The sequence below is a fragment of the Notolabrus celidotus genome, chromosome 15 (genome assembly GCF_009762535.1).
Source record: "Notolabrus celidotus isolate fNotCel1 chromosome 15, fNotCel1.pri, whole genome shotgun sequence".
Classification (NCBI taxonomy): Eukaryota; Metazoa; Chordata; class Actinopteri; order Labriformes; family Labridae; genus Notolabrus; species Notolabrus celidotus.
Window position 1 is genome coordinate 15862318 of NC_048286.1, and position 142228 is coordinate 16004545.

Sequence of the window (142228 nt, forward strand, 5' to 3'; positions counted from 1 at the left end):
TGTTTGGAGAATTGTTGCATTGTATATTAACATGTATATTTGTATATTTACATAGAGTATTGATCTGACAGGTATGACACTGTTATGTTTTAGTGTTCGTCTGTGTGACAGCCTGGGGGAAGAAACTGTTCTTATGGCGGGTTGTTTTGGCGCACAGTGATCTGTAGCGCTGCCAGAGGTGAGGAGTTTGAAGAATTTGTGTCCAGGGTGTGAGGGGTCTGCGGTGATGCTATACCTGCCCGTTTCCTGGCCCGGGACCGGTACAAGTCCTGGATAGGGGGCAGGATGAAGGTTGAATGAAGGTTGATCTCATTTAGGAGAGGACTCATGGAAGAACTGTGCAGGGTGTTGTAGAAAATGGCTTAATTTAACTTCTAACTTAATTCACTATCTTTCACCAACTTGTATAAACATAGTTTTTTTTGAGTGGGGTGGTTAAACTCACGATATGTCGGTTGATGAAAGTCATCCATCATGAAACCATATAAAAAAAGGATATTTTATGTTCCATTGACAACAGTCAATTCAGTAAATAAATGACTTAGATGGAGCAAAAGACAAAGAATGCAGAGGTATTAACAGTCAAAATGTTGTGTATGGCAGAATAAAATAAATTACTAAGCAGAGAGCAGAGGAAAAAGACAGAAAAGCATAATCCCTGCTCATTTAATTCACGACATTAAGACTTTCCATAAGAAGCTTTTCAGCTGAAAATCAGATCTTCATCTTTTCTCTGATGTTCTCATCTCAGTCTAAATGAAGACAGACGGATTTGTTTATTTGCATAATTTTTTATTAATTTCTTATTCATAGGAGACAGCAAATTGGCAAGAGTGTTTCCTCCTTCGCTTCTTCAAATATCAGCACTCACAGCTCGAGAGCAGCAGATGTGTTTCACTTCTTGATTGAATGACACTTTTTGTTTCAAAGTCTCTGAAACTACCACGTCTGTCCCCGCATTTGTCCAGCCCTGGAGAGGATTTCTTACTGATGGGAAAATCATGCAAAATGTCTGTTTCTGAAGCTTCCCCGTTTCCAGTTCAATGACTTCTGACACTTCTGTATAATTCCAAATCAGAGTTCATGAGGGCTCGGTCGGGGAAGCAAGCGTTTTTCTTTTTCTCACTGATGTTTCTCTATTTGATTCCAGGGATTGGACGGAGGGAAATGATAGGTTTAACCAAAATAGGATTTGACTTGAGATGTGCTTGTCATGACTCAGTACCAGAGGAAATCACTCTGCACAGGGATGCCAGCCACAGCTAAAGCTTTGGGACAAAGAGGACGATGTGTTTAATGGATGCTTTCTCCCCGGAACTACATATTAACATTTAGGTTGTGGAAAGTGTAAAAACATGCAGCAATATCTCAGCATATGTGTGATCTTTTTTCCATCTGTTAGATTGGTGCTAGGTTCACATCAAACTCATCTACATCTGATTATCAAGTTTATATGAGAAATTCAGACTCTCTTTCATATTTCTTTCCTCTCTATTTATTTATTTTCAATGCAGATACAGTACATATCACCAGGATGGGGAGAAAAAGCAATGAAACCCAGGTACAGTAGACAGGTGCCCATCTTTTCCCACAGCGATAATTCCCCAGTTCATCCACATCAGAGCTCTGCCTCTGGGGACGGGGATGAAAACATAGATAGCGTCTGTGTAGTTCTTTTACCGACTGGTGGAGAGGAACCTGAAACTGGCACATCAATCATTCCTCTTTTTTTTTTTTTATCCAGGTACAGTATATAAAGCAAAATATCAACTTTGTTAAATAGTCATTGGAGACAAAATGTCCATTTATACAACAACACGAGGAAGACATATGACCAAGTGGTGATTTCTTGTGGTGCTCATTCAGGAATGAAACAATTATTGTACAATCTATGATCATAGTGTGTTGACTAGGAAGTAGGGGTCTAAAGTCTGATATATGTGACCACTACTTTGTCAATACTATTACAAAAGACAAACTGAGCTGTTCAGTGATAAATGTAACAAATCACCCCTACTGTATTTGAACTGAAATACATAATGTCTAGTACCACACTGGTGAAGTCTAACAAATGGTGGCCTTAAATGGGAAATTGTTTGGAAAAGAGCCTCATCATAATCTACAATTCAGTCAGACAACTCAAGTTTACTTAAGATAAAGTTTATTGCAGCACACAAGTGTTGTGTTTGGCTTACGGGCTCTGAACCTCATTACTCCTCGTAGATTATTTAAATGCAGACATTGAGGAGTAATGAGATAGGACTAACCCCCGGAGCCCGCAGGTGGATGCCGGGGAGGAGGTGGGTATGAAGTTTGCACACAGCACTGAGCAGGACAGCAGGAGCACTGGCAGAGGCAGAGACAGAGATACTTGCAACTTAAATAGACTGCCAAATGAGAGGATGTTGAGCTAATCAGAGAGGATGACGTATCAAGGCCAAATTCCACCAGAACCATGTCCGGTCCGTCTCCGATCTGTCACGGCACTGGATCTGATAGGTTTGTATTCTAGTCAATCTATTAACCCCGACTGGATCTGCTCCAGAAATGTAAAAGTATTTGTTTCTTTACATCAAATAGCCGACTGCTACATAAGATTAATCATCTGACCTGGTGGTGAGGTTACACCTACGTCAGCACAGTAGCATTCCGGGAAAAATAATATCACACAGAGGAAACACACACAATGGCTGATCATCGTTCAGGTGTGAGCATTATTTTTCCCTCTTTAAGGAAGAAGAAAAGAATATAAAGGTGAGTTGTAGTCTTTGTGCAGGGCAGAAAATTTTGTCCATCGCAAAGTCCAGTAATTCTAGTCTCAGAAAGCACCAAACCAAACAACACACTGCGACCAAACTATTGGTCAGAGCGCCCAGTGATACAAACACTGGTGAAACAAGTGCAGCTGCTGTTAGCTGTGCAGACTAAAGAGGGGCCACTCCATCTCTACAACTCATTAAAGTAGCCTTGAGTGTTGAGAAAGGCGTTTTTAAATAAAATGTATTATTATCATCATCATTATTATTAAAGACTCTTTGTCGTTGTATAGATGTAAATGTTTCATGTCATGATAAATGTGTGCTATTGTTTTCAAGGAAAAGAAGTTAATACACAGTCTTGTGATGTCCTTAGATTTCTATCCACGTCCCAATGAGAGCGTGGGCACTGGGCATCATCAGCAATGATTCAGGGATAATTGTTCCATATAGTCGTCTCTGACTACCGCTTATACAGACCACTGGTTTAATATCTAATCAATCTGAATGAATTATGAGCTCCTGTCAGCTCTATTACAAATACAGACTTGACCATTACGTTTTTAATTAACCCCAAGTACAACATATCGAAGCGCTGTCCTGCATGTCACTGAGAATTACTCTGGGTAATAGAATAAATGGCTCCACATATTTTACATACTGTATTTGAAATCCTATTGGAAAGTGAACGTCTTTGGCCAGATGAGAGCAGAGTTTGTACTACTTTCAAGTGATTAAGGCAATCTCTTTATTCGGCTCTAGTTTCCATGGAGACGTTGCTTGATTTGACGAGCACAATGTGTGCATATGTGTGTGTGTATAAGAGGATGTTTAAAAGAGTGTCTGTGCTCTTTAGTTTGCACCAAACTTAAGAGTAGGGAGGAGATACTGCTGGAAGCAAACCCGAAAACCTTTCCTCTGAGTAAAAGAAACATCTTTTGCCATAAGATCCTAGTTACCATAGCAACAAGAAGAATGAAGTTAAGTGTATTTGTCAAATATAATAATACGGGGTTTAACCATTCTGAAATGTATGATTGAGAGCTCATTCAATTGAAAAATTAAATCCTTACAACCCATATTCTTTGGATTTTTAAGGCTTTATGCTCATGAGTTTAGAGACTAATCACAGTCTGAATCGTGTGCATGGTGTGATTGAGCAAAGGTGATTTACAGTGTCTGGATAGCCAGATGTGATCTCCAGTGAGAGAGCTTTTCAGTTAGTCTACAAACAACAACTTGGTAAGTTAAACGAGGGAGAGTTTTACCAGAGGCAAGACCAGTTTGATGAATAATGCGGTCAAAAATGCTGAACAAAATTGCAGAAATCTTTACACCATATTTGCACATTTCTCAGATTTGAGGCTTGTTAATAAGCACAGATACGTCCAAAGCATTCGGTAAAAATGCTTGTCCATCACTACTTTCACCTAGGGCTGGGCGATAATTCAATAATGGTGATATAATTTTTATCAAAATAAATATTAAAAAAATTCTATAAAAATGCAATATATTTAAACCTGTAATTACACCCCCCAACCACTGGAACGGGAGGGGGCGCTAATGTGTCTTAAACGCTAGTTGCCACCGAACATTGAACAGAAGACGAAGAGGGCATTGAACAGCCAATCATGTCGCAGGGTGAGAGGTAGTCCGGCCTAAAGATGTTTGGAGCAGAATGTAAACACAGCTGAAACGAGCGACAACAACACAGAAGAAATCGCCAAAACTATCAGAGAGAGTTTTCAGTCTGACACCGTGTTGACTGTGCGTTAACTATTTATGTCAAACGTGACCATAGTACAACTGAACACTGAATAACTGTGATGGATTCACTGCACTGTGGAAAACAATATCACTTCGCCTGTAACACTTAATGATCTTAAGGGGATTCCACTACTCAAAACAACACTCTAAACTGATACACAGTATACAGTTTGATATTTATTTGTTAAAAATTAAGATAAAATGACCTGAGAGAATAAGATTCTACAAACTAAAACTTCGCAAAAATCTCATCTTACACAAAAAACCTTCACTGTCAGAAATGAGGGATTCAAGAAGCTTATCGGAGAGCTAAATCCAGATATAAACTAACACATCGTCTGATTTATTGAGCTTTCAAAAAGCTGCCTTTAAATTTAAATGAAATATTGATTTGATACGATATTTGATGTATGGTCGCATTGTTTACGAGATCAGCTGTTAGCAGCCCATAGCATGTTGATGCTAAACAATGCTAGGCCCGATGTTCCCTGCGAGCTGAGGAGGAGGAGGCAAGGATGACGTGCTGGTATTGAGGTGCAAGCATAGACTGTATAAAATATGGACGTAGTATCCGTGACGTCACACATCTGTTTCTGAATGCTGTTTTGAAGCCAATCGTCAGCAGCAGCCATATTGCATCTGTCGAGCCAGTGTGACGTAAAGAGGCGGAGTTTGAGCCTCCTAGCCAACAGCTGCAGTGTTCCTGCAGGCAGCTGTGCCTCTCATTGGAAGACTCATAATCTCAATATCTTCGAAAATGCCACGTTAGAAAAAAATTCACCCCCCTCACAGTGAGAGCCGATCGAGAAATTAGCTATTCAGACTACACTCATCTTTTGTACCAGGCTGTAAACATGTTTATTTCTGCTGCAAAGATCGTCTTTTTCCCATTCATGTGTATGTGACTTCTGGTACTTCCGGAGCCAGCCTCAAGCTGATCCTTGATGAACTGCAGCTTTTAACATTTCCGCATTGACTCATATTTTTAGACCGGAGGTTGCCGCTTGGGTGCAAGCTAAAAAAGACGACATCGACCCGTCCTTGCACCCACCGTTATGGGGACTGTAAGATCTGTCTACGATAAGGTGGACGAGCTAACCCTGCACCAGATGGAATACTGGCAGAGTAGCATCATGCTAACAGAGCTAACACCGGACACGAACGCCACATTGGAAGGATTTCACCTGCTGTGGGCGGACGGGATACAGGAGAGCAAGACTGAACTAACTGGTAAAGAAGGCCAGCTCAGTCCTGGACCCTGTGGAGGTGGTGGATGACAGGACAATTATGGCCAATCTGTCGTCTCTGATGGACATTTTCTCCTATATATATTCTTGTTAAAAATCTTGTACTGTACACCTTTTTGTTTGCTGCTGTAACTCTATGAATTTCCCCGTTGTGGGACGAATAAAGGAGTATCTTATCTTATCTTATCTTATATTTATTGTGATAATTATCAATATATTTACTGATGTTGAAATTTTTATTACAATGTAATCTTTTTCAATATCGCCCCAATAAAAGCCTTTAAAAGTATGACTCAAATAAAACACAATTAAATCCCAACGCCTTAACATTTAAAGATAATATATACTGTATGACGTGATACACAAAAACAAATACTAGTAATAAACAGAGATAAGACAACCCTGTGGAAATGTTAACAAAACTAATTATTATAACTTCCACCTAAAATGATTTTAAAACTTTTATATGAAATTGAATTTATGGGTGTCATAAGAGTAAAAGTAATAATTGTGTTGGTTGAGGCAAATAAGTTTTTAATGAGTTTGGGTAATTAAACAAGTTTAACAAACACAATGAGAGTTATTAATTAAAGAGCACCTAAAAGAAAAACACGCTTTACAATTTTCCAGTAAAACAGACTCTTTCTCACTCTCACCCACACACAAACACAGAGCACGCACACACATGCTACAACACTGTAAGAGAAAGACAGTATGGGGTACCGTCTGGCCCTGAGGAGCCACTGAATTCGCTTGATTCTAATTGCACTGTCCTGCTGGGGAGAAAATGTACATCATTACAGCCATTAGTTGTAATCATAGCCGATTAAGGCCAGAGCTAGCATGCACAGGGGCCAGTGCATATCAGCTAACATGGGCTGGTTATGCAACCATCGTCACACATGCAACTAGCAGCAGCTTCTCTCCCACTTTTACAGGACAATGTGACCGCCTGCTTTGATTTCTCTGCTCCCATGTGGGATTGCATTGTGTGGTTTGGAAATGGTATTGTGTCCCGGGACAAAGTGATTTATGACGGGGGGTGATTGGTGGATGGTTGCCACGTGTCACAGGTTAACGACCATGTATGATGGATAGAGACAAAGCTAGGTGAAATTTCCAGAGCTAAGAATTCTTTGAAGAGAGAGCTTTTGTGGTTTTTTAGCATTTGTCTCATACTGATGGATACAACCTTAAAACATATTTTTCGAAGGTTTTTTTGTATTTTGGCCTGGTTTTATCTTTAAAAAAGATCACAGGCTGGCTTTACAAAAGAGCCAAGACTAATCCTCCGAGCACATCCTTCCTCCCTGCTACATCTATTACTCTCTTCTCTCAGGGTATACACACTGCAGCAACAGAGCAGGGGGGGGTCATCTGCAGTTCAGGCGGCAATTAACTCTCTGCCATTAATTGCTGATTCCAGAAGAATAAACTGTTGAGAAAAATAAGGCACACAGTGGAATTTGGATGGCTATGGTTTGATTGGCTTTCATGGTGGCTTAGGCTGAAACGGCTCATGCATTATGGCTAACACTGTGCATTAGTATGCCATTAGCTGCCCTTTGTGCATATAGGGATGCATTTAGGTAGAATGTATATAACTGAAGATGCCTTGCGTGTTTGCATTATTGTGGAGTAAAGGGCTCTTATTGCATTAGTTTTCCTGGTTGCCCATTAGTTATCCTTGACTTTTATACAAATTAATTTATCCTTCAGCACCCAGAGGAGAGTTATTCATTATGCGCTGCCCGCTACAGTATGGTTGTACGGTTTGTGTACACGCAGGTCAAAAGGTGCAGGTCAATTACAACCTCTGGTGGCCAAGGGTCATGAGTGCTGGTGAACCTGGGTGTGATCTCTGGAGGCCTGGGGGAGGACAGGAAAAAAGAGGGGGTGACTATCAGCAATTCAAAAGGGAGAATTAGACCTCTTTGTCTTTTGGAGGGAAAAGACTTTGAGACAGAGTCATCTCTCTACAATTAGCTCAAGGACTGGTCTTTTCCCTTTTTTTCATCAGAAGAAGAAAGGACACTGTTGATTAATTTAGACAGAAAAGAGTTTGCGGCCTATGAACCATTTTAGAAATGACATGGAAGAAACTAATCACAGAAAATCCAGCCGCCTCAAAGACAAGAGAATAGAAATGACAGGCTAATTAGTTTGGTTCCAGCCTGGTTCAGGATAGAGGAGTCCTGACGCTGTGCTGTGAACCAGTGTATAATGATGAGAGCGCTGGAGTGAGATTGCCAGTGTGGCCCTGAGACCCTGAAGTTTTGGGAGGCGTGGGAGGAAAGAAAGCCAAGCTGTCCCCCATGACTTAACAATGTTTGTTTCACCATCTGATATTTGATATAATGAGCAAAAAAAAAAAAAAGTGCGTTAATTTGTGCATGTGTGTGCAGGCTGGTGATTTACTAACATAGGCATAGATTAGGTAGGAGGTAATAAATGGGGAGAAGAAACTGGGGGCTCCATCTGGTGCTCGGCACTACAACCTCCCCTGTCAACAATCCCTAATCACTGGAGACAGGCCCTATTAAAGGACACAGACGGAGATGTCCGGCCCTCACCCGAGCCCCCTCTGAGTGCAAATCATTACTCTCTGTGTGTTAAATAAAGACATAGCTGCAGCCCTCTCTCTTGTCAGCACAGGTCATTAGCCAGAGCAAATATGTAATGCGGTGACATTTAGGCTAAGAGGTTGGGTGTTATGTAAAAGCAAACTTAGGAAGAAGAGAAGTGGAGAAATTAAAGGAGAAAGATCAAATAAATGTACATTTTCCTGCTCAATGGAGGGAGAAGAACCAAAGCTCATTAAAACTAAAGCAAACAGTCTTTCAAATGCATTTGTTGCAAGGATGATGAACAAGGACTAATAGGATACAAAGTTAGTATTTAATTTCACATATTATGGTTTAGTTAATAATTCTAGTGCAATCATATACTAGCATTAGGGATGTTATGGAGCAATGAATTTCCTAGTCGTTTAAACAGAAACTTCATTTCCGACTGGCTGAATAGTCTAAAAGTATCAACCTGTCATCTGTGCTTGTTTACTTATTATTAGACCTTTATTTTACCAGGTAAAAATGTTTGAGGACCAGTTCTCATTTACAAACATGACCTGACCAAGAGGCACCAACAGGAACACATACAAACACAGACATATAAACATAAAATAGAACAAAAGTGGACAAGTAACAAGCAATGTGCACAAGATGTAAAAAAGTATGTGTGTATAAAAGTATGCATGTAAGTAAAGTATGAAGTGATCAGCAGGAGCAACAGTCAACTAAAATCTGTTGAAGTTTTAGCTTGAAGGTTGTGAGTGCAGTCAAAGTTGAGAGTTTGAGGGTGTTTTGCAAGTTGTTCCAGTCGTTAGCTGCTGCAAAACGGAAGGAATTACGTCCGTTTTCATCCAGGTAGTAAAGCATTATGTCGATATGGCAGAAGCATAGACTGTATAAATAATGGATATAATATCCATGATGTCACCCATAGTTCCTGTGCGCTGTTTTGAAGCCAATCGTTGGCGGCATATTGGAAATGCAGAACTCAACCAGGCATAGTGTGATGTAAAGAGTGAGCCTCCTAGCCAACAGCTATGTGTTCCCGTCCTGGAGTCAAGTCAGTCATGTCCTTATTTGGGCAAAAACTCGTAATCTTAATATCTTCTGAACCGTTGCGTTAGAAAAAAATTCAGCCCCGGTACAGTGGGTGCCAATAGAGAAATGGGCTACGTAGACCCAAGCCGTTTTTTGAACCAGGCCGTGAACATGTTTATTAATGCTGCAAAGATTGTCTTTTTTGAATTGGTGTCTATGTGATTTCCGGTGTTTCTGCAGCCAGCCTCAAGCGGATTCTCAATGAATTGCAGTTTACTACACTTCCGCATAATTTGAGACTGGAGGTTGCCGCTCGGACAGAAGCAATAAACTGGAGCTACAGGCCGCAGCTTAGACATAACAGGCTTATAATAATACAAATATTAGCTATAGTGATGATATTCAATCATTTGGTTGACTAAAAGCACACCTCCCTCACTATCACAGAGGGAGCACTTTTTAGAGTTAGTATAAATATTTTAATGACTGCAGGACTACCAAGGCCACTTTTTGACATTTAGATTCTTAATAAAAGCGACAGCTGACCGCCTCAATCATCATCTTGCAGTTTAAAAAGCATGAATGTTTACCAAATCATGAGGAAAAATGTACTTGCTACTTCAAGTGCTGTGGGCAGAAGTAGCCTTGTGTTTGTTTTTTTTTGCAGGAAAATATAACTTAACACGTCTTGTGAACATGGACATAAGTCTTCCCTTCATTTTTACATCACACATAATCCTGCATTTTCTTAATGACAGTTTTGAAAATGTGCAGAACACAGGGAGCGAAATAGCAAAAGACTGAGCCGGATAAAAATGAGAAATTGCAGGAAAAAACGTTTTGATTGCTTTCACAAAGTTCTGGTTAATCATGGGATTTAAAGATCTGGTGATCAGTCACTCAGGCTCTATCACACATACCCCTTAATGCTTCACAGCAAACTGCCAACGGCAAGCAATTGTACAAAAAGAGAGCCTGAAAGAAAAATGGAAATAACATTTCTCCTGAGTCTATGATTTAATAATCAAGGAAAATACAGAGCTGACAAATTCCTCTAACTGACGAAATGTTTTGTACGTCACTACATCCATCATGTAATACATCCCAGTGTGGAAGAAGTATGGTGAGCTGATGTAAAGTCTGGTCCATATCAGAGGATTTTTTAAACATTAACTAGAAATGACTAAGCATATTTTTGGAAGACTTCATTTGAATAGTCTTAGTCAGTAAAGTATTCATTGGTCCAATCTATTAGAGAAATGCTGAACATTAGGGGTGTGACGATACACTCAGCTTACCAGACGAGATGATTCATTCATGGGTTCACGAGAACGAGACGAGATTCAAACACTATTTTTTAAGAAAAGTTTGTTGATGAAGTGAAAGACTGGAAAAGTAGTCACAGTATGAATTACCAAATGCAGACACAAAATGTATGTAAAAGTGCCAGCATTCATCTAAGTCTGATGAGGCTTATGAAAGAAAGAGGTTTACTTGTTCACCTAAGCAGCACTTTCATCTAATACTATATGAGATATCAGATTCACATATAACTGTGAAATTCACCACCTACTGCAGCTGGAAACATATTTCATAAGTTTTCCTCTATAGTAGGGATGGGACATGATTTTTGAATAGTCGAAGATTCGTCCACTTATTAAAATCGAAGACTCAATGCGAATATTATCTGATTTCAAAAGTACAATTCTTCATCATTTTCAACGGTGCCTGGTTGTCATACGATATTCCTACTAGATGGTGGCTAAAGAGGGTCTTGACGCTGCTTTGTAACTGCATTAAGTAGCTAACAGGAGAAGAAGACTGCTAACTACATTAAGTATCAAAAGAAGAAGAAAACATTAGACGCTGGTGTCAGATTTAGAAACAGATAAAATTGCAGAGACTGTGGGGCGCTGGTGGCCAGCGGTCTAAGCGCCCCACGTATGGAGGCTGTGGTCCTCGTCACAGAGGTCGCCGGTTCGACTCCCATACGGTCGACCATTTGCTGCATGTCTTCCCCCGCTCTCTGCTCCCCACATTTCCTATCGCTCCAGCTGTCCTATCTAATAAAGGCGAAAAAGCCCAAAAATATAACTTTAAAAAAAGATAAAATTGCTGAGACTGAGCTTGGCTGTAAAATGTAAACATACACTCCACGCTGCTGCGTCACAGAAACACCGACATGAAGGTCAAGGCAGACACTGCCAGTGACCGCTACTAGCAGCACCTCGTCCCAGTGCCACACAAACGGACCGCTAAACATGCAGGTGTGACATGGAGTGTTCACTTTTACTGTCTACACCTGCAGCACAACAAATGTATTAGTCGCTGCTGTCTCAACTTGACGTTTCAAACCTGCTGTCAGAATAATCGCCAAATAAATGCCAGTGATAATAGAATAGTATTTTGGCTTGAGATGCCCATCCTTACTCTCTTGATGTCTTTTTTCAATTACACTCCCAGGTCTGAAATATGGTTATTGAAGCCAAACAAGTCTTTTCATTGTTTTTATCCTTTTATCATCAATATGTATTCTTCTACAGTACTTTTGCATGAGCTTTTTAATAACACACTAACATGCTGTAACCAAGACATGAGGGCACAAAGTATTTATTAAATCAATAATAAAAATCGACCGTATTATACCCCAACAGAAACCGGGGAAACCAGACTGACAGACAGGATTAATGTGATTATGGACATAAGTGCATGAAAAGAAAACAGGACATTTGATCAGGGGATCTGGTGTTGCTCTGTATAACTAGGAGGACAGCCTGGAGTTTCTGTTAACAGAGAAAAACGGTGACAGCTGTCTCGTATGAATATGCATTTCCAGCCATCTCTATTGGTAAGGATGCCCTCGCGCTTTGCTCTGAAAACTTCTTACTTGTCGTCTTCTTTGGCAGTTACAGCAGCACTTTTTCTGCTGCACTGGAATAATTGGATACGGTGCCACTGCTACATCGGTGCAATGTCCGTGTATAATTCCCCAAGAGCTGTCCTCAGAAAACTGTGTTTTTTACATAGGCTGTATAAAAAATGGACGTAGGATCCGTGAGGTCACCCATCTGTTCCTGAAGCGCTGTTTTGAGGCCAATCGTTGGCTGCTGTTGAGCGATTGTGACGTAAAGAGGCGGGCTTTGAGCCTCCTAGCCAACAGCTACAGTGTTCCTGCCTGCCAATCAAGTCAGCTGTGCCTCTCATTGGAAGACTCATAATCTCAATATCTTCCAAATTGCCGCGTTAGAAAAAAATTCACCACCCGTACAGTGTGTGCCGATCGAGACATGAGCTATCCAGACTACACTTTTGTACCAGGCTGTAAACATGTCTATTTCTGCTGTAAAGATTGTTTTTTTTTAATTGGTGTGTATGTGGTTTCCAGTAGTTCCGGAGCCAGCCTCAAGCAGATCCTCAATGAACTCCATTTTTTAGCACTTCCGTATTGGACTCATATTTTTAGACCGGAGGTTGCCGCTTGTTTTATTTTTTATGAATACACAACTTTGATGAGGGCCTGAGGTAGTAAGGAAATTAGGCTTTACTTATTTTGCGAGATAGCATATCACCTCCAGGAGAAATATTGTAACGCTTCAGTATTGCGAGACTAAGTGGCACGAGATCTCGTCACATCCCTTCTTAACATCCTATAGGTCTATCTGTCCATTAGATCTCCCTAGTTCTACCAGACGGGCCATTCCCTCTGTGTGCATTTGTTATCAGTGGAGAGCCTCTCCTGTGTCTGAGTAAAAGAAAAGTATGAGGATGTGTCATTGCCACAGTGCAATACAGCAGCAACAGCATGACAGGCTTTGAGTTGTATACACCCAGTCTTGAAATGACCGCAAACCACAAACATAACTTTGATGGAAAAGAAGAAAGGAGCGAGAAACGGCGGATAGCAGGAGACAGTGCAGCTCAACTCCAGCATGCATGTCAGCTACTCTAGGATTTTATCACTGAATATCAGCAGGATGAAAACTTTCACATTCTCTATCTGTGGTGAAATCTGATGTTTTATGACAAAGATGAGAAGACAGACATTCACTGTGAGTCAGAGGGAAAATACAAGACGCACCGAGACAGATATCAGAGTTAACCGAATTAAAACCATGAACAACAGGAGGTGTCAGGCATGACCTTTACGTCCTGGTGTTACCGTGGCAGACAGCTACGTGGTTGATGACCATCAGCCATCTGCAGAGTCAAACAAGGTATACAGATGCGTCTCAAAAAATTAGAATATCATGAGAAAAATTTAATGTTTTATTTAAGAAAGTGAAAAATTGCTGTTTGCTAGATTCATTTTAGTAAAACAAAATATTTCAAACAATTTTCTTTATCTTTTTACATTTTGGCCTACAGCTCTAATAATTTGAAAAACATTCCTCAAAATATTGAAAATATTGAACTAATTTTGAGTTTGACTAAATAACTATTGAAACAGAATGAATACCATGTTCTCTTGGTCTAGTTCAGTATGATAAACCACAATCATGGAGGAGACTGTGGATGTTACAGTTGTCCAGAAGACGCTTATTGACACCCTCCTTAGAAGGTCATTGCTGAAAAGGTTGGCTGTTCACAGAGTGCTGTATCGAAGCATTTTAATGGAAAATTGACTGGAAGGAAAAATTGTGGAGGGAAAAGGTTCACAGGTAACAGGGATGAGCGCAGCCTTGAGAGGAATTTCAAGAAAAGTCAATGCAAGAACTTTGGAGAGCTTCACAAGGAGTGGACAGAGGCTGGTGGCAGTGGATCAGGAGCCACCACAAGGACATCTTCAGATCCGGTTCAGGAGAGGTATTAGAAGTTCGGGCTGCATCTCTGATCTGGCATGCGGATCAGAGATGCAAGATTTCTTTTTTTGCCGGATGCTGGAGCATGACACATAAATCTTAACACAGAAGATTGAGCGGGACAGGAAGTCAGGCACCAAAACAAAATTAAAACATCCGGTTAATTTTCAAAATAAAGCACTCCGTAGTTTTTCACTTAACTACGACAACAAACTGTCATAATGAGCGAAGCCAGGCCTGGAGTCATCAGGTCAGAGGTTTTCACAGGCCAATAAAAACTATATGGATGAGGAGAGGAGTCGGATAGTCATTAATGTGGGAAAACCTTGGTCACATGACTCCAGCTGTCCGGCAGCACATCCCAGACAGACCAGACACGGATATGGTGGAAGTCTGATGTGATGAAGTAGCTCATGATGAAGGCGCCCTTCCCAAGTAAATTTCCATGAAAAGTTAAGCTGGGAAATTTTTGGAAATATTCCAAATTGGAAACTTTCCATGGGAATTGAGGGTAATTTGATGGAAAGGTATCATGTCCAAGTATAAATATTTGTTTTGTTATAAGCAGACATCCATCCAAAATAACACAATTAAAACTGATTTATTTGTAAGTAGAACTTTATCAAGTGTTAAATATTTTATTGAACAATCAAATCTTTCATTGCATAACAAAAACATGAATTTCGAGTTAAATATTACTCATCCCCCCCGACCCAACCCATTCAAAAATTAACAAAAGTGCAATCCCAACAAAGTCCCATTCAAAATGTTAAATGAAAAGAGCCCCTCTCCCTCCAACAAAGTCCCATTCAACATGCAAATAAAAAAAGCATCTTCCTTCAAGCTTCTCAAGCCTCTAACCTCTGCAGGATTCTAGAAATCATCTGTGCATGTGATGGAGAAATGCACAGTGCATGTAGGGGGCGTGGTCTCAATAGCCCTGCAGTAAACAGTGTGCTATGTGCATGTGATTGAAGAATAGCATAGATATTCATCTGTACCTTCATGAAATCTGAAATCTGGTTGTTTTAGTCAGGATTATGCTAAAATATATTTTCGCCAACTATATTTAAGTTCCCTATTAAGAGCCAACCTTCAATTTAGTAAATTCCTGGTTTATTCACGTTTATTCCCATAAATTCCTGTTAATTCCCATGGAAAGTTTCCAACTTTGAAAATTCCCAGAATCTTGCAACCCTACACCCAAGTAGTACATAAATGTTAACATCCAAGGAATATAGAAGGAATATAGAATATTTGAAAGTTAACCCTTTTGAATTAAAGTGTGAAAAAATTACTTTAACATGGTATTCTAGTTCTTTCAGATTCACCTGGTTGAATCCAGTACATTCTTTAAAACTAAAAAGACTGTCTCTGAGAAGAAACTGTCTCTAGTTGATATTCAAAAGAATCTGCATCACATTTATTGAAGAAGTCTCATTGTTGAAGATTTTTGTTTCCAAAGGTTCAAGATGGATTTTTGTTTGTCGATACCACTTGAGGCCGGTCTCTCTCGGCCCAGTCTTCCATTTAATCTCGAGAGCTTTTACTTCAGGTTAATGTGCCGTTGAATGAGAGAGCTTATTGGGTTGTGTGTAAGTGGATTTGGCTGCAACGATGACCAAGAGCTCTGCACCAGAGACCTTTCAGACAACACATTTTGAAGGGCCGGAAAAGCTAGCTCTGACCGCCTGTCAACTTAAAAGCCATTAAAACAAACAGCACGATGAGAGATGCAGGGAGGATATTGACTAGTGCTCTACTCAGGGGATGGCACGGCAGAAGGAAATAGAGGAATGTCAGAGAAATCTGAAGAGGAGAGAGACACAAGTTGCTTCCAATGCCAAGAAACCCTCAAACAAAAACAGGCTTTTGTAGAAAATATTGATAGTTTCTCCTCAGAGACAGACGTTGCAGCAACCTGGAAACTCTCATAGTTATTACAGCCCGTGGCAACAAAAACCTGACCGTCCCCCTTACGGTATCTGTTCCTGTCCCTCTCTCCACCCAGCGTCTTCTTTAATGTTAGCTCTGCAGGATAAACCATTTAGAAGGACAAAAAGGGCGGTCTGTGTTAATTCTGCAAAGCTCCAAACTTTTAATTAGGACAAGCCACGAAACAACAACAACATTAACAATTGAATACAAAAACAATAAAAGGGTAATTATCGTGAAGCCATACTTTGGCTGCCAAGAACACCATAAAACTAATTACCAGTGTCTGACAGCAGATGGTTTGGGGGTGGCAAGTTAAACTAGGAAGGTATATGTACATCAGAGGAGGAGTTGTTGATTCCAAAACAGAGCCTTGTTTGTAGTTCTCCTGAGTCTTTGTCTTTGCTGCAGCAACATTTGGAGTGACAGAAAAGTGGAATGATTGACAGTTTCTTTTAAGAATTCAATTAAGGCAGCAAGCTGGCAGGATGTTCAGCCGAGGCTCACTAGAAACTCCTTTTTTATTAGGATAGAAGATAAGAGAACTGACAACACAGAACCACAAACTCCTTTCACGTATGAACAGGATTTCTAAAAACGTTCAGACATTCTCTACGAGGGTTGAGGATGTGCAACGTAAGAGGCCGAATCTGCTTGCTATGACTTTGAGAGGACTTTGTCTGATCTGTCAAAGGTCAACAGTGTGTACAAAGTGCGGTTAGACAATGTATGATGAACGCAGTAGATAAAAGTTTAAAACATCACCTCAAGGGGGACTATGGAGTGACGCCATCTGTGAGAGAAGTTTCTGTCCTTTGTACTCTTAACTGTTTACCTCAGATAACACGTTTTAACTATTTTGTTTGTCTTGCAGAAACATCCTTACACGTTTTATGAACCCAGACCTCTACTAAAGACCCCTCCTCCTCCTCGGGGCGGCAGTAGCTCAGTCCATAGGGACTTGGATTGGGAGGTTCGAGTCCCAGCATGGACGAAGTTTGGCAAGTGGACTGGTGGCTGGAGAGGTGCTGGTTCACTTGCCTGGGCACTGCCGAGGTGCCCTTGAGAAAGGTACCGAACCCCCAACTGCTCGGGTGCGCTCGTTGATGGCAGCATCCTCACTCTGACATCTCTCCCTATTGCATATTGACTGCATGTTTGTGCATGAAATTGTATGCATATCAAAAACTGTGTGGCATGACCAAAAAATAACATGAGTGGAAAAAAATCGAATTTCCCCAATGGGGATTAATAAAGTACATTTCTTTCTTTCTTTCTTTCTTTCTTTCTTTCTAAGACGCTCCCCCTCACCAAACCAAACATAGAATTTCAAATTCTTAAAGCCTGTCCAACAGTGACAATCTCTGCTACATGTGAGAAAGGCAATACTAGAAAATGACAGGACCTGAATGTGTCCTGTCTGGAAGTTGTCAAGAGTTCATGTTTAAAGGAGCTGCCTACAGTACAACTGGAGGACAGGGCACTTGTAAAACTCAATCTTCTTTAACAGGTCTTTTACAGCTTACTCTTAATTACTTTCAGATGTTTTGAAAAGTGACTATCATAGCCGGCGACTTGGCAGCACAAGTTCAAGAGGAAGTATAAAGTTGACGAGAGGTCGCTTAATGTGTCAATTAAAGTGCAGAACAAGCAGACATGACCGAGGCAAGCAAACACCCTGGGCATTATTTTCACTGGAGTTCAAACTGTCCTCTAATGGTGAGATGTTTGCTTTTCTTTTCTTGATTTAGAGAATGGATGAGAATATATTACAGAGATAGCTATGCAGTCACACAGGGGGGGAGATACATTTGTGCATGATAGAGTGGATGTGTGACACATTGTCTTTTTTCATTTAGTGTAAAACTTTATCCATCTTGCTTTTAAAAGTCTGTCTTTTCTCCTTATATGGTCATGTGTAGCCTGCATGTAGACTGGAGTAGAGCTCTACTTATTGAGTTTAAGGACTGATCACTCAGAGCCTATTTAAAAGGCAGAACCTGGAACATGTTGAGGACACCACTTTATATTCCTGAAAGCATCATGGCTGCATTCCAAAAGCACTGGAATAAATGTAATTAACAATTATGGTCTGCCCTGCTTGACATCTCATTATTTGAGCTTTCCTGATGTCCTTCGCCTTTCCCGCCTGCATCTGTTTCTCTCTGCTGCGGAAATGTTTCAGCCTGTCAAAACACACAATGACAGCTGTGGGGGAGGAGGGGTGAGACAGACATGAGTCTAAAGGCGATGCTTGTGTTTAAGTACATTTTTGGCTTAGGCATCAAAACCTAGGGGGGTTGAAAGAACTTCCAGCAAACAAGTGGATTAGAAAATCCATTTGTGAGCCCTGACACCGTGCCGCCTGCTGATACTCTGACATGAAAAGAGTAGGTGGGTATGTGGTATGCACACATCAGACACACAGTCAAACATGGCTGTCTGCGGCAAGCCATTAGGCCCAGGTGAAGTGGCTGATGGATGATATCTCTGTCTGCTTCGAATCGCTCACATCCAGCCTGCCTGACTGGATGAGGTCTTGTAGAACTTCTCAAAGTCATCGAGTGAGCCGACAGTCTCAACTAGCTCACCTCTGAGCGCCATGACAGGAAGACATTTTTCTTTTTTTCTCTGGGTTACTGAATTTGGCTGAAGTACCTGCAGACAAGATGGCATGCTTAAATTTAATCCAAATACATGAGAGAACAGGTTTCTTTATCATCAGTGCTGTGTAAATTTACATGTTAAGGGAAATCTTTACTCTTAGTTTGTCTTATTCCATGTCCAAGTCAAAAAACAGAGTTGAGTACCAAACACCAGTATCGATTTTGGGCTCTGCAAGCAAAAGAGGGTAACGGCCAAATTCCAATAGATCCCTGTCCAGTCCGTCTCCGATCTGTCACTGCACCAGAGTTGAGAGGTTTCTATTCAAGTCAATGTGTTAACTCCCACTGGATCCGCTCCGTTGCATTGAGACTTTAGACTTTATTGTCCCCTTGGGGACTTTTTCACAGCACCCTCTGCGTTTCCACAGACATAGACAAAGACGTTAAAAAAAAACATACATTGCTCAACTCTACTAAACAAACTACCCACAAAGGCATCAACACTCAAACAGAGAAAGTGAAGTTATTCAGCGAGGCCTGTTGTTCAGGGTCCCTATAACAGCAGGGATCAGGCTCTTGCCAAGGCGAGCCCTTCTACACCTCGGTACCCTGTACCTGCGCCCTGAGGGGAGTGGGATGATTATTTTAGAAGCTGTGGTAGTTAAGCGTTTGAGTTTGGCCTTGTTTTTAACAGATAACATGTTGTAGAAGCAGGTGGAACAGTACAGGAGGATGGATTGGATCATGTTTTGATACAGCAGCAGGAGGAGACGGGGGGCGACATAGAACCCTTTCTGTTTACGGATGGCTGACAGTCTGATGGCTTTTTTTGAATGTCGCTGGTGTCCTGGTTGAAAGTGAATTGATTGTCCAATGTAAAGGCTGATTTATACTTCTGCATCTCCCCTACGCAGCAGGGGCTGACGCAGACATGCGCCCCACATACTTGTGCGTCGTTGTGTCCGTGACGCGCAGCAATTCTCTGCGGAAACGCTTGAGAGCAGTGTGGTCTCTCTGATGGTCAGTCGCCTGCTTCCGGTCCCGCTACGATCTCTGTTTACTTTTCCACAGAGATTCAGAGCGTGTTATGTTAATCTACAGCTGATACATGTTGCTGTTTATCATACAGACATGATTACATGAAGAATAGAGAGGAGAAGATGAAATACACGGCCGATGTGCGGCCGATGTGCGGCCGATGTCCGGGATGCCAGAAGTGATATAAATGCGGGAAACAATGCCGCCGAGCGGACCAATCACAGGGCTTGCGGTCCATGTCGATTCTATGCGTAGTTACAGGGTCAGCTACGGGTGTAGGCCTCTGCGTAGGTACAGGAGCTACGCAGACCCCCAGCGTAGGCTATGCTGTCAATTCGATGCAGAAGTATAAATCAGCCTTTACTCCAAGATATTAAAAGCTGTCGACTGTTTCTACTGCTTGGTGGTTGATGGTGATAGAGTGCTAAGGTGAGGAGGGGCTGATTATTAATTATTTTATCTTAGTGACGTTGAGATGGTTATCCTTGCACCATTGATTGAAGTGTGTAATGGTGTTGTGATAGTCCAAGGCAGAGTTGTCTGTCCGGTAGGTCAGAGCCCTCGAGATCAGATACGCAAGACCTCTATTTTTTCCAGATGCTGGAGCATGACACATAAACTCAACACAGAAGACCGAGCGGGAAAGAAAGTCAGGCACCAAAACAAAATTAAAACATCCAGTTAATTTTCAAAATAAAACACTCCGTAGTTTTTCACTTAACTACGACAACAAACCGTCATAATGAGCAGAGTCAGGCCTGGAGTCATCAGGTCAGAGGTTTTCAGAGGCCAATAAAGGCAACAAGGATGAGGAGAGGAGTCGGATATTCATAAATGCAGTAATTACCGTGGGAAAACTTCGGTCACATGACTCCAGCTGTCCGGCGGTCCTGCTCCGTGCTGCATTCTGAAAACACAACCGGTTGGTGTTGAAGTACGAGAGAGCATGGAGCCGGACCATAGCAGATCGGAGACCGACCGTACACAGATCTGGTGGGAGTCCCGGGTAACAGTGGCAGTTGAATAAAAGAAGTGAAAACAGAGTGCGTCATTATGGGAAGACAGAGAGGTGAAACTGAGAAATAAGACTTTACTGCATAAACAAGCCAGATTTCGTTCTTTGCCGCGCTTGTTCTCGCAAAGCCCAAACACAACTTAAACTGTTCTCATGCACAGGTTGGCAAAATACTGAGGTTTTGTTAAAACTTCAAAATGCACATATTACCTTTATGTTGGTGGAAGACAGACAGAGAGTGGAGGATAGAGACAGAGATGTCGCCTCAGCCTTCTAGGGTTTCTATTAGTCCCTGTTGACAGGGAGCTCCACACGACTGCACAATGATTGACGCCAATAAAAGGTCCAAAATAAGAAACTTTGAAAATGCAGCGACAGAGCAGAGTGTCTGCTGGAACACACACACACCACCACACACACACACTTCTTCTGGATTATGAATGATACATCAGAGGGAACAGGCCTGGTTTATTTTGGTTATACATTATTTTCTAGGACCATCATGCTGTAGTTACTTTACCTTCCTTGACATTTTACAGTGTGTCAAATGTTGGTCTGTGTTCAAAAGCTTTTTATTTACTAGCACTGTTTGCAGTGTGGTACTCAAAACCAATAAAAGAAGCCCATTATTCAGTCCCTCCAGGAAGTTGCGATTTCGCGATCGCAACTATCAACGCAAATTCAACCAATCAGCGCGATTTTTTCGTGGCCTTGCAATTTTTTACAATCACCGCAACTTTCCCGCAAATTTGACCAATTACCTTAATCTCAGCCCCTGCACGTCATCGGTTTAGTCATCAATTTGACTTCCTTGGAACATAAACATAAGTCCTCACTTGATCTGCATTTTTCAACAACAAAACACACACAGAGAGAACGGGTGAAAAGAGAGGGGACGGCAGGCAGGACAAGTGAGGATAACAACTTTATTATTTATAGATTGAGGGGCTCAGTGTTCGCTTGGTCTCTACCTGCAGCAGGTGTGCTTTATGAACCAGCTCTCCTCACCTCCATGCATCTGTCTCATCTTCATTGAGGATTTTTACCCCCGGTGTGCGTTAGTGACAAAGACACAACCGGGGGAGGTCTGTTTACTATTTGATGTTTGACGTTGTTGCCGTGGTTCCCGTAAAAAGCTCTGCGTCTACAGCTTGATTTAATCTAGTTTGGTGAAACATCTGACACATTCAGTAAGTTTTGATCAACTCATAGTCATCAAAGATGCAGATTAATTTCAGAGTGCCGTGAACTGACTGTGCATCAGTCGCTGCGAGGTGCATTCAGGGACCGTCGTAAATGTGCAATACGGTCCTTTCATGGCATTTTTCTGTGAATCAAGAGAATCAAAATACAGTCAGTGGCCACATCAAGAATGTTTTCTAAAAACAACTGTAATTTAGCATATTTACTTGCCCCTGAGATGTTATTGGGGGAAAAAAGCAAAAAAAAACAATCGCAACTTTCATCGCAATTTTTTCAAAAAGCTGTCGCAAATTCAGGCTTTTTGGGCCGCAACAATCACAAAATAATCCCGCGAAATCCTGGAGGGACTGATTATTGGTGCTCAGGAGTTCAGTTTTTGTTGCTGGGGTATCAGAACAGGTATTGATATTGTTTGATCTTATAAAATTCTGGTACCGTGACAACCCTTGTAATTACTCTACCAATGATAAACAGTGGATATTTTTTATAATGCTTGTTTTAGAGGGTTGCTCAGTATTAGCCAAGTTTTAAAAACTGCAATCGGAAAGTAAAAACTGGTTTCAGAAAGTCTTTATCTGAAGTATAATCCAACAGTACGGAATATAGTAATTCACATATTAAAAGGCTATCTACCTGAGTTACCTGCATGTGGCGAGCAGCCTGCAAGCAAAGAAGGAACTTGTCACTCACTCACTCAATGATCACAACATAAAATCAGGCTAATAGTCATCACTTTTGTCTGCCATGTGCATCAAAGTAACATTATGCACAACTGATGAAACACTTGCAAAATGAGTTTTTTGGGCGCACTACAGTGAGTTGACGGAGCAGTTCTAACACGGTCATAAGGAAGGCTCTTCATTGCTCAAGACAAGCTACATCTTTGATTTTAGAGCAATCCCTGTTAAGAGCTAAATTATTCAGTCTGTTTGGGCAAAATGTGCACTTACAAAGTGTGAAGAGAAGGAGCAGGCGTTCTGAGAGAGCCAACAAAACAAGGTGAACATCATGGTTAAAAGAGGGATGAAGGATTAAGAGATTGGTTTTCCATGATTTATTAAGTATTGTAAAGAATAAGTATCGATGTTAGCAAATACATGAGAATTACCTGAAGATGATTATAAGTATTACCCAGCTCTCTCAAGATGCTTGATTTTGATTGGTCAATACCCCTTTACAACCCCTTGACAACAGTTATTAACTTTCACTAATATGAGCAACACCAGGCACATCGTGTTGAATCAATCTGCCAAAAAAGAGTTCTGGCTCATTTTGCTTCTGCTTGTTGATTATGTTAAGGACCTCCCCGAGTAGAGGTATGAATGCAAACTGAAAGCCCTAACATGAACAGTGATATCAAACGAAAACGAAGGGGATGACTGGTTCTCAGTAGGGGAAACTGAAATAGGATCAGCTGGGGCGAGCCCAAACTTCTTCGAGGAGTTCAATAGTTATTTTTGGTTGGTTGGGACAAGTTTAAAAACGTTGTTGGTTCTTCAAGGGTTTTCAAACGTCTCTCTGGTTGAGTCTCGTGTTGATCTGTTGGCGTTCTCTTCGCTTCCCAGCTGCGGCTCATCCCCTCAATCAGGTGACGTCACACATAAAAGACCAAGCCCCTTTCATGGATGGCACCTCAGGCACATGATGCATTTAACATTGTTGGACAAAACCTGTTACAACCAAACCCAATCCAAATTGCCCACATGAGAACCAGTCCACGCAAAACAAAGAAAAGAAAAGAAGAGGTTTATGGTACCCCTTTGTCCTAACAATACCATAGAGCGTAAGGTGATTTAAAAGCATTCACATCAAAATAATGTAGCTAAAACGTTAGTTTTGGTTAGCATGCTAAATCGGCAGGTTAGACATTTTTGTAATTCCCTCCAAGCACAACAGACAGAAGTGGCTTTCCTTTTACTGATTTATTTGCAGCTTTGTTTGCAAAGACGCCAGTAAAAGGAAAGCAACTTGTGTCTGTTGTGCTTGGAGGGAATTACAGTGAAAACACGTTGGCTGCATGCTATATTCAGGAGGTAACGACATTCAAGCTTGTTCATGCTCCGTGCTCCTGTGCTGTGAAGCATGTATGTCAGAAGCGCTTCACTAACATGTCATTTCAAAATAAAAGCGCTTACTTCAAAATAAAACTACTTATGCATATGCATTAACACACAAATACAACCTAAATATCAAACAAATTCTCTATTTGTCATACAAAAATACAAATATTATAATTGCAACAATTACAATGTTCATATTGGATCCTGTCAAGCAATATTCGCAACAGCAGTGGAGCAAGTCAGTGAAACTCAAGGTTACCGGTCGTTACGAAGCAAAGCTAAACCATGAGCGGTGGTGATGATAGCGGCAGTGTCAAAAGTGGGGACATTTTCCACGTTTATTTTTAAGTAAGTAAGTAAGTAAGGACGATTTATTTATAGAGCACCTCTCAAGAACAGAGGTCACAAGGTGCTTTACAACAATAACAATAAAAAAAAAAAGGTGTGTTAACTGCAGAGCTCAGAGGAGAAGGAGAGCTGAATGAGTACAGTTTCATGTTAAATCGACCACAATAGGGAGATAAGAATCCGCCGCCATTGAACGATAACTGGCAAACCACTGGGACTATTTTTACATAGATAATTTTAGATCAATAAAACAATCCTTTAATCACTGTTTTTTCAAGTTAGTAGCTGGGTAATAAGCTGACACAGCTGACACTTACAGTGTTTTTGTGCTGAGGGCATTGAGTGCTGCAAACACTGGATCACATTGGGTTTGAGTAGACGCGGCAGTGGACCCGGCACCTTATGCAGTAGTGTACCACTATTTGGAAATTCTGTTTGAAACAACCAATAAAAAGATAACTAAGACTGAAATGGATTTTTGAAGCTTTATATTTCTACTAAGCAGGTGAAAGAGTCCTTGTTGGTTGTTCATGTCTTAAATCAATCATAGTAATCGTTGGTCTGTGATCATTAGCATGTAGCAAAATTGCTTGCATTGATACTCCCTAGTAGAAACAGGAACTTGGAACATGATGGAAAAGGTGTTTGAATTCAAAAATTTAAATTAGGGGCCAATCAATTCTGGAGTGCAGCCAAAATTTTAAAACATTAACAAGCTTTCCAATTCTCAATTCTCAATCCTCAAAGTTGATGTTTGGTTATTTATTTAACCATCCATCAACAGTATATTTGAACAGACTTCACATGAAACAGATGGTGTTAGCATGTACTGTCAAATAACATCTCAACACTCAGTTCCAATCTTGTTTGGAGTACAACGGATGTTATTTAAAAATGGTCTCCCTCATCAGAATTCTGATCCTTTGTGCAGCAAGTACATCTCAGGAGCCAGCGACTTTTATTTTTTCAAGTTAAGATCTCATAACTCCAAAAACAGTTACTTTCAATGCCTGAGCTTTTCACCATCCAGCTGCATCATATCAATGTTTTCAGCTTGTCTGGGTGTAAGACGTGTGTTGAGTGTGGCCCTGGATAAGCAGGGAGAGGAGTATTTTTTCTCTCACAGAAATCCTTGCTAAGAGAGAAAAAGAAGGAACACTTAGAACAGATCAATACCGGCTCAGACCAAAGTAGAATGGATGACACGTCTGACCCGCTGAACTTGCTGGAACAAAAAGTCATCAGACTATTATCAGTGCATTCGTGCAAGATGTCAACAGTAGCACAAAGGACAGGACTTGAAGAGCGGCTTGTTGAGGACACTGACTCCCTTAGTAATAAAGAGCTGTTGCAGGTAGTCAGCGAGAAGCAAAGCCCTCTTCTATTTTATAAAGTGCACACAAAGACACAACACATGTAGATATCAATGAATTAAAAGCACTTGGAAACGTAAAGGCAAATTTATTGCATTGCTGCCAGTAAAATAACGTTGCCTTAATTGATTTGATGGAGACTGTTCATGTACTTTTAATCAAACTAACCCATTGTATTGATCACTTTAAAATGTACAACTGCCTTCCTCTTCCATAAGAGAGATATTACTCAGGGGAAACTATCCTATAATTAACAACCTGCCTGAAACCATTAAATCCCACAGTAGCACAAGCTGATGCCTTTCCAAGCTTCAAGCCTCTTAAGTTTGGCGTGCACAGCCTCTGATAGTCCATTACTTTGATCTACAGGTCACAGAGGAACAAAACTCAATAGGCAGCCTTAGACGCTGTTCTGAGCTTTAGCAAGTTCAGGTGGTGCCGCTTGGAAATCCACGACTTTTCCACAGTAAATCAGCTGTAATTTCTCAAAACAATAGAGAAGGGAGATAAAAATAGCTTAAAACGGTCACAGTGCATCACTTCAGGAGCACAGCTGAGCGGCTCGATGGTGGCAGAATAAATGAAAGGGAGGCCTCAACTCCAAACAGCTCCGTCTAAATCCCCCATAAAAACAGATAACTGTGTTTTACCACATTTGAATTTCAGTGGGGTATTTGCCGCTGGTGTGCCACGCTTAAAGGTTTCCTGAACAGCAAGGACATATTGGCAGAGCTCTTTATGTCGTATAAACATTTTATCACCAGCTATGACCATGAGTGCACAGTGCTGAGCCAAGATCTACAGCACTAAAGTGAGAAATAATAAAACAAACACCAAACTGCTACAATTACCAGATAAAATTTTAAATCCCAGATGCTGCTGTGCCATCTATTTACCGAGAAGAAAGTGTCCCTCTGTAACCAGTTTAAGTGTCAACTGAGCGGAAAGGGGTGAACACATTTGAGTCTTTTTAAATGTTGTTTATGATCTTTCTTTCTTCAGTCAAACTTAAAAAGCTGTTTGTATGGACAGCCTTTCTACCCTGTAGACTACTGTTTATTGAATTCAACACTTACTAGAAAATGAAGGCTGCATATGCACAAACAGGAAGTTTTAGCTTCCTGCGTCTTTCAAGGTTCCTGGAAATGTCCATCCCCTAATATCTGATGAGTGAGCATATGTAGCCTCCTTGGACAGACCTGCTTATTGTCTCAATTGCTGTTTAAATGTGCATGTGAAAATACTATGTAAAAAACGTTGACCCTAAATATGAAAAAACAATTGTGATTGATTAGCACAAACTTCCCAATCAAAATAATCAGGATTATCATTTTGTCCACAGTCATGTGGTTATTGGTCACTAAAGGGATAGTCCTATTTTTTGAAGTGGGGTTGTATGAGGCACTTTTCAAGAGTTAGTGTATTACCCACAAGGAAGGAACACATGTTGCTTTCACAGTGCAAAAACAGCTGAGCTTTCAATCAAAAAAAAAAGTGCAGAAAACATGTCGAAATAGAACATACTCTTACACTAGGGTTGAGGTGGACTGTCTTTAGATCAGATCAATTACGTTAGTTGATAGCTTAGGTTCTGTGACCAACTGACTGAGTTCCCCTTTGGGTAATAGACTTACTACTGAAAAATATGTCATATAACGCTTCAAAAAAAATGACTGTCCCTTTAAGCTGGGCTTTAGAAGCTGCAAACTGAGCAGTAACTCTAGCTTACTGGCTAGGTGACCAAGTGGTAACCTCTAGTCTTGAGAAATGAAGCTAATGCGGAAGTGCTATAAAAACTTCTGTTCCTTGAGTGTCCACATGAGGCTAGCTGCAAAGCACTGAAAATAAAAATGTTTGTAGTCTGGTACAAAAACCTTTTTGGTCTGATTAGCTTATATTGGAGATACTAATGTTACTAGTTTTGCATAATAAGGGGTGTGGCTAACTTGTCTGATAGGTGGGCACCATCAGCGCCTCAACTCTACCTCTTCGCCTCTTGCTGGTCACCGAAGAGTTATTGTGAGTCAGCATTTCATATATGACGACCTCATCGGTAGGCTTTATAAGTGCGCTTCAGAATCCAGTGGATGACGTCATTGAGACTGCATCCATGTTTTATACGGTCTACGGATATGACTACCAAAAGTCTGTCTTGGAATCAGGCCTCATTGCTATGTCTTATTTATTTGTGCCATAAATGTGTGCTCTGGGTCTGCATCTCTTGGACAAGAGAGCCTTGATTCTTTTCACAGGCTGTTACTAAAGCACACTGTTGTTCCTTCTGTCCATGATGTCCTCTGTCTAATGTGCACAATCCTAATCAAAGCCTTCAAATAATTCAATCAAGTGGTTAGCACCCTCGACACCGGAATCGCCACTTCATGCGACAACAACACCGAGCCCCACATTGAAGCGTGAGAACATTGTTTTCTGCAACATCTTAATCAGCACTTTACAGTGACAGTGAAACACCTAAAGATAAATTGCTGTTATTGTTGTTATCGCCGGTGGTCACAGAAACTGAAAAAACAACTTGTTCCTCCAAACAGGCCCCACACATAAACTTGCAAATTTGCTTGTACAAAAGTTTGACATTTTTCAGAAGATAAGGCTGAACTTAACTTTGTTGTTTGCTGCATGAAAAGGATGAGTTAAAGTTTAGATGATGAAAAGGGCTGAAATCACAAAGTTTCTTTTTCTTTTTAGAAAATTACTACACTTTCCAATTATTCAGCTCGACTCTATTTTTGAACCCTGACGCAGAGCATCAATTGATAGAGTGAGAGAAAAAAGCTCCTAGTAAAGCAGAAAAAACCTGAGTGAAAAGATTTCTCAGTACTTCCTTGTATTGGCTGTCATTGCAAAGAATTGTGCTTTCATAAGCACTGGTATTGGTAAGAAGACTAATACACCCACTGACTGAAAAATGTCCCGGACCTTCAGAAATAATATAATAATAACCAAAAAGCACTCAAAAGATATATTCTTGTCAAGGATGCACAGCTCTGAACAAAATGTATTTTTATGATATAAGAACTTAAAAGCATCATTGAAATCTGTAAATACTTTTTTTTGAAACAAAAAACACAGATGAAGAAATAGGACTGACAAACATTATGTCCTTGGAGGAGTTATGACAAAAGAACAAGAAAAAGATGTAGCCCGAGCACAGAGTCTCAGTAGATACACAAAGTGACACAAAGAGCCCGGGGCTTAAAGTCATGATTGAGTGGTAGAATTTTGAATAATGTTTTTCAAGGGGAAATCCTGAATCCTCTGTACATTTTTTTTTGTTCTTTATTTTTCACTTACCTTCTGTCTGCCTTGGTTTAAGTGTTTTACAGCAAAGTCACCATGACCTGCTTAAGATGAAAGAAAACACTCAAAAACCTTGTTTTGTGTTTTTATCATAGCAAAGAGAATTAAAGGGGACATATCACGCTTTTTTCATCAATATATATTGGTCTAAGAGGTCCCCAAAACATGTCTTTAAAGTTTATGCTCAAAAAAACACTTTGAAATCAGATTTTGGCCTGCCTGAAAAGTCCTCTTCTTCATTCCTCATCAGAACACTCTGTTTTCCCTCTGACCACGCCCCTCCGGAAGTGGATGTGCCTCGGCTCTCCAGCACGTTGATCTAATGTTTACATGTTGGCTGAATATACACGGCTGCTCAGAGATCGCGTTACTTCAACCCTCTGAATCTGATCCTGACGGAGAGGCGCCTGTAGCAGGACCTTTCTGAACGATTGGTCATAGATTTAGTGTTTCTTGTTGTTTTATTTATCAGTATGTAGACGTGTGTCTTGGTACACAGCTACGAACATGTAGCTATGTGGCTATGCTAACTAGCGCTAGCACTTATCCATGATGAATAAAAATCATCCACTAGATCTTCAAATCTGCAGACGTGGGGAGTAAAACCGACCTCTGCCAGAAAGGCAGCAGGACCTTTTATGAAGGATTGGTCACAGATTTAGTGTTTCTTGTTGTTTTATTTGTCAGTATGTCGACGTGTGTCTTGGTACACAGCTACAGCTATGAACATGTAGCTATGTGGCTATGCCAATTAGCGCTAGCACTTATCTATGATAAATAAAAATCATCCACTAGATCTTCAAATCTGCAGACGTGGGGAGTAAAACCGACCTCTGCCAGAAAGGCAGCGGGACCTTTCTGAAGGATTGGTCACAGATTTTGTGTTTCTTGTTGTTTTATTTGTCAGTATGTCGACGTGTGTCTTGGTACACAGCTACAGCTAGGACATGTAGCTATGTAGCTATGCTAACTAGCGCTAGCACTTATCCATTATAAATAAAAATCATCCACTAGATCTTCAAATCTGCAGACGTGGGGAGTAAAACCGACCTTTGTGTTTATTAAGACAGCCTACAACTAGCATGCCTCCCTCCTAAGCTCCTTGTAAGCACACATGTGTGCAGGTAATGAAAAACGGGGGAGGGATTCAGTATTATTTTATACAGTCTATGGGCTGAACAAGCTCTGAGCTCTGACTCCGTGACAGACCGGATATTGTTGTTACGTAACAAAAACACGGAAGTCTGAAACGGCTCGTTTCACACACATTTACAGAAAGGTGTAGAAATCAAAGCAGGGGCAGAATGGATTTTTTTCATTCTCGGGGGGTTTGTAGACATGTCAGGGACACATATTTCAGGTAAAGAACCATTAGAAAGTCAATTTTGCATGATATGTCACCTTTAAAGAATTAATGTGCTTGAGCTTCTGTTCAGTGAGAGTAGGACTGGGCAATAATTTAAAAAATTACAATTATCATGTCATAATTTTTCTCAATATAAACATAACAAATGTTTGATAAAAATGCGATATATTTAAACATGTCATTACATACCCCAACCACAGGAAAGGGAGAAGCACTAATATACCTTAAACACTAGTTGTCACCTAAATAAGACAGGCATTGAACAGCCAATCATGTCGCAGGGTAAGAGGTAGGCGGGCTTGGAATGTAAAGATAGCGGAAACAAGCGACACCGACACCTACCAACTCAAAACAGAGTTGTTAATCTGACACTGTGCTGACTCAGCGTTAACTATTAACTTAATACACTTAATTAAATACACTTTCAGGATTTGGGTAAAGGAAGAGACAACTACTTCTGCTGTGTGAACATGTTTAATGTCCACCATAGACTGTATAAATAATGGACGTAGTATCCGTGACGTCACCCATTTATTCCTGAGCGCCGATTTGAAGCCAATCGGCGGCATCCATATTGGAATTGCAGAACTCAACCAGGCAAATTGTGACTTACAGAGGCAGAGTTTGAGCCTCTTAGCCAACAGCTATGTGTTCCCACCTGTCAATCAAGTCAGTCAAGTCCTTATTTGGGCAAAAACTCGTAAACTTAATATCTTCTGAACCGTCAGGTTAGGACAAAATTCCCCCCTGTACAGTGTGTGCCAATAGAGAGATTAGCTACGTAGAGCCAAGCCGTTTTTTGAACCAGGCTGTAAACATGTTTATTAATGCTGCAAAGATTGTCTCTTTTGAATTGGTGTCTATGAGGTTTCCAGTGTTTCTGCAGCCAGCCTCAAGTGGACGCTCAATGAATTGCAGTTTATAACACTTCCACATAGGCTTCATATTTTGAAACCAGAGGTTGCCACTTGCTCGTCGCTGGTAACCTTACAGGGGAATGCACAACTCAAAACAATACTCGATAAACTGATACACAGTGAACTATTTCATATATCTTTGTTGTAAATTTAAATAACATTATGCAAATTAACTAAACCTGAGAAAAAACAGAATCTATAAACTAAAACTTCACCAAAATCTCATCTTAAAGAAAAGACCTGTTAGCACAGTCAAAAATGATGGATTCAAGAAGCTCATCGGAGAACTTAATCCAGACACAAGCTAACCAACTGGCTTCTTCAACTTTCACTCAGGGGCAATAATCTGCCTTTAAATGTAAATGAAATAATGATTTGATATTTATCCTGATATATATTATGATAAAATATCTTTCAATATCGCCCAGCTCTAAGTGAGAGGACAGGATTTAGGTCACCAAGGGAAGAATAAAATTACTGACTTCTACATATGCAAGAGCAACTGAATTACAGCTCAAATAGCACAGTAAGAGTGAGTGTAAAACTACAGAGAAACAACTACAGTCAATATCTTCTTATAAATACCACAGAACTTCCTCCAACAGCGGTCATCTGGCTGAGATATCTACATGCAACGTGTGTACTAAAACTCCTTTAATGGGTTCAGAAATTGGTTTTCTTTTTTCCCCACAGTTGGGATAAGCTCAAGTGATTTGTCTCTGTAATTACCACCTTAATTACGCAGAAGCAGCTTGAAAAACCTTCTTGGCCTCCTGCGCACCAGCACCATTATAATATCTGATTCCAGTGGTTTTAACATGCAGGTACAATAAAAGGTAAATGATGCAGAGTTAGTCTCCCTACAGAGGAAAACGTCCGGTCTACTGCTATGAAATTGCGAAAGCCCTAGTGAGCTAATTATGTTATATTTCAGGGGAAATTCATTTAAATCAATCTACATGAACACAATGGCCCCCGAGGCACAATATGGACTCCTGTGTCCCATTCTTTCACTGGGCAGAAATACGTGTAATGCCAGCCAGCCTTTGTTTTTATCACAATTTAAGAAAAAACACAATCCAACACAATCATCCTTTGTCTATTGTCTGCTCAATGTTAAATGCCTGCAAAATGATGTACCGCCTTTTCCATAGAGCTCAAAACTGCTGATTTCCAAGAGAGGTGTGAGTCTTCACTTTTAAAAATGGAGGCTTGATCTGATGCTTCTCTTTTAGGATATTTAATCAAATCGTTTATTAGGCGTGTAGAATTCCCATGTCAGCCGAACAACAATATTCGTTTCATGATAGCTCCCTCTAGATTGCAACTGTCACCAAATGTGACAACAGCAGCGGGCCCCACATTTTAGTGTAGGAACGTCGTCTTTTACAACATCTTAATCAGCGCTTTACTGTGACAGTTTGACAACTTAAGATGCTTTGTTTTTCTTATCAAAAAAAGCCCATTTTTACAATCAGCCTCTTGTTTTTGTTTCATATATCAGAATTGCTTTGATAAAAGTCACGCTTGCCTAAATTTAGGCATCAAAATGCTTCACTGCTCCTTTGAATCAGCTGCATTAACTGCAATAAGCAGTGCAGGTGCAGAGTACAGTATATTGCTCGGATCTAACTGGCCAGTCGCTTAAAAGCAAATCTAATTTATTCTAAGCAGTATGACATTTTATTAACCCTATCCACAGTGAAAACTGTATTCTTAACATCATCTTCACTCAGAGAAATGAAAGGTCACAATCCTCAGCGCAGCATGAAAATTAAAACCATGGATCAAATGCAGTAACTCAACAGATTTGTTAATTAGCTGCTTCTAGCTGTTGTGTTGTCTTTTGAGTGTAAGGGGGATAATGTTCAGTGTGTGGGAACAGAAGCAAGGCATTTTGATATAATCCTTAAATAGGAAAATTGTTCAAAATACCCCTGCTGCTCTGTCTCTATCGGCTGCTTTGGCATTAATAATATAAATCAAATGCTATGTTGAGTTAGATTTCATTATTGCTGCCAAGATTTTAGCAAGATCCAAAAAGCCTATAAGCTTAGTTTACACATAATCAACAAGTGTTTTCTCTATTGATTTCTGTTGTATCCCTCTTAGATTTACTCAAGGTAATACTGAAGCTGTTTTACCCATTAAATGACTATTTTATGTGTCACTGACTATAAAGGGGTTCTCAGTGTTGTGTGAAGTATATTTAAAAGATCTTCAGTGTTTTTGGCACCAGAATATCACAAAATCAAGCTCCAACACAGCACTAACATAACAGCCTGTGCCAAACCAACACACCTGTCATATGATGTCACTGATATTAAAGTTACTGTACTTATATTAAGGAATGCTGACTCACCATAAGTGTAGACGAAAGGTTTGGGGTTGTAGATCAGTCTCAGGACATCACTAAGGGTTAAAAGTCTTTCCTCGAGGCCAGCGAATCCTCTTTTAGCTGACTGAAAGTTGCAATTTCCCACGGTGGAGAATGACACCTAAACGCAGCACTCAGGGTATGTTGATGGTTGATGGTACGCAGTCTGCTAATATAATGCGCATTTTACACTGTATAAGGAGTGGTTGTCACTTTTTTTAACAATGTACATGATCTCCTTAGGCTTGTGGTGTAAGGTATCAGTCCTGATGGATCAGAGGAAGCACAGCAGGGGTTGAGGATGGCCCTGATGATGAATCGCACCTGAACAACACCTGCAGGTAAGTCCATAGTTTCCAGGTTTAAAGGTGTCCGAGCTTCCATATTTTTGCAAGTGCTTGGGTCAAAACTGATTCCTCCTCTGCTGTAGATTTATTCCTCTTCTTAATTTGTCCACTACATCATAAGAAAGCCACTGGTAATGCTTCAATGCGCCGAATGGTAGCAAGGAAATACAATTTTCGCACCATTTACGTGTTGTTACATAAATTGTCATCCCATTGGACAAGGTGCCTATAGTTAGTTCCACCCATAGACTTTATAAAACCCCTAAAGTGGGGGTCGGGACCCCCTGAGGGGTCGCGAGCAGTGGTGCCGTATAAGGGGGAAAAACTAGGATGATCCTAAGGGCCCATGACTGACAGGGGACCCGAAAATAATAATTAAAAATAAAAATAAAAATAAAAATCATAATTCATATTTTATTCAAAATAAGGTAATTTTAAAAAACGGTCCCGTTGTCTTCATAAAATGTATATCAGAGATCTCTACTTTTATTTGGGGTAAATTCATATTAATCCCCCCCCCCCCCCCCACCGTCGCGCTAATCAGCTGTGCCGCGCAGTCAGACCAGACCCATGATTCAGACAAGATGCACAGTGCACTGAGTGCGCCAAAGGCAGCTAAAATGTCTGGAAAGACAAGGTCTGGGTCCAAGAAAAGGATGGAAAGAAAGGAGAGATAGGAGAGAGAGAAGAAAGGGTGACAGTATGTCACCCAGTTTTCCAGGTAAAGGTTGGTATAGTCTTTGAGTGGTTAAAATCAACCTGTTTGCTAGTTTGATGTCCACAATGAGATGAAATACGTTGTAGCTAATTATACTAAATGGGTTGCTCCTCCCTCCCTACCAGACTCAGCAGCTGATATGTGAGCAGGTGCACTGTCTCCCCACAACTACCCGCAACCCAATGAACAAGAAGGTGAGCAACATAGCGTGTCAATTAGCATTATTGAAGGGGGTATGTGGGGGAACCTCTTTTTTCTCTCTCTATCTGTACTATCACAAAAGCCTATAAAAACAAAGCTATAGCTCAGCTACAAAAGCTACAGCCTATAGTCTGATTTGGATGCTGGGCAGGTTGAAGCATTGAGTGATTTAGTCTGTTTTAATGTCACGTCTGGGTCGACTGGATCCTGGAGATGTGGTTACAGCAGTTGCACAGGGGTCTTGTGGCCTTTGGTGATGGGGTCCAATGTGATATTTTTTCAAATAAATTTTTTTTCTAAGTATTTTAAATGTGATTATTTTACCCATTATTTAAAAACATAGACAAAAATAGTGATTTCATTTGAAATAAAACAAATAAGTACGTTTCATTCACTTTCTGCCTTTCTTTGTTGCCAGATGACTCCGAAAGTTAGGGTCAGGGTTAGCTAAAAGTTAATTAACAAAAGGATCAGTAGCAGCCGGTTATTTCACAGCAGCACAGTCTCATGTGCATGTAGGTAAACTCATTTTGTCAAGTATGAAGCAACATTTAATCACTTCGAGGGACAGTGGGGGTCACAAGTCTTTGGCACCTATATTTTGGGGGTCGCGGGATGAAAGGTTTCGGAACCCCTGGTATAAAATATAAACAGTCTATGGTTCCACCCCGTTATTCTGCCACAGCCACTACATGTTTTTTCTTTAAAATAATCAATTTTACATTTATTAATGTATCAAGATTTCCCATTTATTACTCATATTTTAAGCTTATTTCATTGATGTAATTTGTTATCATCTAGGAAGTATAATTTAAGGGCTCCCCCTTGTTAGTTGTCAGCAGTTGTTTATTATCTGGACTATCTAGATAAATGACCACTTCCTTTTTTTTGTTTCAAAGAACAGCACTTTTGATTATCCAATTTTTCAAGAGAAAGGAGACTTCCTTTCTTCCAAAGCATTTATTCTGGGATGCATTACTGTACTGCCAAATTTATCTTGGTTGCACCCTCCTTATGTCATCACACTGTGCGAACACTCGTGACTGTGAGCAGGGAAAAAGCCAGGTCAGGGGGGAATGTGTCACTGCCGGTCCAAAGCATTTGGGGCTCTGGCACTCAGGCCAAGGCCTTTGGTGATAGCTCTGGGTGAGACTGAAGTACTGCCAGTACCAGCAGTGTTATCGCATAGTCACTGAAGTAGTTCAAAGGGAAACCTGAAAAAGTCAAAGTCAGTGCGGTGAAGTATTTATTCAGCCTATCTGACTAAGATTACTTTAGACCATTTTGCTTTATGACACATTCCCAAAGCTCCACCAGTTCAAGTGGGTAAAAGCTAATGTAGACTGATATTAACTTTTGGCTTCTCGAGTGTGTGTATACAAGAACTACAGAATAGTACCTACATGCTGTAAAAGGTACAGGCTTACAGCTTCTCTATGTACAGTATATGCTTCTCTTTAGCTTTTACTGGATTGAAAGGTAATATTTAGGAATTTAACTTCCTATTTTAAAAAAGCACAGTGAAAAAGTTGATACATTTTTGCAAGATATATTTTTTCCCATTAGTTGAGGCGAAGTCCAATGTTATAGCAACCAAACTACAAAAACAAACATAAAAAAGTTTGCATTGCTGGTAATGGTTCTACATCTTAAAAAAGTCTCACAGACTATAGGAGGCCAAGCATACTGCCATTTAAATTCTCTCTTAGTGGCATGTTTACAAAGAAAACTTTCAGAGAAAAAATGAAAGCAGAAAAGTTTTACCAAAGCACTGTCATTTGATTTGATTTGATTTGATTTCTTTATTTTGTTAAATAACTTTTTTTTGTTTATCATTTTCAGATGAAGCTTAAAAGAAGGCTACATAAAACGAGACATTTCAAATGGTAGATGAATCAAATTGCTTGTTTGCAACTCTCAGTCCTGCTTTTATCACGCCTCCATCCAGTGACCACATTCTATATAATTGCAAAAATATGGCAAGGCTCTGTAATAGATGTCCCTTAGCAAATCAGGGGTGATTATTGTAAGCAGTGATGTTAGCTGCAACAACAGTATGCAAATTTAGCAGGTAATTTGTTATTGTGCCAGCATTAGAGATGTCCCATTTAGCAGAGTGGTAAGGAGGGGCAAAACAAAAACAACCACATGCTCCAACTGGACAGGATATTAAAATAGCAGCATGATGTTTATAGCTTCTTTGCCTTCCTGCTAACGAGGACACATTCATTTACCTGGAAAATGTTGAAAGCAATGTTGCATATTTTTCCTGCAACCTGCTACCTTGAATAACTGGAATTTCATGAGTTAAGGGGAAGCATGGGTCGATGATTCCAAGGATGTTGACAAATCAATACAGCTGACAACTAATTTTTCAATTTGCCTCATATGTCCTGTCACCTTGTGCTCAGACGTGCGTCTGCGGTTGCAGCAGAAGATTTATTTTCGGATGGATAATTGAGATTAGAGGCAGGGTGTGGACACACATCCATGCATTCCAAGACAGAGTTTTAAGAACCTGCAGATGAAATGAGATGTGGCATTTTATTAGCATCAAGTATCATATAGTATTGAGGTTTATGCTGCGGGAAATAGCCTTTATTCTTTCTTTGCAGTGCATTTGTAGATATTCATACCACTGGGTATTCACTATAATGTCTGTTTGAATGAGTTCAACACTTAGTTTGCTGTGGAAAAACGAAAATCCATCCTCATTTGGAAAGAATTTCAGCCCAATTGCTCAACGTCAATAGCTCAAGACAAGTTACGCAGCAAGATGTTTCCACTCTGTTGGCAGGATTAATGGTAATCATAAACATGATTAGTGCCCATGAAGGACACTGGTAGGAGAAGCCTGTTTAACATGTCACTATTCACATAAGAAATCTAATTAGCTGTTAAAAGATGATACATTTTTTTTCCTACTTTGCATGCAGGGAGATGTCCTCTGGAAATTGTAAAGAGGGAATACAAATTGAATCAACATTATGATGTTGCAAGGACAACTTCCAGTATCCTATTCATAGTGTTTATTATTCGCACCCTATGACAGGCTGAACATACTGTATCTCTGTCGTCTGAAGTAGATTTTTCAAATCTTTAGCCACATTCATTGCCAATTTCTCCCTATAACTTCTGCGAAGGTTAATGAAAGGACAACAAAGATGTCCAGCTTTTCCGCTTGAAGCTTTGGCAGGAGGAAGATGATGATGGCAGAAAGTCACAAAGTTGCTTCTCTGCCTGCGTGACTAAGAGGAATCATCTCATCAGAGCACATCAGCAATTAATCACAAAAACAGCTTTCAAATATTCAAGGGGATTAAGCATCAGAAATAACATCCCTTTCAAATCAACCATTTTAATCCCCTAAGTAATAATACAGGTTTTAGCAAGGTGATTCACAGCCAAAGCAACAGCCTTTTAATTGAATACTGTTGAATAGTATAACAGGAGCTAAAAATACATTTTAATTAACGTCAGTCAATTCAGTAAGGACAAAGCTTCAAAACAAAAGTACAGCACAGCAATATTGAGAGAAGCTTTACAACAACACAGAATAAAAGGCTAAGAGGAACAAAAACACATAAATGTTACATTGAGGTTTTCTCTTGAGTTTCTTAAAAGCTGACATTAAATAGAGTACACCATAGAGCAGTATTGAGTGGGGGGGGGGGGGGGTATTTCGTATGAAATCACCTTGAGTCACTTTCCTTGAGAAGCTAAAAATAAAAAGTAGATAATGGGAAGTGAAAAAATCTCAGCTGGGTTCCTCTTCTCTTCTCCCACCATAGTTTGTGATTCCAACATGATGCCGTGGGGATGCTGAATGGTTGGTTTGTTCCAAATTCCCTCTTTGGATAGGAAGGTTTGATAAGCACAGGAGCTTTTAGCTTTTATCTGATTATTTCTGTGTGACATAAATGTGCTTTTAGGTTTCAAAAGCATACTTGCAGCACACGTCTGTGTCTACTGTTTGTGACAGACCTACATAAAATACCTGAAAGATATCAAAAGGCAGTGGTGAAATGTGAAATCATGGGGTTCACAGAGAGCTCTTAAAAAGCGTTTGGCTCCACCAGCTCCTCCTCTCAGTGCTTGAACTGTAAGCCTGTCAGGAGTGAACAGTCTCATGTGCTGACTGCCTTTCTCCACCTCACTGCCACCTTGTTTAGCCTGATCCGCCAATCTCCAGCGAGCTAATGCAAGATGACACTCTGTCACCAGAATCCTAAACTCTACCCACAATACAATTTGTCATCGCACTCAGGAGCCCGTGACATTCATAAGAGCTTCTCTGTCAGGATCAATTTCACTCTTATTTTAAGGGGGTCTGAGCCCTGGCATTCTCACCAACAGATGCTCATACGGTGTCCCAGAGGTCCATTGCCAGAAAACAAGACAGGACTATCTATGGTCTTGGCTAACAACTAGGAATATCGATAACATAATATCCACATCTCTATGTGTTGAGGTGTGCCTCAGATTAAAATAACGCTTTGGTAACATAAAACGACTCAAACAAAGTGCTCCTGTTTGTCTTTTGTGCAGGATATGGTGTACTCTGATAGTACGGTGGCCATCAAGGGCAAACATGCAACGGTCCAGTAGTTTTAGTGGGCCAGTACGCTCTGGTGCATAGTATTGCCACTTCTAAATTTAACCCTTTGGCATACTGGGGCTTCTCCTCAGCTGCCAGTACCCTTTCCTGCCCTCTCCATATTACAGTTTCTGTTGGCAATTGATAATAGCATCTAAAGTACATCACCTGCAAAGCACTACATGACATTTGTGTCCTTCCCCAGTTGTTATATGATGCTCAAATGTCTTTTTTTTATAGTGGAGATCAAGCTTACTGTAACTAAAAGTAACAAACGCTACTGTTTATAGTTCATACACAGATGGAAAGCATGGCTGGGGTTTTTCAATACATTTAGGGTGTGGAAATCAGCCTCTTCTTCTGGTGTCTTTTATTAACTATAGACACATGGAATGGGATATGAATGATTTACTGAGACTAGCCACAAAATAATCACATCAACAATTGAATAAGGGGAGTAACAGCACTTTTTTTCCCCACTTGATTTACTGAATAGCCCAAACATTTTTTTTTTTAAAGTTATATTTTTGGGGCTTTTTGCCTTTATTTGATAGGACAGCTCAGGAGAGACATGAAATGTGGAGAGTAGAGAGTGGAGGAAGACATGCAGGAAATGGTCATAGCTGGGAATCAAACTGGCGACCCGTGCGACAAGGACTCTAGCCTCTGTATGTGGGGTGCTTAGAGCACTAGGCCACCAGCGCCCCGGCCCAAATCTTTTTGATTAGGAACAAAAGTCAACAAATCAAAATAATGCAAAATCAAAAAGCATTGCAAAAGTCCGATATAAAAAAAACAATGGTAAAAAGATGTACTTAAAAAGTAAGGACAACCAAGACACACAGTATTAATTTACAGCAAATGGGTGACAAAACAAGGTTTTTTAATAGTCAAAACAGACCCAGAAAATTATTACTGCAGAAAAAACAAACAAACTTGATCAAAACAATGGAAGCCCTCCAGACCAGTAGTGGTCGCAAAGTCAAACTGGATTTTTCATTGAAAAATATATAAATAAATGAATGAGAGCGAGAAAACAGAAACTGTTCACAAGTTAGATTCAGGCTGCTGGGAGGAGGTTGTTTTGGTCTCTTTCTCTCTGCCTCCTTTTCTTTCTGTCTCTTCTGGCAAAACCTGGCATGGTGCCATTGTCAAAACGCAGCATTTTTCTCTTGCATTTTCTTTGTGGGTTTGTGTGTTTTAGACTTAATATCACTGAAGCACTCCCAGCACCTTTGTTATAAATTATTTTTTTGCATTTTGCTAATTTTTTTTAATTTTGCAGCATGTTTTCATCATTGTTGTTGTTGTTCTTTATATATTTTTTGGCGTTTTTGACAAGCGGCAACCTGGCCATGAGAATTGAAGACAATGCGGAAGTGTTAAAAACTGCAGTATCTCCAAGTGGCAACCTCCGGTCTAAAAATATGAGTCCAATGTGGAAGTGCTAGAAACTGCAGTTCATCAAGGATCCGCTTGAGGCTGGCTCCGGAAGTACGGGAAGTCACATACACACCAATTCAAAAATGACGACCTTTACAGCAGAAATAAACATGTTTACAGCCTGGTACAAAAGATAAGTGTAGTCTGGATAGCTCATTTCTTGATGTGCTCTTACTGTGAGGGGGGTGAATTTTTTTCTAACGCTGCAATTTCGAAGATATTGAGATTACTAGTCTTCCATTGAGAGGCACAGCTGCCTGCGGGAACGCTGCAGCTGTTGGCTAGGAGGCTCAAACTCCACCTCTTTACGTCACTCGACAGCAGCAATATGGCTGCCGCCGACGATTGGTCTCAAAACAGCGCTTCAGAAACAGATGGATGATATTAAGATTACAGGTTTTCCATTACGAGAGGCACAGCTGACTTGATTGACAGGCGGGAACACAACTAGCTGTTGGCTAGGAGAATCAAAGCCCGCCTCTTTACCTCACACTAACTCGACAGAAGTTAGGTTGAGTTCAGCATTTCCAATATGGCGCGCCGCCGATGAAAACAGCGCTTCAAAACAGATGGATGACGTCACAGATACTACGTCCATTATTTATACAGTCGATGTTTTTTTAATCAGCATCAGTTTGCAGCTCTTTACTCTCAATGGAAATCTTTCTGGCCGCTGCAGCACATATGCCCTTGTTGCCACCGTACATGAGTGGTGGTTATTTGATTAGAATAATTCATACATCAACAGATGCAATTACAACTGTATATTAATTCATGCACTGTAGTACTGACCTTTGAAGCTGGAACTTTGTAACAGTAACCTCCAATCAAGGTGTCGTCTGTCTAATGTGACCCTGCAGGCAGAAGTGAAATGCAGGCGTAATGATGCGTTTATGTTAAGTAATTTCTGACCCTCAAGGAAACAAGGTAAATTAGACACTTGGGCATTAACATTTGGGCTTTTGACCTAGTCACTATTATACTAACATTTACATTACTGTTCTGTGCGTGTGAGCAATGGGAAGGAGGTTTTAATTGAAGGTTGATGTAACCTTTTCATGTGTAAGGTTGGGCAATCAGTCTTAATGTAGGAGGGTGCAATGCTTGGTTAACCTACTCAGGTTACATCACATCTAATTTATCTACCATTTGCAATCTGCTCGCATTAGAAAAGCAAAGTAATGAAGTGAACAGAGAACCTAATTAAAAGTTGAGTGTGAATCTGTGTGTCAAAAGGTCAGCAGTCTGTCTTACTGTAAACCCCGGCCTCACTAAATTGACCCTGTCAAGTTGGATTAGGCTAAAAATACTTGTGGCAAAAACAGAGACTAAACTTTAAGAAATCTCTCAATAAAATCGATGTGGCTCTTAAAGGTGAAGTCATAACCCTCTGTAAATAACTGCTTCTAAGAGCCAGGCACAGCAAAGTGATTAATTTTTCTATTTTTAGCCCAGTTTCCTATGTATTTATTTCTTTATTTAATGTAGGAGGCAGACGGCAGCTCCGCCAACAGAAATACTTTGTCAGCAACTTGATTGCATTTACATGGTAGACTGAAGCCAAAGCTGGAGCAAATTAGAGAGCTAAGCCATAGGCGATGCTGAAATAACAGGCACTCCAATAAATGTTATGTGAGGAGACTTCTCAAATATCAACACCTCAGGAATGTTATTTTCTTCACCTTGTTTGTTTCACACATCATCTTTTCACTGTATTCACGCTTTGATTCTCTGTCCTTAAAATACTGTAACAGAAGAAGATAAAGGCATGATAAGAACTGTCTGCAACAACAGATGGTATGTTTTATCACTCAAATCTTCAAGGGGAAAGTCCCCTGTTGGATACCTTTATACAGCAGATATTCAATTGTGATGTTCAGGGCATCTTAGGAATTGTTTTATGGGTTGTAATTTAGAAGTATACTATAAATACCGGACTTGTACTGCAGCGTTGTCAGTTAGGCTATAAAAACATCCTTATTTTCCGATTTGATTGATGCTTTTAATGAAGCATTTCTCCTGTGATGCATTTCCTCCATTGAAGCTAAGCCAGTTGTAGAAAAACTCAAGGTGACCCCGCTTCATTTCACAAAGTTTATATCTGAGCAGTTTTCTGAAAACATTTGAACATTCACCTTCAGGAAATCGGCTCAGAGAATACATATATTATGAGTGATTAACTTTTTAAGAGTGAATTTTTACTTTGAGATTTTTGTTTAAAGCTGTTCTTCATTGTTATTTGGCTCCTTTGGGGGCATCAAAACAAGCAGAAAACATGATATTGAAGTCTTAACAGCTTATAGCAGTAATTTGAACTTCTGTAAGATATATAAAATCAAACTTCTTCAATACCACTTTAAATTGTGCAACAAAAATGAAGTTCTGCTGGTACAGAAAAGAAGTCACCACACAAAATAACGTTGGACATGCCTGGCTATGATGGAGAGCAGAGCAGAGACACACACACTCAGAACACAGAACACAGATGAAGCACAACTGCATTCAACTGCATATGTGTGTACGTGTTTATCAGTTCTATAAAGTCCAACCACTGAGAAACAACCAGAAAATAACATTTAATTTCCCTGCTGCTTCACTTCACTCACTCCACCACTGCTGACCTGTGTCTTTTGCAGCTCTTGGTTGAAATGTGACAGTAAATCTGTACTTTTTCTGTTTGCTTCGATACTTTTTGATCTGTAATGTTAAGATGATAGACATTGTCTGGTTTTAATTTGTGGTATTAAATCATCAAGATATCAAACGTTCAACAACCTTTATGGCTAACATGTTAGCAAATATTTGCTGATTTACAACTCAAGCAGAGGCAAAGCAGCATTCACGTTCATTTAGAGCTGTATTCATGGCACCTCAGTGGTGTTCTCAGTTTTTCCCAACTTAAAGAAGAAATTAAAACATTTTCCACTTCTGTAACCTCCAGGTTATCTACTGTCCAGGCTGCCTGCCTAAAATTTTCACCAGCCCACCCTTTTGACAGTCCAGAACTAGGCCTGTTGTGCAACCACCTTATGATTACAGAATGCCAAGTAGAGACAGAAAAACAGAAGAGCTTATAAAATAGTCTTCAAAATGCTGCTAGAGGCAGATCTTTGTTAATCACAGCTTTCTGTTTGCTGGTGTCTCATGGCTTACAGTGGTTGCCCTTTTTCTAATTACCTCTCATACAGCTTGGGTACGCCACTGGGCCACCAAATGAACGAATGTCCAGTCTACTCTCAATTTAGCTTGTTTTTTTCTTTTCTTTGCAAATGCTTGAAGGAACACTTGGCCCTTTAGCTTCTTAATGCGTCATTATTTCACCAGCTAATTATTAACTTTTTTCTGTTGGGCATTTCAAGCTGGGAAGGTGGTCTGGTGGGTTTATCAGACCTTTTTGGCTGAGAATAGCTGCATGCTGTGACTGGGAATGAGGTGAGAAGGTGAGACTGAGCTAAAACATGGACATGGTCTCTTTAACAAGTGTCTGCATTTTACCGTCTGTTTTTTATTCTTACTGCCTTTTTAATATGTCCTGTAGCACTTTGAGATCTGTCCAGAATGTAAAGTGCGTGATAAATAAAATGCATTATTATTATTATTATTATTATTATTATTATTATTATTATTATTATTATTATTATTGTTATTATTATTATTATTATTATTATTATTTCTAACGCCTTCCTACAGTGTCCCTGAGAGCTCACAGCACTGCAAATTAAGAAAACACATACAAAAAGACAAAACACAAGCAAATTAAGAAAACATCTTCATCAATTTGACAACACATGCGCTGCATTTAGAAAACGCACTGTAAAGACCACAACACCACACATTAGAAAAATGCACTGCAAATAGACCGCAACACAACACAAGCGTTTCCAGAGGACACTTAAAAGTGATGCACATGTCCGGACACACTTGTTGTTGACGCAGATTTTGAGTCACAGTGCTATCAAGGTTCTCTTACCGTCAGTGGTGTTGGAAAATGAGATAAAAAAGTAAGTGTTTTTGATTTATTTTAATATTTTCCAGACGTGTTCATCACTTTTAAGTGTCCTCTGGAAACACTTCCATTGTGTTGCAGTCTATTTGCAGCACGTTTTTCTAATGTGTTGGGTTGTGGTCTTTGCAGTGCGTTTTTCTAATGTGTTGTGTTGTGGTCTTTGCAGCGCGTTTTCTAAATGCTGCGCATTTGTTGTCAAATTGATGAAGATGTTTTCTTAATTTTTGCATGTGTTTTGCCTTTTTGCATGTGTTTTCTTAAGTTGCAGTGCTGTGAGCTCTCAGGGCCACCGTACTTTCCACATGAAGGTAAATATTTTTGAAAAAGTTGTTTTTTCTCTGTATTTTGGCCTTGTGCCCACATATAAACAGAGTTTGAAGTCACTGAAAACTATAGTTTTGAAAAAGGACCTCCAAGATGGAGCCTTTTAAAACGCTCTATTTTATCTGTATTTGTGTGGACGGCAAAAACAAAAGTTTTGTGAGATGCTGAAGTGATTACCTCAACTTGCACATGGCAATTGCTTTTCATATATATCACCAACGGTCTACTGCTTTACATTTACTGAGTACTGTTAGGTTTAATTGCCTGTTTACATGGAAACTTAAGTGTTCTTAATCATTTTACTGCTGCAGCGGGTAAATATATCAAGCTGGAGAGGTTTTAATTCAACATTCTGTACACAGTTTGAAGAACACTGTTTATAATTGCCGCTAGCTCAAGAATTACACATTACACATAGTCATAATTTCAATATTTGATGTGGAAAATACTGAAAAGAGCAGCTCTTAACATAGAAATAAGCCTGGAAAGTGTGATATTTTGTACCCTTAAGTGTGGTTTACAAATCAAAGTTGATATAGGAGTTTTCAGCAATTTAAGTCATTCTCAGCTGTATATTATGATTGGACACGCATTGTGGCCCACCTTGTGAATAGAGAAACGCCTGGTTTAAGGTTGTCTCAGGATTTGCTCCAGGAATGTGAATCACTCCATTTTGTCCACTAAAGTGTAATGATATCTCTAAAATTAAACAAACCCAGGGTTCACAGAAACACCAGTGGCCCATGAAAATCTAAATCAAACAATAAAAGCCCAATTTAAATTGTGCGTTTGGATCATAGCAGTGTGAACACAACAGTTGTGTGAGGCTGATTCATGTAATATCCCCCTTCTCTCTGGCTCCAGAGTCCCGCTGACACAGCAGCTGTGAGCAATACGTCCGCGCGTGGGTGTGTGTGTATGTGCACTTTTGCTTGTGTGTGTGTCAGCGTATGTGTGTGTGTCTGTGCAGGTGGTAAGAGGGAGGGACAGCAATGCCTGTGAGCTGAATAACAAATCTAGCATAGTGCACACCTGAGGAGCTGTCACTGTCATAATCAGCCGTTTATAATGCACGGCAGAAGGGGGACAGGAGTTGAGATGAGGAAACGAGGACACAGTCGGTATCAAAGCTCTGTCTGTGTTATATCCTTTTCTTGTTATCCTCTCTATCGCTGTGTGCAGAATAGAAAGGGTGAAGGCATTCTTTTTCCTTTTATAAATTTCCACTCTGCTCAAATTTCCTTCGAGTTATTGCTTAGCTCTCTCTCCTCCACTGAGTCACAGTTGTCGCATATGGCACGCTGGAAAAGCTAACCGCACTTTCTCTCTGCCTTCATCCTTCCTCCTTCCTCACACCCCGTCTGGCCCGGCAGGTTTGTGTCCGGAAACCTCCTCCAGAGAGAGAGAGCTCAAGGTGACACACGGTTGCTCAGGCACAGATGAGCTGCTGTGTCCCCGGGCCTCCTGACGACTGCCATTTTGCCCCCCTCATTTCCCCCCCACTAGAGCCCATGAGCAGCGGGCACAAACACCCCCCTGGAGTCTTTTGTTGTTTCAGTGCGACGCTAATCTAGGGGTTCTGCTGTGAGGGCCACAGGAGCGGCAGGTTGACTCACTTCCAGCTCACTGACACAATCATTCAACTGCCTGTATTGGGAGTGCTGGGTGTGTGTGTGTGTGTGTGTGTGTGTGTGTGTTTGTGTGTGTGTGTGTGTGTGTGTGTGTGTATAGCCGGAACAGTGCCTGTTAGACAGGCTGGCTGATATTTTTCTGCAGGGTCAGCAGAGACTTGGCCAAGCCAGCATCATGGAGGAGTAAATCAATGAAACCCAATTAGGCACTGGGAAAGGTGAGAGAGGAATTGAGCAGCTAAAAAAGCACAGACTGAGACAAAAAGTGATCCTTGAGACTTTTTTTTTTTGTAGAACTAGCTGAGAGTAAATCAAACATCTTTGCCGTATTCACACGCACACGCAGGAGAGCTCTTTGTGTTTAACTGAGCAAAAGCTTGATAAAAAAACACAGAGAAATCTGAGCACAGCCTCACTCAAGATCTGTGGGAGTTGAAAAGTGTTGTGTGGGACATGCTTTGTGTGCCTGTGTGAGTCACTGGTGCATCAGTCTGCTTCACTTTAACCAAATAAAACTCTGCTATGACTATGGAGAGCTTTTTGTTATTACAGATTTAGTGAACAAACCTTATCAGACACCTGAAACACTTCACTTCAGACGTTTCCCTGCATCATACTGACTGTTTGATACGAGTCATACTGAATTCCCCCCCGCGGGGTAAGAGAGCAGTCATGTTCCCGAGTGGAGGGCGAGAGTAAAGGCAATATGTCTCATGATCACCTCCTGAGCGAGCCAAATGAGGCACCCTTTGCTCTGAGCAACCTGCCACTAACATCTGCTGCTTTGGCCATGAATGCCCTTGTAGGTTGTATGAATCCTGTTTTCACACAGGTTTCAACCATTGTCTTTGTTACAATAATGAAAACCTTAAAACTACACATGGACCACTTTCAAATGCACCTTTATTTATCAATCTATAATACTTATATTATTGCAAGCCGGATCTTTCTTCACTGGAAGTGAAAGGCAGGTCCACAGTCGAAAGCCCATCAGTGTGCACATTGCAATCAGGATCACAACAGGCAGAAACAATGCACTCTAAATGCTTCAGAATGTGTTTTATTTTTGAGCAATTATCTTATTCAAATGAAAAATCCAGCGTTTTTATTTTCTCAATAATAAAAGAAAACATCATCTTAGGCATTTGATAGCCTGCTGATTGCTAATGAGCTGTGTAGATAGCATTATGCACAAGATAATAATCCTGTTCATGTTGACAGGGAAAAATGGATGCTAATACCCACAGGCGAGGGTGTTGGAATAGGTACTCTGGCAATTATCATCAATTAGGATCCTATTCTAATCTCATTAAAACAGAGATACTGTATACTGTAAAAAATACAATTCCCTTAATGTAGTTGCTCTATATGAGAATATTTTCATGCACAGTGATTATTTATTACACATGGTTAATTTATGCCAGCTGTATCGCACGCCTAGAAAGATCCTTATATTACTAATGCATCTTAATATTCTGTGTTTTGGTCCTTATAGTGACATATTAACCAACTTGCTTTTTATTATGGTTGAAATCATGATATCAATTATTGTAATGAACACACTGTAGCTCTTTATGCAATCTGGCAAACTCAGACAGCAAGCCAGCCCTTGCCACCTTCATGAACCCACAGTAATTATTAAAAGATTTTAGTAATCAGGCTCCTTCTCCATTTGCATGAAAGCAGTCGAACAAATGTGAAAACTAAACTCTGCCAGCTGAACACGTCAGTATAACCAAGACAAAAGGCTAGCTGTCTTTATTCGAGTTACCCCTAACCTCATTACCTCAGTGATTAACAAAAACAGGGAGCAGAAAAAAAGTGTTTCATTCACTGGCTGCCTCCAAAATTTAGCTCTCGATAAGACAGCTCAGTGTGAGACAGAGGAATGCACACACGTGGATCAGCCCTCAAATAAATCCATCCAGGCCCCTGTGCTCAGACAGGCTGTTGGTCCGCTCCTAAATCAGACAGGCCAGGCTGTCACCACCAGAGACCTTGTCTTCTTGCAGATCAATAGTGATAAGGGGAAATAAATTTCAAGCCGCAAATACTGAAGACACCAAGGAGGCACTCAGGCTGCCGGGAGCTCTATAAACGTGTATACTGCAGTTTTGAATGTTATAGTTTGAGCTATTGCACACTGGAAGATGTTATAAAAAATTGGGTGGACTATGCCCAGTAGATAACAGCAAGGGGAGACTAAAAATAATTCAGCATTCTAAAATGATAACAACACTTTATGAGTTCTGCTCAGCCTTCAGGTGATTTTGATTTAGTTGTAATTATTTAATTAAATGTTGAATTCAAAAACACAAGACTAATAAAAAGAATTATTCTAAATAGATCTTAATTGTACTGGTAGGCTTATTTGTTAGCCTAACAGCTAGACTAATCTGAACATGCAAATGAGTCTCAGCTAATTCAGTTTCAATTAAATTTCCAACAGAAGTTATCAATGGTTGTCATAGGCACAGGAAACAAGGGTGCTTCCCCAGCTTATAGACACATTTAAAGTCCAGTTTTACTGATATTTTAGTGTGATACATTGATGTATAACATATGATTATACATACATCTGTTTGCTCTGAATAACCTTTAAGTAGTTTTAAATACTTTACGTAAAGTGATGCTTCTTGTAGCAGGTAGTGTTTCCTCCAGTCCTGTCCCCCAACCATAGACGGTATAAATAATGGAACTAGTATCCGTGACGTCACCCATCTGTTTCTGAACGCTGTTTTGAAGCCAATCATTGGCAGGAGCCATATTGGAAATGCTGAAGTCAACCTAACTGCTGTCAAGCTAGTGTGAGGTAAAGAGGCGGGCTTTGAGCCTCCTAGCCAACAGCTACAGTATACCCGCTTGTCAGTCAAGTCAGCTGTGCCTCTCATAATAGAAAACTCGTAATCTTAATATGTTCGAAATTGCCGCGTTATGAAAAAACTTACACCCCGTACAGTGTGTGCCGATCAAGAAATGGGATATCCAGACTACACTTGTTTTTGGTACCAGGCTGGAAACATGTTATCTCTGCTGTCAGGATCGCCTTTTTTGAATGGGTGTGTATGTGGTTTCCGGTACTTCCAGGGCCAGCCTCAAGTGGACACTCAAGAAACTGCAATCTTTAACACATTTCGCATTAGCTTCAATTCTCACGGCCGGAGGTTGCCGTTTGCCCCAAACACATAATGATGTTTTGAAATGACTATAATCACAGCTCTCTATTATTATAAACTATGATAACCATAGGGATGCTGGTTGGCCTAGCAGCTTAAGCACACCCCATGTATTGAGACTGTGGTCCTCATTGCAGCAGTCACTGGCTTCACTCCTGAGTACAGCCCTTTTCTGCATATTCAGTTCATTTGCAAGAACAGATAACTCACTTTTTTTTATTTTTTAAAAAATGTTTCAAAAAACATATTTTTTTATTACTAGCTTTAGGTATTATCAATCAATTGAAGTTGGGTGGCTTTAACTAAGTCAAAGTGACATTACTAATCAGAGGCATCTTTATTAAAAATCTATATTAAAAAGACAATTGTTTTTTTGAACATTTTTAAAAACAGAGATGTCTGTTTTTGCAAATTAACTCTTCATATCATCACCCGCTCACTACTCCCTACTTGTCCTGCCTCTCTTCAGCTGTCCTGTATAATAAAGGCAAAAATGCATTAAAAAAAGAACTTTAAAAAGAACTTGTCGAAGCTAGTCATTTAAAAAACTGTGAATACTCTGCAACAGTAGTACATAAGCTAAGCAAAACTTGACTGTTATTGTGAGCTAATGCTTTGTTGACACTGATTTAGCTCAAAGCCCCATGGTACCTGAGTAGAGCATCAAAGAACAACTAGCGTGACCTTGAAATGCATGACTACATTTCTTGTACAGACTGCCACTTCCTTTCAGTCAGATGACTCATGGTGTAGTGTTTTGAAATGTTTCTTGCAGCAGCAGACCATTGTCCGTGTTTGGTGTCGACTCTGACCTCATCACTCCTGGCAGATTTATTTTACATGCAGAAATTTGAAGGAGTCAAGAGATAATATCTTAAAGCCTTAGTTGGGTTCTGCAGGTGGATACTGGGGAGGTGGTGGAGCTGAAAGAATGAGCGCAGTAATGGTGCAGGGCAGCAGTGGCCATGACAGAGCAGAGGAAGAGACTGTAAATCTTGCAGCTTAAATAGACCACCTAATTGGGAGGAAACATGTATCAGATGATTGCAAGGAGGACGCATGTTGTGTGTGAAATCAGTGCAGCTCAGGTTTCTTGCCCGAAGAAGCTCGCAAGTAGTTAAAAAAGGTAAAAACATTCATTATAAACCCTTTTGGGCTTGGCTTGTTTGAAATAAAATAAAAGATATCAAGGGAACAGTGAATAATTGAGACAGCTACCTCTTAGCACACATGTGCCATTACAAATCAATAGCCACACTTTTATTACATCACTTACCAAAGATGCTTTCTTCTCTGCTCGGGTTGCTCTGGAGTTCAACACAATTTGCCTTAATCATGCAATCAATCACTATTAGATCTGTGTGCCACGCCAGCACACAGCAGGCAGATGTGGCCCCCAGCAAAAGCTACAATCCCTAAATTAGGGCAGACACACACTTGTATGAGCCCAGTGACTTGGTAGACACTGCCAGAGCTGCTGCCAGAGCGCGTGAAGCAGCATTTTTCTTTTATTTGTCGACAAGGGGGTGGCACCAAGCTGCTTTACTGACATGTCTTTTCACTGCAAATTACAGAGAATAAGCTCAGTGGAAATGTTCTTGGATGTCTCTGTCACTGTTTGTCACTTTGCACCAATATAATTTAATCAGATCCATTTAAGCTTACGACTTTCTGTGAAGTAATCATGCAATATTTTCCTAAACGTCCATCATGTTCAACATTTGATGACATGGTATGTCCTTGCTTTGAAAATGTAACCAGATATGTTTCACAAGTGCACAAAAATGAGAGAGTTTACGCACTGAACCACGTGTGTGGTTTGCATCCTGTATTTGGCACCATTGTTTAAATTGCATAAAAGATTGAATGAGCTGCTTGGCACAAGAGGAGAATAATCAGAGCATCACTGTGGTCCTTGGAGAAGCTTTATTGAATGCACAACAATGAAGTTTGATTGGAATTGATAATGGCTTTGAGGAGTGGCTTGCTCCTTTCCAAACGCTAATTTGTTCAGAAGCAACCTCTGACACACATCGGATTGCCGATGACGGAATAATAAGCCAATAGTTTAGAGGGTCGAAAATATGTGTCTATACCAAAAGAGAGTATATTCTCCTTTACTTTACAGATCAAATACCCAGGCTCAGTGCAAGAAAAAAGCAACTGTGTCTCTGTCAGTTTACATAAGCAGCCTTTACATCCAAAAGAAAGAGACCATGCATGTGTGTCACTGAATATGATCATCTATATTTAGCTGTCAGGGAAAATGACAGAACCCTGAATTATAGTACATTAGAGCAGAGTGTGGACTGTGTGATATTCCCATTTTAACATCAAGTCAGCAGGAGGAATTGCCACAGATGTGAAAGTGCTGCTGACCTCGTCCATTTTTCTTCATGTGCCATCAAGGCCACCGTGCTGCAATGCTCCACACTGCATCCAATTGTGCAGAGTAAAAGGTGTGGAATCAAGGGCTCCTGCAGGCCACCAGCCCCTTGGACACCTGCGTTTATGGGAGTCAACCGCAGTGTCAGCGCCACGAACCAAAATGCATCATACTGCTGCCTCACACACATGTCTGCAGCACAATGTTATCTGTCCACACACAGGCAGCACAGACAGGAGAATATATTCAGCACAGACTGCACAGCGACCTTGGTGCTAAATTTCACCTTTGATTGCACATTTTAAACCATGCTTAATTCAGGTATATGCTGCACACAGGGTTCTCAGGGGGTCTCAGATTGGTCTTATGAATCATGCAACATGATATTGTTTGATTGAATGCACCAAGTCCAAATTGGATTCCCACCAACGCCTCCTCCCCTCCCTGCTCCCTGCCCAGACAAGTACTGATGAAAGATAACCGCCTCTGCATTAATCAAAGAGATGGGGGCATTTTGATCCCACTCTCAATTAGATTAGATTACATGAATTTAACAATTTGTACAAAATGTGATATCAATTATCAACAGGTCTTTCACTTTGATCTCTTGCCCTTATTCCATTGTAGCAAACAAAAGGAGTGCACATTGAATGTGAAACACTGTTATGCTGTGTTACTAGGTGCAAAGTTAACCGGCTGTGGCAGACTATCAGGGGTGTTCTAAGGGGTGGCCTGGGGTGGCACTGGCCTATCTTGAAATCTGGTTTGCCACCCCAAACTAATTGGCCATCTTCCTGGTCAGAGGCAGGCCTTAATTTTAAACTAATTTATTGGGCTTTGTTGCAACATGAGGCTAATAGCCTTTAATGTATTTCAATGTATCAAATTTGTTTAATTGCGACTTTGAAGATACATATTGTTTGATTCAGTGAGGAGTTAAACATGGAAGACTTAGCATTGCCTCTCGGTTTTTTGAAAGCTCCCATGAGGAGTTGTGAGCTGATTATTAAACCAGCTAAAATACTGATGTAACGATATGACCCACAAAAGCAAACCAGACCATGTTTGTGTTTATATTATGTTTACAAGATAAACATACATTTCTATATCTAATTTCAATGTCCACCACTGCTGCCACTAAATTGCTGACAGATTAAGCAATTTTCAGTAGCTGCAGAATTACAATTTTAAAAAAAAATCTGCAGCAAAGATTCAAAGGGAGAGATGAGTTAGACTGTAAAAGAAACCAGATCCAGATTTATTGTTGGAATGCACGGGTCAGCAAGATCAGCACTAAATTGAGTTCCTTGCGGTAGCTCACAATTAAGAATGTTACACACAGCGATGTTACGACAGTGTGATACAGCAGGGTAAATAAATGCTATCTGGGCACTTGTTTGTGCGCACACATATAATGTCTCTCCACCAGTCGGTGCCTGGCTTGGGCCACCCCAGTCAAGAAACTCTAAACATGCCCCTGGAAAACTGTAACCAAAACATTGTTTGTTTCATTCTCACTCTTCTGACAGGCTAAGGCTCCACTTTCTTTTTATTGATTTTTAGGCATAAATGAAACAAGACAAACATTAAGGACATAATGGAAATAAAGAAACATGCTATAATGCTGACGGTAACTGAGGTGGTATAATTTAAAGCACAAATGTAAGAGTCATACAATACAAGACAGAAAAAAAAGAACAAAGAACAAACAAACAAACAAAGCAAAATGAGGCATCAGCGTGTTACAATGTAGGTTGGTTGCAGCTCTAAAAACACAAGTGTCATCTGAGTAGCCATTATCAGAATCAGAATCAGAATCAGAATCAGCTTTATTGGCCAGGTATGCTTGAACACACAAGGGATTTGACTTTGGTAAACTGTGCTTTCTTTGTACAAGGCATAAGAATAAGACCTACAAATAAAAATAAAATAAAAATAATAACAATAACATCAGCTGTAAATACAAAAGAACAACAAATAGGCATGACTAAAATGTACAGGCTAAAATAGTATGATAAAAGTGCAGTGGTTAGGAGGCTTCAAGCGCAATGCCAGGTGGGTTAAGAGGGAGGTATGTTGGAAGAGGTCGTCCATTTGTCCAAAAGGGGCTTCCATATTTTCATGAAAGTGTTTTCTCTGTTAGCCAATTTGTATTGCAATCTTTCCAAATGCAAAACATTCCTGAAATCTTTAAGCCGTTGCTGAAATGAAGGACTTGCCTCTGACTTCTACATTTGAAAAATAAGGTGTTTAAGCAACAATGTACATAAGGAAATAGATTGCCCAAAATATTTATCTATGGAGGGGTTTGTGTCTACTGAACCAAAGATAGCAAGAAGTGATTCTGGAGTAAGTTTTCTGAAATGCTTTCAATAATTGATCAAACACAAGGTTCCAGAAGGAGACTACTTTCTAACTCTTTGATTGCTTTTTTTTTTCTTATCCAAGGGGACGTCTAATTATTTTAAATATATATGATCAGGCATGCTAATCGATGACAAGAGTGTGAAGTGACACAAGTTACTATTGAAAAGTAATAAGCACTTTTAAAAACTACTCTGCCTCCTCTTCCTGTGTGTGTTGTCTAAAGCGAGATTTGATGGTGCTCACTGTTTGTTTAGGATTACAGCTCACTCTCTGGAGCCAATGGTTTGATTTGTAGGAGGAAGGGAGCAGCATCACTCCCATCTAATACTCACCTGCACCTTAAAATGCCAATAACTTGAAAAACAACAGGTTGCCCAGGAGGAGGTGAACTAAAAGTCAGCTTTCGTTTTTTTTTCATTCGGAGATAGAGTACGTATTTTGTCATCTACCAAACTGAAAGTCTCTGTGTCACAGATGCAATCTATTCCATACAGCCTTCTCTTGATACTTAATTAGGTGTCAGCAGCACAACTGAGGTAATTTAACCTTCATCAGACCAAATCACATGAGAAGATAATGTGAGGGAATTATTCATTGCATATTTTAGAAGAACATGAAGAAAAGCTTACGGACTCCAGACTTAAGTGAGGATGAATGAGTAGAATGCAGAATTCAAAATTCCACAGTGATAGAGTCATTAGTGAAACAGTGGGCGTATTGGGCTGCAGTGAGGGAGCACGTGTGGGTGTAAATGTGTGTCAAACACGCACACACATACACAGATATGGCGTCTAAGGAGTCTGCAACTAATAACTAGAAATTAAAATGAAAAACAATACACACACAACCCAGAAATTCTGAAATTAAATAACACACTGTCATTTGATTACTTGAAATTAAACTTCAAAGTATTATAAGGCTGTCAATCTAAAGTATTAAAGGTATCATTGTCATATATTTACATGTGCTGATGCCTGTTTTGATCATTTAAATAACATTTAAATACAATGTGAATGATTACTGGTAAGTGAGAGCAGAAAGACCCCATACTGACCCTAAAAATAATGAAAACTACATGGGTGTTGTAATCTGTAATGGGGAGGGGGACATTGTCTTTAGAGAGTTAATAAAATTTGCTCTGGAAGGATGGGAGGAAGATGAATGGGAGTTCTCTTAGGCCTATAATTGATTAGCACTGGTTTTATGTAATTTGAAACTGGATATCAAATATTTTGCATTTAAAATGAAAATAAAAATGCTACAACAGACATTTTAAAGAAAGGGATGTATTAAAAAGCTATAAAAAGATAAGATAAGATATTACTTTATTGATTCCCGGGGGAGAAATTCAGTTGTTGCATCAACCCAGACATAAGTACAATCTGCTGTGAGGAACTTTTGATTTCTATCAATTTTGGTGCCCCATTGTGGACAAAGTCATACCACTTATCTCTTGTTCTGTACATGCAAACGTAGTTTTTTCAACAAAAACCTCACCCTGCTGTCTTTTAACAGACATATTTATCACTCAGTGTGATTATTAGCCATGAAAACAGCCGAAAAGGGGTGTTTTTAAAGCCAAATGTCAATCATGTGGTCTGACACCTACCCCCTCTGAGTGGTTTATGGCATTAAAATGACATCAGAGAAGGTATCAGTGTTGTTGTTTACCGGGTGTTTTTTTTTGGTTTTGAAGTTCATAAAGAGGCATCAGTGTTGGTTTCAGTCTGTTTCTCAGCTGGTGAAAAACTCCTCATAGTGCCTTTAACAATAATAAGGTAATATAACATAATACAATGTTAGACAAGACCACCATAAAATCCACAATGGCTGGCTACCACACTCTTGAACATGACTATTACGTGTTAATATTTTAATACCCTGTCATATGGGATGATGACTAACATAGGGGACCCCGCTCCGTCCCAGCAGTGAAATTGGCTGTGTGACCAGTAGGGAGAGACAGTGAGATGGGCGGTTTATAGACTAGTGGCTGGGGCTCTTATTGTTTTTGTGTGTGTAGGACTAGATGGGAGGGAGCAGCAGCAGCCTCAGTACCAGGCAGTGCTCTCCCTCTCAGTACTGAACTGGATAGACAAGAGGAGGAGGCTGCTGCTACATGCTGCCGCCGCCGCCACCGCTCCTGCTGCTACCTACCGCTGCTCCTGCCTTTATCGTAGAGAGGAACCTCTATCACCGCGGCCACTCTTGAGCCACAGGGATATTCTTTTTTTTATTTTTTTTTTACTTCTTTCTTTTTTTTAAATTGGATTCCGAAAGGGGGAATTTTAGCAGTCACGGCCGTACCAATGTACTCACTACACGAGGGCAGCGGTCTGTTCCTGCTGGCTGTCTTGGCAGGACTGCAGGTAATGTAATTCAAACCGGTTTGTTGCAGGACAGTTTTTAGATGCTTGTTGTTCTATGGAGACGCTGTTTGTTGAGTTGCGAGCCTTGGTAGAGCTGCAAGCCTCTCAATCGGGCACTTTACACGGCGTGCAGCTGGGGAAACAGTGCCGTGAATGTAGCCAGGAATGAACGCTGAAGTACGTGAAGCTTCGAAACACTAGCTCGGTCCTTGTTAGTGCGTAAGACGCTGTTTGTTGAAACTACGCACGTTCAAATGAATTATTTACTAGAATAATCTGAATGTGCAATGACGTCTCCTCATTTAAATAGTTGAAATATAGCTGCATGCTTTATCGCATTAAAGTTGGCCTACATTAACCTAGTTTTACTCCGTTATATTTTGTTTAGGTGTAATATTTATGTAGATTGCTGCAGCGTGTCTCTGTCCCCTGGTGAGATAATTATTGTCTGTGCTGAAGCCAGTATGAGCAACAATGAAAAGTAGAATACTATTGCAGTATCCTACACATTATTTAAGACTCAACCATTCATGGGATAATGATTGTTGTTCAACCACAAGAACGGAAACTCTGTGTTTTTGAGTTAAATGTCTTCTCTATGTGACTACTTTTGTTGAAACAGAGCTCTGTAGTCACCCACACAGTTGAATAATGCAATTTCAGCATTTGAATAGCAAATTGCAAGGACATGGCATGTGTGTTAAATCTGAAAAATGCATATATATTCTGTTGTAACGTGCTTGGCATTCCCAGCTCTGCTCCTCCCCCCTCTCTTGCCAGCATTTTCCATTTAAATTCCTCTGATTAAGAATGGCAAGTGGCACGGATACCCACACAATGCTCTTTTTCAGCAGGACTCCTCTCGTTTTACATTCTTCTGAGAGTGCATGCAAAGAAATAGGGCCAGGCCTCTGTTCCTAGGAGCTGAATCAATGCTGAGGTTGTGAGATGGAGTGGATTTAGAATCCAGAGGGTTTTATCCAGTTTGATTTCTTTCTTATTCGCTAAATTCCTGTTTAAAAGGAACACCAGCGCTAGTGATTCACACATCTTTCCCTTTGCACCACTGCCCATTCTTCCCAAAACCTTTTGTGATGACACCCCTTGCAGAGAGTTTTCCTTTTCAAAACCACTGCAAAAAAAAAAAGCACTTTATTGATCACACTATGAGCCTTGCAGTTTCTTTAGACATCACGAGTTGTTATTTCTTGTTTACTCTAACTTTTCTCATGTTTATTCCTCTAACGGTGGATCGTTAGCATTTACTTTTTATTCCCTTGTTCCTGCACTTCAAAGTGGAGTGTTTGTCCAGAGCAGCGTGTTGATCAGAGGGGCCGACTGAGAGAGTTGGTCGTAACCCTTGCCTGTGCCTGGGCCTCTCCAGGGGGACAAATGGAGCTTGTTCTTGCCTAGCCATGCTTTTTGGCTAATGCTTAACCCTTTTGGCCTCATTATACTAATTGCAGTCCCTGCTATAAAAACAACAGATGCTTTTGTACAACTGCAGGGACTCCAGAACGTGACCAAGAGGTTTTGGAGGCAACAGAGTGCATTTTTGAAGGTTGATTTATGACTCATTGCCCCCCCGCACCCCTTTCTTTCCTCTTCCCTCCCCCTCCCCACTGTCACAGATTGCAGCAGAGGGCAGGGGCACCCCATGCCGGCCAGGCTTCTCTGAAGATGTATACAAGGTTGTGGTGCCAGATATGACAGAGAGAGGACAACCCCTTTTCAACGGTAAGCGGTGAAATATTCCTACTAGTGCTTCTGCTCTGTTCTGGATGCTTGTTATGTCTATGTTCAGGGGTGTGTGTGTCTGCATGTATGTAAAAGTTGAGCGTGCTTGCCTACACAAGAGAGAACAAGCCTACCATATTTAAACAATTAGCTTCAGTGTCGTGTGGTGTTGGAAGTGATGTAGTTTGCCTTGTAAACCAGTTCAATGTGGTTCGACTTTATATAGCTCCTGTCCATTTTGCTTACTGGCTTTTTTTCTCCCTTCAGAGCAGACTCAAACACAGGGAAGTTGTGACTCACATACCAGACTATACATTGTGGCTGAATAGTTTGTTTTCTTGAAATTAGCATTTTGCTGAAATGATTATTTCAGCAGGAAAACGTTGTTGATTGCACCAGGGAGGATTCTTGTCGCAATAAATACAATAAATTACACAGATTTGAATACTTATGCAACTTTAATCAAGCAAATATCTTAGCTTTATACTTTGTGCTGCTGAATTTGACTGTTTGCCATTATTTAGCATTCGTCTTCTACTAATTTAAACTTACTTTGATTAAATACTACTTCTACTCCCTTATCGTCCATTTAAAACCATATGCACTGAGTATTTCTTTCAGTTTGTTCCAACACTTGTTTGCCTTAAGCTTTATACTACAGTTATATGGTAATGTCTCCAATTGCAGTATTACAATACTGCACCCACTCAAAGGCAGAAATAACAGCAATTTTAGTGTCTTTCAAAGTGTTTGTTGCAGCAATTGTCCTTCTGTGAGAAACCCAGGTGTAGTAAGCAGATATCTTTTGTAACAAACAACCAGGTGCAAACAAGAAAGTGAAAAATAATGATTTTTCAGCAGTAGTTCATTACATTGTTGCAGGCATGACCAATACAACCTCTCAGGAGTTTATTATTGGCAAAAGAAGGATGCAGCTAGCGTGAAACGGCACGCAATCCTACAGACAGTAATAAAAAGTGGAATATATCACCAACGTGCCATTAGAGAGGTTAGAGCCTCGAGGTCATTTGGAGCAGAAAACATTCTCACTTGTGTTGGATTTCACAGCCAGTGCCTAAAAGTTGCAAGCAGCCGTTGGTGTGAGTCAGAGAAGGGGGAGGGGAGGGGGGGTAGCAATGACGAGTGAAGAAAGGAGAGCGGGAAGAGACTGCTTAGATGGGTGGGTACAGCTTTCACTGAGCTTTACCTTGTGCACAAGTTTCCGTTTGATCCTGCAGGTGATGGATTTCCCTCTGTTGGCTCGTGGATGAGCCGTGACCAGGGGTAATCAGGTTCCCTTTTGTTTGCTGCCCCCCCCCCTTTCTCTCCCCTATTTTTTCTCTTCCTCCCCCTCCCCCAGCCAGTTGTTGCTCTGTGGAGCTTTCCTTGACAGAAAGGGGCACTCCTGTGTCATTGTAATGCAGCAGGGCTCAGCAGCGTGGGATGATGTTAATGAAACTGCATTCTCTAATGAAAAGCTTCTGTGGCATGTTTTGAAAGACAAAGCCCCCACAGTGTGGAGAGTATGGCAAAAGTTTTTCAGCACTGCTTTCACCATGCTGTTTTGGGATATTGTTTTTGACCCAAGCTGAGTTTCCTTTTTTTTCTTCTCTTTAACTGATGCACCTTTAGCCACATGTAGCTGGCTAATGCTTTGGGTTTCTTAGCCTTTCATTAACTCAGTCAATGGTGCCCTGAAAGGTGTTAGATAATGAATAGAAAGGTATTGAGTGTATCTTGTAGGAGTCATTAATTATTTTAGCCTACCAACAGTTCCAAATATAGGCTGTCATGTTATAAATAACCCAGTCAGCCGTTTCCAGTACTCTTCAGATGAATGGTTTCATAGCTAGCTTGTTTGAAATAGGATCTGTAATACTATCAGTACCTTGTGTAAGATGTCAGTAATATGAGTCTTAGCCAATATTGTATTGCTTTCAACCCCAAAACATGCCTAAGAAGCAGCAGGGGTGAGTTGTTGGATATCTCTGTCCAATCTAATAGTGTTCTTGCCTTTGTTATTGATAAAGAGAATACACATCCTGTCTGTAAAACCTGGAAATGGTAGCACTCCACATGCAAACAGCTGGCATTGTATGCACCGAATTAAAGACATCCTGTGGATTTGATGATGGCAATTGTGGCCAACTAGTTAACAAAGCTATTTGACTGTAAGATTTAATCACATTCCTGGGGGCGTAAAATAGACGGTTAACTGTTAGCTGGCCAAGAGATGCCCCATTGATTCTCAATAGATTTGTCAAAATGCGTTTCTTCAAAGTTGCCAGGCAAAGCAGCACAGGGGAAAGCCAGGAAGGACAATTATTCTTCCATAAGAAGTCCTTTCCAATGATCCATTAAAGGGAGGTTACGCTCATTGTTTGCAGATGCAAAACCACATTAGGCTTAGTGGGGCCCACATGACCTTGCTTTTAGGGTTTGAATATTTGCTCTGGCCTGATACTGAGTGGAAGGAAACGACCAAACATTGTTAGCTCCTATCAGCCCATCATACAGTTGAAAGCAGCATCAAACATTTGTGCAGTGTTTCCTCTTATCTTGTTTAGTCACTTGATAAAGCGCCTTGTTTTACTAAATTGCATTTAATTTCAGGTAGGCTGCGGGTGGTTTGCCCCTGGGTGTCTAATGGAATTCTGGTGGCTTTGGAGAGCTGACACACATTGCGTGTGTTTTTTTTCCAGATGAGGCCTTTAAAGGGTTGCAGAGTGAGTCAGTCTGAGCATTATTCAGCAGAGGTTTCCCTCCCTAAAAACTGGGTTAATGAAAAGCCCAAAAGCCTAATTGGGCTTAATACACTCTCTTATGCTGCTGTTCTGCGATCCCAACCCCCAACCATCTTTCCTGCTTTCAATTTTTCTTCCCCGCACCCCACCGTCTTGTGTTGTACTTAATTTTCTTAACAATTATCCGAGCCCCGGTGATGAAAGAGAAGCATGTCTACAGTCTGCTTTTGCCTCGGTTCAAATGCTTTAAGTGTGAGCGTGTCAAGAAGGTCCAGTGAGGCGGCTCTGCAGATGAGTTGGGGGGAGGGACTTACAGTTGACTGGTTTAATAATGTGATTGTTACAATTACTGTCAACGTCAGCATTTAGAATATGAACTGGAAAGAGCTCTAAGGCTATATATGTTTCTCGGAATTTGCAGTTAATCCATCATTAGCTTTAATTGCCTCTCTTTGCTGTTTGTTTAAGGCAAACCTGTTAAACAAACCAAACTTCACCTCTTTGACAAGAAAAACATAGTATCCGTGAAGTCCTGAAATTTTGCACCGTCTCAACCCATTTTTATGTTGTTCTGGTTCTCTGCGCTCTGTTAAGATTGTGATAGCTCTTTGGTACAGCTGGGGCCACTCAGATGTGTTTAAGGGGCCCCTGTGTTTGGTGAGACGTGACCCCCCTCGACCTTCTCCTGTAAACTGGGCCAAGTGCTCACCGACATGCTCTCTTTCCTGAACACAGATTTGGGATGGGGCTGGTGGGGGTTTTCCTAGTGAGGTGCAGATAAATGAAAGACCAGCCAACAAGGTCCTGACCCCTTACCAGGGAGGCCACATTTGTACGTCACCTCTACCCAATGTTGTTCTGACTTACGGTGTTGATCGTTCATCACTAGGAGAAACAGACTGAAGCAAATTTCACTAAAACAGGTTTTCAGGCCGTCTTGTTGTTCTTTCTCCTCCAACCTCATGATGGACGGTAAATAACCATATGGCCGCTATGGTAATGGCCAAGGACTTTACGGAAATGAATTTGCAACAGTGCAGCTTTTCAACTCTGTACCAATCTCTGTTGTTTATAAAAATATTCAGTATAGCTTGATGACTTTGAGGAACAGACTGGAACGGTATATCAGTGAAAGCCCTCAGTGTCAGAAAAAGCCTCTGCCACTCAGATCTTTACGTTTGAGGTGTATGAGGACTGGACTGATGTCTGTGCTGGTGCTGAATAATTCAAAAGCCAAACATGACTTTCTTGATATTCAAATCCCTGTTCAAGAAAAGATCCTATAGAGCACAGAGGAGCCATCATGGAGCAGCAGTAGATGAGAAAAAAGAAGAAGCGAGGCACAAGTTAGCTCTGAAGCTCTTTGTTTGTAATTGGACAGCATGAGCTCCAGGTTGTGTGTATTCCCTTTATCTTTGCAATGCCCATCTTTTTCTTTAACATTGTGTTAAAACCCTTGAATTTCCTGCTTATTATTTATGATTTTAGGCAGTAGTTTGACTCTTAAGTTTGTTTGTAAGAGCACTTCATTTGGCCCCATCCCCCATCTCTTTTTTTCTGGAAGTGGATCAATGAACCCAGGGTCTTTGTTTGCACTGATCAATATGTTGTAATGAAGGCTGTGCTCCAGTTCCCAGATAAAGCATCACTGGCGGGTTGGGGTTGAATTCCTTTTATTCTTTATTGTTATCAGCCTGCATAAATTTATTTTCACCTCCTTGTCACTGGATTTTTTTTAACTCTGGGAGCGCCATGGCCTAGATATCCACCAGATATTGTGACGGCAGATTGGATCTTGGCAGTATGTGGTTTTGGGAAGTAACCTTTGATGCAGTTTGCCTCTAGGATAACTAGGAAGTAGAGTGAGTAGAATGCTTGTGTACTCGCCATTTATCAGCGGACTCGTTCCAGTCTTAAGTCTATATAGTAAAAATTTAATAAAAATACTAGTATACTGAAGCAATTGCATCCATCCATGGCTAATTTGTGGGTGTGTTTTCTGAGCCTGCTGGGTGGCATGGCAGGAGAGGACATATTTTATTTATGTCTGACCTTTTTTAGGCTCTGAGTCTTGAACAAAAACAAAAGGTCTGAAAATAATCTCTCTATATTTGGAGGCAGACCGGTACTTGAAAAATGTCTCCGTGTAGATAAAGTGTTTTGTAGAGGCAGACATTATCCTGATGGCTTCTCCTCACCTCTGCTCATATCGCTCTTATCAGCTTCAGGCCCTGCCCTCTGCTGTTGGCACCTCACTGTGTGTGGCTCTGACATTGGTCAGTAGTTTAGGTGTCCCTCTCCCGTGCCTGTGAGAGTGTGTTGGAGGTTTGTCCTTGGCATATAATTAGCTTTAACCCAGACGGCTCCTGGTAGCACCGACTTCTTTTAACTATCTGTTTGTCAAACTGAAAATCAGCAGTCAGTGAAGGCTTTATAATCTTGACTGTGACTACTTAAATACAGGATGTCATTTGTTTTTACAAGGTTGCATTTAACTACATTTGCCGAATCAAAATTTCACTGTCTATCATGATTCAAGGGGGCTGGATACAGATCTGAAAGGCAGACCTTTTAACTGTATTGCTCCTTCTCACAGTCATGTGAAGGTTAGACGGCTTTTATAGGTTATTTGGTTCTAGATCACACCTGGGCCCCTCCATCCCTGACGCCGTATTGCAAAGGTTTTAAAATTGATGTGTGCTCCCATCTAAAGGACTGTCACAAGAGAAAAGATTTATTTCTTCTTCTAAAACAATCTTTTCCTATTGGTCATGATGTGAGAGGGAGCTTGAAGCCTTCTTGGTGATTCTTCTCAGGGTTCAGCTGACACACTGCTTGTGATAGGTTTTATTTAATGCGAAGAACACCCAGGAAGTGCATACCATGACCCGGCTTTGTAATGAGGCCGTGTATAAATAGCTATATTGACCTGACTTTCTGCATATATTTCTGCTTATAACTAGGCTAGTGTTATTTTTCACAAGTGAAATGTTAGAACCAGTGTGGAGAAGAAAATGCCAGCTTGCACTTAGAAGACAATACATCAGCTCTCGGAGTGAATTGTTTACTTTTCCAGGGACTGATTTGTGGATTTGGGTGCCATTTTTCTTCTGTGGAACGGCCTTTTTTGGCTGAGAGAGCAAATAACACCATATCTCTTTCACAGATCCTGTCTCTACAAAGAAAGCTCTGTTTGCTGTGTTGCCCCAGCTGTTTATTGTGCAATACCCCCGTTCGATTTTGCCCACAGTTTCTCCCTACGTAGTGCTTGTTTTTCTCATTATGTTAAGCCTGATTAGAGTAGAGAGCCTTTGCTTCACGTTTTCCATTGACAGGCATGTGAACAGAGGCTAAAGCCAGTCCCTGCAACTTTCTCTCACTCTCGTTAAATCTTTTGTCTGTACAGTAACCCCTTTGGCTTTATTTACCTTTAGCTTTGCTGTTAGACAAGAGTTCATTCACCAGCTGCCCAGATGTAGATCTAACAGTATTGAACCACAACCAGTAGGCAGGCAGTGTCTTTGTATGCAGGGTCAAACAGGGGAAGCTAATGCTGAAATTAATACATTAATGAGACACTTTGAGCAAATGTAGAAAACAGTGCCTTGCGTTTATCCCTGTTCTATATGCAAGTGACACACATAGCTTGCATTTTCAAACCTCATGCTGTGTTCAAGAGACTACATGAATTGGCACGCTATTATTCCCCCGACAACAAAAGAGAAATTTGAAGCAGGGACACGTTAATTGACCCAGATACTGTAACCATGTTTCACAAAGACCAATATCCTGCCTGAGAAGAGATGTCTACCTCCTGCCGGCCACGCCGACTATTGTGTTTCGGCACAGGCTTCAATTTCAACGCACCAGCGCCTCTCTGGACACTAGCCTCTGATGAGTGCTTAGGTCATATCCCCTGACATTCTCTTCTCCTCTTTATACAACCCTGTATCACCTCCACCACTCCCTTCCTTTCCCTTCCCTCCCTTCCCCCCTCTGGCACGTGCGCTTTAAGATGGAGGAGCTCCCTCGGCTCTATATACAGTGATTGATGGGACTTAATTGAGTAATGCAAGGACAGTACTGTAGCATTTAGTGCTGTATTCTGCAACAGAGTTTGTTTCACAGAGTGACCTTGGTTGCTTCACGGCTTCAGTCATGAGTGTGATGTGCGATTTTAGTACTGTTGGTAATATATTTGATAGATGGCTGTCTGAGGTTTTGTGGAGGTTGTGGTTTTTTTGATAGTTTCTTATGAGAAAATCTGTACCCTGTGTCCACTGCATCTGTAGAGAGCAGGATATGAATACAGTTGCGTTCAATTCTGATTGATCTTATCATTCTGAGAGCTGTGGGGCAAGAGTGGTTTTATTTTCTGCTTGTCTTACAAAATAGAAAACATCATTACTTTTATTTACAGCAAATACATATGTTAGTCTAATCTTAATCGACTGGATATTTGGAACATTGCTGAATTGTTGGCTCATCAGATAAGCATATGTAGCCCTGCATATTACTTGTCTTATGTGATCTACTGGTACCAGGCCCTGCTGACACCAGTGTCTGCCACCACCACAAGGATATTATGATTGACCTGCAGCAATTTCTGCAGTCCCCCATTTGAGCACACTCCATGGCAGTGAGCAACATATCGCTCTGCGGCCTGCTTTGTCTGAGTTTATATTATCTCTGCCTCTGTCGATATTTACCGAGGCATTAAAGAGCCTGCAGCATGTCGCCACTTTATTTCCTGTAGCACTGCCTGCTCAGCAGGACAGGGTCTAGAGGGACCGGGGGGGGGGGGGGGGGGGTATTATTGAAGGGTATCACTGCTGCTATAACATGGAAGTCATCTAATTTCTCCAAGCATGTTTAGTCTGTCTTGCATGAAATAACCTCCAGTATTAAGTATATCGGCACCGACTGGGTGCTCAAGAGGAAGCCATTTGGTTTGACAGTTTGAATGTGACATTGATTAAAATTGACTTCCATTTGTTGTTGTTGTTTTTTACTTTAGTACTCAAGATGTGAGCACAATGATCCGAATTGTGGAGACAGTACAATGGTTTTACTGTCTGTTGCTAGAAGTGGATGTCATCATTCATCAAGTTTCACTAAATCAAGCAATATCTAAATACTTAGTGTCTGCATTACTCAAACACAAACCTCAGATTTCTATGTTTCTGCTCTTAAAATGACGTCTTGGGAAAGAATTATCTATAATTTGTCAAAAAGTAAGAGCAGCATGGGCATCTGAATACAACTCTCCTTCTTGCCAGCTGTCAAATCCAGGTCAAATATTATGGTTTGTATCCATATGTTTGTTTCAAGTCTTGAATAAAAAATTGCAGGTCTAGTTACCTCGCTCAATGTTTAAATTTCCTCACCAGTTTCTCATTTTCTTTGGCTTTTTGCCATTCTTCCCTGGGCAGGTAGGCCTTGCTTGTGTGAGGCAGAAAGCTGGCAGCCGCCATCCATTAGAGCTGCATGATTAATTCTATTAAAATCAATATTTACATTCATAACTCTAGAATCACAGTTGTACATACAATGATTTTGTGTTTGGATTAGCAGGAGATCAGCTGCATTAAACCAAACAATGCTAATTTCTCCCTAAATTACAAATTGCGATGAAAATGAGTCTGGGACGAGGAAACCCTGCTGTTGTGAGGAGGAAATACATTGATCCAGCTCTAACATAAGCAGGCTCACCTGCATTTTTTTTCACCTTTGGAATCATGAGATTATGTTCATAGTATGATAGCTGAGAGCATATTGCAGGCAAATTATAGTTGCAGCAATGAATGGTTAAGCATTGGTTAAGAAGAGCCCATAAAAATTACAAGAAAATCCCTGTGGCCTTCAGGGTCCATTCTCTTGTTTTTCAGAGAAAAAAGTTTCTTTGCAGAAACTTTGGACGTTGTTTTTATCCAAGGCTGTCATGTTCAGTTAAATAGCACAACAAGTTCCTATTTCCCTGTCACTTGAACTATGGTTGTGTCACTGTATTTGATAAAGCTAATTAAGTATCCCCATGCCACAGAGTTATTTGATTCAATGCTAATATCACAAATGGTACTTAATGAAGCGCCACTATTTTTCAGAAACTGGAGCTTCAAGCTCGACCACAGTAACGCAGGTTTTCAAATGCTCAAGTGCATCTCGCCCACCATCCATCTGATTCCACCTGAACCCAACACACTCAATCTTGTATAGGTTCTGTGTCAGCCCTTCACTCTCACACTAAGTGTTCTAAGCACTGTGACCTTTGTAGAAGATAAGCTTCTATCGGCTGACTCAAAGAGTTTGGAATAACGGCCTCAACCATTAATTTATGGCATTGCTAACCATATGAGGGCTATGAGCCAAGGTTATTGACCTTTCACGCCTGTCACTAGTGATAGAGGGAGCCAGACCTAGGAGGAAAATGAATTGGTCTTATTAAGGAGCTGGGCTTTGGATCAAACCTAGGAGGCATCTTTATTCTACAGTTTTCTCTTTCATTTAAATCGCAACATTTTTTCCACCGTTTGACCAATTGTCTTCTGCCAAAGAAGAAATGGAGAGCACATACAGCAGGAGTTCTCCTGAATCATAATGCTCCCCTGACTGTGTCTGGGAGAGATCAGGGTGCAATGCGTGAAATGCCTGGAGGATTAACACTTGGAGCACAAAACACATTACAGCAGCACATCTTGAACTGAGGTCATTATTATCAGATGAAGGATTTTACAGACTCAGAATGACTAATTAAGGTGTTTTTTTTTTCTTAGAGGCAATTTAAAAAGCTTGACAAGACTTTTCAGTTTTCTCCCCTCACAGATCTTTTTGTCTCTGTGGGTCATGGCTTGTAATTTACTTGTACAATTTGTATCTGTTCGACAAAGGAGGAGAGCTGGACAGGGATTAAATCAAACCATTTGAATAAAATGGAGCATGCAAAGAATGTTGTGTGGACTGCCATGGACAGAGATGATTGAGCACATGTTATTTCAGCCTCATCCTCCCTCTGAGCTCTCAGTCTGTAAAACCCTTGTGGGAGGCAAGGGAGGCATGCATTTATATTGGATCAACATGCTATGATGTTATTTTTCCAGCTACACTACTTGTGTTTATAATCATACCCGGTCCCTTATGGGGTTCAACTAAAACCATTTTTATTGACTCCGGAGGAGCTTATCTGTGCCTGATGCATTGTTTGTACATTGGACCACAATCACATCCCAGTGGAAATAAGCAATAGATGAAAACACCGAACTTGTACAATAAATGTGTTTTTGTTATTAGAGAGCATCCCTTGTGAGGTCCAACTTAACAGACATTTTTAATAATACACATTTGTTCTGTTCATACATGTATCTCTAAAATTTCAACCGGCCTCTGAGCTATAACCTCATTTAGAGAGCAGGAACAGAGCCAGAATCAGTGATGTTGCTTCAGCCCCCCTCTGTAGGATTAATTTAGAGGAGCTCGTTGAATTTTTCAAGTGTTTGTTTATTTGCAGCGAGATAGCCAGAGGATGAGGTAAAGGACTAATGCATTAGTATTTTGTGTGCCTGAGAGAGCTGTTTGTAAATGCAACATGGACTTGTGTGTTGGGGAGGACTTATTTGCGTGCTCAGATGGACTACTTATCAAACTGTACAGTATGTACAAAATGAAAAAATAACCATTATCTCTGCTGCCGGGTAGCGGTGGTACCTTTGAGTGGGAGGGCTATTTTGGAACTGAAAAGCTCCATATCGCAGAAGCTTATACCTCAAGCGGAGACTGCGGACAAGTGGGTGCCAGCTGATGGGGGGAAAACATGCAGTAAGGGTGTGATCATACAGCAGTCGAATGTGGTTGTCACTCTAAAGCTTTAAGTTCAAACATAGTGCAGTTATAAAAGAGGATGACGACCGAATACAGGGAATACTTGAACATTTCTGCTGGATCCAGTGTGTATGTGCATGAATCTCACAGTGTACACTGCAGACACATTTAATGACTTGAGATGGGCAACATAGCGGTAATGGCTTGCTTTCCATGCTCTCTCTTCCTGTCTTTTTGAGGTGTTTTGAGAATCCAGTTACTCATTGAGATAGAGATCAAATGTAACATCCCCAAATTTTCAATGCATTTCCTCTGTTGTTGCTCTAATTCTGGGCCACATTGTGGTCTGGCACCAAATGCTGCACTTCAAGCTTTCTTAAAGCCACTAAACTTGTCAGGCACATGAAGTCTGTGTTGGTTTATCTCAGCCTGGTGGATAAAATCACACCTTTAGCTGTTTGAGGAATCAAGGCAAGCTGAAAAAACACTTCACAGAGCTGATGGGGGCCCCTCTTTGTGTATGTACCAGTGTAACTGGGGTTACTGTTAGTAATAGATAAGGGCATTTATTACACTTTCCTGTTTATACTCATCATGCTCTGATGTAGCATGTAATTTGAAATCCTTGTCATTGTTTGATGAAGCTATCAATCACAAGGTTTCATTATAAACACCAGAGCTGCCCAGTGTTGTCCATGAGTCATCAAGCTTTCCAACGACTAAGAAATATTGAGTCAGGAATTGTGTTTTTATGGAGAATGAGCTATTAGCAGGTAACCATAGTTTGAATCGACAGAAACCTTTTCAGCACAACAATGTTTGGGAAACAGTTTGACAAAGTTCAAAGCAGAATCAACAAACTGAAGAAAGTCTCTGTCCAGTAGACAGCAACCCTCTTCAAACAAGATGAGTCTACTTGTATGCTGAGGAGGGCCGTCAAAACGTAAACCATCAGGTTGACATGGCTTTATTACTTCAGTATTTAGTGTTTGTTTAAAGCGACTCCCCCACTCACAGGATACACACACACACACACAAACACAGCTTGTCTTAAAAGGGGATCTTATTGGATAAATAGCGGAAAAACAACTCTGACGAACTCATTTGAATGTTTCTCCTCTGTCCTTCCAAGAATGTGTTGTCTTGGAGAGCTGAGGTCAAAAGATACAAACAAGCCTTTGTTCTGTATTTACCGGGCTTATTCTGTGCACACTGACGGTAGTCTGCAACACTGGCACACATTGTTCTTTCATACGTCTGTTGATAGATTGGGTTGTTGATTGACAGAGGATATGTATTCATGAGCTTATAATGCTGTGTATTAATTATCATCAAGTTAAATTATGCTCTTGGTGGTTTTTCAAAGACACAGAAAATCTAAACACAAAAGATTTGAGCTCCATGTGAAGCTTCATATCGATGTTTGGAAGGAGTCTGTGACCTTTAAATTGTGGATATTTGATGATTTTCAATAAAATCCACTTGAATATGTGAGATGTTAAAGTATAGACATTACACACGTCTAATGCTGCCTGGTTTTTATGTCTTTAGACTTGAATATCAGCCTGGTAATGCGTTTGAACCCTGTGGCCTGTAAATGAATATCCTGAACAATAAAGCAGACAAATCATCTGTTATGGAGATGAGATGATTCATCCGTATTTTTGCACCTCTTAAAAGTAGAATCAGTCCAAACTCACAGGCAGGCAGCAGTTTTAGCTTTCTATGCTCCTCAAAGTAACAACCAGGACACCTTCACACTAAGCATTAAACTGAGAGGCATGAACAGGGCTGTTGCAGGCATTAAAGGTTGTGTGTGTGTGTGTGTGTGCGTGTGCGTGCGTAAGTGTGTGTGTGTGTGTGTGTGTGTGTGTGCTCAAGGTGTTGGGCTCTGCAGACAGCTGGAACAGCATTCTATGAAACAGCCAAGGCAGTGTCTCACCTCCCCTCAGCCTATCCTCTGATCACCAGCCTTCGTTTATTGGTCTGTCTGCAGTGTGCTTGGAAAATGCAATTGCACCACCATTGATTTGTGTCTCTTTGAGAGAAGGCGGTCCAGATACCGGGCACATGTATAAGTGGGCGTGCTTTTTCCTCTTACCCATTTTCTCTTTTTCTCTCTGGATTTCCATCCCTCTTTCACTCACACACCTCCACTTCTCGCAAATCCATTCTCAGCGTGCCACACAGGCAAGACGACGATTTCCTTAGCCGCTTATCGTGCCTTCCACAAGACCACCGAGGGGTCTAAGCATGTGTACACGGGCAGCTGTGCACCGCTGTTAGCCTCCATTCTGTGCGGGATAAGTGGGGATTGGCATGTTCTCTGCCCGTCTCTGCTCAAAAAATGCGACAGCTGGGCAGAGCTTTCTCACTCCTCCCACATGAGAAAGACTGACTGAAATGAGACATACAGAGACAGAATGAGAGGAGGGATGCAGACCAAAAGAGGGGTTGCCTCAGCTTCCCGACTGTGGCTTGCAGCAAAGCAAATGTTGGCACATGTGTTATGAGTTAGCGCCGACATAACTGTTTTTAAGAGTGGCCTAACACATTAAAGATGTGTGGCTGGCTGCTCGACTTTCTTTCTTTACTCTTTATGCTGTAAACACTGAGCAGTAATGGGAGGAAGGGCATAAGAAGAGTAATTTATGTGCGGAGGAGAAGCCTGAGATGAGCCCTCCCTCTGGGATTAATGGGAGTCTCTGTCTCTGTTCACAGGAAATATGAAAGGCCCTTTGTTGGTAAAGGGCTTGCTGCTGCCAGCAAATAACTACCCCCTGTCATATCGAAAATCCCCCAACCTCTAAATTCATTGCCTCCTCTGCTGCTCATCCTTCACCCCCTTTTTTTCTATAAGCCTATGTGTTTTCTGTCAAAGTCGCTCATTTATGATTCTACGCCGTGCCTGCTGTACAGAAGCCCTGGAGACACCAGCTCGCATTGTTAGTATTCACTGTCACTTCTTGAATTCTGGCCATCGGGCAAGCAGAAGAATAGAGTGGGAGAAACAGTGCCGTACAGGTGGAGAGTCACACTTTAACCAGTGCCATGTTCACTCTTTCCTTCCCCTGTTTTCTGTCCGGTGTGCTTAATTCCAAGACTGACTATCATATCAGACATGCAACAGCCAACTCTCCGAGCTTAAAGTGTGACCGGTGAACTGTGCTGGGGGTAAGGGTGTTATTTTTGGGTTTTGGTGCCGATGTGTGTTGGTCTAAGCACACCTCCTTAGGCTGAGCTATTTAAAGAATGGCCTATCAGTGAGGGGAAATGGCTGTTTGGCACTACACTCGCAGTGTGTCTTTCATCAGGTCACACGTTGGTCTCCTCACACCTGCGGCTGAGGACAGGAGGGTGAAAGGCTGTTGGCAGGTGTTAATTGCTAAAAAAGACAGCAGAAAACCAGGGCATGATGCTGTATGTAGTCATGTCCTGACTGCTCCCTCCAGAACTGATACTGTACTTCATACTGCTGAGAGGAGTTTCTGATCAATGCTTCTTTTACTTTTGCATCCAAACCTAAATATGAGTATTTCAATAAACCATTTGTTCTCCTTTTGTCTGCTTTGAATTGTCCCTTTGCTCGAGAGCTTCAATACCAGGCACAGATTTTTGTGTTGGTTTAAAAAACACCTTTTTTCAAAGGCCTCAAGCTTACCAACCCTCTTAGAAGAGTTCCATTCCTTTCTCTCACATGTCAGGCTTTTCATTTAAGCATGGGAGCTTTAAACTTTTTCATTTACTTGTACATGGCTTGGAGGAAAAGCAGTTCACTGGAACATCTCTGTCACACCTGAATAAATCTTAACTGAATGTTAAGAAAAAGCAGGTTTGAATTGTTTTTCTCCTGAAAAGGTATTCTTGCTTTATATGAAAGAGATTTTTTTTTGCCGTTGTTTTGAGCTGTTCGTGATACTTTCAGCTGTGTTTGCTTTTCCTGCCTCAGGAGCTGCACAGTGAATCTATTGGCTCCATATTGACTTCCCCAGGCTGTCTCCAATGGATTTGACATGGATAACGTGGTTGTGTTTGTAACGAAAGGGGGAGGGGACTTAATAAAAGCAAGGGACCCCCAACCTGAAAAAAGAGAGGGAAGAAGAATGAAATGAAGAAGGGGGAAACTTAAATGAAGAGGGCTCAACTTGGCAAAAGCCAGGGGTTGTCAGGGGCAACTGAAATGACTCTGTGTAACCTGCCCCTCTCTCTCGATTCCTTCAGAAGCGCTCAGACTCAGGCACATACTAGGACTGAATACGAGCCTGACATTGAAAGGATGAAACAAAATACACACATTGGATGTCTGCCTTTATAAATGATGTATAATTGAGTTTTCCCGGACTCTGCTTGGAGTGTAGATGGAGAAGAGTTTTAATGAGCTGCATAGTTTCATGTTATTCTACGCTTTAATTGTGATACCGAGGACGCCATTCATTTGTTTAATTTACTAGACTGGGAGCTGATGGCCGGGCTGGCATGGTAGGGGGGGGGGAGTTTAATAGCCATCCTCTGGAAAGGATAAGGCTTATTAGGTCTGATGGCATCCTGTCTCATATAACCTAATGTGGCCATGATAGACAAAAGATTCTAGGTTTGGATACATTGGGACTATAAATCGGAGCACATTTCCCAGGCCCTGGACATCGTAATAGCCCATTATGGACCATGTTTGTAGATTGAGGGTCCAGATGTCCCTCATGTGGTTAAGGGTCCAATGTGGACTTTGAGGCAGCACTCCGTTAAAGTCAGGAGAAGCATGGGCAGGACATCAGCACTCATTAAGGCGACCTGTTCTCTGCTAGCAGACTCATAAAAAAAAAAGCCCTTTAATGTTCTTACCAGAGAAGCTCCACAATTTGCCCACAATTCCACAGCCGTAAAACCAGGAATTGAATTCCATAAGAATTCTCTCCTGTCATAGCTCACAGCACCAGCTGTCTGTCCGTGTTAAAATCTAACCCTTGGGCGCCACTCCCTCTCCGTTTGGTGTGTTTCCATATGTTACATTGATCTTAAAAAGCTTGACTCCCTCTGGTCTACTTGAGCAGAAGAACTTAGCCTGATTGAGTGGGACACATGCAAGGACAACATCAAACATTTTAGTATTTTGGTAAGACCACATGACCTTGGTGATGTTATCCTGATTGATTTATGATACAAATGGGGTTTCTCGTGTTACCACTCACCTCATTTCTCATCTGTACCCCCTTTTACTTGGTGAATATACATAAAGGTGGACTTGGTTCAACTCGTGACACGGTTATTTAAATCACTCAAGACCGACTGTCAGGAATGGCGTGTCAGTGTCATACTGTATGTGCATGGCAGCACACAACTCTCTCAGAGCATCCCATCTCTTGTTTGTGTTTGGGCTGTAAACTCCCCTGCACAGCTGCCACCGGGTCATGTCTGGGGGTTTCTGTAATGCCGATGACCTCCTAATGTGGATTCCAGTGAGGCAGAAAGGCAAATGTTTGTGCTTCCAGGTCTTCCTGGTATCCTGGGTCGCTGCAGCTGTCATGTTATCCCCTTCCTGCTCGAGCCTTCCAGCTCAGAATGCAACACTATATCTGCTAGCGTCCCAGCTGCAGACGCTTAAAGATATCTACTGTTATTTTGACAGAAGCCTGCATACTTAATCATTAGGCTTCCGGTGCAATAGCCCTCTTTGAGGCTCAACCGGAAAACAACAACTGTAGTTTTCAAGGCAAGAATCTAATTGAATGCCCTCATAAAACCATACTCTCCTATTGCACTTTACATGAACCACAATTTTTTATTTAATTCACACTTTAAATGCTGTTGAGAGTAAAAGGCAGTAAACTCTCTTCTTAGCTACGCTTGGTGAGTGTGCAGAAATCCTGCCTCCTATTGTGCCTTTAATTTCATTGTTTTGTTTTCTCTGGAATGTTATGGCCTTGTTTGTGTGCTGCTGGTCATAATGAGTGCCAATGGAAACCTTGTTTACACTAGCTGGGTTTAAGAGTATTGGCCAGCGCAATGGAAAGTGTCCCCGTCTTTGCCAGTCTGGGGACTACACTCAGCTTTGCTTCTGACGGATGGGTCCTTTAATGTGACAACTGAAAGAAGCCCCACAGTTTCTTCCATGGACCAGGATACAATAAAAAAGCTACTAGCCGAGCTCTGCATCCACCCCCTCCTTGTTCCCTTTGTTTCACAAGTTTTTTTTCTCCTATCTAATTCTGCTTCCTCCTCTCCTTTTCACAGCTCTGGTTTCTCTCAGCCGAAAATTGATATGCAGACCGCTTCAGGTTACAGTGCAGGCTGGAAGATTCTTTTCAAACGGTCAACTCTCTGAATGCCAGGATGTAGGAGAGGTGCGGGTATAGGGATGGTGGAATGCTGCACCTTGGGAGGAGCTGCTCTCCTCTTTGCCCGCTAGGCTAAAAGCATTCAGCTCCTGCCCATTGTGAGCTTCACTCAAAGGGATTTGTGATGGGGATGATCTTTGACCCCTCTACGCCCACATTATGTAAATGAGTGTACAAAAGAAGGGGGTGCTACAATTATCTTCCTGCATACACTGAATTTATTTTTAGTGTGTGCGTGTTGATTTTTCTGAGTGTGCTGACCGTAATGTTTGAGATCTGAAAGTGGACATTTTTCTTTGTGATGATGCAAAATTTCAACCACATCCCTACTGTCTCCACACTCAGCTTTTCTCTCCTGTGTGTGTGTTTGTTTACTGCTTAACAAATCAATGTCCTGAGGCTTCTGAACAGCAAAAGGAGAAATATAGGAAGATGGACCTGTTGTCATGTAACTAAGCTTCCACCATATGTTGTTATGGCAGTAGTTGGGAAGGTAACAAGATCCCCCCTGTCAGCCCCGCAGCCCCCCTCCCTCTCCCAAATGCTGTTATTGTCCCTGTGCACAAAGGATGGGGGGATGTGTAACTCTAGATGGAGCAACACGCTGAGGTTCATGGACAACGCCCTTTCCCAGACTGTATCAGAGTGTATCAACTGACCAGTTTCTGGTCATAGAAGTTTTATATTTCACCCCAAAGAACCGATCTAGAAAATGCTGCGCGTGTTATCAGTGTGAACAGGTTCAACAGGATGTTTCCTATCCCTACTCTAGTGCAAGTCAGGTGAATCCTGGTTAACATGCAACCCCTGTGTTTCATCTTAGGTACTATAATGAACCTGTCATTGTTCTAACCATACAGTAGTATATAATGGGGACTATTTAAGTCAGCCACAAAGGGAAATATGTTTCAGTATCAATAAATTATCTACAAATCTCCACTCTGCTGTAACTGATGTGGATGTTGTACAAACCTGTACAGCATTGAAAACAGTAATTCAAACCTGTTTCAACAGTGAGTTGAGGTTAGAACTGACCCACACTACCACATGACCATAGACTGTATAAATAATGGACGTAGTATCCGTGACGTCACCCATATGTTCCTGAGCGCTGTTTTGAAGCCAGGCAGCGGCAGCAGCCATATTGGAATTGCAGAACTCAACCAGGCATAGTGTGACGTAAAGAGGCGGAGTTTGGGCCTCTTAGCCAACAGGGAGTCAAGTCGGTCATATCATTATTTGGGCAAAAACTTAATATCTTCTGAACCGTCATGTTAGAAAAAAGTCACCCCAGTACAGTGTGTGCCGATAGAGAAATGAGCTATGTAGACCCAAGCCGTTTTTTGAACCAGGCTGCAAACATGTTTATTTCTGCTGCAATGATCGTCCTTTTTGAATTGGTGTCTATGTTGTTTTTTGGTGTTTCTGCAGCCAGCCCCAAGCGGATTCTCGATGAACTGCAGTTTATAACACTTCCGCATGGGCTTCATATTTGGAGACCGGAGGTTGCCGCTTGCACATGACTCATATGTATTAGAAAGTGTTTTATAATCTTTGTTCAGCATCTCTTTCATATTCTGCTTTTGTGAGACTGCGGCCTCCCATTAGTCACTCGTTAGTTTAAGCCTCGTCTCTCCCCAGAAAAACAAGTAAACATTAGTGTTTGCTTTATCAACAGAGTGGAATCCAGTCTTCCCTTGTGTTGAGGTTAATGAGTAAAACAGCACCCTGTTTAACACTCCAGTAATGGAAGCTGCACAGCTGGACTTAATGGCTTGCCGTTTCCAGTATTCTTTATTTTTTTCACACTTTCAATGCTTTATTTGTTGGTTTTGCTCTCTACAGTGGTGCACTTACAAACAAAATGATGCATTTTGAAGATATAATTGCCTTAAACGCCCTAAACCTAAAGAGTGGTAAAGATTAACTTGTGGTTGATTAGATGTTACTGGCAAATGTGGGTTTACGTGCAAGAAGAGAGGGTGGAAAGTTTGGCTGTGAAAGCTGTATTTAATTGAAATCACTTTGATTTCTTCAACATTTCCCACCTCGACAGTATTTTTAGAGGTGGGAAAATGTCCCGTGTTACTTCAGCACCACATTAGAGTGCTGATTGCTTGATTTTAAATGCATGCAACTGTTCAGTTACAGAGAACCTCCTCACAAATGCTGCTTAGATCATAATTTAAAACAGGATTGCACTGAAACAGTAAGCCAAGTATTTTCCCTTGTTTTTCAAGTGCTTTTGAATTATGTGGTCTCATTAGTAGTGTCAGCATTTCTATGCATCAAGATGCATTTTATGATGTGCTTTCAATGTTTCAAATTAATCCAGCATTAGCGAATACATGGGCCCTTGCTTGTTTTTCAAACTCAGTATGACTCTGATGTACTTGATTCAAACCATATGTTGAAAGTGGGTTGAAAGGGTTCCTCAGCATCAACAGACACAGCTGGCCGGCAGTCTGTGATCTCATTGCATGCCATGTTTGCCATATTTTGCTGTACTCGTTGGCCTTGCCACAAACCTACCTCCACTAACTAATTATTTGCCCTCAGCTGCCAAATCACGTCCTGATGAATAACCTTCAAAAGTGGTCACTGTCATGCTCTCCTCTGAAAACAATGGGGGGTGATTAGTCAGACAATGTGGTGAGTTTTGGGGAATTAAAGTTCACAGTGGCGTCACAGATCTGGCGAGCTTGTAAAAACTGTCAAATGGATATTATTTATGGGCGCTGTGGAGGGACATTTTTCAGTACTCATGTAAAGTGTTAGCATGAGAATAACAGGCTGTATCGGCGATGTGGTGGCTGTAGACAGTGAGTTACAGCCTCACTGCCCTCAGAGCTGATCATTAACAGGTCTAACACAGTGGGATATTAAAGTTTGTTTTACTGCTCACATCAACAGCCATGCAGGCCTATAGACATGTGTTATTGAATTCATATAACCTGAGTTATTAGGCTGTACATCTTGGGTGTCCATGTATATTGCTGGACCTGTCCGGTGTGGTCCTAGAGGAAATAGAGTAGCGGGGGAGATCATATTGGTTATTAAGCAGCTGTGCCTTAGCAAACCACAAAATGTGTAAAAGGTTATTATAATTATTACCACCGCAGGATTGCTTTTTAAATCACTACATCCATCTGAGCATGCTTGCACATCAGGTGCGTATAGGCTTTGTTCTAAACAATAAATGATACGCTTACTTTTAGCTCTGGGTTTTATCAACCAATGAAAGTCATGAGATTAAGCTGGTAAAAAAAAAAACATAATTCCTGTGCCCACTCCAGTGAATCGGAGGAATGTGGATAAGTGGGGGGAGCAGGCCTAGATGAGAAGCTGTGCAAGTAATAAAACCAGCCACCTAGTGATGCAGCCCCCATTATTCCTGTTGGTCTGTTCATAAACTAAAGAATAGGATCAATTCCAGTGTCTGGAATTGCTGTTCTTATACCTACGGGCTCTGTAGGAGCGGTTTAAAGAAAATAGAACCCCACCCGGAACAATTGAATTCTCCTACTTCTGAAACAAAGAAGCAGCGCAGCATCTTGCCCGCATCATTGCCTGTTGGCCAGTTGTTGCCAACTTACAACGCCCCCAACTTTGGCCTTGAAATACCAGAATTACATTTCATCATAAAGTGAGCTTCAGCTTCTCTTGTTAGCAAGTAAACTGTAACAAAGGAAAATCTTTGTAGCTGCCTAAAAGAGTCTTGCTGGCACTTTTCAAACACAACATGTTATTGTGGGATTATTTCTGAATAGTGTTAGGCATCAGCATGTCTAAACTTTGTGTATGTGTGAAGGGAGAAAGCAAGACAAACAGGGAGGCACGTCAGGAACTGGGTGGTGGATTAGGGTGCAACAGCGTGGTTTGATGTTTAATCACTCCTTGTGCGTAAGCTGTTCTGAGGGGGATAGAAAGGCTTTCCAGTAAGCTCTAATGGTAGTGGGATGTCTTTCTGCTGAATCTCGCCTCTGTGGGCAGAACTCGCTGTGAACCTGCATTTTTTTGTTTGCCTGAGAGGTTGCACTGAAGCAGAATGATAGGACAGCTCAGACCAAACATAGCATCACACTTGACTCCCTCTCATCTCTCTCTCATCTCTCTCTCTCTCTCACTCTCTCTCTCTCTCTCTCTCTCTCTCTCTCAGGGTGACTCAGGTTGAGCACTATGATCCTGATCACATGGATTTTTTTTCTTTTGGAAGTCCATTTCATATAAATGGACAAAGAAGAATTGAAACAGCACGCCATCCACTGTAAATCGTTAGAAGAGTCACGCTAAATACACTACAGATTGTTTCCCAGAGATGCATACAGAGACCACACAACAGCCCCAAAAGCTGTCCACAGTGATTCACATGCCTGTACCACCTGCTTGCTTGTGCCACTGCTGTCGATGCTAGTGTGACCCTGACGAACATCGCTATCACTGTGAGGAGACAGACTACTCCTGTGGGTCCTCGCGTTAAAAACCCAAGGTCTGGAAACACTTCCGCAGGCTGGCTTTCCAAGCGGAGACAGATTTGTACATGGCCATGCTTGTGGTTTGGTGTTATAGCTGCAGACAAACTGAGGACAGATGTGTTTGGAGTCATTTTCACCCCTCCTCCTCCTCCTCCCCGTTATCCTCTCTTCCCTCCCTCTCTCCTTCCAGTTCCCCCTAATCTGGGACTCATTGTGTCTGTAATAAAGCACAGCTGCACAGATCCTTCCTCTGAACCCACTCAGTTCAGCTGATTACATGGGAGTAAGAGGGCTCTCCTCTCACAGAGTCCAGTCCCACAGCCGTGCTCCACACATGCTAATACTGCACTGTTACATAGATAATGCATCTGAGAGGAGACACTTCTTTCTGCTGGACTGATGCCAAGGCTAATTGTTCACACCCGATGTTAAAATCGCCTTGGGCAGCTGTAACAGATCAGTTAGATTGTTTTGTCTATTACTATTTACAGTGTCTTAACATTTATAATGCTTACTTAAAGACAAAATATTATAAGACACAAGTCATTAAAATATTCCAATTTGTGTATGTTCATTCTCAAAACCAATCAAGTGTTAAGCAGGAAAGGGACAAACCATTCGACTGCAGACGACCTGAATAACAAACAAACTCATGCTTACAGTATTTAGATGATATGTCATGTTGGTTGGCAAAGTTTACACTTGACCCTTTTTTTAAAATTGTTTTTAAGAAAATGAAATAAGTTACTTTTTTGTGTGAATTAACTGGAGGCGGAGTATTCTGCCTCACAGCCTTCAGTCTAGAATGGGAGAGTACAAAGTTGTGAAGGACTTTCAGTGTTTCTAACAAAATTTCACTCAAGAATAAAATAATATACATCAGGTCTCCCTCCCATCCCTCCAAATAATGGATAAAGCTCTTCTTTTCTATGAAAGTAACACAAGCAGTTGTCCGAACAACGAGATTTTGGTGAGAGCAGAGCCCATCTACCAACCAATCGACCAACAGGCTGGAGGGTGTCAGTGTAGAAATGAGTCACCTCAGACGTCCCTATTTTGAATCAACAAAAAGTTTGTGTAATTTTAATCCTGCTCTCTTTTCTGTGAAGGCCCGACTCTGGTGCACTTTCTCAATTTGTTGGAATGTGTTAAATTGCTTCTACCCAGAAACAATGAAGAAAGAGGTCATGCATATGAAAGTCGGCAGCCCTAATAGGAAGATGTGTCTCTCACAAATAGATGCCGCATTGAGCATCAGCGGCTGAACTTCTGCTCTAAAGACCAAAAGAAAAGACGGTACCGGGGATCAATATCAGCTCCAAATTGTGCACAAGTTGTCTGTATCACACAGCATATCAACTTTCAATCCAAATCAGATAAAAAAACTCAAGCTCTCAAAGTCTTCAAATTGGCTCCCGATCGAAAATGCTCCTGGATTGATTTCTTTGTCTTCTGGAAGTATACAAGTTTGTTCTACCATTTTGAAAACATGATTAATTCAGCCTTGAGGTACAGACATAAATTCCTTTTCATCATAGATGTTATTCTTCCATCCATATGAAAACAAAAAAACATGCCCCCTCCCCTTTGATCCCTTATGAGCACAAACTCTGAGTGGGGGAGGGTCATTCAGGTCAAATATGTTTGGTTGCAAGCTGCATTCAACATCACTGCTGCAGCTTGATCTCTCCAGGAACCAGCAGAGTACAAAGGGATAAGCGCATTGACACATTAAGACAGCGTTTGTAAATTCATACAAATGCGTGCTTTCCTCTGTGTTTGCTTTTCTTCGACTGTAGCAGCACATAACAAGCTGTCATGCGTCTGAAAAGCTGTGTATGAGTTGAATGCGAAAGCTTCACAGAGGAACATTGGGCTTGTCTTTAATCTTCCCTCTGTGTATTTTTCGTCTTTTTCTTTAAGCGCGGGCTAATTGTGTTTCAAGCAGAATTTGACACGTATTGATTCAAACGTGCAATGGCAAATGCTCCCACCCCATATATTGGCAGCTGCCCTAATCCCTCTCTTTGAAGAAGCCTCTTTTTCCTAGCTGTCATTGTTTTGAGGATGGAATTTTTTCTTCCCCTCACCAACCTTCTAGAGGAGGCAGGTTTTTTAACCCAGTGACTCTACAGCCTTTGGTTTTCTTCCCACATGTTATTGTGCTGTTTTGCTCTCATGAAGGGGTTACAGAAAGAAATTGTCAAGTGTCTCAAAATGTGTGGCACAGGGCAAGTGAGTAAAATGAGGATAATGGTTGGTAGCTGCAACTGTAATGGTCTGCCCACTACGATGACTCATTTCCTTTGTTTAGCTGGAAAAAGAAGCATTCAAATATACTCATGGCCTCTTGAGCAAAGACTGTTTTTCTTGCTCTCCTCTTCTTTCTTTAATGATTTTGTTTTAAAATTAGAAATGAATTTCATATTCTATCTCTGCAGAAACATTTTAACTAACTAGTGCATGTATATTTGAGCAGAATACAAAGCTTTGTGCTATCAGTTAGGCAGAATATATATCTATTGCGTGCGAATGATGGGGTAAAACATTCTTTTCTTGGAGAGACTGAGAAACAGCCTCACAGTATCTCGCAGTATAACAGTCTTCTCTAGAGGCTGTCAGCCTCATCTTCCTTTGTCTGCCGCTTTGTTTCTCTGCCAAAGAGGATTCACATGCCTTCTCCTTGTTTCTCCCCGTGCCCCAACTTCTCCAAAGGAAAAAAAAAGGCAGAAAAGCAGGAATCCCGTTAGCTTTGTTCTCAAAAATTCAGCGTGAACTTGTGACTGTGCTACACATGACATAATGGCCCCAGAACTGGTCCCCGATTGCCATGTATTTCATTTTACATCTCATACTGGAGGTGAGTGCATCTCACCCCTTCATGTTCTTTCTTGTTACAGACACACTCTGTTGTATAAAATCCCTCACTTTGAAAATATGACTCAAATTGCTGGGCTGTTCTGTCTCGAGCACACAGAAGGATAAAGGGAAATTGAAGGTGTGTGTGTGTGAGTGCACGCACCCACGTGTGCATGTTAAATAGAAAGAGGGGGAAATTGAACAGAAATGGCATGTTTGTGTGTGTGGTTAGGTTTGTAATTGGATGCAGTGGACCGCATCAGTCTTTACCTGAGCTAGTCATTTGCATTGGTTTGATTGACAACAGAGCTATGCAAAGAAGGCACAAGTATTATCCTCTATGAAGGCAGAGAGGATGCAAAAGACCATAGCGTTTTTAACAGCTATCACTTCTTGTTGATTAGTATGAAGTTATTATTGTTTAAAAACGGTTGAAATTGCATCTGCATAAAGCATATCAACTCAACACCGCCATGGTCCATCTGTTGGAGTATTTGGGTTTATTTTTGCAGATTAAATCTCACCTCAGGTTAAACGGAGTGGGAGGTTTCCATAAATTTGCTGAAGTCATCAAACCTAATGGACTCAGAAGAATCATAAATGTTTAAATTTGTGTTAAAAAGGTGCAGCAGAGCTAAAAACTAGAATATAAAGGAGGTTTAAGGATAGAACAGGCTCAAAACATTCAACAATATAAAAGTAGAAACTCGTTCAGCATGTGGTGTAATAATACAGCAATAAAGTGAGAAATGAAATTGCCTTCTTATATCGCCCCTCTTTTTTTACACACATTTTAATTTACTGAATGTTAGATTTTTTGGGTCCCCTGTTGGCTCCTAGTCAATCAAGACTGTGTGAATAAGACTTGTTAATACAATGAGGGAAGTAGTGCATTTAAATAGAAATATTATTTATATAAATGGGTTGCATTGCCTTGTATATCACCTGATGTTTGTGGAGGCTGATCACCCATATACTTCAACATAATATAATGAAGCTAATGTGAGTATTGTGAGATATGAAGATGGTTACAATCATTGTACAGACAGACAGCACTTTTAAGGCTCAAGGATTAGCATTAACTATATCCTGCTGTATAGCTATGCCTGACAAGTGTCACATATGAAGAGAGGGCGCATGCCACTGTCACGCATGGGGGTTATTATTTACGGTGGCTTGATCCGCCTCCTTTCAGCATTAAATGAACTCCATGTCAAGTAATGACACAGGAGGTTAGACAATTTGTCAGAATTTAATCACTTCTTAATGTTCAACTGTGTTCAGCTTATCAAATTTGATAACTTACAAATAGCTTCCTCGGTGGTCAATCTCCCAGGCTTTGTCCTCTTGAAAATTAATTTGCACAACCTTTGGTCTGGTGAAAAACAGAGTTGTAATGGACTGTCTGAATCGTTGTGTCTGTCTCTAAACTATTTACAAATTATTTGATATGTAGAATGTGTTTATGACTGTATTTGAGATCATATATATTTTCCTACTTTCACTTTGCTTGGCATTTCTACCCTCAAATTTAAACCATCAATTAGAAAAATTATTTGGGGGAAGCTGTGCCTCAGTGTGGTAGAATCGGTCATCTCTCCATTGGAAGGCTGACAGTTCAGTATCAGCTCCTGCAGCCACATGCAGAAGAGTCCTTGGGCAAGACACTGAACCTCAAGTGGTGTTTTTGAATGTGTTTGAATGTGTATGAATGGAATAAGTTAACACTGAGGGTCCGTACTGGAGCATCCTCTGCCATCAGTGTATGAATGCGGTGTGAATGGGTGAATGTTGCAAGTAGTGGAAAAGCTTCAAGTGGATGAAAATACCAGTAAAGCGCTATTTAACCACAAGTCAATGAACCATTTACTTCTCAGCTGTCCACCTGTATCATAACCTAACACAAAAATGTGACTAATAACAGCTTCTGTTTGTCAGTTGTTTACACACATGGGACAAATCCTGTATGTGAGTGGTCAGGCTTTGATTGATACAGTATGTTTCCTTCCTCTTTTAAAACATGCAATGTTTTCACGCAAACTGCTATTTGTCTGGCACCAGCCATCCTTAACTACAGAGACACCAGTGGTGTTTTTCCTGCCTTGATAACAGCCTTACTCTTTTGAAAATAAATAAGTATCTTCTTGCAGACACTCTAAGTGATTGTTGATATAATTTCCATAAACATGCTCTCCTGACTCGGTTAAGATGTGGGAGATACTGTGCCAATGCTCAGGCATAGCAGTGTTTGACCGATAATATTTTACAGCTGGACACAGAGGAGTTGGAGCCTATAGCCGTGCTGTATGTGATTTAACACTATTAGATTTCCACTTGGTGAAAGCAGAACTAGACATTGACATCATTGCATAAGTCACCTATTCTGTTTTTCTACAAAAAGCGGGATAATGACTGTCCCTGTGGATCCATGATTGGTACAGCTCTGTGCGGAGATAAATGTATTTCTGTGTTTCTTCTCTCAGCAACAAATCAGAGACAGGATCTGCTCTGCTGCTGTGATTAAAAAAAGTCTTACAAGAGCCAGTGAAAATGCCAGCAGGGGTTACCTCATCACTGGTCACTGCCTTCTTCTTTGTCTCTTTGATTTTTATGATGGGATTTTGACAGAAATGATCAAGGGGAAGAACTAAATAGCTTCAAGCCTGTGCTTTTGAGATCAAAGGGACCTAATAATGTCACATTACAGGTTGCTCTGAGGCAGTTTTAGTGCCCGGCCCTCGTGATCAGCCTCTTCAGAAAATAGAAATCATCTGATGTCGCTCTTGGCTTGACTATAATACATATTTACCTTGTATGTCTTACCTCTATAATATTGTACATGACATTGGCCACTGATTTTATATAAAGAATAGTTTTATTATATAAACCAGTTGAAAAAATGAAGTATTCAAACCATGATTTTCCTCAGAAATTAATGCAGGTGTCTGAGTAGTCTGGTTGCGCATAATACTTGACCTCCTTCTTTTAAGTAGTGTCTTTGTTTTCATCACAGTGAATGTATAATACATGACAGAGATCAATATTGGCTGTTTAATATTCATGATAGTTCTCACACCGACGAGAGCCTCAGCGATGAGTCAACTCTCTGTCCGCCTGAAAATGCCTGAGACGCAGCAGCATGGCACAGCAGTGATGGATGTACGGTGCAGCCGAGCATCCCCTTAAAATGTGTATTACTGCTGCGTATGGGCACCAGAGAATGACCTGTGTAATACAGAAACAATAAAAAGTGATGCATGTGGACACCTTAAATGGATTATTATTCACAGTCTGATTTCTAAGAAGACATCTTAGTGTCTCGACCTGCATCTGGCCCCCAACCTCACACAGATTAGTTTATTTTACTCTTACCTGCTTTTGTTCCCCTTCCCTTTCTCCTCCTCTCCATTAATCATTAGAGCCTTTGTGGACTAAACAAGGTGACCGATGCCAGCAGCTTTAAGTTGAATTAAGGTATAGAGAGCAATTAAAAACCAGTGACCTTACATAAGGGGAGGTGAAAGAAAAGCTGTGATGGTCATTAAGTTTGACACCTTGTTTCATGAACTCTGGTTTACTCTGGGTGTTGTTGACTTTAAGCTTTTGAGATTTACAGAGAGGGGAGGACATACTTATTAAAGGATCACACTCACCTTACACTTAAGTTCATCATAAGCTACAGTAGTTATAGGTTTCTTTCTTAAAACGTATCAAATCATCCTTTGAACTTGAAAAAGAGAAGCCATACTGGAAAAAAATAATCTCTGGAAAGCTATAAAGCTATCAGCTCCCTGCAGTTTATTTGATTGATTTATTTACCAGTCATTTAATATGATGCTTTCCATAATGATCTTCACCTTTAAGCATTCACAGGGGTCGCAGAGCTCTTCTAAAAGAAGTCATAAAGCGTTCAAGTCTGACATCCTGGTAATGTGGTCACCCGAGTAAAGCCTCTGTATCAAGCCTCTCGTCTCTATAACTCACAGAACAAAATCCCAGTAGCTATGCGCTGATAACTGCAGAAGGATGTAGCTTAGCCTTATCAGCTCTTGGCTCCAGTGACACAGTAATCCACACAATGCACGCCTGTCATTGTACTGGAAAACACACAATCATTTCATTTACCCAACAAAGGCCTGAGAATAATTGTGATGTCTCTCCTGTGCCTTCCCCGTTACTACTAACCAATGGAGAGTTCTCATTTTCAAAGGCCAAATATTACTTATTCAAAAGAGCTTGAATGTCATCACGCATTTTTTTTTTCTTTGCAGAGGAATCTGTTTTGCCACTGGAATAACGTCAGTTTAGGATGATCAAAGAATTTGGGTTTTTCACTCAGTCAGAACTCAGCAGGTTTCTACTAAGCATGTGATTGATGTGAAGGCATGGGACAGTCAGTTGAAAGGGTAATAAAGAGAGGCTGATCATAGCTGGGTCATAACACAGAAAATGTGTACTCCTTAAGAACAGTGAGAAGCTGTTGGTACTCAGAGGAAAATGGAGGTGACTCTCAGCCTGGTGGGGGGCCTGCTTACCTTGTAATTGTCCCTTTTGAACACAATGGTTGTCAAACTTGGTTTCTGTTCCCTGGGAGAACAAACGGCTATGCGCAAATGTGATATAAATGCAAGTGTAAAAAAGAGACGAGTGAACACGTCAAAATGAATAAAAATAGTTTCCCTCTCCTAAGGGCCAGTTTGGTAGATCAAGGGAGCTTAAAAATCCATGTGTTTAAGATTGAGCACGCTCATATCACTGGAGCGGCTCAGACACCCATGCTACTTAAATTTCTTAGTGTGTATTCCAATGTGGGTGTGTGTGATAAGAAGAGGTGGTATCAATACAGTTTTTTGAGGGCTTCTTCATGATTCCCTAATCGAGGCTGCTGTTTTAAGACGGAGAAATATCTCAAACAATAAGCCTAAATGACACAAACAAAATGTCGAGGGAACGGTCACTGAACTCAAGCTCAGAAAATGAGCCTGCTGTCTGTTTAGTGTGTTCATACTCTGATGCAATTCCCCTTTAGTTTTTTTTAAATTGCTAGAGACACTGAACAGAGTACAAACATTGCTTGTTGTTTTTTTCATGCAAATCCCTTACATATTTTAGGCCCAGCTATAAATGCACGGAACGCTTTGCGCGTTTGAAGTGCAGTGCATTAGTAAAACGCCTTCAAGGGTTTAGTCTGGCAAAAGGCAGTATCATCATTCCCAGATCCAAGCTTCAGCTACAAACAGTTTACTTTCTCTGAAGAATACCCTGTTTTCTGAAAACAGAAATAAACCTTTGTTTCTCCTCTGTTTTCTCACCTTCTTTCAATAAGTAGATTTTTACAAACGTCTTGTTTCAGTTGTGGAACAGCGCCGGTACACTGACTGCCCCTCTGACAGTGCTGCTTTTTTTTCATTAAAGCATGATTGACTATTCTTTGACAACCCAAGATGTACCTCTTTACTCCAAACACAAAATACTGCAGTATCTAAACTTCAGTAAAAGCATACAGATAAGAAAGTTGGAGAAAATCTTAAATTAATCTTAGGTGGTTGCATTACATCAGAGAGAAACTATGAACAATCATTCTTCATTAAAGAACCTGGAAGTAAATAGTCATAAATATCAAGCATCTCTATGGAAATAGCCATTATGGTGAAGAAGAATCTACTTTCATAACGGTTGCATGAGAAAGGGAGTCCAATTAGAGGGCCACAAAACATGCATGCACAATCCTGCATAGCTTGCAGCCATCTTAGTTTAGGAAACATTAGCTTATTGTGCTTTTTGCACTTTATGCAATAATCGGGCAGTTACAGAAAAGGCTGTGCAGGATATTTTTGCAGTTGGGCACAAAGTCCCCATACTGTTAGAAAACGTTGACCTTAATTTGGCACGTTCTCCACAATGTTTTGGACTGGATTAGAATTTCATATCACAGCAGTTTGAATTGAGGTACCCGAGTGCGAGCTCCACTGGGGCTTAACAGGATCTTATGAGCGGCGGTGCTGGCATGGATGTCTCACACAGCACATTCAGCTGGAGCCTCTGCTTCGTATTGCATTGTCTCATCGCCAGTGCAGGCCACTCAACTAAACCTGGTCACATTCATTTGTGAATAATGCATTTTGTCAGGGGTGTCGTACCATTTGCCCTGGATGTGTGTGGAGAGATTGCCACTGGGGTATTTGCCTGGGTCTGCATTTATCCACAGCTACTGATGAAACACCTATGCTGAGTATTTCTCAACTGTCAGTGACCTCACTTCCCAGAAATGAGTGATGGTATATTGGGATGATCTCACATGAGAGGTTTCAGGCTTGTCACATTTACAGCACATTAGAGGGACTCTCAGCCCTGCTAACTTGCAGCCGGTGATTTTGGCAGGCAGGCATGAAAAAGCTGAGATCGTGGAACATTTTCTTTGCTTCCGTGCAGTCCACATTCCCCGTTCCAAATTAAATACATCTCCCTCTGCCTCTCTCTGTCTCTCTAACTATTTGTGTCTGTCTGAGTTAGAGTAATCACGTGACGGAGCGGACAATAGAGAGGCACTCTGGCTCTGCGGAGAGGTTAGCCGGGTTTTTTGTGTTGCTTGTCTGTGTGGGGGGGCATCTAAGCTGTGAATAGGATCATTGAGTCGGAGGTAATTTTGGGCCCCGGTGCAGGGCATTAGTTGGACAGGCCTTTCTGCTGACAGGCCTGTTTCCCTCCCCCCCTCCCTCTCTCTCTCTCTCCCTCCCCCTCCTTTTTTTAACCCCCAACCCCCAGTCCCCCCCTCTGCTGCATCGGCATTTCTATCCAAACCATGGGCCTTTATCGTTGCGCCCATGACGACAGGTCTGATAGGGCGGGGCAGCCAAGACCTCTCTTAGCCCCGTACCTTGGGGAGCCAATACATCTAGATAAAGATAAGCTGCAGAAGCCAGGGTCTAAGCGGTGCTACACTTCACATTTCTGTGGTTTTCTAAGCCACCAGAGTGTTTCTGATAAATGAAGAGACACACGCCGGACACTCTCATTCATTATCATTGGAAATGGTTGTGCCTGCTGGGAGTTTGTGCAGTGATTGCCATGGGGGCTGACTGTTGAAGGGCCTCTCAGAGGTGTCCTGATGGCCAAATTTCAGACTAAGTTAAAGAGCTGGAGCACAGCTCCACAAGAGGATTGAGCTAAAATAACTGGCAGGGGAATGCTGCTGTCAAGTGCTCTTCTACAAATGTTCACGAAAATGTAAAGCCAAAAGTGCCAGAAGGACAGTAATGGAAACATATGGACAGCAGCTTAAAGGCATTTAGTAGTCAAGTAGTGATGAGTGGTGAGTTAAAAGCACAAAATTGTACCCCAAATTGGATCCAATAAAACAAACCAGATTGACATCTGATGTCTATAAATTACTTTAAGGTTAGACAATTCTGTGTTACATTATTGTTTTTATTTTACTATTTATTGACCAAGTGCTGACTGAAAGCTTCTAAACACCATTAAGTGAGTAGAACAAGTCATAGTAGAACTGTGCGAACAATGTAAAGGAAACTAAGACATGGACATTTTCTTTCAGTCATTAGTAAACCCAAACTCAAAACTGAGAATGCCTTTTTCAACAGCAACTCATAAAAGTTCATTAAGTAGTAGTTCTGCAAATCGACATGTTTTTTAGTGATCAAAAATGTAGTACTGAAAAGCCAGAATGTGCAGTCAGTTTCCTTGAGCCAAAAATGATTTCTCTAAAGTTTTTTTTAATTTATTTGACCAAAAGTCAATCTGCTGAAAATCTTAAATTTAAAATGACAACAGCAAAAGAAGATAAGTCAAGTCAAGCAAAAACAACATCGTTTGAAACGCAGCAACAATCAAAGCAAATGTTCCTTTCTTCCTTGATTAGTTGATTCAGCTGTCAGCACGTACATTAACTGAATAACATCATGAAGTGTTAGTACCTCCCATAGAAAGCTTTAAGTGAGACCTTGGTAACCCCCGAGTGAAGTTTGAAAGCCTGTGCACCGTCTTCTGCTGCATTGTGAGTTTTTTTTTGACAGACACTTACTCTGTATTCTCTCTCTGTCTGAGGATCTGCTGACTTGGGCTGTCTGGTGATTGCCTGAAGGCTTTGAGTTTACAGGCTGCTGGCTTTAAGGCAAAACCTTCACAGAGAGAAGGTCATCTATCTGATGTCAGCTTTGCCAGGTTCAAAGAGAGAAAAAACTAATTGGTTAAGGGTAATTTAACAAAGGCAGCCAGGAAGAGATGGTCAATATCAAGTGTATTCCACCACAGAGGAAAGATCTTGTCATCTTCTATCTTCATTATTGGAACTGCTGGCTCTTCTGTAAGGCCATTTCACCTTGAGAGCTGTTGAGCAACATTTAGATGAATTGCAGTTCTTCAGGTAAAAAGGAAGCTGTTGTCTTGTTTTGTCAGAGTTGAAATCTTTTAGCAGTAGCTGTAATGGACTGCAGCGTATGGTCCTTGCTGAAGATTTGTTCTCCTTGTTTGGGGTTTGATAAAGTCGAGCAAGCCGAGCATTCAACAACGTAAATACATTTTGATTACACAGCACGCCAGTGTGCAAACTTCCCATAGAGCACCTCAACATGCGAGTCTGTATAGAATTTTTTCACATGAACTTTTAAATAATAGCGTCTCTTTTATAAGAAAGATTCCTCTTCCCTTTCCTGCAGCACATGCATTGCTTTCAGCCACGCTGCCTGTAGTTGCTCACCAGGAAAACACGTACGTCTTTGTCAGCGCTGGGACCAAGGGCATCTACCTGAAAACATCTGCTGTTACAAGCAACAAGAAAAGTGTTCAATTCACCCCTGTCACCGCTGAGAGATTAAGTAGTAGCAGGGTGTGGTGCACTTCAGGACAATTGATCGCATGTGTTTTGGTGAAACTATTAAATTAAGCCTGGCGGTTAAAGTTATGACTTCCTTTAGACCCTAAACAGATCCACTGCATCCTCTCCACAAGCCCAAAGGAACTCAGAGTGCACTCTGAAGACACCACTGGGTCCCCAAGGTAGCAGCACAAAGGAAGATTAGGCACCCTCCTTCAAGGCTTTTGTTAAGTAATTCCACATCTCTTTTAATAATTCAGAGCGGCACCAGCAGAGCCTCCACACAAACGATACTCGGTGACGTTATGATCTCTGTGGCCGCAAGGAATTTTTTATCTTCCCCTTTATGCTGTTTGTGTGCTATAAACAGGAACAGGGGGGTGTGAGGGAAATATAGCTACACAAAAAGATCACACAGAGTTGTTCTTGGAGGAGTGTGAGTGTGTGTGTCTGTGTGTGTGTGCGCGCGTTTGTGTTTGTACATGTGGAAGCTACGTGGGTTGTGCTGTCCTGTCACTCACTTGTAACATGAACTGGTGTTGTACCACTGCCACTGAGGCACCCGTGGGACTTGAGCCCCCGTGAGCCACCTGTCTGCAACCTCTGTATATGCGTGCATGAGTTTCAGTGTGTTTTATGTGTGAGCATGCTGATGAAATAAACATCACACGCGCCTACTTCTGCTCCATCTCTCGAGGAGCTGAGGATCGGCAGTCATCCGCAGAAGGCATCCCTGTATGTCATGGAGGACAAAGCTAGCATGCGATGGCTTGAGCTGGAAATAAAATAAGACTTCTCCAGCAGAATTAAGCATGTTTTATTTAGGCTGTATGTATCCTGCTACACCCAAACACAACAAAGCATTTATTTAGACAGTGTAATTTACACACCTGGTTTTAAAGTAATGTGTGCGGTTTTCGGATCCTTCTTTAATAGCCCTTAAGGGGAACACTTCCCTTTTTTCTTGAGTTTTTCTCCCCCTCCAACTCTCTCCTCCACTGCACCTGTTTTCAGCAATACCTTTGGGGCACAGCTTGAAGTGAATAATGTATGAGTGCGAAGGAGAATCAGAAAACCTTTGTGGACCTTCTGTCTGTCTGTCTGCGTGTCTGTCTGTCTTCCACCTCCATTGTCTACCTCTAGTTTATTTACTTGTTTTTTTCTCATTGTTGAGGAATTGTTTTTAACCTTAATCTATTCGTCTCTGTCTCCTGCAGTGAGGTTTGTCGACTGTGGCCGAGGCGGTCTGGTGCGGTTTGAATGCAGTAACCCATCTGACTTCCGGATAGAAGCTGATGGAGTGGTTTATGCTGCCAAGAGTATTCAGCTCTCTACACTTCAAGCGTCACCGTTGCTGATCAAGGCCAGTGACACCGCCACCCAGCAGCAATGGGTGACTCAAGTCAGGCTGATGCCCTCCACACTCTCCAGCCAGCAGGTGAATAAACCCTAACCACCTCCAGAAGATGCCTAGCTTGTTTGTCGATTGTCTGACTGATGTTACTGCCATACAAAGGTGGAACGATCAATTCTCCGCTCGCTTCGAATAACTTACACTTATTAGGCACACTGCACAGTCACAGATGACTAGTTCCCTAAATTGTAGCAGGTGTTCCGGGAGACTGGATGGATGCTTGCTAATTAAAACTTAATGTGTCAATTTACTAGCAGCACAAACATATACTCAACACGGTCAGTGGATAGCAAGAGCAGATGCAAAATAGCTCCTCATAAAGTTGATTTCAGTGAGCGTGCCTTGTCATTGTGAGGTTATTGCCTTATCATCCAAAAGGGGACGCACCTCTCTCAGTGCTTCAGAAGACAGGAAGCATCTGTCTGAGCCGTGAAGCGCTGCTCCAAACGTTCCACTGGACGTGTTGTGCGGTCATCTGCAATTAGTTAGAATGACCGTGTGCTCATATGTCAACATTGTGCTTGGCCAGGGATCAGAGGAATTGCACAGAAAACGCAGCGCACATGTCCGATCCGTCTGCCTCATAACCAGGAAATGAAAAGAAGCTCTAAAGGCGGTGTTATTGTAGCGGTTTTAACTTCAGTGCCAGTGGATTATGTGATCCTGCTCAATTAGATAATATCAGCCGCTTTAATCTTACAGGACTGATGCTAACACACACATGCTATCCCCAGCAACTCTGTGTGCTACTCTCCATCCTGACCCATTCTTTAGAGGAGGATTTCTGTTCATTTGGAAATAATCATTGCTTTAAGACCTTAGAAAGTTAAACCCTGAAGTCTTATTGAACACCCCCAATTGTAACAGTCGTGTTTATTTTACAAAGGTCAATGTGTGTTTCCTTTTTATATCTGTGCTACTTCAGAGCAAATCTTCATAAGTGGCTATTTCGAGGTTTGCAGCCCAGAAGATCATCTCAGGAAAGTCTCAGGGTCGTATTTTATACGGTTGCAGATTAAAAGTTGATGCTGACATTTATGTGTAGTTACTTGTTGTGCTGTGGGCTCAGTGGTCTGCTGGGCTGAAATTAAATGTGGAGCTGGTAATGATTCCATGGCTTTGAAAACACCATCATTACCCACTGACACTCATTAACTATAGGGACTGCTGCAGGTATGTGATTTTAATGATACCATTAGTCACTGTTGTCGCTCGGTCAAAGGCAAATGCATAGTTTTCCCATGCAGGTAAACAAGTCACAGGAGGTTTTTCAAAGTTTTTAAATAAAAGTCAGAGCCCCACATTGGTGAGCCATGTGTTCACAAATAATCAGCTGTATCATCAGCAGCTGTACTCTGATCTGTATCTGCAGAGAGCTCTCGGGTTTGTCCTGATTCGTCTGTAATGAAATCAGGGATTGACTTTCCCGTATCTCTTGCACGTTTAGGAGGTCATGAGCGGTTGTCTTCCCCGCAGCATAATTATTGTCATGAATCATCACGCATCTCTTAATCACATCAGCGATTACATTTTTTATTAGTCCATGAATGCGGCAGCCTTGGGGAAACATTTTAATCAATGACAACCAAACAATATCCTCATTAACATGAGGGTGTCCTCGCTCACTATCTCCACCTCTATTAGAACCTCAACTCGACCACAGTCCGTGAGGAGAAAACATTTATGTGCTTGAAAGAGACATATTTTTCTAAAGGTGTGTGTACACATGCTTAATCCTTCCCACACACCTCCAAACACTAAGGCCATCACTCAGTGTAACATTCCCCACGACTCTGGAGATGGAGGGGGGTTCACAGAGTGTGGAAAGGTGCAGACCCCTAGTGCACCGGAGATAGATGCATGCTGGGCTGAACAAACCCACCGTGCCATTCATCATTCCAGACACAGGTTGCGAATAATTACCGCTCTCACTCGGACCCATTTTAATAGGGTAATAGATATTTCTGAAGCATGCTCCTTTACTATCTGTCCACTTGCCTCTCTGAATTTCCAGTGTGTGAAAGCAGAATAATCGGATTTCAAACATGATTAGTGGAATCTCTGCGACAGCTCCCCAGATGTTAGAGGAGGGGAGTGTGGAATGAGGGTCACGTTTTAAGGTGCTAAATCTGTAATTAATTTCTATTGGCAAAAGGGATCGTTGTAGTAGATTGTAGGACTGTATATAACTCAAACAAATAAACATTCAAATGATTTGAGGCAACAGTAGAGGAGATACTTCAAGGGACGTGATCCTGCTGTTGAAAGCTGAGCTATCATTCATTGACATTGACATATTTTACATATTGTTTTTCTGTTTTCCTTCCCGCCTTGTTTTGTTCAAGGTTATTTTAACTTTCTCTGGCACTACTTCAGTCTCCTCAGTCTCTGGAGCAGCATAGGCAATTTGAGCCATCTGTGTGTTTAGTGTCTGGCTTGCAGGTACCATCCTCCTTTGTTTCAAATCTCATTCATTACAGCAGAGGGAGGATGGCAGATCCATTATGGGAGCTGGTCTGTCTGTGTGGGTGCATTTTATCAGGACATAAGAAGAGGCCTGCCATTTAAAGCAAACCTGCTCTGGTGTTGTGAGGCTGTTTGCAGCAGGCACACCAAAGCTCTTTGAGGCATATCATCAGATGCTGTACTGTAGATATTTTAAGCTACAAAGGAAGTCATAAAAGAATGAGTGGTTTGATTGAACACACATTTTAAATGGGTTGTAAATGACATTTGGAAGAGCTTATTAGGTTTTGGAGAAAAATGGCAGCTTGTTTCCTTTTATCACCACTTCAATTGCCTTTTGTTAAACTAAAGGGTCATTGTTCAGCCTAAAATATCATTTTATGCAGTGAAGTGTCACTTCAGTTTGTTTATTGGTATCTGGTGTTGTTATTGATTGGATCACAGAGGCTACACAATCACTTTTATGAGTTTCAATCCTGTGGGATAAATATAATAAACAAGCTATATTTGCTGTTAATTCAAGCTGTTTATTGCTAGTGTGAAAATGCTAACATGTCCACAGTTAAATACTAAGACCCTGTGCCTGCACTCACATAAAGTCTGAGAATCCTGAACTCCTAACTTAGATTAAAAGTTGTTAGCAAGGAGCCATAGCCTGGGGGTGATTCAGGAACACTATCAGAGTAACTCTGAGCAGGAAAGAGACAGAAACACATTCTTTTAAAAGCTGTGATCGGTTCATCCACAAAAAGAGAAACAAAAGCTCTCATGATATGATACGATGATCTTTTGGCATAATCACGTAATCATATCAGATATTGTGTTTAAATTACTATTGAATTAATTAATACCTCTGTTGTATAGATAAGAAGACAAATATTAAAAGTATATTGCCTTCAAAATGTATGACAACATGTGTGCAATTGCACTGATAGTTACAGCAGCGTTTTCCACACATGCTATACCTGGGCAGACAGCCCGGATACATTTGCAGACCATTTACACATTTTTATTTAGTTTTTTTTACCCATATGTAAACAGCTTCTAAGATCAATAAATTAATGTGTGATCTGCACTCTCTCTGCACCCCTCTGTAGATGATCAGAGAGAGAGAGAGCGAGGCGTCTGCCGTTCTGTCTCACACTGATTGCAGTGCCACATCTCACACTAAATATGATCCTTTTAATGCAGTTTTAATCATTTGTGCAGCTTTTTGCTGCCGATGTTATCCTGCACTCTCTTAGTTTTGTTGCGTCATTAATAACAAACCTTCCTGCGGGCACCTTTTGCGAGAACAGAAACAGGAGTCAAACTGATACATTTTTCCAGCTGTCAAATATCTTAATGTGGTGTTCACTTTCATTTCCAGAGATGGCTCGTAGATGCATGTGACCACTAACACGAACACTGTACAATCAAATCTGTAGTGTTAAACAAACTCACTGTCATCCAGTGTTTGACGAGCATTTCTCCTATCCCACTATCTTTCCACCATACTCTCCTCTGCTTGAGAAACTCTTAAGCCTCTTAAAAGTCCTCCTCACCACTCCTACTAGTTTTTCACCTTAGGAGTCTCTCTTAAGGACTAAGATGCTTTGTGAATATCTTTTATCTCTGCCAGGATCTAGTCCTTACTTGCAGAGGAAATTCTTAGAAAATGTCATGATTCTAAGAACTTTCTTAATACGCACTCACACTGGGCAGTTTCCCTGTACCGTGCCAAAGCAAGATTGTCTTTCCTTCTCAGTCCCCCGCTGGGCTGCACTCACGTTGCTCCAGGCCTGAGCAAGGCTTCCTCTTATACATCCATCATCACGTCATAATCTGACACACCCATGGCTTTACATCATTCTGTAGCATCCCTTTCACAAGAAGCATGGTCTCAGAGCCTGCACAATGGGCGATGACTGTTTGCATTTGCCAGAAATTCCCATCAACCTGGACTTCTCACCACTATTGTTTAAAATGATTGCCGAAAGGAATGATTGCATTGTTTATATGTTATGTCCACGTTGCATTCCTGTGCATGTGCTCGTGCATGAACAACCGTAACGTGGCCAAAGCCCTCCTCTTCCTACTGTGCCAGGGCCAAGGGAGTGTGCCATGCTGGAACAATAGAGATTGCCTGGTGTGAGCGCACCCTTAGAATTTCTTCACTATGATCAGAGAGAGATCAGCTGCCTAGCTGGTATAAAGTTATCCATGCTTATCATTCTAGTTTAAAGTAGTTCCATGCCAACAAGATACAGAACACTCAACACAAATTACACAACCTTTCTCAGGGGAACATAGGTATACCTATGTACCTGATAATCCACTTGGTAGATGTCAAGGAATTTTATTGAAAACATTGAATTGCAGCCTCATGATGTTGTTTGAGAAAATTCAGGGGCTCTCTGAAGTCAGAGTTCTCATCCTCCTGGGTTGAGGAAAGTCTGCACAAAATTTACAGGCAAGCCATCCAGTGCCTGTTGACTTATTCTGTACTGAGGAGGTTGACCAACTGACCAATATTTCCATCCACAGAGCAATGCCGCCAGTTAAAAAGTACTCATTTTACTGCATAGATAGGATCACTATACAGCACTTGAACTAAACGATTTCCTTTTCACAGGACCAAGACGGTGCCATCCCTGCAGTCAGGTCCAAGGATTTGAAGGAAATAGCATTTCCACCACGAAATACGGACAGCCAACTCAAACGCATGAAGAGAGACTGGGTCATCCCCCCAATCAATGTCCCAGAGAACTCAAGAGGCCCATTCCCGCAAGAGCTTGTCCGGGTATGTACCTCACCCTAGCACATGCTTGTACAGCACACACGCATACAGATACTACTTTCACAACTTCAAAGAAAATGCCTTTTTCCTGGTATGACAACCTTATAGGTCCCTGTTGCCCTTAGCACCCACTAAGGGGGTCACAAACACAAGACTAGGGGCTTCCAGCAAAATGTTTTGTATTTACAGCACTTAGTTAAAGGTCAGGAGCCTTTTTTTCCTATGCATTATTTATCTTTTGTTTCAGGGGGCGCTTTGTATCAGCTTAACCTAGTATTATATAGAAGCAGAGAGAAATCTGAAGTGCTCACCATCGCAATTGCTCCTCAGCTGACTGTCAAGATATTACACTCCTTTTATCTTGGCTCAAGGACACACACGGCTCGATTCATTTGCATCAATTCTGTGGTCAGGGATGGGTGTGGGTGGCTAACAGAGGACAAGCAATACTGGGGACAGCTAAGAACTCGATCCTTTTCAGCATATTAAGCTGACTTCCTTACCCGGTGTTAAGTCCTGTACATGCTATTTGTATGTATTATATTTAATCCGGCCATATTAGAAGGGATGTTTCTGGGCTTTAGCGGATGATATCAGAATGAGGAAATGCTCTGTTTGCTCAGCATGGATTCAGGGTGAAGGCACAGAGAGTCTCGGCTTACATGGCAGGCAGAATAGACAGGCCAGCCAAGACAGGACTTCAATACCACACAGACACAGGCACCCTTTGTAGGCCCTTTTTTCATTCTTCAACCTATTTATAAAGGAATACTGAGAGTGATACTGAAATTAGTCAATATGTTTGAAAGTTTGTGGGAAGTTTTATATAGATTACTTCCCTACAAAGGTTTTCTGATTATAGCTTCTAAACTGTAGGACGTGTTGCTAATCTCTGTTTCTATCATTAGATATGCACAACTTTTGGATCAGTAGCTAATTAAAGCTACAACAGATTAATCAATATAGAGTAGTTCTATATGTGCCATATAAGTTATCATCACTAAGCAGACTTTGGCACATAAATCATTTAGTTCTCAACATAATCTGATTGTATCATGCTTGTAAAAAATCATTGTTGTTAACAAATCTTTGCACCAACAGATCCGGTCTGACCACGACAAACAGCGGTCCCTCAGATACAGTGTGACAGGCCCTGGTGCTGACCAGCCCCCCACAGGTATCTTCATCATCGACCCAATCTCTGGAGAGCTTTCTGTCAACAAGCCACTTGATCGAGAGCATATCTCCAACTTCCATGTAAGTCAGACATTCACTAAGAGCTCACAGGCTGTGTAAAATGTGAAGAAAAAAAAACAATTTTCAATCAAATATAGGATTAAATGATTTGCAAAACCATTTGCAAATCTGTTATTACAAACATTTCGGACAGCGCCCCAACTCTTATGAATTGTTGATGTAGAAGAAGAACTCTGATGTCCTTAACTTTAAAAGGAGGTTTCTGCTCTTCATGAAAAGACCTGATCTCTCAGTGGTTGTGCTGTTTGTTCCAGCCTGTCAGCATGTGCTCTAGAGTCATGTGTTGCCCTTCTTCTCAGACACTATGCAGACCGGGGTCTCCCAGGAAATCTGACTGATCCGTCTGAGAATTTAAAGGATTTTACTTGATGTTTCTTGGTGCATAAGATGTATAATGATAAACTCTGGCACCTTCACGGCTGCTTTGCTCATTAGCGTTTCCCCCCTTACAAAGAAATGTTCTCTAAATTATATAGCTTTTCAATGCGTATGTGCTCTGACAGAGAAGGGGAGAATGGATTTAGTTAAGAAGGAGTGATGTTAGAATAAATCTATACACCACAACCTATTTATCGCCTACTTATGTAATCATTCATTGGTGCAAAGACTCAAAGGTCTTTAATTATTAAGCTTGATGTGAAGTGTGAATGAAAGCATTGAAGGTGCAGTCCAGTGTTGTTTTAGTTGAGATCACCTTCGTTCCCTCTTGTTTTTAATATTAATTTAGCTCTTTTTGTCTGATTCTGTAACATACAGCACCACTTGGGAATTAATTTAACTCGACTGTAAGGTAATTACTTGAAAAATACCTGAATAATACGTTAATACAGCCTGTCAATCATTCAAACATCAAACATAACCTAGATAAGCTCCAGAACATGAAATGGTGTGATCAAAATATAGATACATCACTGAGTTGAAATCAAGTATGATGCGCTGACCTTGCATTTGTTTATCAGCGGGAAAGATGCATTTGAAGTGCAAAAGAAAATGCAGCAGACGAGAGTTGTTGTTTTGTTTAAAACAGAACTGAACCTGTGCTGACCTGGTGTAGGCAACAGTTCTGAATATCTGTTTCAAAAGACCACCATAAAGTGCAGCTAAAAGGCTTATGTTCCTGTCGACTCAGGCAGGTACCTGACTAAATCCAGTCATTTGCTTTTCTGTTGCCTTGCACATGATTGATTTTGTCGTGGGAAAACCTTGTTCTTTGTAGAAACTGAATTCCTCTCCTGGTCACACGCTGGTCTGAAAAATAGGATTTTGAAAAATGTTTGCTCTTCTATAAAGAGTAAAAGGTTTTCAGTGATGGTTAGCAGAGGTTACATTATACTTTTACTTGTAAGGTCATAATTCCTTTCAATTCCAAGTTCTATTAAAAAAATTTCTAAGCACTATGCCAGTGAATAGTTTCTCTATTCTTTTTAATGTGACACCATTGCATTTTTGATTCAGGTCTTCACTGCTTTACTTTACTTCTCAGGGACAGAGTGAATCATAAAAAACATTGTAGTTATTCAAAAATTGACCGGAGCAGTAGTAGGTTTGCTGAAGAAACCAGACAGCTGAAAATTGGCAGCAGAAAGACAGCTGAAACTGATGTACAAGTTTCAGACTTAAAGCTGGGGTTGGTAGTCTCGGAAAACTAGCATGAATTGGAATATAGCATTTCCTCAGGACTCCGTCTAACCCCTCCCCTCCTCCCCTCGGAGCTCCTCCAAAACGACCCCCCCCCCCCCCCCCCCCCCCCGCTCACATGCACGAGCGCCGCTGACTTGCGACCACATGATCGTGACTGATTCAAAACCGGTCCTCACCAAAACATTATCATAGTGAAAGTTAAAAACACGAACAAACATGGCTATTGTTAGTACTCACAACTGTCATGCTAGCATGCATCCAGTTGTACCAGTGACACGATATCAGGAGAAAAGTTATAACACATATAAAACTGTAACAACTCTACTGTTTGTTAAATGTGTTCAGTGTAGATGTTCTTAATTCCTACAGTGTTGACAGTCAGTGAAGGCATCAGGAGAGGTGTAGAGTGTGTGAGCTGGAGAGAGGAGAGACAAGAGAAGTTCTTCATTCATTCAAACATTGATTGTTGCTTTGTTGGTTGGTGTGGTCACTGCCGACAGTGATCGGTTATTAAAACTCAACATGTTCACGAATCGGCTCGTCATCCCTACAGCGTCCGGACGGACGCTACAATAAATATACATTTTCTGTAGGACTTACTGAACGTCATTAATTCTTCTGCTTGTCAGAGCCCCCGTGGTGAGAGCTTTTTAGACTCTGATCCGGACTACAGTCCTGAGCAAAGCACCTCATCGGGTCAGAGGGGACAGGCCCGAGGTTGAGCGAGTTGGGCAGTCAATAGAGTCAGGGGAAGCAGAGGCAGGAGACGGAGAGTGCACGCTGGGGAAATGAACGCGCAGGAGGCGGGCAGAACAGCAGGACAGGATTTGAATGGTTTAAAATTTTGGCACCCAAAAAACGGTGATTGGTTGGTGTTTTCCCAGGTTTACTCCAGCTGTAGATAGCTGCTTTTTTGGTTCTTTTTTAGGAGCACATTATGTATTGATTGCCATCAGGACATAAAGATCATTTTAACCAGTATAACAAAAAGTGTATCTAAATCTAATTACCAACCCCAGCTTTAAGCATTGATGTGAAGCATGTCAATTACAACAAGCACAGATGTGACAGAGTATGGAAAATAACTTACTATGTTTAGATATGAACTAGGCATTAGAAGATAAATTATTTTTTTATTTGGTTAAAATAATCCAGATCAGTTTGTAAATGTAGAGTCAAATCATGATATCCATTACGGTAAATGAGGTTAATTATCACAGCAGTTTAATGGGTGACATTGAGTTGTGCTTTGTCCTGAATGTTGTTTACACAGTTGTGCTCAAACAACTTTACAGTCCAGATGTGTTTGTGTTTCCTGCAGCTGAGGGCTCATGCAGTGGACCTGAACGGCAACCAGGTAGAAAACCCTATTGACATTGTGATCAATGTGATCGACATGAACGACAACAGGCCTGAGTTCACTCATCAGATCTGGAATGGCACTGTTCCAGAGGGTTCCAAGCCAGGTAATAAAACCATGTACAGCCAAGCACAGCATCACACTGTATGAGCAGCCGATCGGCTGAAGTCTGAGCTGCCGGCTCCACATGCTGATGTGTGTTAGCAGATCAAACAGCATTGATGGCTTTCCTGCAGCGCCCACTTTGTTAAGTTTGCCTCTGCCGTATCAAAGCTATCAGTATTCTTTTTTTCTTCCTCTTTTCACAAGAAAGACTATAACGTGTAATAGCACAGTTCACTCACTCCTTGAATGTCTTTTAATTGCCAGTAGAAAAATAAACACATAGAAAGATCATGCAGAATGATTTGGATTGTATCTTTCTGTCTATTAGGAACCTTTGTTATGACAGTCACATCTGTTGACAAAGACGACCCCAAAACAGCAAACGGGATGCTGCGCTACAAGATTCTGTCTCAGAATCCAGAGAGTCCGACCTCCAACATGTTCACCATCAACAATAAGACCGGAGGCATCATCACAGTGGCTGCAGGCCTGGACAGAGAGGTGATTGACACATGCTCTTTCTTACCTTCAATGTAGCCTCTCATTCTTCTTCTCTCTGTCTTTACCCTTTCATATATTGTTTATGATGTAGCTTTTTCTCTTCATTCTTTTTCCACCGTATTGTTTTTCCACTCTATTTCTTACCTAACTGAGAGTTATAAAACATCATTTTATCTTTATTTAAGTGAAACAACGATTAATAAGTGCTTCCATTGTATAAACAACCTGCCTGTTTCCTGCCTGTGGTACATCTCTATTGTTTCCATGTTTATATAAATGGACTGTGCCTTTAAAAAAAAAAAAAAAAGGTAACAAAGCACAGCATGAATGTATTTCCTTTCATCTAGACTGTCTGAGACCTAATGAACCAATGGGATTTTTTCTGATTACCAACTAAATGAGCAGTAGAAATGGACTCAGATGTTTCACACTTATTTACTCTTACAAGAAGGCTGCGTGCATCACTGAGCAACTAAATGTTTCCATTTCTTCATTCACGCCTTTTCTGTCTCTATGCCTCTGAAGCAGTTGCTATAGTTGCATTTTCTTCCTCCCTTCCTCCCTTCCCTGTAAATGCAACTATTTGTCATTTAATTGGATCGCATGGCTGTCTGTGAAAAAAAAACACAAAATGATATAGAAAGCCGAAGCCAGTTGGTGCAATTCTAGTGAGGGCAATCTGGCTAGGTGGCTGCTCAATCACTTCCGCCTTGGGGCCACAGTTTTATGTCCGCCAGTTGCCACCATGAAAGTAATTTGCCCTACACTCATTACACAGCAACTGGTCCGTCACCAGAGTGGCTTTTAATGTGAAAAGAGTCATTTGTTAGCTTTATGATGGTGTACATAGCAAAGCTGCAGGTTTGACACATGAACATGCAAACCCACATCCCCTATAGAGTATATCATATGCTTAAGACAACACCATCAGTCATATTAACTAAGAAGCTAGCCAGCTAGGATTTTAATTGAACATAAGGATATTTGTCCGCTTTAAATTCACAGTGTGTGTTATGAAGGACACTTGTAAAGTATTTTGTGGTCTTAACCATCCTGTTATGTTGCGGGTCAATTTGACCCGGGGCATATTCAATTATTCAAAAGTTTCAGAACCCCAAAAAATCCCAATACACATTTTTTAAAATCTAATTTTTAACTCCATTACTAACCATTTAAATCCAGATTTAGTCCATTGGTGTTCTTTAATTCTCACAGATCATGGTTCAATGAGGATAACTCACTCGTTTTTCATCAAAATTAATGTTAAAACTTTTTTTAATGATCATTGGAAAGCCCTTAATATAAATTTAATAGTTTACATGACATAGTTTTTTGTTTGTTTTATTATACATTTTGATTTATTTATTTTTTATGAAGTGATGTTGATAGATTAACATAACACCTCTTCTGTCACACGCTGCCCAGATTTTTATGCTGCATTTAGCTGGTTAGGGAGGCATATATTGCCTAAAATAGTCTTTGACCCACATTATAACAGGAGGGTTAAAAAATAGTCCACATGTACCCTCTAATAATTTGAAAGTAAAATGATCCATGTAATCTTATATTTTATCATAAAATGGTACAACCTCAGATCCAAAATAGTCGGGCTGCTATGTAAAACATCAGAGGGTCTTAAGATCATGGCCATCCATTATTGGTTATCAGCCTTCTTCATTTCTTCAGGCTCTCTTAATCCTCTAATTATATTATGTACTTAACAAAATTTCTTGACAATTTTAAGCTGAGGACCATTACTCTGAAACTGTTGAACTATTTACTCACGCAGTCTCTCAGTGTGGGGAACCTTTTCCCATCATTAGTGCTGAGAGACTCTGCCTCTCTGGAATGCCCTTATTATATCCAGTCATGTCATTAACCTGTTGTAAATTAGTCTCATTAGTTAGATGTTACCAGAGGGGTTATTTTTTTTTTGCATTACATAACTTTTTCAGTGTTTTGTTCTCCCTCTCCTTACTTTTGTGAAATGTTTTTCTTGGAATTAGGGTGTGGATTAAGCATGTGTAATTGTTAAGGTTATTGTCTGTGTGGTTGAACTGCATTAAATGTGCTCTTTTTTTATGAATGTAACTCTATGTAACACCTTTTGATATAATGATACAATTACTCGTAAAATTTGGACATACAACAAGTTAAATGTTAAATTTAGGATGTGTAAGATGGAATTGTTACTTAAAGTGCATTCAATTACCTGAGTTGATCAATAAATTGCCCGTACAGTGAGTGAATCAACACTGGCTACAGAAACAACCATTTACTGAACCCGGCTTTTACCACTTTTTCTTTTCTCTACAGAAAGTGCCTCAGTACACTCTGATCATCCAGGCCACTGACATGGAGGGCAACCCAATGTACGGCCTCTCCAACACAGCCACTGCTGTCATCAGAGTCACTGACGTTAATGACAATCCACCAGAGTTTACTGCTGAGACGGTAAGAAACAAAGTCTCATCTGAGACATCAACACAGCAATCTGTGCGAAAGGAGAGCACCACATGGGCCCCTGTTTCACTTCACTGTCTGTAGAAATATGCACTCAACCGTCACTTCTGCTCACTTACCAAGTTCTGCTGGCCCAGCATTTTCTGAAGCCATACAGATATACAAGTAGCCAGCCATGCGTGAAGTGTTATATCCCCCTCCAAATGTTGACACATGCAACTGCGGGGATGTCTGCCCGAGTGAGGGAGCCACTTACCGTGCTTGCGAGTCACTGAAATTTGTAATGCCACTGTTGTGCTATCAGGGGAGGACAGGGAATGAGATGACCATGACGACATGATAAGTTACCTCAGATGTCTATTTACCCGAGATTGGTCCTGCTGTGCTGTGCGAGGCAGGGCTCGGAGTGTTTTCCTCTGCCACAGCAGTATCACTAACAGCTCGCTGTTCTCTGCGTTCATGGTTTATTCATGCAGTTTTTCGGTGAGGTGCCTGAAAACCGTGTGAATGTCATCGTGGCCAACCTGACGGTGACTGACAAGGACCAGCCCAACACACCAGCATGGAATGCAGTCTACAAAATCACCGGGGGCGACCCCACAGGCAGGTTCTCCGTGCCCACTGATCCCAGCACTAACGAGGGCCTGGTAACGGTTGTCAAGGTAAGACCTGCTATTCAAACTCCACCCCCATTATCCTGAGGAGATGCATTGTAGATGTGCTGACACCCTACTGAGAGGGTCACATAGGGTTATCTGAAGTAACATCTTTATGTTTACCACAACCAGTGGGTTTTATAAAGGGAAAGATGCCATAAATTATATTTTTCTACCTGTGAGTAATGAGATCAGTTCAGCAACACACCGGTCTTGTTCATTTGTTTGAAGAATAGTAGCATTGTGTGTAACAACTCCATAGGAGTCTTGTACTGATCAAATAAAAAACCCCTGTGTTTCCGTTGTCTGGCCACAAAAGAGTCTCTTTATCTCATCCCACTGTCCATTGTGAGCTTCCACAATGAGGCAAGAGGAAGCAAAAGCTGTAATTCTTTGCTTTCTCATCAGTTCCACGTTTCCAACAACATGTTGTGATCTTCCTTTGTTTAATTTATGCCACATTTAGATGTCTGACTCACTCTCTGTGTGTTTGTATTTCTCTCTGTTTTCCAGCCCATTGACTTTGAAACCAGTAGGACATATGTGCTGACAGTGGAATCAAGGAACGAGGTCCCCCTGGCCAGAGGCATCCACTCTCCTCGCCAGTCCACCGCCACCGTCTCCATCAGAGTAGTGGATATGAACGAGAGTCCTTACTTTGAGCCCAACCCCAAACTTATTAAACTGGAAGAGGGAATGATGCCCGAGTCCACGCTGACCACCTTCACCGCACAGGACCCTGATCGCTTCATGCAGCAAAACATCAGGTAGGATTTACAGCAGGAAGAGTACAGTCCTTTGAACCGTTACAGACCTTTAAAGGAGTGGAACATTTCTCCAGCCTCTACAATTAGGTTGATATCCTCCAAAATCAGCACATATGTTTACATCATACATTTAGCTAAAATAATTGGCACAAATGAGAATTCCTGCAGAATCCCTGATTGAAGTAAAGAGGAGTGATATGACCAGTTTTGATGACTTGCTCAATCCCTCCCGCTCAAATAAAACCATGCAGCACGTATTTCTCCATCTCATTGTTTTAGAACGAGCCCTACTCCTTTTTCTCCTTTTCATCATCAGACGTCTTGCCTCACAGCTGTTTGGCCGTGGAAGTGTTTATCCGCCTAAAAACAGTCTGTGTGAAATGAGCTAGCTTTGTAATTCCACGGTTTGTCCTACAAATTAGTTTGAGCTTCTGATAACAACAAGCTGGTTACGGTCTCCCCTGTGAGGCTGTTCGCAAAAGTTGGAATAATTATGTAAAATGCGGGGTGTCTAAAATATTTATTCTGTGTAAACAAATAGAAACAAAAGCATCTTGAGGAGGAAGATATGCCAGACTGGAGAGAAAGAGTTAAAATTCACAGAGATTTCCTTCTGCACACAACAAAATTAAACCTTATTAAACTTTATCACTGCTCATTTAAGAGAACTCGCAGATTAGCAGTGTCTTGAAAATCAGCTTAAATGAAAACGAAGGATTATGAATCACTGAGTTCACCTTTTTCTGTCTTCCCACAGATACTCCAAACTCTCAGATCCAGCCAACTGGCTGCGGATCGACCCAAACACCGGGCGTATCACAACAATTGCCATTTTGGACAGAGAGTCGCCCTACGTGAAGAACAGCTTGTACAATGCAACATTCCTGGCTACTGACAATGGTAGGTAACCGTTTTTAGTGGCACTGCAGTTTCCAAAAATACCTCGTCGAGTTCCTGTGATGCACCGGTTACATGGTCTAGGTGTTTTAGCCATGCTGTTACACAAGCACTCCATTGCAAGCCATTATTGTCAGAGCATTCAAGAGAAGATAATACCGCCTTTCAGAAGGAAGCAGAGTGGAAGTCTAATACAGGCTTCCTCTCAAAGGTCAGGCTCAAGCTGGAACCACTTTTACTACCTCTGTGATGTTTTTTTCAGAGGGAGGCAGAGCACAAACTTCCCTTATCTAGTGAAGAAAAAAAAACTATCTCAGTTACAGCCACAAAAGACATCCTCCGTGCCTGAAGGTCAGCCTTGTACCAGGCACTTGGCGTGTCTGCGTTGGTGACCACCTTAGTTGAAGGTTAATGGGCTAGCAATCCCAGAACCATCCAGCATGTGGATATATTCACCTCTTCCCTGCACTGGTGGGATTTACCTCTGTTCAGGTTTACCCTGTTCTGTGGAGCATAGCTTAGGCCAATAGGCTTAAAAACTCCACCAATAAAGAGGTTTCTCAGCATTAATGGGTCAGGATTGGATGACTAGCTCCTTTGAGCGTGGCCTGAATGATAAAAAAGCCTCTTAGCTGAGTGAATACATAGAGGTGCCTGAGAGCAGCGACAGTGGGCTCTGTTTGTCTGCTTTAGTATTCCCATCCCGTGTCCTTCGTCAGGAAGACGGTCTTCACACACACACACACACACACACACACACACAAATGTTCTGATATCTCCCTCTTTCTGTCTTCCTCCTCACTTGAGATTAAATTCTCAGATCAGTATGCAGTTTGGATGGGTCTTCTCCCACTCCAGTAAATAGCTGTTTAGAGTGTCTTATTATAACACAAGACTCCAATAAAAAACTCCACACTTTACTTTTCTCTGTCAACTGCGTAATGGATGCAAACCCAGAGTTGCCATTTCAATAGTATATTTTCCTATCCATACGTAAATCTGTAAAAATCCCTTCCTTCATAAATATGTATGCGCTGATGTGTGTCATTTAATGGCTTGTGCAGGTGTACCTTCAGCGAGTGGCACAGGTACTCTCCAGATCCACCTGCTGGATATCAACGACAACGCTCCCAAGGTGTTCCCCCAGGAGGTTGAGGTATGCGAAAAGCCAGAGCCAAATGCCATCAACATTACAGCGGTGGATGGAGACCTGAACCCCAACGCAGGGCCGTTTGCCTTCGAGTTAGCCCACCGGCCCATTGATGTGAGGAGAAACTGGACCATCACTCGAATCAGTGGTAAGACTCAATTAAATATTATTAACCCTTAATATGGTCATACTAATATTCACATGTAGTGTATTGATCTTAAATTAGTGTTGTATTTGAGTCACGAAACCAGGAGTCTGGGTCCAGTCTTAAGTCATCAGTGTTAAAGTCTGAGTCAAGTCCAGGTCACCGAAGCAGAATCTGAGTCATGCCCCCATAATCTGAGTACCAGTCTAGGTCGAGTCAACATTTTAATATTATTATTTATTCAAAGGTAGAGCACTGTCTCAGTACAAACCATTCACTCTATGAACCTGGACCTTGTGGATGTGTAGCAAACACGTTTCATTTATTCACATGAGATTCTGAGCGATTCTGTCAGCGTGTCAAGAGATTTAAATTATCAATGAAGTGTGTCGAGGGTATCAGCACACAGGGCCTTTTACTATGAGGAGACACACATTGTTTCTGCTGCAGTGGGGTCACTGAAGGTGCCCAATCAAATCAAAAAAATATCCGTAGCCCTCCTGCTATTAATCAGAATTGTAACTAACCAAACATTAGCCTGCTTACAGTAATGTGATCAACAGTAAGTAGGTATTGCATTGCTGTAGTTTGTATTCACAGTAAATAACTTTGTAAGGGAACCTCACGATTCCTGGTGCGTCTTTAGGCATCCTGTCAGGAACTGATGCTGATAGTGCCGACGTCTCGTGAACAAGTATGAATATGAACACGTGCCATCCCTCGCTCGAAACTGAATGAATGATTAGGGCCTCATACTAAAAAACGAACACAATAAAACAGTCTTTCTCTAAAAATAAGTCAGAGTTCATTTTCCAAATCCAACTGCAGTCAGTGCTTGAGTGTGAGTCATCAGTGCTTGAGTCCAAGTCAAGTACTACATACTGCTTCATACAGTGTAGAATCTAATTTTCTGGCCTGCACACATCGTGGTTTGTGTTCGTTTTTGGTAAATGAAAGAGAAGAACATGATTGTGTCAGCACTGTAATATCTGGAGTGTAATAACTAGAAAGAAAACTGCTATCAGAATGGAGAGAGGTCAGGTAGAGCTGGGGCCTACAAAATAATATGATATTAACATTATCAAACAGTCGTTAATTGTTTATGGTAATTTGATCCGAAAATATGAGTAGAAGGAAATAATTTGTTGTGTGTTAGCTATTAGACGGTGTGAGTTGAAAAGCAGTGAATATATCTTAATAGGATAATGGCATTTGGATTACAGCTACTGGGAATTTAGCCTAAGCAGCATTATCAAAAGGTATTCAGTGGGTTTATAAGCTCCAAATCTAAATCCTGACCATGTTTTGGATTAGATATGCTGATGCAACTCCCAGGTATGAATTCACGCTGCATATTTGCAGTAATTTGAGTATAACCGTGCTGTGAACACCGTCTACACAAGCGACTATTCAGAGTTTTGAATTAATCCTCCGCTAAAAAAGACTCCTCTGCGAAGGAAACTTGTGATTTCATTTTCGAACACATTTAGTAACTGAACATATGTATTAGCTCTGACAGAGATGGGTTGTGGTTCTCTTCTCCTCTTTTTCTCTCAGGTGACTATGCCCAGATGAGCCTGAAGATCGGCTTCCTTGAAAGCGGCATCTACGAGGTCCCCATCATAATCACAGACTCAGGCAACCTGCCCATGTCCAACACTTCCTATCTGCGGATTAAAGTGTGCCAGTGTGACATCAACGGAGACTGCACTGACCAGCAGCACATCATGGCTGCCGGTCTGGGCACTGGTGCCATCATCTCCATCCTCCTCTGCATCATCATCCTCCTCAGTGAGTGTCTCGCTGCCTCTTCCATACAGCTCATCACACGATCACACACAGGGATTATAAAGACAGCTAAACATTATCCGAGGTACTGCTAGATTACTGTGGGATTACCAAAAAAGATAGCCTCGATCAGGCCTCCATCCAAGCTCTAAAACATGGGATCCGATTACGCTTGTATGAAAATATGTCATTTATTTATTAATTTATTGTAACCTGAGATTCTGTCTGTCTGTCTGTCAGTTCTGGTGCTGATGTTCGTGGTGTGGATGAAGCGTCGTGATAAAGAGCGTCAGGCCAAGCAGCTGCTCATTGATCCAGAGGATGATGTGAGAGACAACATTCTCAAGTACGATGAAGAAGGTGGAGGAGAGGAGGACCAGGTAAGAATAATACATACAGTGCAGACTCCTTATTTATTCGGGAGTTGTAATTGAAGGCCGCAAGAACCTATTTCTCTATCTGCTTCATTATGTAAGCCATGATATCTTTCCACATCACATTTTTTGTGGGGGATACTGAAAAATATTTCTGCCTGTGCTGCTCTCTGTGTGCTTCTCCTAGTTTGTAGTGAGATGTTATCTCCCTGTGAGGACCCATCAGAATTCAGGATAATTTAAAATGGGAAACAACAAACTGGCACACCGCCACCTTTTCCAGGGCAGCATGAAAAAATGGAACTCTGTCTGAGATTGTTCAGTCAGAAAAAGGTTTTGTTTTCATCATAGTAGTACAAGCACAGTCAAATATCAAGCATCCCCCCCAGCCTTATATACCATGGAGTTGCACAATGCTTTAAGAGTGAAAGGATGACCTAAGAGGGGTGTGCTGTCTTTGTTGTGTAAAACATTCAGGTCACATCTACAGTATGCAGCACAGAAGCAGCTTCTGTAGAACTGAAGCATCGTAGGGACAAAGAGGACCCCCTACACTCTTTCTGCAAGCGCACACACACTTAGAGTGCATTCTTTCCAGCGTTAGCCTGCTCATTATGCTGCTCCCAGACACACACTTCTCGCTAAGGGGGAAGACAGGTCTTGATGTAAACTAGATTTGTGTATTTTTCTAAAATATAAAAAAGGGGGGGGTGGCTAGAAATGAAAATCTGGAATCAATATGATAAACACATTTTGATCCAATCAGCTTTGGAAATATTGGAGCTGTTTCCCCAACTGGAACAGGTTCCTGCTTACACACACATACACACTCTAGAAAAGCAATGCCATAGGCATCAATAATGTCACATCTCTGTATCCCCCTTCACTGATCAGGCACATGCAGACACAAATTCAATTGTCCTAATGACCCCTTGTTAGCAGAACAGAACCATTTCATAAAAAAGGCTGTATTATTCCAAATGGGCAATTGTCTTGCTGCTGGCTGAAGCGCTGCAGTGGCTTAGGTAAAGGAGAAATGAGCAGGAGACCCCGGACTGACCCGGCAAAGTGCCAAATTAGCCTAGGAGACTTGTAATTGGTGAGCTGATGTCATTCAGAGATAGACATCTGCTGTGGCACCATAATGAAGCTCTGTCTAAGGTAACAATATGACTGGAAGACCATTACCTACATCAGCCTGCGACTAGGCAGCAGAGAGTCCATCACTTGTGCATTCAAATCCTCACTTTAACAAACGGCACTTAGTTGTTGACCGGAACATTTTGTAAAAAATGAAACATATACACGGCCCCTCAAAGGCAAACAAGGCAAACAAGCTGGTGCAGCAATTTATTGTGAGAAAACAAGCTTCCATTTTGAGTGGCGCACAGGAAGGCAGGGCGCCAGGAGAAAATGGTCTTGTCTGTGGAATCAGGAGAGTCGGTGTTGGGTAAAAAATGTCCCCTTTTCTCCCAGCGATGTGGTCTTTATAATGCCCACCTCTGTTCTCCCTATCTCCCGCTGGGGAGGAAATTGAAGTGTCAGACCATTGGACGCTCCCAGAGTATATGATTTTAGTCGCCTCTGCCATTGCCCTGGTTTGTATTGGTTTGTGAGGCACTCATTTCATCAAAAGCAGACAGCTGATCAGGCAGCGCTGCACAGACACAGAAAAGAATGATGTTGAGATAATAGCAAATCGAGGAGTTTTCGCACACAGGTTCACAGTTGAGAAAAATAAAATGTAAGATAGAAATGAGTCATCTGCTTCTTCAAATCACCTCAGAATAATTTGATGCACATTAACCTTAGACAGTGTGGCTTTGGAGGCATGCTTTGAAAAATGTTTTGATTTGTTTTCAATCCAACACAGTAAGTGAAACAAAACGAATCAGACCTGTTTTTGTAGATACTTCAAGTGCCTCGTGTTTTACCCGTCAGACACAAAGACAAGTTTATCAACTCAGTGAGCTCTGTTTTATTGTAACCTGGGGGTATTTTTGGACCTATTTTGATTTGAAAACATTGTACAAAAGGTATTAATTGCCTAGATTTTGGATCACAGTTACACCACTACAACTAAGCCCAGCAGCACAAGAGACGGGATCATACTTAAGAGAACAGTTTGAAATGCTTAGAAATATACTAATTAGAATGGTTGCAGGGATGGTTGGATGATATTGTTATACAAAGCTTAACTTTGCACATGGTCTGGAAAAAGAGGGCAACAGCTTCATCCAAAGTCGACAAAATATTTCCTCCAGCATTTCTGTTACTGATTTTTATGCCAATCTAACTGGCCTTTGACTCAGACGTGCATGAGAGTGGCATCAGACTTATCATCTAATCTTTAAAAGGGAAGCAGATTTTCCAAAAATGTCTAAACTATATCTCTAAGACATGCCAAAAACAAGCCAGAACTTCAGCCAGATTACACTACCAGATATATTTGAGTGTTGAGCCAAAATCTGGTGCGTCTGTAATAGTCCATCATGACACACGGAACCCGTCATGTGCTCAGAACTACGCTACAAACTCCAGCTTCCAGGGCAGTTTTGAAAATGAGCAAAGTGTACTTTAAGTGGTGCGATCATCTGATAGCTCATGATTCTTGCCCTACAGGAATGATTTCTAATGATGAATTAAGTCAGTGTTATTTCACCGCTTAGACTCAAAGTAGACACTATGAAAATATAACCTCCGTTCTGTTTGAAATTGCTCAGCTATATCTTGTGACAGATAAAGTGTAGAAGGCTTTACAATGTTCACTCTTCCATTATCGAATGTGGGTCATGAGCGCTGGGGGCAGCCATTTCAGCGGGCCACTGTACGTGTGAAGAGTCAATTCCCCGAAGGAGGTTGGTGTGTCATTAGACCTTCCTGCTTAGTTCAGCCATTATACGGCTCCGTTGCAATTCCTGTCACCAACTCCTGACCCCTCCGGTGTGTGACCTCACAGAAGGTGAAACAGGAGTCACACTGGAGTGAACCTCCGATGATGGATGGCGTTACTGCGTGGCATGCGATGGCTGTCGTTCTTCCCCCACAGGCCTCGGGGTTACTGTCATTCTCCATGAAAATCAAATCACACATGAATAATCAATGTGTTTGTTTAAGATTTCAGATGCATTACTGTGGAGTTGAGCTTGTGTTTGTCAAGTGCCCATGTGCTTCACCGTGTCTCGGTTGTTTGTGCATCTTCACAGGGTTTATATTTATTCCCATGTTTATTTTTGTATTGGAGCATCTGCAAGCATTTTGAGTGTATCTGGTGTGTGAGTGTGTGTTGGAACATGTGCAACTGAGCAAAGACAATTTTGAAGGGGGATATTAGAGATGGATGGATTACCGAAAATCTTCTAAAGAGGGACAATCCATCATGCACGCTTATTAGGCACACACCCTGATTCTCAAACGGGGGTTTCTCTATCGTATCTGCTGTCACCGAGATACCATCCCATCATTCAGCTCAGGTTTTCCCTCCTAACTCCTTTTCACTCCTCACTCTTTTCTCCTCCTCCTTCCCCTGCCCATGACTTTGCACAAACTGCGAGCCATTCAGGTTGCCTTGGTAATGTTAATAGGATTAGCAATGGCTTATGCATATCCACCATCCCATGTCTGGGCATTGATTAGAGCAAAACAGTCGCCTGCACATCCTTCCTGCAGCACGCCGCACAAGTACAAACACTCTGCAGCGTATGATGTGGTCCTCAGCCCCGGACCCCCTCAGTGCTGCTTCTTTTAATGTGTCAAATTGTCCCTGGGCTTGTGCTTCACAGACAAGAAGATTAAAGTTTCCCCTCGTGTCCCCTCAACTCTTCCTGCTGCAGTCTAACTTTCAAATCTTCTACACTCAGTTGAACTCCTTCTTCTCTGCACTGTACCGGATGTGTTTAACGTTTTTCTTTTTAAACAATCACACGCAGTTTGGGGTCTCTTGCCACACCGCTAACTCCCATCTGTCCATGTGCTCCACAGGATTACGACCTCAGTCAGCTACAGCAGCCGGATACGATAGAGCACGATGCCATCAAGCCGGTGGGAATCCGGCGTCTAGACGAGAGGCCCCTCCACCCTGAGCCGCAGTACCCCATTAGGTCAGCAGCACCCCACCCTGGAGACATCGGAGACTTCATCAATGAGGTAAACACATCACAGAGTTGAGATTGTGGTGTTGTACTGTAAAAACGGAAGCCAAGGAAACAGCTGTAATTTAAAGACCAGTGCTGTCTCAACGGCTGCATTTCATTTTCAAGTTAAATGACTTTCTTTTAATGGATTTTTATGTTAATAAACAATGTTGTTCTTCAGACTCAGTATAAAACAGTAATGCAGCTCTTTATGAGAGGAGACAAAGTTTAGATTAAATCAGTTATTAATTATCATTTTTTTCCCAGCATAAGAAACTTTCTCTCTTATAACGTACATCTATTCAGACATGCACGAAGCCCAGAAAGTACATGATGCTAATCCACTTTGATATAATTGTTTTTCTCCTCACTTTCTACCAAAGTGGAGTTACAGATGTGTCAGCATAGCAATAGGAGATGAGAGCAGCAATACATTGGCTTTCTATGGGAGTGCAGTGTTCAGAGTGCCCTCGTTTGCCTGAGGCCATCATTGACTCCAGCATGAAGGCAGAATGTAAAATGAAAAGAGCAGTCATGTATTTTTCACGAGCTCCAACAGACAAGAGTTTCACGGCATTACAAATGGAGTTCTCTTCGAGGTTTTGGACGGCGCCCATGTTTTTAGATTAGAACTTGCTCTCTCAGCTCGACTCCCCTCGACCATCTTTCTCTCAGATCCCCTCACGCAGGCACCGCTCATTTTCACCTTCGCCGCGTGTCATTAATACACCTGGTAGGACTTGTCGGAACAGCTGATAGAGAGCGAAATCTAATATTTTTTGCCCTGCTCAATAGAGAATGTTTCACAGCGCTCGCCCTCTTTCATCACACTTGTTATTTTAAAAAATTCTCACAAGACCTAAGAGACGTTTCAAGTCTGAGCATCCTGACCCAGAAAACGCTCACTGCAAACCAGGCAACGTTGATCTGTTTTTAGTCCCAGATTTGACTGTCGCTAAAGCTCAGTCATGGTAGCTCCGCTGCTCACATGGAGCTAGAATCTGACCTAACTGATAAGGGATGGCTGCCAGGGGAGCAGGGGGATAAGAGAGGGGTGGGGGAAGGACAGGGAGAGGGGTCTGAACTCCATCCTGTAATGTGCAAATGCCAAAGGAGCTTGTGGCTCTTAATTAAATTAAAGGGAGAAATAAATTAGGCGTAGGTTTAGCATAAGGACTTTAACCTCACAGGGGGATAAACAAAGGTCTACTGGTCTTGTCCCACAGAGGGGGCTTATATTAAACACAGTTGACTGACCTCTGTTGGTCACAGGTTGGACTAAGTGTCACAAAGCTGAAGTGATTTGCCTTGTATCAGCCCTGCAAGGCTGCATCTGAGCAGAAAATCCAGAGGGTTTTATGACACATCGCTTTTGTTATCTGTAGGACAGAGTGGCTCCAAAATCCGAGGACAGAGATTCACAGAGCGTCTGCAGCACAGTGGATGACTCAGTAGTAATGAAATAACGAGTTCAGTGATAGACTAACCTCATGAAAGTGCCAGTGGAGTTTTGGTTGTGGATGTAGGGGGCTATAACCAGCGGAGCGCTTATGGTTGTAATTGTAATGAACGATCCATCTGTCATATTTCCCACCAAATTATCAGCACTGCAGCCCTGAGCAAATACTTAACAGAAGCTAACAAGTGGAAAATAATCGCTAAGTGCCCGGGCACTTTAATTCAATCCATCTTTTTATTTGAGAGCGTTTCAGCGCTATAATAGCAGCGTAGAGGAAACTATAAATCTTCTCCAACTTCCCAATGAGCTGAGGTCTCGTTTCTCGGCGTTATGTTACTCCACTTCTGTTAATTCATTTATTATTTGTTGGGGATCCTCAGTTGTGGCAATAAGAGAGAGAAAACCAGGCTCACATCCAAAGGGGGTTCATGGCCAAAGCACATCTCCACTCGTAGATTACCAATCCATCAAGTCTCAAGAGTCCTGTTAGGGAATGGGGCTGGAAATCAATAACAATCCATGAGGACCTCTCGTGACGTTATGAGGATTTCTAGGAATGTTGAGCGCAATCTTTAAAATAGAACCACCCCCACCGACAGGTACCACGAGATAACACAGAGACACACACAAACCCCCGTCATCTCTGCCTCCTTTGGAGCTCAGTGCTCACTGCAACTGGAGATGAAGACATGTGATATATTAGAGGTATTGTCATCTTAATCATAGAAGACAAAGTATCAGAGTAGGGTTGTTCTTATTGTCCAAGGGCCTCTGATTAGAAAGGTGAGCTTGAAAAGGGGTCAGAACGAGACAGGCGGATGATTCCACTCATGTGAGGCTGCTGGTCATGCTCCGTCTTGGCTTCCGATCAAGCAGCAGATGATCCAAAACACAGAAGAAACTCTGAGAACACCAGACTCAGATTAATCTTATTTCCTGAACAATTGGAGGGAGACCCACTGACAGGTTTAAGACAGATTAGCCTGTTTGTGTGCAGCAGTTGGGGGTGGGCGTGTGTGTGGGGGGGGGTGTATTAATGTGTCTTCCTCCTTATTGCAGACGGTGTTGGTGTGCAGACGTGTTTTAATCTTCTCATCTCACTGTGGCTTTATTCCTCTCTGTTCAGGGGCTGAAGGCAGCAGACAACGACCCCACCGCTCCCCCTTACGACTCCCTGCTAGTGTTCGACTACGAGGGCAGTGGCTCCACAGCCGGCTCCCTAAGCTCCCTCAACTCCTCCAGCAGCGGGGGCGACCAGGACTACGATTACCTCAACGACTGGGGCCCTCGCTTTAGAAAACTGGCAGACATGTACGGCGGAAGCGATGACTAGGACACACAGCCACTCCCTGAAGGATGAAAAAAGATGAAGGAGAAGAAAAAAAGATGAGAAGGAAAGATTTCTTGTTGATGGACATGGACAGCTTCTGATATTCCCTGAGAGAGTGACAGAACTGTGACAGAAAAGAAACAAAAAAAAAAAACATTGATTCAGAAATACTTTCAAAAACAACCAACCTAGGCTTATTGTTGTAGTCTACGCATACATATGCTTGTTGAAAGCTTAGGCATAGGCTGTGGTCCAGTTTTGGAGGCTGTGGGAGGGAACACTGGTGGACTGTCACCACTTGGATTGTTGGTATTGAATGCGCTCAGTTACACTTGAATTTCACAGTACAGAAGCACTGGGATATAATGTGCCTTTTTGTACATTTTTTTGGATCTAAATGATTAGTTTTATGTTCAAGGCTTTAATGGTACTGACTTTTGGAGTGATTTCAAACGAAGTATGTGACACTCTGGTATGCTTCTACATGCTTTTTTTTCTTTGGTTCCACAATGCTCCTGTTTGTTGAAGATTATTTAAATACAAAGACGAAGAAATGAAGGATCATCTGTTAGCTTCGGATGGAGAGAAAAACAATGAAGAGCAGCACTGTACAGTAAGCTAGACTTCTAGACTTTTTCACTAAAAAATTAAAATTATGCAGCTGGTTGCAATTAAAGGGAGTTCCGAATCATACTTTTGTAGCAGATTTTTTTTTCTTTTTTTTCTGAAGTGATGTAGTATTTTACAAAAACAACAAAAAAACTGTTTTGGTCTAATCTATGTACACTTCATTTGCCTTAGTCATCATCTGATATTTTCAAGTTTTACTTCACTGTAAAAAGATGTGTGTACATAATGTTTTTTTTCTTTATCTTTTTTTCTTTTTGATGTAGTATATGAAAAAGTGCAAAAAGTTCCAAACTTGTAAATGTATAATTTGGACTACAAATTCAAGTTTTTTGCATGTTTTTATCTTTTCATGACAACAAAAATGAAAAATGTTGTTTCCCAAATTTATTTACAAAGTGAAAAAAAAATAAAAATCTGGGTGACATTAAATGTGTAGAAGTAAAGAGAGTTTTTTTTGTATAAAACCTTAAAAAAAACACATTGATAAAAACTGAAAAGTAGTGATCTGTCAGCACAACTGTTGAATTTGTACCAAAAAGGGGGGGGCGGTGGGCTGGGATGACATGCTAGGCACTAATTACTGGATCAGCTTTAAGACTGGAAAAGGTTTTGGACTTAAGCCTTGTGGATAACCATGTGTACTGGAAAACAAATTAAACATCTCTGACCCCAACCATCCAAATAAAATGCTAATTTTGGAGCTAAAATCTGCCTCGTTATTTATGTGTTTTGCTCAAACTCCACATTGTTGCAAAGACTTAATTAGATTACAAATCATGCAATTTATCTCAAAGTACAATGGCTTAAAAAAAGTTCATTGTAAAATACTTCACCAGAGGGGAGAATTTATGCTCTTATTTGTTGTTATTGCACTTTGTAGAAGTAATGAGCTTCGGGCCCACACAAGTATATGGATGATGAGTTGTGTTGTTTGCAGGCTCTGTGGTAAACAATAGGTTCTTTCTGTAACACTATCTGCATGTTCCTAAGCCAAGTCAAGGTCAGGAGCTCATGGAAATGCCAAATCCATCGTGCACCTGTCAACTATCGAGGATTTGTACCGCAAAGTACTGTAGGTCAGATAGGACCTGACCTCAAAATGAAGGATGCCTGCAAAAACTGCCCCTGGGGACTTTGCATGTATCTGCACTCATGGGACGGGATGAAGGCAAGAATGACGTACGTGTGTGTACGTGTGTGTGTGTTTGTGTACTTTATGTGGTAGCAGCAGTAACAATCTGTTCTGCCATCACGTGCACGTTGGTTGAATTCGGATGATGAAAGTCACAGTGTGACGTTGGACCGTTTAGCCTTCACCTGCCCTTCCTGTCCCCTCTCTGCTCTGTGACTGTGGGACTCAGAATTCACGCTCACACGCAGTCAAATAGACGGGGACATGGCTTATTAATTCAACCAAATGAGACAGGAGCAAGTTTAGCTTTTGTAGTCCTCACACATAACTCAATGAATGTCTATTAGAGAGTAACCAGTGAACCGTCCCTGCCTTTTGTTTTTCAGTGTGTGTAGTCACTGTTGCAATTCTGTGTTAATCAGTTCCACATCCTGTACCATGGAGGAACACCAGTATTTTTCATAATTCCTTGTTTGATGCCAGGATTTTTTTCTTACAGCTTTTTCCCAGTGCCCTTGTCTGGTGAATATCACTTACCTCAGAATGTACGTGGCTATACTTTTACGTCAACCAACCATTTGACCTCGAGGTGTTGTTTCAACTGAGTCAGATTGTTTCACCAAATCACTCCCTCTAACTTTGAGGTTTTCAAACCAGACAGGTTTTAATATACTTCCTTTGTTTCTGCCTTCCTAATGGAGGCATTACACCACTCTGACCTTTGCCGAACTACTTTGATTGCTTTGATCTTGGGCAGGCACAGATGTGGCTACAGTGACTCAACATCTCAGAAGGGCTTCAGCAAGTCTTTTTATGGCTTTATGGCCTGGTTTGTGCCCAGAGTTAACAGCTGTGAGGCCAAGCAGGATGAACTCAGAGGAAGATTGTACATTAAAGGAAAGGTTGGACATTTTGGATAATGTGTCTTTTCCTTTGCATCGTAGGAGAAAGTTTGTGACCTAGATGGATACATAGCACTATTGTTTATGTCCATTATATTTTTAAAATGTAACAAGTAACTTCACCAGTACTCTATAAAACCTTGTATATCAAATATGCATGTATAAGATAGTTGGTTTTCTGTATAAAAGTAGCATGCTAGTTAATGTTAGCAAGCACTGTAGTTGAGATTTAACCATAGACTGTATGATACATGGATGTAGTCTCTTTGAGGTCAACCATTTGTTTCTGAAGTGAAGCTTTTGTCATGGTTTCCATATTGGAAATGCTGAAAAGTCGACCTAGCAAGACACAAAGAGGCAGAATTGAGGCGGGCCCAAGCGGCAACCTCTGGTCTCAAACTATGAAGCCCATGCGGAAGTGTTATAAACTGCAATTCATAGGGAATCCGCTTGAGGCTGGCTGCAGAAACACCGAAAACCACATAGACACCAACTTAAAAAAGAGGATCTTTGCAGCATTAATAAACATGTTTACAGCCTGGTTCAAAAAATGGCTTAGCTCTACGTAGCTAATTTCTCTATCGGCACACACTGTACGGGGGGTGAATTTTTTTCTAACGCGACAGTTCAGAGGATATTAAGATTATGAGTTTTTGCCCAAATAAGGACATGACTGACTTGACTCCCGGTTGGGAACACATAGCTGTTGGCTAGGAGGCTCAAACTCCCCCTCTTTACATCACACTCTGCCTAGTTGAGTCTCGCAATTCCAATATGGCTGCCGCCGTCAATTGGCTTCGAAACAAGCTCAGGAACAGATGGGTGATGTCATGGATACTACGTACATATTTTATACAGTCTATGGTTTTTACAAAGGAGACAAGGATTAAAGGATTAAATCAGTTTCAGAAACACTTTAACATGGGTTTTGTTATGCTAGAAAAAATCAAGCTAGCTGTCTGCTGACTTCAGCACTACCTGAAATGGTCAGATAAGTATTCAAATTCATCTTTTTATCTAACTCCCAACAGAAAGCAGCTCAGTGTATTCCTCAAAATGTCAAACTCCGCCTGTAAATCACACTCCATAGATGAGTAGCTTCATAGTTGTAGCATGGTGCTAAAGGGTACATTTGTCCAGCTCTTAATGCGCACAGCTTTAAACTCCTCTACAGGCTCCCCCACCAAGCTCGTACTGTCATCTTGATGTTCAGATTACTCCAACGGGGTTCATATTCAGCAAGCAGTGAAGTCCCGTTTCATTTTTTAACCCACAGCAGGAGTAAGGGGAAAAAAAAGAAGAAGAAGAATTGATATTCCAGCTCTGCACTTCAATTTCACAACATGGATTATCCCCGAAGGAAGGCTGGCAATCATAAAGAGCCCAGGACATAAAGGCAGCCACTGCACAGCTCCTCCACTATCCACACCCGAAACACTTCTGTGCATTTATAGACAACATGTAGAGTTAGAGACTGTTAGACAATGCAGGGGAAAGACTCTGCTGCAGTTAGAGTATACTGCATTATATGAAAAAAGAAAGAATTTTGAGGATTATAATCGTTGACATTGACTGACTGAGCAGTAATTGGAATGACTATTGTGTGAGAAGCATATTTTCATCATTTAGTTGCCATATGGTCCAGCAAGGAGGGCTGAAATAATTGCTGAAAATAGTATCTCATTTGCACATTTTACGTAGCAGTCAAATGGATAAAAATAGTATTTACATATGCAGAGGATTACTCACAGCGCTAATTAGGTTGGCTGGATATGACATTGGTTTTATCTGCAAGTTCGTGCGAAAATCTTTGACATACAAAATGCACATTTGAAAAAAAAAAAAAAAAGCAAACACCTCAGGAATTCATAAATAAATAATGATTGTGCTAGCATTTGTTGGCTAGCTCTCCAGTCTTTGTTGTCCATCCTGGAGCGAGTTGTAGCGCTCATGTGCACATTGGATGCAATTGACTCCATATCTTTTTCCCATTAGACGCTGCGATGTGGTCAGAGTGTGTGATTGTCTCCGTTTTTATCCAAAATATTACCTCAGAATACAAGGAGGAACTCAACTTATAACCCTTGAGTACTCCCGAGTTGTTCTCTTTGTAAAATGGCTGCAGATTGCTGTTCTTACAAGCACCCCAGGGCCCTTTTTATTGACTGTGAAACTATGCTTTCACCAACAACACCCCCTCACCATTGCAGATTTACAAGACAGCCATCCTCAGCTCCTCATACAGCTGTGTGAGTGTGTGAGTGTGTGTGTGTGTGTGTGTGTGTGTGTGTGTGTGTGTGTGTGTGTGTGTGTGTGTGTGAGAGTGAGTGAGTGAGTGAGTGAGTATGGACGGCTGGTGGGCAAGTGTCACAGAGCCACCCAGCCCTCTGTGGGGGGAGGCTGGCAGTGAACATGCAGAATACAGACGAGTACCCGATGCAAACCAGCATCTAAGTTATGCTGCTCCTGACCTTTGGTGGACTTTGGGAAGATGGATGCTACCCGGGCTATCGACAGAAAATTCTGGCCCGCAGCAGCAAGAGCATATTTCTTATGGTTTCCCGGCCCCGGCATGCTACCTTTGGAATGAATAAGTAAGCAGGCTGGATGACAGAGTGCACACACACACACACACTCACACGTTCACAGGTTGGGCATTTGCAGCCTTTAAAGTATTTGTGCATAGACCGAGTCACTTGTGCAGAATCAATCAATTTCATTTCTACGTTGTTGCCCTGTAAGTGTAATATCAGATCAATTTTGTTTGGATTGCATTACCCACAGAGAGTGGAAAGGACCTTTTCCTGGGTCTCCATTTTTTTTTTAACCAACATGCAGCCTTGATCTACAACTCCCTGTGTTCTCCCTGACTGCAGGCAGATATCTCTCCAATGGCTTTCCCTCTGTTTCAGCAGATATTGTTCTGCCTCCTGTTCTGCGATACTGATTTATCTGCTCTCATTTATCAGGCCCCCATCCTGCCTGTTATTCTCAGTCCACACACAGCCACAGTGACACCGTGGTCACAGAAGAAGAAGAGACAGGGAGGTGTGAGGAGGGCGGGGCGCACTGAGATGAAAATGATGAACGCTGTTTCTTTCATAAGATGCATATCGGCCGAGCGTGAGATTTTCCAGCCTGCGTACGAAACATTCAATGTCACTTTCTGCCGTCTGCAAGTGCACGCAAGGAATTTCTCATCTGGCTGGGGTTCCTCCTGCATGAATGGTTGATGTGCCCAACAAAGGACATGTAATCATGAACCATGCACACACATTTACAAACACCCGGGCCATCTCTTTCTTCCTTTCTCTGTTTTTATTTCCATTTCCTCTGTATCACACATGCACACACGCACACACACACACACACACACACACACACACACACACACACACACACACACACCCACACATGCACTTACTACTTTATCACAACCTGGAAATGACTAACAAAGAGAAAAAACAATTACATTATGGCACTCTGGAGAAATACTTTTTGATTTCTTATTCTCCTGTGCAATAAAATATGCAAAAACAGAGCAAGTAAAAAAGAAAAAGAAGGGAAACAAAGACTCCCTCGAGAGCCTTTGGATTTATTCATGCTTTTAAACACTTGACACTCTGTCACCCTCTTGCCATTAAGGCTTTATATCCCTTGGCCACATCCGCACAATAACAAGATAATATCCTCCAATGAGAACAAATATGTGACTCCTCTTGTGGTCTTTGCTGCTGAATAGTGAGACTCTTCTTCCACAATCTAATAGATGTGCTGAAGGCTAGACGGCCCTAAGATCAATGTGCTGCTGATTGTACTACTGGGTTGTTATATTATTGTCTGTACTGAGGAGAAAAGAGGCCACTGGGTAGGCCAGACTTTCCCGTCTGCTGACTCTATTGTAGTCACCCATTGGTATGGATAGCCGAGGGCGCGGGTGACAAACCATCAGACAGGCAGGAACAAAACTCCAGAGCGGCGTCAGTATGAAGAACATCAGCTTTTATTCACACAGTGTCAAAGAAAAGATGTGATACAAGGGCGCATATCCATCTGAGTGGGTCTGAATCAGCCTTTTATTGGTTTGACATTTGTAAAATAAATTAAATGTGAATTACAACTTATTAATCTGACACAGCAATGAATTAGGGAGTGGAAATCATCACTCAGTTTTTGACATATATGTCAAGCATCCACCAAGTAATGATAAACATGGCGATTATAAGTGCCATGTAATCCTTTTTACACTTTAAATTCAATTGACTAAATGTAATAAATAGCTCAAACCAATTTTTCATGCCAATGTGACATTACTGAAAGTGTAAAAAAAAGACTTACACAGAGTGTGAATGATGTTAAAATGAGTTTCCCCCTGCGCTGACTAATCTCTCCTCAGGCCATCATTTTTTTAAATGCCGACTCCTCTTGATTTGACCCTTTGGCCTCAATTCTGAGTGGAGAGGAGCTTCAAAAAGCTGGGTGGCTCTCCGTCACAGGTTTTTTCTTTTTTTTAAACTGTGTCCTTAAAAAGTCAAAAGTCCAAGAACAGATTCTACTCAGGGGATGTTTCAGAAGTGTCACATTGTACATTATTGTCACACAGTTCTTAAATCATAAGCATGCCTCTTGTGAATGTAATAAATACAAGAAATATATCCAGTTGGTGTTGCAGCAGATCAAATTGAATAACACTGCTATACAGCCAGGGGTGTCACAAGGAATTCCAGGACCAGTGAAAAGATATCACATTGGGCCTCACCACCTTATTACAGAATCACAGTACTTTTCCTGAAATTGTTAAATTAAATGTAATCAGAGTACTCACTCATAGCTGATTAGATAACACGAAATCAGAGTACTTTTCCTTGGGTATGTTCATGTATATTGATGTAAACACTTAATACTCGGATGGGCTCCTTTGCCACAGATTGTTGCATCAACGTGGCATGGTATGGAGCCAATCAGCCTGAAGCAATGCTGAAGGATTAAGCCTGGTTTATACTTCCGCACTGAATCTACGCCGTAGCAGACGCTGAAGCCCTGTTCCTACACAGAAGCCTACGCACGGAGCCTGACATGCACCTCCTCAAAAATGTAACTACAGGTCAAAACGACACAGACCACAAGCCCATATGATTGGTCTTCTGGTTAGCATCATATTTCCTGCATTTTCAACAACTCCGCAATTGCTGTAGATCAACTTAGTGGCCCTCAGCTTGTCTTTATTTTCGGATCATGTGTTTCTCATCTTCCTCTTGACAATACACAGGTTATCTATGGGGTTCCTGTCAGACCAGTTGGCCGGCCAATCAAGCACAGTAATTTCATGGTCAGCAAACCATTTGGTAGTAGTTTTGGCACGTGGGCAGGTACTTAGTCCTACTGGAAAAGGAAATTTCCATTTCTATAAAACTTGTCAGCAGATTGGTGAGAAAGTACTCTAAAATCTCCTGTTAGACGGTTATGTTTACCTTGGACATGACACACAAACCAACACCTGCAGATAACATTGGCACCACAAATCATCCCAGACTGCAGAAACTTTACACTGGACTTCAAACACTTTGGATTCTGTGCCTCTCCACTTTTCCTCCAGACTCTAGGACAGGGGTGCTTGACCTGTTTGAACCAAGATCTTCTTTCAAAGTTACCAGTCTGCCAAAATCTGGACACACACACACACACACACACACACACACACACACACACACACACACACACACACACACACACACACACACACACACACACACAACCATGTTCACACACTTGCCAGACTGCATAGGGAGCCATAGCCATAACTGATAGCCTACCTCAGTATATAATATAAAAACAACAAACAGAGAAGTAAACCAGACACAGGCCTAAAAAATGTATGTCCATACCTTAGTACATCCTCTGGCACAGGAACACTTACACTTCTCCACTAGCACTAGCACTTCTCTCACAACTTTGCTGTCCTTCAATGACTTGTTGTGTTTGGAAGAATGTGACTGATGCAATGAGAAGCTGTTGCTGCCGCCTTACTTGGTGTTAGTTCTGCTAAAATCTGACTGCTGGACACACGTTTTGGATTTGTAATCAGGGTGAACATTTTTATTTTTTTGCTATTGAATCATTAGCCATTTTTGTGTTTTGAAAGTGAAGCAAGCTAATGATTGACACTCATCTACAACTGCTCACACCAATGCCGCTGGATCTGGCTATATATGGTTTCCTCTCTGCATGGTGGAGTTTTGACTTGCGTTTGTGTATGCAGAAGCAAACTGTGTTCAGACAGTGGGTTTTTGGGAGTGTTCTTGAGTTCATGCAGGGTCGTCCACGATAGAATCACGCCTGTTTTTAATGCAGTGCCATATGAGGGCCCGGAGATAACAGTCATCCGATATTGGCTTATGGCCTTATACCTTGAGTAAAGAGATTTTTTCATATTCTCTGAATCTTTAATGATATTATATTATGTAGAATGACTTCAGAGTGTGAAATCCAAAGATTCTTTGGAATTTTACATCGAGAAACAGGAATCTTGAATTATTTCACTATTTGCTAGCATAGTCTTTCACAGAGATTTTAAACCCATTCCCACCTTTACCTCAGAAGGACTCAGGCTTTCTGAAATGTTCCTTTTATACTGAGTCATTTTACTTATATGTTGTCAGTTAACCTTATTATTGGTGAGAAACTCTACAACTTTTCCAGTCTTTTGTTGCTGCTATCCATCGAACAGCCTTAAAAACACAACTCTCTCCCAACTTGTTTGAAATGTTTTGATGTAATCAAAACCAAAATGAGCATACATTTTTCTAAAAGCAAAGTCAAACATTTGACTTGAACCCAGAACTATCTTGATGTGAGGTGGCAATGCTAAGCTTCATACTAACAAGCCACTCTTTTTTGGATTTCAATTTTCAGTGCATTATGGTAACTTGAAAGCATAGTCCATTCTCTTATGGTACGAAGCTGGATCTTTCAAGCTTCACATGGACAGGTACCATGCAGGATTTGAACCAATTACCACTTTGCTCTGAGGCTCAATGTTGTACATCATGGTCGTTAGAATATTCTAGCTCCACAAGGAGAGGGCCTGGTTGTAATTTGAACCTACAACCAGCCTGCTGTGAGGCATCAGTGCTGACCACAACACCAATGTGCCATCATTTTATGCTGACTCCTTTAGGTTTATTTACTTTCCGGCACATTACACTGAGTCATAGTCATTGCCAGCGGTGCTGCAGGAGAATGGTCAGAGCACCAGCTGAGTGTTGAACCTAGAAGATGCTTGCTGTGAGGTGACAGTACCAACCATTACACCACCATGCCTCCATGTTTAAGATGATCTTTTTTCAGTAGATTATAAGAATTTATAAGCATGGTTCACACACCTGTAGGGAAGCTAGAACAAGGCCGGTACCCCTGTGTATACCAAGTAAAATCACTTGGTGTGTTAGTACCCATTGGTTTCTATTGAAGTTCAAGGGACTCAAGTGGCAAAAGCAGGAATTCAAGTAAAAACTGACAGGAAGTGGCAAGCAGTGTTCACATTGCAGAGTTAATGACTTGCATCAATGAAACACCTTTATATGTTACAGCTCAGACAACAGCCGCATTCCTACATTGAAGGGAGTATGAGAGTGGAAGTACTGAAGGACTTCTTCACTACACTTTTTGTATTGCACAGCAGATTGGTATTATGGGTTAAAACACATTAGAGATAGACCAGATGTGGCCAAATCCCACAACAGCAGGCAGAAGTTTTGACGACTTATCACAACATGTATCAAGTTTGCCGTCAAATATCCTAAAGGTTATTGAAATATACATTCTGATTTACATTTATGTTTGGTTTAACCATTTTATCGCACAGTATTTGACAAAACTGCTTCCATTCCAGTCAGGCTGTGCCTTAAAGCCCTATCATAGACAGGCTCCAAGGTATAATACTTGAATGTTTTGTTTCCTCCTGCAGTATGGAGAGTATTTCATCTCTAAAAGAAAAGACAGATGAAGACAGCTGTGCCAAAGCTAAGAACCCCATAAACTCTTCGGTTTATAAACAAGCAGAAACGCACGCCTGCCAACATGAATAAATCATCTTCATACCTTTAAAGCTGCAAACACAGATCTTAGATCTCCAAACCCTCTTTATGATCAGTACGTAGAACATACTGGTGGTGGTTGTGGTCAGGTGCACAAACAAAAACAATGCACAAGGCAAAGAAACAACAATGAGAGGATGCTTTTTCATAATGCTGTTTGATTATTGTAGTTTCTGGCAGCAGTGTGCAGCACAAGACAGCCAAGAAATACAAATATGCAGTTTATACTTTCAGCACAGCGTAGCATGTGAAGACAGCCAGAACTAACAGTGTGGTTCAATGGAGTTAAATACACAAATAAACAATTAATTAATCAATTAATTTATTTAATTCACTGTCTTCTGTATACTTCTGACATCATCTGCATGATCTTACGACCTCCTGAATCCCTTTACATCTGTGATTCCTTGTTCAATTAGTCAGACAACACTGGAACAATAACACAAATTTATTCTAATTAGGTGTAAAATATGGCGGAAATGATGCCGGCCATGAATACAGAACATAACAATTCCAGCTCATTATCTTCATGTATCGACGCCAAAGCGAGCCGGCTAGTTGTAAATGCAAGTATAGTTGCATGTTTCATTGATTTTCCTCATTTCAGTGCGAACTACAAATTGCATCATTGCAGCTGAAAATGTCTGTGCACATAGACTTTGCAGCCTGATGCATTTCTTCTTCTTCTTCTTCTTCTTCTTCTTCTTCTTCTTCTTCTTCAGACATGCTTTTACAGCCCAGTGAAAAAAAAGCATCAATAACAAGGTATCCAAGGACTGAGACATCAATTGCATATGAGACTTGGATCAATAATTAATTTAATATAACACACCACAGTTTGAGATCCGTTACTGCCCATTAGTGTCTGAAATGGGAACCACAGAGATGTCATTAACACACATTAGACATAAAATGACTATGCAAAGCCAATAATTCCTCAGCTGTAGTTGGATGGGAGAGATTTATGAAACATTCATATGCTAAACAGGCTTTTAATAGAACTCCAACCAGGTTTTTCTATAGTAAGTAATCAATTTTTTAATAAAAAAAGAAATAGAACATGTCAATCTGAATAGAGAGATTTTGAAGAGTGAGACAGAAGTGGTGAATATTGCCACCCTGTCATGAAACGGCGTTGCACAATAATGTGGTAGCATGACCTTGTTATCGCCGACGCCTCGCTGTGTGCTCCAACACCATTAATGACGAGATCCTGTGATCAATCACACCTTATACTAAGAAAGAGCTGAACCTTGTCTCAGTCCTTCACCTGATTCCTCCTCTTACCTGGGTCTTAGCCTCACTCCCTCTGACACATGTGGCTCGTTTTATGGCTGTTCATTGGGCTGCAGTAGATTTCAGCAATAAGGCGATATTTTTTAACCTCCACATTTATCAGTTCATTGTGGATTTTTTTCTCAGTTACATGTGTGTAATATTAAAGACCTTGAGCAGCCTCACAGGTCTCCAGAGCATTATTTTGCTTTCAATCATAGCTCACGTACATTCAAGGCTAATGCATGGTTGAAAGGAAAGCAGACTGAATATATATATAATTTGTTATCCCTGCAATAACAGTTTTCTTGTCACTTAAAAACCACTCGAATTCATGTAAATAGTTATCATGTGTCATGATTGGCACTTTTCTTTTCTATATGCCCTATTGCCTGCTTCCCTGTTTGTTTTCTCTTTTGTAGTTTTTCTAACCAGATGTGCATTAACTGTCTTTATTACTCTAGTCATTAAATGGAAATGATTATTCTGAAGCGTAACACCTAAATAACATATGAACTGATGCAACACAATGTATAAAATGACATACTTCTCTCCACAATATTATTTTAAAGTCCTTTAGGGATCACATGACAATTTAAGTTATCAGTTATTATAATTTTTGCTTAAAGCTCCTGTGGGGAGTTTTAAACTTGTTATGAGGCAGTCTGAAATTAACACCAATGTGTCTTTACGACCTAAAAAAGCAAACAGGATCATTAATAAATGGAATGACTATTCCTATAAAGTTATTTTTGTGTTATTATTGTCTTAAATCACTGGTGGGGGGTAGGCGTTAGGACCAAGGATGCATCTCGCTCGGCTGGAAGTGAAGCTTTCAGCAGAGCGTGTGCCCCCTAGTGGCTGGCTGCAGTATGGGTCAAAAAATCCGTCTCCCCCATTCATTTGAATGGGGGAGCAGTCAAACATCGAAAAATAAATACACGTTCTCACATCCGTATGCTGTGGTGATATGTAGTTAGTATTTGACTGTTTTGTGTAGGTGCTGCCTACTACATACTGCGTTTGAATTTAGTATGTAGTATGACTGTTCTGTTCGATCTGTGTTGCAGTATGCTGGGCCAGACATCACTGGATTTCCGGTTTCAGAAAGCAGAAGTAAACAACGGCCAAGCTGATAGAGGAACTGCTTCTATAGCATCACTTATGATTTTAAAAGTTAGGAAGTGTTTTATATGGAATTTAATAATTTTTACAGCACACAAAAATTGAATTCCCCCCGTCAAAAAAAGAAGAGAAAAGAAAAAGCGGGACAAAAGCTGTGCATTGTGGGAAACAGTACACGAGGCAGACTGGTCCGATGCATACTGTGAAATTTTCCCGAATCAGCAGACATCCGTGGAATTTTGGCATACTGCAGATTTTGCTCTTGTTCGCATAGTACTTAAAACATACTGAATTTTGGCCAAATCAGTACGTACTGCTAGTATAGTAGGCGGTTTCAAAAACAGCCCTTGTGTCAAGAAACACTAATTACACATGTACAGCACAAATCAGGGGGTGCCAAAGTTCAAAAGAAACCAAACATTCCTCACAGGAGCTTTAATTATTTTTAATGGTAGATGAAAAGGCATTGGATTCAATGGTAAATGTTTTCAAAGGCCTTAACTTATATTTTAAGTTTAACAGCTGGTGTCAGTGCTTTCCTGCAAACTAGAAATGATGGAAAAAAAAACATTTAAATTGCCCAACCTGGGTACATTTTCCAAGAAAAGTGGCCCTGCATGTTCTGTGTTTAAAGCACACACACAAATTTGAATTGCAGGCATTTATAGTGCATTTTACACAGGAAGAATAAAGATCAAAGAATTACCTATAAAAACATGTTATTTATTTTGTGAAAACCTGCACTGTAGTGTTAAAATAAATCAGTGTGCATCACCACAGATAATCTGATCTCCAGCAGTGGAATTCCTTTAAGTACACTGTAGGAGCTCCATTTAATAAAGCACATTGCATGCATGAGTGATCCTGAAAATCATTACCAAACAGCATCCAACAGGTAGGCACAGATATTCCTCTTTTTATTTATTTATTTGCTCGCCTGCTTGTTTGCATATGTATTTAATATTTTGCAGAGCTTCTCATCCCTGTTCAGACACACAGAAGAAGAACCTGAGGAGAATGGTAATCTCTGCAGCTGGTGATGAGCACATCCAGTGTGGAGGAGTGTGAATAACACACACAGGGTGGATCTTTGGTCATCTGTCTTCATTGCTGGACTACTGGGCACAGCCTTATCAAGGGCAACATTCATGTTTACATATTGGAAATTACCTTGGATGAATATCTGATAGGGTTTCCTCTGGTGTATTACTCCACACGCTCAAGTGATAAGTGTTACAGCGGGAGATTGCATCAGAAAAAAAAACTTGTTCTATGGGAAACAAAGACATGAGGTAAAGCCAACACAATGTATCATGAAACATGCCCTTGACGATTGCATGGAAAACCACTGAACAGAGCTACTGATTTAGATTTATTAAATATGCATGGGAGTGAAACCCAGTTCCAATGTAGCAGGTGCAGCAGGTGATTGTGTTAGGGTGACGGTGTCTCCATATGGTTTGACAATTATTCTATGGAGACACCCACACACTTTATATGGCTACATTTTAATTTCAATGATGGTACTGGAAGAACAACATTGTTAAAACTCTTAAAGTGGTACCTCTTACATCTTTGCTGATTTTATTTCATACATTTGAGAGTAATTTTCCTTGACAAAAAAAACTCATCATGCTTTTCTTTGAGGGTGAAACATTTCACTGAGTATTTTCTATGGAAAACGTAAAAAAAATGTCTGTTTCTTCAGCGTGCTGTAAATCATCTCATCTGACACCTCACTCCCTCGCAGTGGTTACAGGCATTCAAACATTTCTAAAATTGTCTGTCTTATCGTTGATGGTCTTGTTTGTATTTACAGGTCATACAGAGGCATCACTCAGTCTGTTTCACAACCAGTCAAAATCTCTTTATTAGGGCTTTAACCCTTGTGTTATGTTTGTTTCTCTGGAACAGTAGTAATGGTCCTGGGTCAATTTGACCCGGGGCATATTCAATTATCCAAAATTATCAGAACCCAAAAAATCCAAATACACATTGATTTTTAACTCCATTACGAACCATTTAAATCAAGATTTAGTCCATTGGTGTTCTTTAATTCTCACAGATCATAGCTCAATGAGGATAACTCCCTCATTTTTCCATTATTATTAATGTTAAAACTTTTTAATGTACATTGGAAAGCCCTGAATATAAATACAATAGTTTTACATGACATAGATTTTTGTTTATTTTACATTTGGAATTATTTTTTTTATGAAGTGATGTCAATAAATTAACTAGGGGTGAGCCCCACTAAGGATTTGCTTAGTCGAAATCTGATTCATCAGATTTTGCCCATAGTCGACGAATAGTCGAGTGTTTGTTGTTTTTCTTTATTGACCCAAAGTCTGCATGATGGTGACCGCATGACAATATTACACATAACCCTTTACAATTAAGAGACTCGTAGCTTAAAGTAAAAGGGACAAAAGAATATTATAAGTATATAACTTAGATTTTTTTAAATCTATGTTGCAAAAACAACGAGGTGATGAAGAGAAAACTCAAATAAGGCCACCATCCGTTAAACATGGAACAACGCGCCGTTACAGAATAAGGAACCAGGAGATATTTAAACAGTGTTCACACAACGGAGAGCAGCACTGCGGAGGGTAGTTTGTACAAATTAAGGCTAAATATTTGTATAATGTTTAAAATCAAACCTGAACCAGCTAAAGGGTTTTTAAATCTCTTAACAGTACCTTTTAAAACAGTCTTTCATCGCGTCTTTGTCCGCTTAAGTCTTTTCAAATTGTACGCGAGGAAATATATCATGTGTACGGGCAGAAGTGCGCTCCTTGCTTTGTTGACTGTAAATCCTGTCTTTGAGAATATTCTCTCTGATGGCGTGGAGGTGGATGGGATGCTGTGGATTGTTTTTGAGGCTTCGGACAGCTTTGGGTATCCCTCCTCGTTCTTTTGGCCCCGTACAGTTTTTGTGTGGTCCGGTAATCCTTGATCTCACAGCCCTCTTCATGAAGCTGCTCCTCATCTTCATCACTATTTTTTAGGATCAACGGAAATTTTATTTCCTGACATTTTGAGCTGCCATGAATGTAGAAAGATTTAAAGGCCAGCTGAGGTACGTCTGCTTCACAGCTCCCGCTAAATGGTCCACCTTTAATTACCAGGGGAGATTTAATTACCACTTTAAGGAGATTTAACACTTCAAGAGCTGTTCTAAGAATTACATTAAATAAGTCTATATTTATATAAAAATAGGATATATGAGACACTATTTTTACAGGACAGGAAAATAATGTAATATTAGACATTGAGCACCCCCATGGTTTGAATGGAATGATCCACATTTCATATGCAAATATTCGACTATGAGATTGGCAGTTGACTAAAGGCTGATTTATACTTCTGCGTCGCCCCTACGCAGCAGGGGCTGACGCGGACATGAGCCCCACATACTTGTGCGTCGATGTGTCCGTGTCGCGCAGCAATTCTCCTCCGAAACGCTTGAGGGCAGTGTGGTCTCTCTGATAGCCGGTCGCCTGCTTCCGGTCCTGCTACGATCTCTGTTTACTTTTCCACAGAGATTCAGAGCGTGTTATGTTAATCTACAGCTGACACATGTTGCTGTTTATCATACAGACATGATTACATGAAGAATAGAGAGGAGGAGATGAAATACACGGCCAATGTGTGGCCAATGTCCGGGATCCCTTAAGTGCTGTGAATGCGGGAAAGACAAAGCCGTCGAGCGGACCAATCACAGAGCTTGCGGTCCGCGTCGGCTCTACGCGTAGTTACATTTTGGAGGAGGTGCACGTCAGCTACGTGCGTAGGCCTTTGCGTAGGTACGGGAGCTATGCGGACCTACGGCGTAGGCTACGCCATCGATTCGACGCAGAAGTATAAATCAGCCTTAAGGCTCGTTAGAACGATTTGTCAAATATTCGACTATTTGGGGTCACCCCTAAAATGAACACAACACCTCTTCTGTCACATGCTGCCCAGATTTTTAATCCTGCATTTAGCTGGTTTGGAAGGGATATATTGCCTAAACTAGACTTTAAAAAGGGTCAATTTGACCCTTAACATAACAGGAGGGTTAAACAATGAGAAAATGATTTGAAGAGATGGTCTGATACATTTTTTCTGTTCCCCATACTGGTTTAGGAACGTACATATTTGCCTTGAGAACATCACTGGTACTTGTGCAGAGTGAAAGAATACAAATTATTATTGTCATTGAAAAACTGTAGGCTTCAATATTAATGCTGTATGAATTACATATGACAGCTTAAGTTGTGAGGCCTCATTAGTCTATAGTCTGAATGCAGTAATTGATGTGAAAGTACGACTGGCCACAGTCCACTGGTAACCCTGCAGTGTTTGGCAGTAAACAGCCGTTGTATTCCAAGCACTTGACTTGAGTCTTCCTCTGAGGTTTGATCATCCTCAGTGTGAAGGAAAGAGAAGGACTGGGGGGCCCTCAACTGAGGCACATTTCTCTTTTTGCCAATACCAGCATTCTGCATTTCCCCACAGGCACCCAGGGACAGTATTAAGGTGGACACGTTTCTCTTTTGTGTTTCCGACACTGTGGTACCTGCCAGGACTCACAGGGACCGATTGGCAGAGAATAGAGGGGAACCTTTGGATGTGTGTGGGTAGGGTGCAGTAGGAAAAACCAACAGGAGCTCCTTTTTACTTGAGAGGACACCCACTGACACCAGTGGGAGATGTTCGGAATGAGCTGCCTACAAAGATGGAGGTGGAGAAAAAGAAACACGAGAAAAAAGCAAAGGAAGAATTTAAATCATTTGCCCAATATACGAAGGACGTACTGCGGGATACTGGGCATTAAAGAATCCTCTCATATCCTGCTCAGCTTTCTCAAAATAACCCAATTTAGAGCTAGAAGTTGTTACACAGCCACGGGAATTAGCTATTCCCAGGGCCCTGCAGGCAAATTAGTGGGACACTTGTACCTGCATGGCAATGCTTACAGGAATACTGCTCAGCATTCAGAGCCCAGAGAAACACATTAAACGAGTTAACAATTTGTGACTCTTGTACAAATGCCAGTTTCAATACTTTGACACAGCTCTCTCAATAAAAGTAACAGAGAGAGAAAGAAAGCAATTTGGGATTTAAAAATATATCTGGTCTGCAATGTGATTTATTTCTACCTTTTATTAATCATGAATGTCTGCAGGGCATCATACTGCAGGCGTACTGCAAAGTGTGCTTATCATTTTTCATTCCATTAAGTGCTGTTAATGCAGCCTGCTCTCAACACTGTGATTCTTATTTTGAATCAACATACATAGATGAACATATGTGTGCACAGGGTCATTATCTCTAACGGTCTTGTTATAATAACACAGAATTTACCATGTATATTTAAAATCTGCCTGGAAGGACCTCCCACCTGATTATTTGCTTCTTCTGTGCTACTCTTAAAAAGCAGCTGTTTGAGCTAATCTATCACTTTAATCTACTCCTCTATTACTCTAACTGAGAGTGAAAAATAGTTACTCAAAGAGTGATTGCTGCTAGCTTGAAGTTACGGCTAACGTAATTAATGCACACGTTTTGCACCCATTTTACCCTTGTAGGAGTTTGAGCGCAAAGAATTCAAACTGAGTTTTTTTTTCTATATGTTTATCAGATCAAATAATAGTCATGTAACATAAAGACATCCCAGTGTCACAAGGTCTTACTTCTCTAACAACAAGAAACAGAAGACTATGCTGGTTTATATTCACTCTATATTATATTTCAGATTCACACTTGTGTAATGCCTTTAAAACCTGGACCACAAGCGTAGGTGAACAAATGACTAACCTGTATATATGGTAACCCATGGTTACTGAGAAGGTCGTTCATGCTTTATAGGCTCATTAATATTGCAAGCCTTTCTGAACCTGAATGTTTTTCCACAGGTGAGCAGAGAGGTGAAGAGGCACTGACCCACTTCAATAATGAGGAACAATGAGTCCATCCCAAAGCAAGCCAAGAAAGGGGGTCTGACCATCCCTTATGCACAGTCTATATTTTATTCATATGGATATTAACTGTGTAAGGCAGTGGGGATAAAGACAATGATTAATATCAAAATCTTGACAAAGGAAGAGTCGCTAAAATGCTGGGCTAATTTGTGCCTTCAGAAACACTTTTATGGAAACGACAAAAAAGCTGGGTGATTAGTTAGGGCTCATTGGTCTCAGAGCTTGGAAACAAATGAGGAGTGCTTTACGCGCTCTAAACGCTCATAAGACCACCAACCAAAACTGCACATACGCACACGTTTATGCACACACACACACACCCTAACGTCCCACCGTAGAAGTGGTACCAGCGATTACAGCGCCATTAGTCGAGCACAGGGGAGGTTCATCTCTGGACTAGAGCAGATTTATGATGGCGGGGGCCCACGCACCAGTGACCCTCTTCATGCTGGCCCCTTTGTAAGGTTCCATCGTAGATACAGTTAATGGATGCACACAATGAGCCTCGATGGCCCTGCAATGATGGATCTGGGGCATGGTGAAAAGCTCTACAGACAAACCAGGTATTTCAGATGCCTGTCACCCAAACTTAGCAGTGGGAGGAGTGAGACAAGAGCACACACACACACACACACACACACACACACACACACACACACACTGCAAAGATGGAACAGTTGGAAGAATATAATTAGGGCACAGTGGAGTATTCCTGAGCGGTGTTTTAATTGTACATAGAGGAAACAGATTGGATACAAATCTTGCCAAGGTACTGACCCAGAAGTGTCGCTGAATATGAGCTCATATGCATATAAGTCAAGACTGATAATCACAATGTGTAAACACACTGAAAGTGCACACACCACATATTCAAGATACAGCATATTCATAATTAAATTACATCTGAAACCAACTGTATAACAGTGTTGTGAGTAACATGTTACTAAGTAATGAATTACTGTAACTACATAACTATTTGCTGTAACCAGTAGTGTATGAAGTTATTTTTCACATTTGTTAATCCCAATTAAAGTTAAAGAAAATTCCAAGGACTTGTCACTGCTCAAATAGCCGACAACTACATCAGATTAATCATCTGACTTGGCAGCGGGGTTACACCTACATCAGGACAGTAGCATCCTGATAGACAGAATGTCGCGCAAAAAGAACACACATGCCACTAAGTGGGCTCGGTGTGCCTCAAAGTGGCCACATCATTCTCCAATACACATGAAGGCAACATAAGATCCTTCATTTATGTCACTATCTTGCATTCACGTTGTCAAAGAACAAAAACAGTGGTGTTGTACTGGTGGCATATCACTGAGGGGACTGGCACACTGGTCTGGAGACTGACATACTTAGAACTACTGGCACATGACATGTCGACTTTGTGGCATATCATGCACAACTTGCGGTGTGCCGTATGCCAGGAAGGAAAACCTTTTTTCGCTGACAAGACATGTAACTCTAACCTTAAGAATCACCTAGGCTAACTAAACAACACTTCTCCACTAAGCTAGTTGCCAGAGGGCCCAGAGCTGCAAACACGGTTACCCTAGTGCAGCTCAGGTTAACCCGACAGACCAAGGATGAGTCACAGCTGCTCCATCCAAACAGCTAAGGCTTGAGTTTAGGTCACTGCCAGCTCTACAAACTGTTATCCAGACAGGACTAAATAGATGTTTTACGAGGATGTGGAGGACATGTTTCCCAAATAGAGCTACAGAGGCCTGTTACGTTAAAAAGAGTAATGCTAAAGTTGTTTTCCCAAGTAACTGGATTGCTTTTATGACGCAATAAGTAATCCAGTTACTTTTTGATAGTGACAAGTAATTGTAACTTACTGCTATTTTTCAGTTATTTCCAAACACTGATAACAAACAAAGGAAAAACATAAACATTGTGTCATAAACATCATCAACTGACGTCCCTTTTATAATTGGTATGACAGAAACAATTAGTCTATTCGATATTCATTATAATCAAATAGTAATAATCAATCGATAATAATCAAACAGAATTGAACATTAAAGTCATGGCTTTACCTTTTCTACCCGGGAATTCACCCAACAGACAGACCCAACTCGGTCGAGGCATGATGGCTGTCTAACATGAGTCTGGTTCTGTCTGAGGTTTCTGCCTGTTAAAAGGAAATTTTTCCTCGCCACTGTAACTAGCTAAATACTGCGATGTGCAATGCTCATGATGGATTAAGGTGGGGTCAGACTGAGTCTTACCCTGTCTTGAAGATGGGTCTCTGTTCATAATTTGACATAGAGTGGTTTAGACCTCCTATGTTTGTAAAAGCGTCTTGAGATAACGTTTGTTTTGATTTGGCGCTATACAAATAAAGATTGATTGATTGATTGATGGATAACATGAGCATGATTTTGTCCTGCTTTCGTAGATATTCTCAGTTGTTATGTTCGAGTTTTAGCACTCCTAAAACTGTCTTTGATAAGGATTTTTCAATTTGCAACGTTAAATCCTAAACTCTATTTACTCTATTTATTTTTTTTAAAGTTGCTAAATTTATTTTAAAAAAAACATGTTTTCAACACATGAACTTTTAATCCCTAAATGTTTGAGTTTCTACCCTGAAGGTCTATTGTGCATTTTTTCCATACAAGTTGAATTTCAAATCAATATCTCAGATTTTGCAGAAGAAAATAGAAGCCTACTGCTGCTTAATGCTCAAACATGTTGCTCATGTAAACAAATCTTTCTCAGGAGGAGGGAACGTTGCCCTTTAGAGAAACCACATTAGCCCAACTAACCTAATTGATGTGAAAAATAAACCATGAGAAACATATTATATATTCTGTTGCTCTGCGATAATCAAAAAAAGCCTTGAGCTATAATGTTAGGAGGAAAAAGATGACACCTCACAAAGACTAAAAAACACTAAGCATTATTTACAGCTTTGCAGTCAATCCTGCAATGCAATTTGGCTAATCACACCCAGCTAATTGCCTCCATTTAATTCCACCGACCCATTATATGTTTTTACTTGCCCTCTCTCCCATCAGCTCCTCATCCCAGTGTGCAACCATTAAGCCTAATACAGGAGTCGTCTGCTGAACTTTGCCTCCACTCAGTGTCTAATGATGGTACAGGGTGTGTGAATGTGTGTATGTTTGCCACGCGTCCTTCTCTGCTGCGGGCGATGCTCTCTGCAGGGGAGAACTGTGGTAATTACGGGCATGTAGGCAGATTGTGAACCTGATACAAATATGAGGTTGTTATCTAGTTGGTTTTATGACAATGTACATCAGTTTTGTTGTTATTGTTGTTGTCACATCTCAGGTAATTAACTAGAGAAACAAAGGCTTCTGTTATTAAAACTATGTTGCAGATATCCCACTGTGGCGTACAGCAGAGTAGCCCCACTGGCAACAAACCCATTGCTTGACATTAGTAAGCTAGTTGTGATTAATGGCATGTAACCGCAACCCCATTCCATCCCATGAACTGCAGTGTCAGAGAAACTTTGTGTTGAGGTGATCTGTTTCACTACAGCACCCCCCGCCCCTCTCCCGCCCCTCTCTAATCATTGTACACAGTGTTCTCTTCCACTCAGCAGCTTTGATCATGCTGAGATTGTTTGCTCGAGCCTGTCACTGCTCCCTTTTTTTCTTCCTCCAATCATCCTCAATGCCAACAGTGTCGTCCTGAACTCTGGTGACATGGTGAAGAAAAAAAAAAAAGGGGGGAATCAACAATGGGCCTCATTTGCCAAACAAGAGGGAGACGCAGACATGTGTACCGAGAGCGTCGCTAATAATGTGCAATCAAAAATAATTAAAGTGCCTGCTAGACTGCGGCTAATCTTTACAAACATTTGGCAAGAAGTTTTTTTGTGCTATGAATCTGTTTTGGCTCTAAGTTCTGATGCCTGTCAAAGTGCTAAGCAAATGTTTGTCTTTCTAAACACTGAGCACACATATCGCAGATACTGGGGGTGTAAGAGTGTTGTTATACTTCCTTGAGTGTAGCACTATTTTAATTTGTTATTTCTGATAATTTTAGGCTGTAAGAATTTCAAGAGACCCAATTTTAGTGAGTACTTCATATTTTCTTATCTGCTCTAGTTCTATTACTCTTAAAGATGGCAGGCTGCAAGAAACATGCCCGTAACATCTCTCACATGCCTGATCAATGATACGTTTATTTTCTAATCTGATTTAAGTAAACACAAGAAGCTATCAGCTCCTTCCTTGAGGCATTTCTCTAAATGTTGTAGTCCAAGGCACCGGATCAAGAAACACTTTCTCTTTTGAGATTGCTCTTTGTCATCATACAGAAACACCGCCACTGC

General features: G+C 41.1%; 1 protein-coding gene across 4 annotated transcripts; it reads left to right on the top strand.

The window, feature by feature from the left end:
• The first annotated feature begins 33903 nt into the window (after positions 1-33903).
• Positions 33904-120115, top strand: LOC117826753 (cadherin-2-like). Of its 4 annotated transcripts, XM_034703048.1 has the most exons (17): positions 33904-34074; positions 34924-34992; positions 58930-59035; positions 93311-93531; positions 98588-98755; positions 99854-100009; positions 102972-103116; positions 103444-103616; positions 105933-106070; positions 106556-106741; positions 107249-107502; positions 108260-108402; positions 109464-109697; positions 111252-111485; positions 111723-111862; positions 115838-116002; positions 118575-118967. In XM_034703048.1, the coding sequence occupies exons 2-17, from the start codon at positions 34981-34983 to the stop codon at positions 118779-118781; spliced, it is 2682 nt and encodes an 893-aa protein (XP_034558939.1). In that variant the 5' UTR covers positions 33904-34074; positions 34924-34980; the 3' UTR covers positions 118782-118967. The 4 variants fall into 4 exon arrangements, with proteins under 4 accessions (XP_034558939.1, XP_034558941.1, XP_034558938.1 ...); XM_034703050.1 differs by lacking the exon at positions 34924-34992 and having other exon boundaries at positions 34058-34074; XM_034703047.1 differs by lacking the exons at positions 33904-34074; positions 34924-34992 and adding an exon at positions 56797-57298 and having other exon boundaries at positions 118575-120115.
• Positions 120116-142228: the final 22113 nt, after the last annotated feature.

Excerpts from the sequence above, each read along its gene's own strand:
- LOC117826753 (XM_034703047.1), top strand. The coding sequence starts at position 57,239 with ATGTACTCACTACACGAGGGCAGCGGTCTGTTCCTGCTGGCTGTCTTG. Across the intron at positions 100,010-102,971 it reads AGCATATCTCCAACTTCCAT|CTGAGGGCTCATGCAGTGGA; the intron begins GTAAGTCAGACA and ends TGTTTCCTGCAG. Across the intron at positions 116,003-118,574 it reads TCGGAGACTTCATCAATGAG|GGGCTGAAGGCAGCAGACAA; the intron begins GTAAACACATCA and ends CTCTCTGTTCAG.